This window comes from Fringilla coelebs (genome assembly GCF_963513975.1).
Source record: "Fringilla coelebs genome assembly, chromosome: 9".
Lineage (NCBI taxonomy): Eukaryota > Metazoa > Chordata > Aves > Passeriformes > Fringillidae > Fringilla > Fringilla coelebs.
This window is the reverse complement of record NC_140067.1, coordinates 14,850,329-14,994,507: the sequence shown is the minus strand read 5'-3', so window position 1 is coordinate 14,994,507 and position 144,179 is coordinate 14,850,329. Positions and strand designations below refer to the sequence as shown.

Here is a 144,179-nt window from a genome sequence, read left to right as displayed (position 1 = left end):
CAACATACCACAACTAGCAGAAGAATGTGGCTTCCCAGGAAAAAACCTTTTAATTGGTTCCTAATGGGCTTATGCATAAGTTGACTTTGTGTTACAGTTACATGTCACTCGTGCACCGAGGTCGGGGCAGGAACAGGTGAGAGGCAGGGTCGTAGTAAAGGCAAAGAAGACTTTATTCAAAAGAACTGCACGGTTTTATAGAGTGGTATGATAGAGTCTATTCTATTTGCTAACTAACAGAAACATCTTTCTCATGCACTGTCCTTGAGAGGAACAGAAAAATAAGGTAGAAAAACAGCACTTGCAAATTGTTTATAGTCAACAGGCTATCACATTTTTCTAGCTCTTTAAAATTTCTCACAAGCCGCTGTGAGAAACGTTTGCTGTTTCTCTCTCTCTGTCCCATGGCATCCACAGTTACAAGTCCATTGGTCCAGTCAGCCATGTTTGCATTCCAGGTGGCCTTGCTGTGAGAGCAGCAGAGCCATGGTGGACAGCCTGCTACATGTCCTACGTGGGCCTGCATGACCAGGGCCATGGGACACATCAAAAGGGTGATTTGCTTTTCCTGATGAGCTCAGGGGAGGCAGGCAGCACTGTGAAAGTCTCTCCCTTTGTGTGAAATTAGAACTACCCTGAGGCTACCACCTTCTCTCCCTCCTTGTGAAGTCAGTAAAAACCATCAACACCTAACATATTAATTTAACTAAGTAGAAAATACAAATTGAAGCATATCCTGTATCACGAGAAATGGTCTTTGTGTCTTCTGCAGTTGGCAAGACTAGCAGTTAGCACACAAGCTATTGTCTGTACCTGTGCAATAGCAACCTGACTACTGAGACCTACGACCCAAACCATGGACACCATACATGGCCTTCAGAGATAACTATTCTGAAAATGTAAGGGGGAAAAAAAGAGAAAAGATGAGAATTCGACTCTGAATAGTTCCAATAATGACAGCTTAAAGCCTGCCACTCTCATCTTTCTGCTGATAAACAGGTGGCAAGAGAATGTAAAAGATGCAAACGTAGGTTTGAGAGTCCCTCTGAAGTAGTCCAAGCACAGTGGCACCATGCCCAGGGGCACTGCAGGGCTGGTGGCAGAGTGGTGAAGGTCCCAGAGTCTGCCTTTTCTTTCCCTTCCCCTCCAGTTCTGCCTGCTTCTGTGGCACAGGGCACAGACAGCATGGATGCACCTGGTGCTTTGAATTTGCTACTCACAACAGTTCCTTACAATGATGCACCAACTCAGCTGTAGTATATCTAGTCTTTCAGGTTTAATCATATTATAAATGTTAGCCAGCTATCACAAAAGCAAAATCCCCTCCATTTTTTACAAGGGCTCTCTCCGTCACCCAAGTGAAAGCTAACAACCTGAGAGCAACTGTTACCACCACATGAAAGCTTGGTTGTTCCAGCTAGATGAAAGGCACCAAACCTGAGACAAATATTTTGTCAACCCTCATGGGAATCTTACAAAGCCATCTCCCATCCTGTAACTGCTCTGTGGTTAAATAGCAGCTTCAGTTCTCTGATGTTGCAATCCAGCACCTTTCACAGGCATTAAATTCCCTCTAAATTAATTCTAAGGGAAAAAAAATGCTTTCTGCTCAGAGTTATTTCTACTGCCCAGTTATTTTATATGAATCTGATAACTAGTTTCCTGCTACAGGGATTACATCTTGAATACTTAATGCCAATTTGGAAATTTTTTAGACAAAACAAAAATACATCTAAAACATAACACACACAGTTTAGCTAAGTGTAGAACATTAATGCAAGGCATGATTGTAAAAACAGCAAATAAATTGGAGGAGGGGAACAGATTCAATGGATATCTCTCAGGGTTAGTACATGCTGTAACTGGTCATTCAGACATATCTGGTTCTGAAAGTACATTCTTTTTAGCATAAAAATCGCAGAGTTCAACAATAAAAAAAAAAGTTAGAAAGAAGGAAAGAGTGCAGCCAAAGGATAGCCCTTAACAACCATTTCAAAATGAAATCTAAATATGCTTACATAATAGATAAATGTTGGCTTTCAGGGAAGCTTTACAACACTTTAATTCCATCCTGGACTGGGATATATGGAATTGTTTTGAATTTCCATAAGTGTCCAGAGCTCTCTGCTAAGCACACAAGCTGATATTTGATTCATATAATAGAAGCTATTTTTGCTCTGAAGTAACTCACTGGGCTCTCTTTGGCAACTTGCTGTTTTTCCTTTTGAGCTGCAGTACAATTTTATTAATAGGACTATACAATAATTACTCTTCTCATATTTTCATCAGCTAATGATAACTCAACTGCCCTATTTTTGATACATGGATTCTAGGATCTTCATTTTAAAAACCAATCAGAAGTTTCTTCCCCCCATTACTTAAAACTCAGCAAACATAGGGGTTTGCATATTGGTCACAAGGTTCACTTTCATGCTGCTCCTCCATAGCAAGTTCTTTGGAAGGTTTTCTTATCCTTCCAGCAGTGGCTGGAAGGTCTCTGGCCCATCACACACACATGCAGAATACCTGTAGAAGAGACAAATTAAGGCTCAGCTATCCCTAACCTAAGGTATTGCAAATAGACCTGGTGAATTCTCTGAATGGTGCAATGACTAAGGAAAGAGCAGGCGATTATATTGCCAGGAACAGATGAGGAAAATGCAACCCTGAATTTGAAATGATCAGACCTAGCTCAGGTTTGCAGACTCCTGAGAAGAGTAGGCAGATACCTGATCCTGAGACACATTAGGCATCCCTCCGTCTGTATTTTGTCCGTGTTCATATACAAGTAAAATGAATAAAAAAATTCTGTAAATGGCTAAATCAATCAATGGTTGTTAACAAGAAACAATGTATCAAGAAATGCCTCTTGACTCTGCACCTTCAGCTGGGTACAGGCAGCCCATTTCTCACTGCTGGTCCCACTGTTGGCTCCAGCCCTCATGCAGCAGCTGACAGTGCCCTGTCATCCAGCACTGGGCCTGGAGGTCTGGAAACAAAGTGGCACCGGTTCCTCCCTCCGAAGGGAGGCCTCTCACTCACTGCTTCCGTGGGCAGCACCAGCAGCTTAACACTCAAATACCTCTTGAGGAAAATACAAATGCAGAGTCCTCAGGCTGGTGGGTGCAGCCTGCAGTGACCACAGGCACTGGTGATGACAACTTTTTTACGCACACAGACTTACAGTATTAATTGGCAAGCAACAGACAGAAGCAGGGCTGTTGGCCAACAAGTAATATTTTGTGGAGCTGATGCCATATGTCATATATTAAAAGTCTTATATCGGCAAAACACATGGTTTAATGCTAAATCCAAGGGTGTCCCAATGCAGCCAGTTGCACCTCTCATGGTCTTCGAGAGAGCTATCCAAAGAGTTGCACAAATAGGGTTTAATTATTTTACTATAACTTTTCTTTATGTTAGCATCCTTTTTCAGGCTGCATGTTTAAAGTTGAAGGAAATTACATGAAAAAGCAAAAGAAAATTAAAGTAGGATTCATAGCAAAGCAAGTAGATACTTTGATTTTAAAGGCGCTTACAATTAGGGAGGAACTCGAAGGCCAAAGAAAATGTCCCATATCACTAAACAATTTTTGTAAGTGGTCAGTGAGTGTGATGCTTGTAAGCAAATCCATCACTGAATGGATCCCTCTCTGTCACTGAACACAAAACCCTGTACAATGTTTTTATCTAGTCCAGCTTTCCATGGCTAGTGTATTTCAAGACAGGAAGGAGATCTTATCAAAACAGGAGAGATTAGAAACAGCAAGCAAACATGCTCATCAAACAGATATGAATCTGGAGCGACACTTTCTCCTGACAAAAGCACATCCTACAGATATGGGTTAAAATCGGTTAAAATGGCTATTTTAAAAAGTTGAAAAACCATTTGGCTTCTGCAGACTGAAAGGTGATTCCACACTCTAACTGCTCATTGGGCGGAGATATATGCAAACCTTTTAGTACATCTGCCCAAGCAGTAGCCCAGGAAGAGTAGCTTTCACAATTTGGCAGTTGGATGTGGAGATAATCATGGGGATATGGGCCCTGACCTCTCTGCTAGAACAGATAATAGAACAAAAAAAAAAAAAAAAGAGGAAGATGGTAAGGATGGTAAGAAGATACTTGATTTCTTTGGGTCATAGTGACTTGCAGTTTGTTATCACACTTGAGTTGAACATCAACGAATTTTGGGGGTTATGTGAATTTTTAGGGAAAATTGATAACATCAGCAGCCACATATCTCCCATTGCCACTCTCTTGGTTCCTAACACAATAATTCAGACCTGATGGGCTCCTTTTGATCACTTTGGGCCAAGGTGTGGGGTAACAGAAAATGATTGCAAAAGATGGCAACTGAGAAGAGTCTTGCCTGGCCATAGCAGTAACCTTTTGTACAGCTGCAAACCCGTGCCACAGACAGTGTGTCACCCTCGGTATTCCCTCCGCTGCCGAGGATGGTACCTTTGGCCAGATGGCTTGTTCCCTGGATGCAGGAACCTGCTCACATCACCCCTTGCATTCTCTCCAGTGCCAGGAAGAGGTTCTTCCACCTTTGAAAGACTGATGTGGATACCTCATTAGGCCTTGATTATCCTCAAGCAATTGCTTAGATTTCTGCCCTGTTACTGATCTGCCTTTTTTAGCAGGGGTCGTGGAATGGGCAGTGGCTGTCTTGTCTTCGTTATAATGCATGATTTGAAACTTTTCAATTAAGCTTCAGATCAGGCCACAGTACTGAGACCACTTTAACGAGGGTGAGTAATGACCTTGTACTGCACGTGATTTCTGGCACACCATCAGTTTTAATTCTTCTTGATCTTACTGTAACCCTTTGATACTTTGGATCAAGGGTTCTCTTGAAATGCTTTAAGCACATCGTAGGACTTTCAGGGACTGTTCTGACATGGTTTCTATCCCACTTGTCTCAACATAGCCAGACTGTCACCTGTAAGTTTTCCATATAAATTCAAATTGTCAAAGATTAAAAGGGAGCTGAAAATCTGGCTTGTGTGCAGAACCGGGGAAATCTGGTGTGGGTCCCTAGAGTGAGCGAATCTGAGGAGGATTCTGCTACGAGAGCAAGGTAACCCCTTTGATGTGCCATGCCCAAGTACAGCAGTGCTATGATTAGAACAGAAAGCTACATTATACTGGAGTAGTGAATTTAATAAGAACTACTGAGAGAGAGACTTCCAGAAATTTAGACTTCCCAGTTAATACCTATCTTTATGTTACCTATAGGTCAAACGAAAAAACCTGTGGTTTTAAACACAGCATAGATCCTCATCCAGTTATGCCAGTGATAGAAATCACATTGACATCAGTAGGATAAATGTCTCACCTTTGAATTAAGGATTATTTGGGCCCAGAACCAAATCCAAGCCTTATAGCTGGAATCAATTTCCAAGCAGTGTGTGCGTGGACAAACCAGATCAACCTTGGTATTTTCTAGGTCCTTTCCCAAGTCCTGAAGTCTCATGAACCTGGATTTCCTTCTCTTGTGAGAAGGAGCAGCATCTAAATATAAAATTAAACCTGGAAAGACTTTCTAGAGGACCCTTAACTTCTCCTAGGTTTGTGGGCTCCCCACAGCTGACACAAGACTTCCATGAGCATGAGGCAATGAAATAGATACAGGTTGGGTCATAAAAAAACCCATAAAATACTTCTCCTTCAAACTAATATAAAACTCATATATTGCTTTTAGATATGAATGTTTCACAACATCTGTATGCACAAATCATCAAAACAAAGTCCTTTTCCACAGGAGCAATTGGTTCCTCTTAATACAATTCCTATTAGCACAAGACCAAACACCAGATGCCCTGAGGGGCCAGATAGCATGTGTGAGGGACAGAAGCAGCTGCAAGCCTCAACCCCAAACCATGGGCAGTACCTATTGAGGAGACAGTGAGAATGGGACTGGAGCCTAGGCATGTGGGAACCTGCACTGCTTGGCCCACAGCCCTGCTCTCTCCTGTCAAGGTACCCAGCACAGGGACGATGCTTGCTGCACTTGCCAAATGAGTGAATTTTTAGGTAGCTCTTGTCACCTAAAGTCTTCTCTTCAGACATCCCAAAAGCTCCTTTCCTAGCTGACAGCACATCAGGGCTGCCACCCCTGAGCAGGATGATTTAAGCATGGCTGCTGACAGTCTCACAGGCTGTCTACCAACAGAGCAAGGCAATGAGACATTCCTCTCCTACTACAGTCTAGACAATTTCACCTTTAAAAGCAATGGACTGAGCTACTTAAAACCAAAAATTCCCTGTAGTTTTTTTAAAAACCCCTTTAAGCCCTTCTTACATGCAGTAGGGGTGGGGGGGTGGTATCTACAAGGGTAGCAGAGACATCCATGTGTTTTATTCAGTTGGATGGTACTAACAGGGAAGTGGAAAAGCTTTCAAACTTGCTATCAGTTACTTGATATATGCAGGAGTTGATTTTTATTGATATGCCTCTAGTCACCAACGGAAATGGTTCATCTTTCATTACACCCTTTATAGGAGGCCTTTTTCACTGCACTTGCCTGCTGGCTTCTGCAAAGCTGCTAGCATTAAGCAAAACTCATTTCCCAAATCAAGCCTATTGGATAGAAATACATTTTATTTCCTAGGATGCAGCAAGCAGAAAACACTCTCATCTGACACTTTCTTGGTTGCAAGGAGAGCTGATCAGCAGTACCATACGTGTCCTACAAGAGCAGGCATTGAAGAAAGGTGAGGGAATCCAATGGATTTCACTCCAGACAAAATTATCATTGCTATGTCAGGATTGACTTCTTTGTTAGCCTAAGAGGGTCACACCTATTAGCATGAAAAAAGGCATTGGTCATTTAACACAACCGTCTTTACTGTGCACTAGAAACACACATTCCAGCTCCGGTGACTCTTAACAAAGCTGCAAAGAGCAAATCACAGCAGTATGCTGTATCCCCATCTCAGGTCCTCCAGGCAGCAATTATAGAAAACGTTTCTGTTATCGCCACATTTCAAAGTCACAGTATGGCCATGCTGATGTGTGGCTCTAAACCCAGTGGAGCTTGATCTATTAAATGCATAAAGAGGTCTGTGTGTCAAAGGAGTCTGGTCTAATCAGGGGACAGAAACCACAAACTTACAAATTTGAAACCGAGATTTCTTCAGCTATTTGTCCAACAATTCAGAGCACATCCATACATTTTAAATTTCACACTCTAATGGGAATACATAGCAATACTCCTTTCAGAGGTGTTGCATTGATTAATAAGCTTTTCACCCAGGATGGAAATTGCTCCATAAGTGTTAAGCACTGTTAACTAATGAAAGACAATTCCATACATTCTGGTGGAATCTAGAGAACTTCAGCAAAAATTATTAGTTTCATTTACATTTGTACTCTGTCTGACTACAGTGATCAAGCTGGTGAAAGTTATTTCAAATGTTTATGCTCCATGACTGCGGAAAAAATTAGAGAGAAAATTCTGGCTCATAAGGCAGAATCGTGCCTGCTGAAAAATCTTTAATGTCTGAAATATATAAAGAGCACAAACAACTATTTCTCTCATAAAATATGCACATACCTCAGTGATACTCAATAACTGTGCAAAGAAGGAGCAGTATCGATGAATTTAAAGTACAGAACAACATTCAGCAGGGAAACTGCTAATGTCTTCCATTTCAGTCACATGTCCTCATTAAGGGCTCAGGCTTCCTGGCACACTAGAGAACATCTGTTTTAGCAACTTCTAGCTCTGTTCTTCTGTGATTCACCTTCAATGCCACATCACCAATGTGAAATACGATGTACCACCTGAGATGGTACTAGCACATGACTATGGATACTGCTTTTGGATTCTCAGAAATCAAACTGTGGTTTTCCTCAAATAAACCAATTGGATGAATCTCTATATCTCTAAATTATATCATCCTTTCTGTGAACATTTCCTGTGACAGAGTTCAGGATTAGAAACTTCATCTGCAAACTTCCATTTCTATGTCTTTGTCATAAACCCATGTTTCTCTTGATCAGATTTGTAAACAAACAAACAAAAGCGGCTGAGCAAGACTGGCAGCTTCTTCCAGAGAAGAAGCCTGCTGAGTTTGTGAGCTAGCAGATAGTAGGCTGCAAGAATCTCAAGAGCACAGGATACCTCTCCGACACTGCCCTATTCTGTGGTGAAGCAAATCATTTTACCTTCAGATCTTTCCCCTTTTTGTTTTTCTGGGTCAATGCTGTCTCTTAACTGATGTTGGTACTGCATCTCTCAGGACAATGGGGTTCAAATGGCCCTGTGTGCTGTTAGAGCATGGCTTTCTCTCTGTTTCCTTCATTCTAGCCAACATCTAGATATGGAGAGAGATTCATCTCTCCTTTCATTTTAGTTCTATGGAAAGAAAAAGTGGAAAAAAGCCACTCAACAGCCATAACTTCCTGACTTATTTCTACATGCCCATTTTGTCAAGGGATGTGCTGTGCATCTACTGTGAATTGCTGAAAATGTAAGGTAGCTATGAAACATGATGTTCTTGTGCTTACCAGCCCTTTGCCTTTAAAAGATCTGTAGCCTAAACAGGCAGCTTTAAGAACTCTCCCAGCTCAGTTGTAATCAAGATACCATCTACTTAAATAAGCATTTGTACTCGCAGTGATTTTAGGAGATGAAATACTGATCTTATTACCATAGTAAATACCCTTGAGGCAATGTACAGGCCAACAGAATATTGCTTTCTGCTGGTACCCTACCCATTTTCAGGAGAACTCTAGGAGTATTTCTAGTCATGTGGTAATAATAGAAGATTTGCTTAGACTATATTTGCCAGAAAGTCCTATTTGCAGAAGTGGCTTTTAAATCTTTGACACTGTTCATGGGAAACAGCTTGTCAGCTATGAAAATATTCCTACCAGCTCCTGTATATCAGCCTTACCACTGGGAAAAAGAGATTTTTCAGGTGGCATATCTCAATAGCAAGCAGAGAAACTTTTCAGCTGATAGGGTGAGTGGCAGAGTAGCATTACCTGGATAGGCAAAGGTGGTTTTTGCCTGCCAGCAGCAGTGCAGCCTGTGGTGCCCTTTGAGGACAGTCCCCTTTCCTTGCACAGCTCTGTGTCTGGGCAGGCAGCAGGAGCCAGAGGACAGGGAGTGATGGGTGTGGGAGGCCTCCAGTTCAAGCACACTCTGTTTATTTATCACTGAACTGTCATCTGGTCAATAGAGAAAGTTGATAAAACTGTTACCTTCGGGGCTCTGTTTTCCTTGGGAATAATGAAAAGGTGAAGCTGGTTAAGGTCAGTGCACAGGAGGCCCTATTGAAGGTGGGAGCAGGTTGGCCATGAATTTCTGAGCATCATCTGGCATCACAGATAAGCAGAATGGGTAAGAGACTAGGCAGGCTCTACAATAAGGGATGGATTTAATTAACAATTGCACAGAGGGAGCAGACCGTAGCATTCTGGCACGAGGACATCCTACATCTGACAGTTGCTTAAAGAGACAGGGAGCACCCTATTATAAAAAATATATTACTCCTCAATGTATTTTAAAAATTACATGAGAAACAATAACATATTGTATTACCCCTTCTCTCCAGAGCTGCCTGATTACACCAGCACTGAGCACTGCAGGCTCTCTGCAGATATTCTGCACTGGGGCCTATTTAAAAACATCAGTCCAAACTTGGTTGCAAAAGTACAACACTGCTGAAGTCAGGGGGTTGTGCAGATGTAACTAAAGGCAGATGTTGATCCATATTAACTAAACTATTAAATTCATCAATCTTACCCAACCATCTGACACCTTGTCCTACTTCCCAATATTTTTTCTCCCAAAAGTTTATTTAAATTCAGCCAGCTGACAATTTGCAAGCTTCTGGGCAACCCTTTTTTTATAATTTCTTGCTTTCCACCCCACCTTCCCCTCCCCTTTCGCTCTCTCTCTCCTCCCCCAAGCCCCTTCTCCTTTAAAATTATTACTTTAATGTTAAGTCAATCTTCTAATTATTTTGAAAGTTCAACATGATCATCATTGCACAGATCTAGCTGTTCCTCTCTTCAGTCAGTAAAAAACAACAACAACAAAACACCTCAAGAAAGAAGCTGAAACAAACCAGAGTTCAATTCTTATTTCTTTTCACATAAGTGTTAGCAAAACAATTAATTAATGCATAAGCTCCCTAACTCATGGGTCCACGTTCAAAAAAACACAGACAACAGACTTTGATGGTCCCAGCTTCAGTCCCAGTGGGTTTTTACCCACATCCCATAGATCTGTGGAGCTTCAGTGGGTGGACTCTCCCCCCAGGGAGCCAAGCATGGGATACACCATTGCCAAAATGGACATTTATGGAAAAAAATACATTCCTGAACATATCTGCATGAGTAAATCACCTTTTTTCTTCATTCACCTGAATAAAGCACCACCCAGTCACTGGAAACAATAAATTCGGGGGAGACGGTGGGGGAAGGGGGAGAATTGTTTACTAACTAATCTGTAGAAAAAAAGGTCCAGAGATTTCAGAGCTTCCCTGCTAGTAATGCATGTGGTTTCCTATGTTACACCAGCTTCAAGACCATACAATATGACTTTGGACTTTTTTACCAGTGACAAGCAAGACCCACCACTGTATCCTTGGCCTTTTGTAAACGTGTCTGTTTACTAGAGCCCATCCTGTAGAAGGAGATCGATTTTTTTGAATCATACTTAAAAATCAGTGCTATAAATGATACTCTTAAAAAAAAAAAAGCCATAGAAAAGGTGTGACTTGAATGCATAAGAATTTTTTGAATGAATAGAGCCCTTAATATTTAGTTTTGCCTAATGAAGTAAGGCATGAATGTAAAAGGATTAGTATTCCCGTAACATTCAATTCACACACACAAAGTGTAATTCATGGAACCTGGCTTTAATTTTTTTACATATAAATAATTAATGCTGCATTTAAAGTATGTTAAAATGTTTTATTTCTTAATCAGCTAATTTGACCAAGAAACAAAGATGCCTTTATTTTCATTTTCCTTGACTAGAGTTACTGTAGTAAAAGGTCCCCTCTAGCTTTTGGCTTTTGACTCTCAAGTTTGCTGCTGCCAATTAGTTTTCTAAAGTCACTATTTTGCAAAATGTTTCTCACTTTTTAAAAAATGTAATTGAATGTCTGTACATCACAGAGTTTCTTGTGTGCAGACACAGGGTGTTAAACATTCTTTGGGTTGACTTGGGTCAGCTTTAAAAAAATCTCAGACACTGAAACTTGAGAAGCAGTTGTGTGCTAGTGTTTTCTCCACATCCTGTTAAGTATTAAGTGGTTATTTAAAATAGAGTTGTTATACTCAGCAACTGACTTAAAGTGCTTGATATAGTTTACAAGACGATTAATTAAATGAGAGCATAGCATGTGATGCACATGTATTTCCATAATCATTCACATTGGCCTATACTTGCCCTTTAATTTTCATACTAATTAAAGTAACACATTGAACTGCAAATTGTAAATGGCTGCATTTCTCAGTAGATGTTAACACTGATGTAAGCTGAATGGCAAATAAAAAACCTCAAGATTTAAGCAGAGTGTTTTTTGACTCTGATCTATTCAAGTTTCCCTACTCATTCTATTATTGGACCATGTCCACATTTTAACAAGACTGCATTTTTCCTGTGTTTTCAGCCTCATATTTTTCTGAGGTACAATGTGTGTATTTTTTTGTATTGTGGTGTCTGGTTAGTTGGTTTCCATCTGATACAATAGAACAGTTATGCAGGGTGTGCTGTTACAGATTAATTTTTTTAAGTGATGGCGGGGCTAAGGTTTGTAATCTGATGGGAAGAAAGAAAGAAAGAAAGAAAGAAAGAAAGAAAGAAAGAAAGAAAGAAAGAAAGAAAACTTACTTCACCAGTAGTTTCACTTCTTACTTACGTCTGAGCCATTATCCTCCTTGGTTGTTGCTCAAATCTTGATACGGCTGACTTGGAACTTGAAATGCAAACTGGAGGGCTGCACTTTCAGGTTGCATCAAGGAAGGGGGAAGTTACTCCCTAGAACATTTACTGGGACTTGGAAAAGAGAAGAAACAGATAGGAACAATTATCCTGTGGCTCACACAGCTGCTGACACATGCTCTGGTGGGGACCACGGCATCCACCTCAAGCAGTCTCTAGCATGTAATGGACATATAGTAATTGCTATTGAATGAGAAGTAACCTTGGACTATAGGCATCCTTTAAAAGAAATCCTTGATAAAAAAATCCCTCTGTCAGGGCCAACAGCTCAAAAATTAACAACTAATCACTGCTTTCAATGTGTCCTCCATCTAATTGCTTCCATGATGAGGAAGGTTTTTTTTTTTTTCTTTCAGAAATGAGCATTATAAAAGATTTCTTTTTAATTTAAAATGAAAAATTCCTCCACTCCCAGGTGACCTATCCAAGAGAAATAATAATAAGCACTCGATTGCTCAGAGAGCATCAGCTCTCACACATATTACAAGGCTGAGCGTTCATGCTCCCTTCCACCCCACCCTACTCCCTTCCCACAGCGTGTCCTATCTCCAGATCCCAACTTGGCTTGGCCCAAGATGTTATTTGTTAAAATTAACTTTCAGATCAGGCTGGAGTCAGTGTACTTGGCAAGGAGGAGAGGAAGCAAGACTGCAAGGGAGGGAACCGCTTCAGGAGGCAAAGAGGGAAGCTGTAGCCCAAGCAGGATTTTGGGGAGCAGAACAGGCCGCAGCAGCACTGCAGCAGGACACAGAACTGAAGCCAATTTTGGCCCCAGTTTTGTCACTGCCACCTTGAGTATTATGCTATCCCCAAGTCCCTTGTTGAGGGCCACACAAAGGTTTCTCCTACACCTGCCCCCAGACCCCTGGGCTGCAGCCAGGCAGGGCTGAGCTCCTGCTCCTGCCTTGGTGGGGGCACCCAATGTGACTGTTCCCATGACATGCTTTGTTTCAGCAAAATTCTTCTGAAGTTCAGCTGTGGGCAATGCTAAACAGCCACACATTGCAAAATAAATGGAGTCACGCTGAGGGAAGACTGATAGACTATGGTAATAATGCAAGACCTTTTTTTCCCCTCATAAACCAAATTTCCCATACATTTCTGGAAGATTAATTTAGATTTAGGGAGGCTTCAACTGAGATACTGGAAAAAAGACTCTAAATGCAAGGTTGGTTTCTACCTGACCTTAACTACTACATCAGCTACCACCGCTCCAGTACATTTATATATAAAATGGTCTGGCATTTCAGCTTAATTACTTAAGGACTCTACAAAAGAAAGCCTTTAAAATGTTTTAATTGCAAATTTAGTCTTTCTGAGTACACAGCAGTGGTATCATCCATTGAATAATTAACCACGTATTTAAAGAAAAAAATAAAATAACTCTCAGCTACATGGACACAGTCCTGCTTGTCTTAAGTAGATGACACATGTAAATTTGTGCACATACAGAATTAAGTAGTAATTAGAGTTTGCTGGATTTTGTTTTTCCTTTGAGACTGGAGTAAACATAGCATTAGATTTATTTTCAAGTTTATCCTCAAACTCTATTGTGACAAGGAAGGGATTGTAGAGTGGGAGGGGGAAAATCCTAAAAGAAAAAGCTTGTGAAGCTTTTTTACTCCTGTGGCACAAAAGCACTGCTATGTTTCCAAGTGGGAGGGTCAGCTGACTCTTCCATTTGGACACAAATCTCCTCTCCGTCTCTCTCATTCCTCTAACCTTCATTTGCACTCACCTACTAAATACAGCATGGACTTTCTCCTCCTCTGTTGCAGCCTGCAGATTTTCTCTGATGGGACCCTGCTGGTGGGGTGCAAGTGGGTGGTGTCAGCTGCTGGCAGGGCAGTTTGCTGTACTGGCACTGCAGCCCCAGTGGGACCACAGAGCAACACACAATAAAAGCAGAGCTGAGCAGAGCTGTTTCAGCTCAGCAGCATGCTGGTCATCCAGCAAGGGTGCTTACATAAAAGCCAAGGGCTTGGGAAGCCTTTCCTCTTTCCAGAATCAAACCCTTTTTTAAACACACTCATGACAGCTGGTTATGATGAACAAATTAAAACTAATTTAAAAGTTACTCTCGGGCACAATTGTCAGGCTTTCATTCAGGAAATTCTCTAAACAAGCACTTAAGTTTAAGCAGGTGCCTAAATCCCACTGAACGGTAGGATTTATACACCTGTTTTAGTGCTTTCCTGGGCAGGGAAGGCCCTCAGCAAGCAGTATGTTCATCCCACGAGTCCCAAACTCCAGGTGTCTTATTCTCATCCAGGTTTAATTGCCAGTGCCCAGGCAGCACTGGGATAACACCACTCCTAACCGGATTTTTATGTTAGTGCACATCCTGCTGTACTACAAACCTGCTGCAGCCCCAGAGGCAGCTCTCCTGCTAATGAGCTGCAGCACAGAAATCTGAGCATGAGAGCCATCTAAGAAGGTTCATAGACACAAACTGCCACTATGGATGGCAATGCTGTTCTTTCAAGCCACGAATAGTGCATTGAGCCATTCCTTGAAGTTGCAGCTGGGGCTTTTCTTCCCTTTTTATTCTTCTGAAGACCATCATTGCAATTGGCAGGGATAGCACTGGGAGCGCCAGAAGTCCTCTCCTACCAGAGAAGCAGAGTGTGGGGAGGGTGCACATTCATGGTAATCTTTTTACAATATACAGATGAGCCTGCTCAGTGGCAAAATTAGCATGCTGGGAACAGCTCTTCTCACCCTAAAGTAGCAAACTGCAGAGCTGGTGGGAGGAGAAGGGAAAGGAAAACAGGAGTCTGGCAATATGACAAGTACTGTGAAGTATTTTTTTAGCATTAACACCGACCTAGGCAAGACATAAAGTTGAAAAGAATTTTCAATGAAAACCCCAACACATTTCCTAAACTTTGAGTCATTCTTGTTACTTAATTGAAAAACAAACCCTGAGTTTTCATTTCTCTTTCTCTCTCCATGCTGGCAAGAGGAGGATGGGAAAGGAAACAGAGAAAGATCGGGTCACCACTAAGCTTTCTAAGGTCTTTCCTTTTGATACTGTGACTTGTTTTGGTTATTTTTTCATTACTTATTTTCACTGAAGTAGAAGGTCTCCAGGAAAGCATTTGCTTCGGTTAAAATCAAAATGAAATCTGACCTATCATTGAGGGGAAAAACCAACTGAATCTAAAGAAGACAAACTCTGCATCAGTGTGCTCACATATTAAAGGGGGCATGTGCGAGTCAAATTGCACTGACAGACCAACATAGGTCAGATCTGTGGGAAAAAAAAAGAAAGAAAGAAAAAGGATTTTTAACAATCTTTCAGCCCTCTCTTTATTAGACCTTAATTAAATCAATGGGTCAAAGCAACAGAGAGAAAAAATGGTTCAGCTAGGGGACACTAATCAGCCCCTTTCAGTGGACTGAAAAATATCTTAAGCAAGAATTAAGCTTTAAATCAACATCTGCCTCATGTAACACATAAATATAGACATTACTACTTAAGAAAAAAAGTATTTGTAGGACCTTTACTTGAAAATAAAAAACATGTATAAAAGAAAATGTTGCTCATAACCACGAGGGAGATCAGTGAGCATGCTTGAATGAGGACAACCAGGTGAATCCTTAGGGGTTTGGTTGAACAGCATCCTTACACATGTTGTGAATTTTAGGGAACCCAGAGCTGAACTGAGCAGCAGCTCCTGAGTCATTGGTTGGTGCTCTTGCAATCAGTCAATGACATGGCTGTGTTGACCATCAGACCTCTGAGTAGCAACTGAACCATTTAAATTGATTAATGCCAAGTCTGGACTTGCCCTTTTTTAATCCCCACAAAATTTGGCTAGAAACCTGAACACTAAGAAGACTCCACTCATAAGCATGACAGAAGGGACAAATTCAGTTACATCAATGCAACCTCAGTAGGAAAACAAAAGGGCTTCATCTCTATTACTGAGAGTGGCACTTGAGCCACCATGGCCGCCATGACTGACAGAGTGAATGCTGGCAATGCTCAGGAACAGAGTCTGGTCCCCAAACTAGCCTGTAACCCCCTGCAAGAGCTAAACTGCAAACAGACAATGCAGAGAAAAGAAAATGGCTAATATGAGCATTCTGCCTTGACAACATAAATGATTACTTTTGAGGATATTCAGCACAAAAACACATTTCCTGATCTTCACAGAATATGTACAGTGTGCTTGCACTGCAGGAGCCAAGCCAAGTGGTGAGACTGAGCCAGCATGCAGCATGGCTGTATCCCTCCGTCCCAGCACAAGCCCAGGGAAAGGAAATCTGACTCAGAGCTGGAGGTTTTTCCCCTACTCACTCCTGGCTGGGGAAACTGAATTCCCATGTGCCTGGGTTGTGGCTGGGAATGAGGAACACCTCCCTGGTTCTCATCCCTCTGCTTGGTTTTGTGCAGATTGGGTCACCTTGAATACATTTCTTGTCTGGATTCAGGAAGCTTCTCTTATGGCCCCACAAAAGGCAAGATAGATTCTGCCATCTTGATCTATGCTGCGTTAAAAGATAATCTGATATCCTAAAGATGAAGTATAGTTTTAACTAAAGTATAGCAAACACTAATGAACAAAAGCCTGATCCAATACTTACCTATTAAATAACATGTAATACTTCAAATTAGCTTAAAATTGCAAATCTGCTGGTTTTGATTTTATTGGTCATAGCTGAGTATGAGGCAACATTACTAAGGGAATCACTTTTTACCTGAAGAATGTTTGGAGCCACACTCCCTGTACCATTTAGCCAAGGAGAGTGGTGATCTCTCCAAACACGACTGGCTCTGTGCAGTTGTCATGACAGGCTGCATCCAAGAACTACCACCAAGTTGCTATATAATATCTTGATTATTATAATAATTATTCGTCTCTACTGCTTAAACCACTGTTGCATGAGAAAGTTAATATTTCCAAGGCTCTGGGTGGAATACCTTTCCCAGAAAACATGCTCTCAACAGGAAACCCAAACACAGTGCTAGAGAGTTATCTTAAGCAGATTTAAATAATTAAATCCGAAATTCTCAAACCACTTGCTGTTTCAAATTTATTTCTTTAATAACGTGCTTGTTTCAGCAACACACTGGATTAGGGTTTCATTTATTTAAAATTTAAGGTCTGTCCCACTCTGAGTGTTATTTTAAGTATTTAGGGGAATTTCGTGCTTGTGAAAATGAAGAGATTGTTGCATTATAAATTCATTTCCTCTGTTATTGCACAGGCCATGCACAGTGCAGCTGTGAAAGCGCTGTAAGAGCCCCAGCAATGTCCTCAAGCTCAAAGTCGATGGCCCAGCCTTTGTTTTTGCACAAAGAGGAGCTGGTCCTTTCTTATGTCATCAGCTACAGGTACTTCCTAAACAGCACTGCTGACTCTGGCAGCCGTGCCGAATGAAGAGAAGGTGCTCAATGGCAGCAATGACTATCCACGCTGCCCGTGGGCCAGCTGCCAAGAGCCATTTTTGCGTGGGACTTGCAAGAGAGGTTGAGCCCAGTGCCCACAGCCCCGCACCAATCAGTGCAAGCAGCTCCTGTAGCAGGTGTTACCTCCTAAGGAAGGGCTCGGCGGCGGTTGCTGTCCACACCAGCAATTTTACAAACAAGCAAGTTTCTTATGTGTTCTCCATCACCTCCAGGCATTCATATTCTTTTTAAGTACAGGAACATTAATTAGATTTTGACCACAGACCCCAGATTTGACTTACGCTGACAGGGTTTCCATTAGTGTAATCTGTAGGGGAATTCACTGTTTCAACATCTGTGTGCCTAAGGCCTATCTCACATTTACTGCCGCTGCCTGAAAAGCCTCCCTTGTACGGCTGTGTGTTTCTTCATGCTCCCAATTTCACAGAAGTCATTTCAGCACCAAACGGTAATTAGCAAAGGGATGGGCCTCGGCTGACATGAATGCAATTTATTGTTTTCCACAAGGCCCTGAACAGAGCAAACAAAGAACGCAGTCTTGCTGTCTGGCATTTTATTAACTTGTATTGTGTGATGTACCTTACTGAAGGGAGATCTCCCACTAAATGCAGCAGCGAGGAACCAGTAACATGCGTGCTTTTGAAGAATATTAATTTTGGTTCAATTAGGCAAGTTTTGCGGGACCTCAGCCTCTAAAATAGGACAGCCACTTTTATAATTATCTTCTGTATTAACTTTATCACCACCCGACTTTTTACATAAATGCAACCTTTCATCTTTAAAATGCCAACACTTCTTCAATTTTGGCAACCGTACAGCATTGCTAATTATTTGCTCATTATGTGTGGTTAACTGATGAATCATTAATAAATGAATGAATGGCTAATATATTTTTATGGTAATTGGAGATATAACTGATTGCAGACTTCCTTTGCTTCTCAGAACTGCCCTGAATGAGCAGTAGCTGCCTAATTGTTTACAGATTATATTTATGCCACTGACAAGCTCTTCCTATAGCCCTGGTGTCTGAGAGGTGAGCCCTCCCTGTGCCCCACGGTGGGCATGGCGGGGTGATGCTCTCCCTCCCCCACAGGCACAGCGGATGGGCAGGCGCACACATTTCAGACTGGTTTCCCAGCGGCTCCCCACAATGGCTGGGAGCAGGACTACTGACACTATCCCAGTTACTGCCACCATTCCCCAGTAACACCAGACCCTGCCATGGGAATGACGCCTTTCTGCAAGCGTTCTCCCGCTGTCTGGGTGTCTGCAGTGAGTACCACAGATAGGAAAGGGAAATCAGGCTCCAGTGACATTTTGTTTAACTCCATACTGTGCATTACAGTAAATGGCTTACACAACCTCTTGCTGCCAGTGCACAGTTAATGAATTCAGAGATAATTGCAGGGTTGATTTCTTTCTTTCTGCTTTTTTTTTTTTTAATAACCTATCTTTCCATAAATCATTCTATAGGGTGCACAGTTCCAAAACACATAATTTAAATCCGCTTGACAATTCAAATCAAAAACAAAAGAAGTAAGATGTCCAAACAAGGCTCCTTTAGCTATGCACACGCATCCTGAAGATCAAGTTAAAAATGCAAAGGAGATTACCAATTCTTAATTATAATTATTTAACCAGGTGGGTAGTTTCTCTAATGAACATTTCTATGAAAACAGAATAACTAATGATGGTCTTAAAGAAGTCTTTGTCTTCCCATGTACTAATGATCACATTTATAAATATGCAGGAAGGCCCCCATGTACATTGCTAATGATAAGTAATTAAGCACCAGGCGTCAAAAGCTATAGAAAAGGGTCAGGGTAATGCAAGAGAAAATTAAAAATGCAATAAAATAAGTTGTGGAGCAAAATTAAATTTCTGGCTTTGGCAGACCTGGCTATAAAGAAATCTTTTCCCTTTCAGTAAACCATGGCTGCTGTGGGGTATCCAAACAAAATCTTCTAAGCACTTTCATTAGATTTTACTTGCCTCTGTGCTTGTACTCATATTAAAACCAAGTGAACCACCAGCCATTTAAAACAGACGCTATATTCAGTAAAGCTGCAGTGTCTCTCAATGTTTATGAGAAATCACTGTGGCTGAGATTATGACTATCACCAGCCTCCTCAGAAGCATTTCAGAACATCTGATGAAAGAAAACAGGGACATGTTAAACTTGAAACCTGGTTTTGTGATTATATTTTTAATATGGAGGTCAACTCATAGAGGGCCTGCCATTCAATCCCTGTCAGGATCTCCACCAAGGCGACTCAGACCCAGGAGGCACAGAGGGCTGGCTCAAGCCCACACCTTCAGTTCAGCTGTGGAACCCACATTATAGACCATCGCAAAGACCATCCCAAAGCATTAAAGGCAGTTTCCAAATTAAATGAAATGGGTTGTCTTTGGTAGGAAAGGCATGTTTTTCTCTCTAAATGAAAAGTTAAATTAGTTAACACTGACGCTCTTTCCTGGAGGCTCAGCACAGGGCTGCGGGAGCCTGGAGGTCCCTATGCTCCTGCTGGCTGCTGCAGTGCCCCTTGCTGGCCTCCCACCAGCATCCCACACCACGGATCCATGCCATGGCTAATGCCCCTGCACCAAAATCCCATTTTCTGCTGCTGCAGTTCAGAGTTCAGTAAGACAACAGCCTGCGTCTGAAGGGAATAATATACCATTATTATTACTTCTCATTGAAAGCCTGATTAAACTTGTTTGTAAGATCATGGTGGGGAAAAAGTAGAAAGTAGAGGGAGGGAGTGATGAAGTAGGAGGACACAAGCAAGTGCTGTCCCTCTACCAAGCACCTCACAAAATGGTGTTTCAGTGGCTGATGGAGCCCTGCCATGCTGCAGGGCCATGGCCTGCCTCAGGGCAGCAAATACACAAGATTTCTTGGCCTGATCTCAAGTTTTACCAACAGGTTAGACTAAAGCACACACAATCTTTGTATTTAGAGATTGTGGACATTGTGGCACTAATAGCAAATAATGCTGTGGCATTTTTTTCAGGTGAAATCAATGACTCTCCCATATTTCTAGCCTTTCAGGACTTTTTGAAAACAATCTTAACATTTACGTCCAAACTGACCTTTCATTGCCTCACACTGGGTATTTCCACCACCACCTTTAGCTCAGCCATGGCCCTGGCTCCCACACGAAGCACGAGGAGCGTAAGCCCCGCCGGGCCAGGCGATGCCTGCTGACAAGGCAGCGCGGTTTCCACTTTTATGGGCCGTGCAGCCAGCCTGCCTGCTGGAGCTGTTTCATTTTGTCTGCAGCCGAAACTCAAATAACCTGGAGTAAAGCTGTGACGGTGAGACACCACGGTGCTAGTGAGCGCACTTGGCCCTGACAGTGGAGCGTGTGCTGCTGAGTGGCGGCGGGCAGCCAAGCCCCCCTGGGGCCCAAATCCACCCTCCAGGGGTAACTTTTCCTGCAAAATCTTAAGGGGACACGTCTGAAAGAAACAGTCTTAGGGAGTTCATGTCTGCCACCTTGTCCCTTGGGTTGGTGAGCCCATGTCTAGGGCTGCACGCATTCTCTGGATGCTGTGTGGCCCCAGATGGCTCCACATGCCTGGGACAGCCCACGAGGGACAGCCTGCACCACCGCAAAGCTGCTGCCATGGCCAGGGTCTGGAGGACAGGGGATGAGTGTGTGTGTTGCTGCTTGCAACCACTAAAATCCAAGAGGGGTAGGAAAAGCAGGTATTGGGTTACAGTTATCTTCAATTAAAAAACTGTTTATCTTTGAAAATACGTATCTGTTACTGACAAGCTCTGAAAACCACCATTGCAAGTCTGTCAGTAAAACCAAATGTTAAATGGAAAATATTTGCCAGGATTTAAAATTAGACCTACACATTACTTACAGATGTTTCAATGAAAAACACTTGAAACTCAACCACATAGAGTAATAAACCCCACAATGGTCTATTTTTTTTATGCTCCAAGTTAATTTTTATTATATAAGTAGCCATACGAAGAAGCCATTGCATACTGCTTAAATTAAATGTGGAGGAATGAAATCAGCAGTATCCCTTTACAGCATATGGTCCAGCAAATCAAATTATAAAGCTTTCCACATCTCATTAACTGCAATGAGTAGAGTGAGATTTCTAATAAGTCACTTCTTTTTCATGTGAGAGGTGAGCAGTGACTTATTGTAACTATTCTCACAGGATGACCCTTGTGCTGAAATTAAGAACTAATCTAAAATGGGAAAGGTCATTTGGTCAAGTCTGATCATAACATTTCCTCGTTATTGTTTTAGTTGGCATTGAAGTACATGCTTTCCCAGTGCATCAGCTGAAAAATGCCTTTGATAATTTCACTGACAGCGAGTAACCCACACACTACCATTTAATGAGTTTGGGCTGGATTAGCTGACAATAAAGAATACAGTATAAATGCTTTTATAGAATGAGTTTTTCAGCAGGAAAATTTCATGCATGCGTACTTAACAAATTTATTTGCATTTACCACTGAGATGTCAGTCCAAGTACCACTCTGGTGAAAACTTCTTGTCCCCACTTAGAGAGCAGCCTCACCCACTTCTGCCTCTCCTTGGAAGGAACCTGCTCCATGCCCCTGCTCACAGGCCACCTGTAGCTGCAGCTTCAGTTGCAGCTGGCATGCCAAGGAGAGAACTGCATTCAAAGGCTCACTTCCTCCTCTGCACAGAAAATCAAATCAACATACAATTGTTCATCATGTGGCTTTGCTTTATGTGGATTCCTGATTTAGTGGCAGATCTGATTCAGGAACTGAGGCATTCCTGGCTCCCTGTCCCGGGCTCAAATCTCTAACCTGAATCCAATCTCCCTTCCGCCATCAGCCTGAAATTGTTTGCTAGAGGATATATTGACCATAAAAATACAGTACAGTGCACAATGAGAGAAACATCTCAAGACAGTGGAAAAGAGAAAGCTCAGCCAGGCCAGCTGAAACGCTTGGGAGGAAAATCAACAGGCTGTTTTTAGCAATTACAAAGTTGTTGGCTGATCTGATCTAGCTGGGCAGGAAATTCCATAGTTTTTGGAAACCATTGACAAAAATGTTCTGGCAGTACTAGTCTCCATTTTGTACTTCAAGAAGAGTTAATGCACTGTGCCCAAGATGTTCAGTATGCAAAGCAAAATGGGAGAAAGCTTTTCAACTGAATATGGAGACACATTGTCTTCCACAGTAGCAGAAAAATCGTGTGATTTACTTGAAATCTCCTGATGTACCATTGTAATGACTGGCCAGTAGTAAGAATGCGATCATTCCTGCCAGGACATTTCACTTGGTTATTAACCTCATGGAAAAATCTGGAGGACTGTAAACCAATCCTCAAAGGATGTATTTCTTATTTGCTCTAAAAACACTGCTGTACTTTTGTGCAGCCACTACTGAGAAGTCTGAAACCTAGCTACTGTTTAGATTAATTTAATTTCCCCTTAATGTTCATTAAATACTAAGTTGTTAGTTTAGGGCACCTCAAGATGAATTGTTAGAGCTAATTTTTGGAAAAAGTAGTGTTTGAGTGCAAAACGCAGCATGCAGGGGGTGTTCATGTCATTTGCTTTGGGCCATTTTAAGCCTTTTAGCAATGAATGAGTCCAGAAGACCTGATGTTCTCTGGCCTATGAGTGGGGACCAGCAGGCACCTGAAGCCATCCCAAGCCCCAGGAAGAGGGGGACAAGGTCTCTGAGCACCCCCATCAGATGGTAGCCAACCATGGGCTTGCCTGAATGGGTGCTAGGCCTGGGATCAGCAGCAGCAAGGAGGAGACCAGGAGAGGCAGGATGAGCACCATGAGGCTGTCTGGTCCCACTGCCCCACAGCCACACTGTGAGGCACCAGCTCCACTGTCAGCCTGTGCTTTCCATGTCCCCTCTGCAACAGCCAGCCTGCTCTCACTCTGCTTCCTAAAACATTCTCTGGGTTGGATAGGATTTTTTTTCAATTGCATATGAAAATTCAGAGGGTGGAGAAACCTTAAAAACACAAGTTGGAACAGTGACACTCAGACTGCAGAAAGCTTGAAATAACAATTTTTTTTGGCAAACATGGAGAACTCTCACATCTCACTAGAATTAACTTTTGACGTCCAGACCTCAGAGAGTCAGAGTTTCAAAAAATGCAGCTTTGCACAATGTGCACTGAATTACTACAGTTCTCATGTGCATACAATCGGGTAATTATGTATGCAAAAGTTTAGATTAAAGCCAGAACAGACAATGTACTTTAAAATACTTTGAGTTTAAAAGAGTGCGTTGCTTTGTTGCAGTGAGTTAACCTGAATGCAATAAAGGGTTTACCAAATAAAAGCTCTGCCTCTTCCTTTGTGCAATGATTACACTGTCCAAAGTACAGTCCTTGACACCTCCAGTAATACACCACTGCCTTTAGCATCTGATGAAGATCCACTGCAGAAGGAGGACAGTGCATTTTGGGACAGTTGCAGGGCCTTCAGTGAAAAAAGGATCTCATTTTAGAGGGCATTTGTAACTCTCCACTGGATTCATTAGATGCTCTTGATAGTGCCTAGTTACTACACTTATCTAACCACACATTGACATTCTGGGCATATGGGAAAAACCTGGGAAAAGCCAAAGTGATGATACACTTAAGCACAGCACCCTGCAGCTGTTCTGGAGGGATTAATTTTCAAAATATGGGGTGAGCTCTTAGAAACTTGTAATTCCTACTTTGAGAACTTGGACAGGCTGGTCTGCATGAAGGTTCAGGGTGTATGGCACAGACATGAGGTCACCCTCCCAGGCTCATTAGACCCACAACTAAGCAAAGCTATCACTTTTCAAACACCAAATGTGGGCAATTGCTATCAGCATTTCCATGCATGTTTTACTTTAAATAGTTGCTACTTGCTCATCCTTCTCTTAGCTGAAAATTACCTATATACCTAATGCACACTTGTTATGTGCCTGTATATATTTATTTTTAAATAGCTTATGCATATATAACACAGAGACACAAAAGTTCTCTGATGCTTGCTCCTGGAGGGGTAATAACACAGAAATATTTAAGATGATTCAACAGTGGACGGCTCAGCAGATGTCTCCAGCATGGTGCAAGACATTAACGTCTGCTGACTCATCATAGCAGTTAATTCGTGCCTGGCTCATGTTCCCGTCATCTCAGCAGCAATTTAGTACTTGGTGAATTTTCTCTCATCAGGAGTAAATGTTATCACAGACTTGTGATTATGTGCTATTTGAAACTGGTAGAGCTAAAGCCATGTGTGATAATAAAAGGTAATTGTTTACCTTTGAAGTTGATATCTGTGGCCTTCACGGCACTCTGCAGGAAATTGGGCCAGTCCATGACTGCTCGGGCAGTCAGGCTGTGTCTGACACCCCTCTCTAGGGTGTGAAAATGAGGTGGGTGCACATGCAGAAGTTAAAACAACCTAGTGGCACTTTTATAGACTTGTTTTCCCCAGCTGAGTGAAGCTAAACATACTGAAGAATTCAGTAAGGGAAAGGTTCCCCTTCTATTTATTGTGATGACATTGCTGGCTAGAATGGAGTAATTGAATTTTCTTCCAGTGGAAGGATGAGCAATGCAACACCAGCTATGCACCCATAAGCACACCTGAGCATAGGCCCAGGTGTCACAGAGACAATGGAGGGCAGGGGAGTGTGTCAGCCTGGGGGTGCCCAGTGGCTCAAAGCCAGCCCTCAGCCAGCAGCATAGTCACCTGCACGGGGCTGCCCACACTCTCTGCAAGCAGTGCCTGAACACCCGAGGCCACCACGTCCTGGGACATGGCACAGCCAGCATCACCTCCATGTCTGGGACTTGATGCATGTCAGCTGATGGATAACTGGCAGAAGACAGTATTTTGGGAGCTTCAGAGGCAATTTTTCCTTCAGCAGCCAGAAGCTGGATGCAATTTCATGCCATCCATAGGAAGTAGATCCATAAGTGCCCAAGCCTGGTTCTGCAGTTACTGGCTTGGCAGACACAAACTTCATTTACCATTAATTCCCTGATCTAAGAAACAGAGAAAGGTGTAAATCAGGAGTACCAGTTGAAGGGATTTAGTGTTTGTAACATATGCTATTTACATACTATTAGCTTTCACAACTCATTTTTGGTGGATTACAACTACTCCTAACAGAAATGGCCAGGGAGATGAAGAGGACTCAACATTTTTGCCTGCTTTTCCTTTTTCCATCTTATCCTTCCAAACAATCCACATTGGAATTCATAAATAAAGACATATGCACATTTGGAGCATGTTCAGATCAATTATCCCACATAATTTTTTTTGGAGCTGGGAAGAAGGTATATTGCCTAAATGGTAATGCCTATGGATCTTTAATATTAATGTGATGTTCAAGAGATAATTACTTCTCATGAACCGGAATGAGTCTGGCCAAAAAGGTTGAACACATCCAAATTCAGCTGATTTGAGTGCAGCTAATTCTGGCTGAGGTTTTTTTTCCCCCCTTCTGGACACGCTGCCAGATGTAATAGAAATAAACCCCATTGAAACTGGCTGAGGATACGTATCATATTCTGATTGGTAACAGATTTGCAGATTATGGGACAGGGGAGAAGAATTTACTAAAATACAAAAGTCAGTTAAAATACCATCATGGTTCAAGTATAGCCCCTCCAAAAAGTAAGAGTCTTTCCCAAGAGGAATCCTCACATGGAAACATAGCTTCTGCCCTGGCAAAGGGTCCCAGAAGGAAGAGAAAGGAAACCATTTACTGCAACCGTCCCCATGGACAAATGCAAGAAAACTCTGGTGCCGATATGATGGAAATGGACTTCTGGAAGAAGAAGAAAAGATTAGGTTTGGACTGAAATACAACCTAGGCGTGTCAGACCTGCAGCAGGATGCTTAGCAGGTAACCTATAGAGAATGGCAAGATTCAAAGTGTGAGTAAATAAAAGCTGCCTCCATCACTACAGAGGGAAATGCATCTCTGTCTCTTGTATGGGAAGGGTATGAGAGCCCTTGCGTACCTGCCCTGCAAAGCAACACTGAGCCCAGTTGATACAAGCACAAGTTAATTCCTGCAGCCTGGAGAACTGCTCCTCTGCATAGGACTGCTGTCCAGAAAGCTGCCCAAAACAGGGCCGGTGAGTAAGGAAAGCAGCTCCTGGGCAGCCCAGCTCTGCCCTGGCTCCTCCGTCCTGCTGCGGATGAGTCATGTACAGAGCCGGAAAGGAAATAAATGCAAACACATGGCAGTCAAAATGGCTTTCACAGAAAAGAAAACATTGGGCTGGAGCTGCTGTGGATGTGCAGCAAGGAGCTGGCCCTTGTGGGACGGGCACCTCTCGGTGTGCAGCTTTGTGCAGCCATCTGCCATGGCACAGGCAGCTACCAACATTTCCTGACTTGCTAAAGCTCTTCGCCAAGGTCAGGTTAAATATATAATTTCTTCATAACTGAGTTTTAAATGTTTAATTTACATGGTTCTGTTTGACATAAAATATCCTGGAAGAGGGAAAATGGGGCAGCAGAGCAAAGGAAAAAGCCAGCAACCCTGGATACAGCAGGAGTGGAGGGATGTAAGGGGAAAAATCTATCTGGAAAGAATACATCTGTCTACTTCTAGTATTGAATGCAAACATAGACTTAAACATATAGGTTACACATTCAAATCTGGAAATACCATGTATTTATCCCCTGCCACTTTTATTTCACCTCCTCATACAAGGACTGTTTAACAGTTTTTAATTGCACTATCATGTCCTCACATCTCCATAGCACCTCCTTGCAAATGCAGGTGACAGATGAACTGTGGTGTAGCAGATCCCTCTTGCAGGAACACCCTTTCCTTTGCTTTGGAAGAAGAATTTTAGCTGCGCTTTTTAATGGCTGGTACTTCTCCTTGAGAAGTACCCCTGCAGCTTTCTGCTCTAACAGAAGTGTAAAAGAATCTATAGAACACCCCCATCATCTTTATTTTTGTGATCTAACAGCATTTTCTGAATAAATTAAAGGCAAAATACAGCTACATTTTTAAGAAAAGGTCCCAAAATTTGATGATGGGAAGAAAAAAGTACTCTCTTGGCAAACTTTGTCTAGTCTTCTAGTCTTGCACCTAGAAAATTGTGACTATTTACAAACCATGTGTCAGTACTGCAGCTTCCTAAAAAGTTTATCTCTAAGCACAGTCAACATAATGATTTTTACTGGTCTCCTCTACCAACACAGTCTGGACCTTGCTATGTGTTCTTGGACCTTATTCCTTTTACCATCTGGGAAGACCTTTCCATAAACAAAGAAGATGCCCTGTTTTAACAACACAATGTATCTCCAAAGTCAGAGAAAACAGTTATGATTAAAAATGCTCACAGATAAGGACCATGACTTTTTAAATGCCTGAGTGACAAAATAATTCAACCCGTTAATATTACTACTACAAAATTGAGAGGATTTCAGTAGTTCTCACCAGAAATACATTTCATGTATATCATGGATCTCAGGTTCCTATTTTCCAATGAATACCCACAGACATGCCAGGTGTAAAGGCGTAAGAGAACAGCCAGCCATGGCATGTTTTGTTAGCACGAGGCGAGACGTTCCACTCAGCTTTTGCATAACTATCCAGCCATGATTTTAAGTACTCAATTCTACTTGTATGACTTCTTAAAATTCCCTGCAATATAATTATACTGATGGGAATGCAGAAAGATAATTGCTTTTAGAGAAAAGTTTCTCTTTTGTTTCATATTCATCTGGCTTCCATAAATAGAACAGGAGACCTTGAAAAGCAGCAATATGCATTCATGTGTCTCTAGCTATTTATTTACAAAGCTAGACCTTGACAAATCTAATTTGTTCAATAAAATTATAAAGTATGCACAATAATTCATTTAGACAAAAAGGCTTGAAAAGGAATGTCACTGGGAGCGTGTCTCATCACTGGAAGTGATCAGCTGATTCCCGAAGAATTGGCAGGTGCTCTCCTTTTGGAAAGCAGCAGTGAGGTAGTACTTAGGAGAGGAAAAAGTGACCTAGGAATCAGAGTAGTTCTTTATTCAGACAATAATTATACAAATTAGATCCATGAAAGCCAGAGAATGACTGTGCCTTGAACCTTGTCTGTGTGCATAGAACAATGGAGAAATTAATAATTAAATCTATTACATATGCTCAAAACTCAGCACAAAAGATACTTCACTGGCTCAAACAATTCTGCATTTTCATTTGAATAAAGCTTTCACACATTTTTTTCTCATTATATATATGTATTATATTTTAAATTTAACAGCTTATTTTGTTGCCTTTATGCCTTAAATTAATAAGGCTACACTTTTAATGCACTAATGTTGAACAGCATTAACATACTTTACAGTCATTACTTGGGGGGGGGGGAGGCAAAAAAAATCCCAAGTTTCCCAGTGGTGAAATCAATTTGCCCATAACTTCCTGTCTCTCATAACCTCTGCTAGCATAGCTTGAAACTTTGTGCTGCTTTTCGTACCAGAAGACTTGTTTATATGTTCTGGCTGCGGCTGGGGCAGGATCTGAAGGTAACACTATTCCGTTAAGTTTGCACAAACAGTTCAGGAACAGACTGAAATCTTTTCAGCCAGTTAAAGCAATTAGCAGCCAGATACACCGACCTAATGCTATTTCCTTTGTAAGAAATAATTTAGCCTCAGAAACACAGATGGCTCAGTGAGTTTTGACCCAGAATTATTTTCCTTTGGCCAGGCGGGGGGACGCAGACACACGGGGGGGGGCTGATGGTGGCGCAGAGCAGGGCGGCGGCCGGAGGACCAGCCGACTTCACCCCTTCCCAGCTGGAAAGAAGGACTGGCTGCAGCATCTGAATGCAGAGGGTGGAGGGAAGAGGATATGGGGGAGAGAAACCACTGAGAGACTTCAGATGTAAAAATTACTGAGAGTTCCTCCAAAGTCCTCTTCCTAGATGGAGGCCGACTCCGGGCCCTCACAGCCTACAGCCCACGCAGGCCCTCCGACGGCTGCCAAGTCAAATAACACTAATTGCATTACAGATTGCAAGCAGAATTCGCTGTTCTTTTCAACTAAACCCAAGACTTTCCATTTCCACTTTGTTTGGGGAATTTAAGTGGTGCGCATATTCCTACTGCCAGCCAGGATATGGGGTTAGGAAAGGGGTGGCAATCGCTCACTCAGAGACCAAAAGCAGATCTGTAAACTTGAGAAACCAGAGAGAGTAACTGAAGGAGCAGGCTAGAGACTGACAGCTGTGGGAACAGGAGCCTTGGTGGAGGCTGGCTGCCCCTCACACACCCTGGGCAGCGCAGCCCGATGGGAGTGGCTGGACCCTGGTCCAGTGTGGGGAGTGCAGACGCTGCTGTGCCTCGCCACAGGGGCCCACAAACCTCCTGCTCTCCAACAAGGGGCACCCACACCCACGTTCCCTGTGCCACTACTATGGGAGGCATCCTGCAGGGGACACTGAGCCACAGCTTAGCCCTCTGCCATCCCCCAGAAACAGGAATGTGGGACAAGCAGCGCTGAGCCTGCTCTGTGAGCACCAGTGGGGAAACAACCCATCTCAGGGGGCACAACCTCAGCTAGTGGTGCTTCCTGTAGCAGTACACAGGGAAGCAACTTTCAGCATCACAGCATAAAATCCTCCCACTTCTCCATAACTTTTGGGGTAAATTTAAAAAGGTTTAAAAACTTCTGTAGGAAAACCAGATGCCCATATTTAACTTAAAAACCTTACATCATCCTATTATATCCTCAGAAATCTGTAATACAGAAATGCATGCATGTGTCCTGTTTCTTTTTGCTTAGTTGCACATCGCATTCAAAATCCCTAACACTACTCATTATTAAAGTCCTTTGCAATTATTAGGGTGGTTCCCATTGTCTGTCAGCCTCCAACGAGGAATGAACTCCAATTTTTTGAGTGAACAGAAATTCTGACAAACCCTCCCATCAGTCACTGAACACGGGAAGACTCCAGTCCTCTCGAAAACCTCCTCAGGATTGCTCACCCCGCTCCATCAGCTGTAATGCAATACACATTTCACACTGCAGCATCCTTTTCAGTGGCATTTCAGCTGAACAGAGATGTTAGACTGTCACGCTTATTTAAGCAGAAGGGTTATCACTGTTCCTTCACACAATACTATATAGCTCAAAGGTGCCATAAGAAGTCCCAGATATATGCCAAAAAGGTTTGTGAAAATAAACAACGTAAATTTGCTCCTTTAAGTATCATCATGACAAATTTACCGGGAGGCTGGAGAGATAAAATGCAGCACTTTAAATACCTAAACTAATCAATAGAGAGAGCCAAGCATGCAATCCATTTTCTGAGAAGGGCAACGTTTTAAGGTTAATTCTTCATTCATATAAATACAATGCCAGGATCATTATTTAACTTGAAGCAGCCCTTCATTAAACTATAATATTGGGCTCAATTTAGCACTAAAATGAGCCACCCCAAGCAGCCGCCTTCCTGCAAACGCGGGCCGAGCGCGGGAAGGCCGCCTGAGGGCCGCGCTGAGGCGGCGGAGCTGCGGCGGGGGCGGCGCGGCGTGCCCGCTCCTCGGGCGCCACCTCGCGGCGTTAGGGGTTAGCGTTAGGATTAGGGGCTAGCGTTAGGATTAGAGGTTATGTTAGGGGTTAGAATTAGGGTTAGGCCCTTAGGGTTAGGGGTTAGAATTAGGGTTAGGGGTTAGGGTTAGGTTAGGCCCTTAGGGTCTAAACGTTTGTGAACGTTTCCAGGGATAGTGGTTCTACCACTTCAGAGTCTCACCAAGATTAAATTCAGCAGCTACTAGTTTATCTGTCCTCAGATTCACCTTAGAACATCGTCTGGTTAAATACTAGGCTTTTTCATGATAAAAGCGATAAAAAGCACTAATTATCTTTGTGATTTCCAACCATGTCACCGCAACTTTGCAACCGCCACCTCCTATCGCGGGCAGGGGGACGGTGAGCGGCCTGCACACACACACGCACACCCACACCCACCCACAGAAACAGACAGACACAGACAGACACACAGACACACACACACATACACATCCCCCCCACAGACCAGACACACACACACACACAGAGCCGGTTTGCATACCACCTCTGCCCACGGCCGCCAGCTCCCACTGCAGCTCGGCACAGACGCTGCTCCTGCGGCTGCCCCGGCCTCGGGCGGCCGGCTCCAAGGCCCTGTTGGCAGAGGGGGGTCTGAGCAGGGAGGCCAGGGCCACATCCCACTCTGACACCACCCTCCAGGGCTCCCTGGCAGCACAGGACTTCGGTCATTTGTTGGCCAGATAATTCCATATATTAGTACTAATAAAAATATTTCCTGTCACACCTTGAGGAAGCCACTGGATCTTGCCATGCCTCATTTTCCACCGTTATAAACCAGAGCTAAATATTTCTTTTAACTGTAATACTGTAAAAATCCAGTGCTGTTTCCATCTCTCAATATCCCTCCTTTTGTAACACATTATCTAATTTCTATCCCCTAATTAACTCAACAGCTACTCCATCACTCCTCAAATATTGCTTGAAGAAGGAAACAAAGCCTCTGTGACTAAACAAGCTTTTTCCCTCAGCTTTCTCTCAAACATTGCCCAGTGTGATCTAAGTGACACTGGGGAGCACTGGTACCATCACCATCTGCTGAGGTGCAGCACCCGAACAGGGACAGATACGCCCATCCCCACAGTCCTGGGACAGACGCTGCTTTGGCAGCCGCTGGCCTCCACACAGTCAGTGCTCATGCACAGTCAACTTCACAAGAAGGAAAAGGATTAGCGGCCCTTCTGGTCAAAGCAAAGGAGATAGCACGAGTTCAAAATGACTTTCCCGTGACCACACAGGAAATCTGCAGTGAGATGGAGGGTATGACCGGAGACTTGTGACCACGGCTCATGCTGGGCACGGCAAGGGACCACCCCTTCAGCAGTGGTGGAAAGGCACACGCACATGCTTCTGAGATATGGATACAGAGTGAGCTTAATGCCTTTCCTTGGCATAACCCATCTGCAATGTGCTGCAACTGGCCTAAGTGGTGAATTAAAAGTGAACTTTCTCTCAGCACTTGCATTGGATTTCTTTGCTTTGGACTTCATTTCTCATAAGCAGAGCATTATTTAAATCTAGTCAACTGAATTTTAAAAAGAAAATAAATTCTTATGCCTACTAGGAAAAAAAACAACCCAAACATGAAACAGGTCTGCCTTTTGTGAGGGTCATCTGCAACACACAGACACGGAGGGTCTGTCCACTGTGTGTACTGAGCACTGGTGGCAGCCAGCAACAGTTCCAGGCAGGAACTGATTTCACGGGTTTCCCAAAGGTAAGTGCATTAGCACAGATCCCTGCCTAAGACAACAGAGGGCAAACAAAGGAGACACACATCTTCAACAAGAAGGCCAAAGGTGGCAGCAGAGCCATGGGACTCTGCTGGGTTGGCAGGGTGGGGATTGCTCAGAAGTGTGAGTAATGGCAGCATATTCCTGGTGAGCACCTCAGATGTCACATGCCCTGGACACAAAGATCCTTCCATCCCCATAAAAATGGAAAAACTTATTTTGAAGGGCAGGAGGAGGGGAGCAGAGAGATGTAGAAACAAATGGGTTCAAACAAAGTTTTATGAGGCGAGCTGGAGTGCACTCAGCCTGTAAAACAGCCCATGGTAGTGTCAGGCCACCACTGGGCAAAGATACTTCATGATGGTGTATAATCAGGTTTTATGAGAGGGATACCACTGTCAACAGGTGATTGAATGGCTTTTTGCATGATGGACCTTGCCAGGGATCAGCAGGGGGAAGGACAGAGACGGCCATTTACCTTGACATGCTTCTTCCACACAAGCCGAACTAATTGCACGCGTCAAAAGGAAAAGGCAATGCATGGCTTTCATCCGCTCCTGATAACGATCAGATAGGGCTCTTCCTGTCTTCTCCAGCAGCCCTTCCTCCAGCATAGCATGCAGAGGAGGAACAAAATACAGCTTTGAAGGTCAGGTAATGGCCTAATTAAAGCAGAATTCCAACTCCAACGCTGTGGCCCTGCCCTTTTAAAGCACAGCACTGGGTCAGGCTGTCAGTGTGGTTTAGTGCACTGGAGCTGTTAGCACACCCCTAGTAATATGCTCTTTGGCTTAACATGGGTCATTTGACAAGGAGGTTTCTAAATAATTGCAGCAAGTGCAAAAAGACACATGTTAATTTTAAAGCAGTTATTGCCCTGTGAAGGGTGCCTACCCCCAGCCCTGCTGGAGATGGGGAGAGTTTTCAGAGGCTGTGAGAGCAGGTCTCCCCTTCAAAAACCAAAGCACAGAGTGGGTAGTCAGGGATGGGGAGGTCGCTACGGAGGCCTTTGCAGCAATAGTCAGGCAGAGCTTAAATCTGTTACTTGCCTGGAGTTCCAAAAAAGTGTGCAGTGGACCTGCAAGTATGGATAAGCCCTGGGAGCTCTGCTCTCTAGAACATGTATGATGTACTACCCCTCAATTTGCACAGGCATATATTTATGGCCCACTGGTATTTCTTTGGAGTGTAGGGGGAAGTAATATTCCTTTTGACAGTATTACTGCATGGCAAGGGCACAGGTGTTCTTGGGCTTGTTTTCAGTTAGACACAGGCCTGAATGTATAGTGAAAAGTGAAAAGGTTTTTTTGGCATGATCTCAATCCAACATCCTCATGCTTTCATTTTGTATGACTAGTCCTTGCTAGGGCAGGGAAAGATGCTTGCTTTCTTTTTCAAAATGAAGTAAAATAACCCCTTTTTACCCTGTTGATTATTAATGGAGTTTGGGCAAGAGAGATGTCGGTCTGGGAACAAAGTGTTCTATATAATATGCTGCTTTCTGTGTCTCCCCAATTCCTTCCACCAGCTGCATACTTCACCAAAAGGCTAGCCCAAGACAGGGCTCTGACACACCACTGTTCCCAACAGCTACAGCTGTCCAAAAGGATCAGATCGCCTTCTCTGATCTTTTACTCCTTTTTTAAAGTGGTTAATACAGCAGGCAAACAAATAAGGTAACTGTGACATTTCTTTTCAAATCTTCAGAAGCAAGAATCAGACCTGGGGTGAGAAAAGCAGGTGCAATTGCTGCTCTGTAATCCACTAACGCCGCCAGCACAGACAGCTTTTCCTGTTCTGACTCTTTTCCAAATCAGTCAAACAAGTTAGTTGCAACTTTCAGAACAGAGTTGTATGTTGCTTTATTTCCCACTTTAGGGCCTAGGATTAATTCTGGAGTCCCAAGTAACAACATCTTGTTTCCTGATACAGCCAACAACAGCAAGTTTGAGGGATGCATAACTCATGAGCAGTGCTGCAAATACAGCACTCCCCTGACACCTACACCTGTTTTTTGACCCTTCATGGTGCCTGAAACATGACAGGCGAGTACAAAAATTAAATTCCGTATTAAGACATAAATTATTACTTTATTATATTAAAATGCTAGAGGTTAGTACACATTAATTGGGAACATTAGTCATGCCAAGGTAGAAAGTTATACGGGAAGAAGATTAACGAAAAGACATAGGAGCAGCCTGCACAGGGCTCAGGAGGTCTGAATTCCTGGCTCCTCCACGATGTTCTTGCCTAGCTGTAGGCAATTCCCATATATCAACACCAGTGCTATATTCGCAGACACCACACTCTTGGCTTAGGAGTGCAGTGAAACACCCAATCTTGCTGTTATCTCAGCACACATCAGTATCAAAACAGCTCAGCAGGCAGACCCACCAGGTCTAGGCCTCATTTCTCCAAACTGTTCCAGGCTGCTGTACCTGACAGCTGGCAGCAGAGGGGAATCCCACGAGCCATTCCCTCCCAGGCACAGGGCAGCCTTGCCAAGGCCCCAGCCCACCATGCTGGAGCTGGGTGAGGCTGCACACAGGCAGCAGCAGCCAGCAGAAGAGGCAGCTTCTCAAGACAGGTAAACCCCACCAGAGTTTCAGTGCCTTACTTCTGACCCAGGACAACAGTACCAGATTTTCTAACCAAAACACTGTAAAGGATAAGGGGACTTTATTCAATACTACCCAGTAATAAACAGATATTCTGGCAGCCACACAGCAATACCTCTGACCAACACAGGCTTCCTTTGGATCTGCAGCACTACTGCTTTCTGTGTCAGTAAAAACATTTTTGTGCAGTAATACTAACACAGCTCTTTATCTAATTGATCTACAAAGAACAAGCATCTATACTGCCCCAAAATAGGTAAAGAAAGTGCTTACCTGATGGAGGGACTTTTCTCTGCTGGACAGATGATGATGACAAGTGCCCAGAGATGAGTGGGAAGATGAGATGTGCCAGATGCAGCAATTCACCTCTGGAACCTGTGTTTGTCTACTTGCTTTGCACGTGCAGAATGAAATATCTGTCTCTGATGAGTAACTGTGGGGAAGTTACTTAAACTTCTCAGTTACGCTCTGTGTCAAAGACTGGAAAATCATAATTCCTAAAACCTGACACCTATAGCCACAACTAACCTTACTTCTGCCTTTTAAGAGACAAGTCTTCAGCCAGCAGTCAGTTTTTACCATCTCTTGGATAGTCTTCACAGGAGTTAGAGACATCAACAAATGCTAATAAATCTCATTATTTGATGCATTTATTGACAGTTGATGCATCAGCAGATGAAGCCTAGAAACTTATCTGCTGAACCCTAAGAAACTAAAACTAAAAAACTCTCCTCATCTGAAAGGACATTCAGAGAGTGGAATCCTATCAATTTTGAAGTGATGTGGGTACGGATTTGTATCAGCTTTAGGCAGGGTGAAAATTTGGCTTTGTTTTAAATTTACATTGCTTAAACTTTGTTTCTCAAAAATCCTTTAAGATTCTATTGGTGGCCTGTTTTTTGTGGTGGCAACATCACATGAAAACTAGCTATTTATTCCTTGAGGGTTCCCCCTGCCCCCACATGATTTGGGAGGAACAGCAGTATGGGGTTTTTTGATTTATATGGAAAGAGGAAACCACCCTGGGCAAAAAAGTCTACAGTCAGCAGAAGCAGCACTTTGTCTTCAAAGACTTAGACACAAGGCTCCCAAATGATTAATGTTTCTAACTCACATTTTTCTTGCAGATGTGATTACAGAAGAGAATATGAAGAGGAAATGATTTTTAAAAAAATTGTTAGAAATGTGTATATGTATTTTCAAAACAAGGCATGACACAACAGAAACCAATTTTCTGGCTGGTTTTAAAAGAATAAAGTCAACAATTACAAACTCAGATGCCAGAGTGTTGTGATGTTAATACCTTGTCACAAAACTACGTATTCTGCTTTCCTAGAAAGTTACAATACTTGCTCAACCTGAAAGAAAACAACCTATGAACAATTTATTACGTAACTACATATTAACATAAATAGCTAAAGTCAGGCTCCACACTTGAAAATTGACAAATACTGTCACGTATCACAACATTTAGTTTGCAATGCTTTTAGTTATGGAGTATCACAGACTTCAAGAAATTTTAGAACATCCAGTATGGCTGTGGTACCCAGGTCCCAGTTTCCTAGTCTTCTGCAGTACCTTTGGAACAAGAAAGGAAGACTTCCAGTCTTCAATCATTATTTGAATTTGGATAAACAAAATGAGACTGGCATGGGAGACAGTCTATTTTGGATTTTAAACACATCTTTTTCATGCATAAGATAAAGGACAAGAGTTTAAATTACCACACACAAACCAGACATGAAATGATGCAATTAATTTGAACAATCATCTGTGAACATCTATGATAAACCTCGATGACATCAGGGTTTCTCCCTCCTCTCTCAGTCACAAGGTACACAATTGCCTTGGAAAGCACTGCTGTCAAAGGAGCAACCAGCTTTAACATTAGGATCTTTAATTGCAGAAAGCTCTTTTAAACTTCTTTCCTAGGTACCTGAACTGAGTACAGCCCCAACTGTACTCAGATGCTGAGAGACACAAAGAAGCTGGGTTTCAAAATACATTCATGCATCTGCCTGTGCCTCTGATTTTCAACCTTGTCTTCAAAAGCTGCCTTTGGCATTGCAATTCATTCTTCATTTTTCTTGGACATTCCTGGTTGGGTGAATTGGGGAGGAGGCAGTATAGAACCAAAGATAGACATAAGCTTACTGCAAAGCTTTGCTCAATAAAATCTGTTGATTGCAGCCTGATTCTCATCTTGTCAGGCACTTTTCCTGCACAAAGTTTAAAAAAAGAAAAAATTTCCTCCCCAGGTTAAGTATCCTTGCCAGATACAAGGTGTAGATGTATCCACACTGTCCTAGGTGCTGTGAGCAGCACACCCACGTGAGTGCTGCCCCCACACACAGGACAGGGACCTCCACTGCCACCAGGCTCTCAAAGGTGACCCTGAGTAAACACCAAGTTTGATAAACTCCATACTGGAGTGTGATCTCATATTCCACAACAATACCAGCAAGATAAGACTTGTCCTTTTGAAGGCTTGTGAAGGAACAAAAACTAGCACACTATCTCATAGAGCCAGCTGAGAAAAGGGAGAGACTGAACACAGATGTCATGCACTCATATATATTTTTCCACACAGTTGGGGGATAAAAAAATCAAAGGACACTGACAAAGAATGTTTGCTGGTGTGGGGAGGGCACTGACATATTCCTGTTTTGCTCTGTTTTAAGGGGAAAAATCCCTGTTTACCTTACAAAAAAGCCCTCAAAAACTTTGTTGAAAAGTTTTGTGGAAAACATTTACAGCCATTTCTGCTGACAGTAAAACTCATGTTTCCAACCATCTCTCTGAAGTAGCCTTTAGTATTAACAGATGTCTTGCTGGAATCTGCCTGAGCCAGTGAACTCATTCTGAAGGGACACAAAAAGAAGTGCAGCATTTTTGCTCCACATAATCTGAACATTAAGTTGCTTTCTCCCAGATTTTATGGATTCGACTTCTATCATGCAATTATTATTTTATCTTCAAGAAGCAAAGACCTCAGATGCAGAGCACATGAGCCTACCAGTCAATGTAATTTACTTTTCCAGATCTATAGCTTAGCTGTCAGTAGTACTGGAGCAAAGTGTGGGTAGTAGGTATATGGTCTGGGCTATAAATAGGAGACATTTCATTTGGTGGTACAGGCCTTGCTTAGAATAGCAGCAGCCTCGATGGCTGCAGCTTTAAGTTCATTAATTCAGTCAGGAGAAGGCACTGAAGATCCAAAGCAGATAATTAGGCCAGAGACAGCCATCATAGCTGTTAAGTTAAGCAATTACTGCAATATATAGTGGTTTATATTTCTGCCTGTACTTTCCTCTGTTCTTTACAGACTGTCTTCACAGATATAAATACACCCCTCCTTCCGTATCAACTGCTTTTCATGATGTTTGTCCATATTTACACCCATTGTTACACACTGACACACTGCTGTGAGGCAATCTTGACAAAGCCAGCCTGTAACTGCACAAGTCTCTAGCATTCCTTCTCCTCTTGCCAATTCTCCAAGTCATACAACATTTTTAAAGTTATTAAACTCTAAATAAAGGAGATTAAGGATTCCAAATTCTATTCTGTGCTAAGAACAGCAATCAATAATTGTCAAGACTGTAATAGTGCCTTTAGGCCCTCTAGGCCATTATTCTCTACACTAGCTTTTTTCTCTTTTTTTGGTAAAGAGACAGTTTATAATATTTTCCAGTAACTGCTACATCAAACTCAGAGTTCTGGTACAGTCAGAGCATTCAAATTATCATACCAAATTAGGTATGTTTCTCTTACAGAACAAGGTTTTTCATTATTAATAATGAAACTATGTTTGAAATAACATATAGATGCATACAGCACAGTAGTGAATCATTTCTTAAACATCAGAGGAATGTAATACCTGTATACTTGAACTATTACCACAATTCCCATGAATCACCATTTTAACCTATTTTGTTCCCAGATTTTAATTTTTTTTCAATAGGAAGATTATTCTCTGTGCAATTATTTTGACAGTCATATTTATTACGAAAGGTTAATGTCTGTATGTAGCAAATGTGAAAATGGATTCAGGATCAGCCTTGTAAGTGTGCAGGAAAGGGGCATAGAATGTTTATCACAGTATTTTCCATTTTTATGAGGATGCAGTTGGTTATTATGACAAGGTTAAAGGTCTCAAAGCCTTCATTTTTAGGCCACAGGTGTTCTTTGTAGAGGTTTTTTTTAATAAAGAAAATTATTAGTCCTTTAAATTAGCTCTTATTGAAAGTTACCACATCTGTGTTATGTGGTAATGAAGCTGGGGGAGGAGGTCATGGCAGGGGACTTGTGCTTGAAGAAAACATCTGGGTATTGCTTTGACATTCACTAGCAACTTTTTTTATTTTATTAAAAAGTAAGGAAATTGTACTGAAATCAATTGCAAGATGCAAACAATAAATAAAATGAAAATACAGGATCTGAAAAAAAATAAAATTGGTTGGAACAAAAACCACCTTTCCCTTCTATTGCTCCCCTCCCATGAATTCCAACTGCTGAGATAAATTACATGGGCAAATGCAGCATCAGTTAAAAAATGGTTCAACCAATACCTCCCACATACACTAGTCATTCTGTCTTTCAGATGAGGAGCTGCTGTCATTTTAAATAAAGCTTTTTGTTGTATTGCAACTTATTTTGGCTGCCATTCTATTTACTACATCATTTCAGAAACAGGTACAGTGGCCTCAGGAAGTCCTCTATATAGGCATTTTTTCCCCACTTCCCCAGCTGATAAAAGCAGAGAAACTTTGTTTCCTGTGGACAATTACACCTATCACTTCCATTCACAGGAGCAAGGAAAAGTCTATTTTCAACAAAAGGGGGATTTAAAAGCCATCAAAATCCCCAAGTGGAAGCTGCTGAGTAATTCCATGATGGTTCTTAATTGTCAAGGCTGATAACTACATATTTAGGAACTCCTGCATTAAGAAACTTGGCAGGGTCAGATGATGTTCAGCTCCATAGCACACACAGCCAGGGGTGTTTATAGGGCAGTGGTTACAGTATGCCTCAGAAATCCTAAACAGCAGCATACCCATGCTCACTGTATTTTCTTGCTCTAAGTCCTTGCTTACAAATGCAAATTCCATTTCTAACCTACTCAAGTTCTTACACCACTCTCAGCACTGCAGTAACTGAGGCTGTTCCCATACCACAGCAATTAGTTGGTCATCTGTTTCCTCAGGCAGGGAAGCACAAAGGTATAAATCCTCTGTTTTAATGCCAGTTTTCTGTTCTTACTAATCTTGGCTTTAATATCAAGAAATTTTTATTGACACCTTCAAGCACAGTGTATAACCCCCCTACAAACTTAAAACCTATCTGGTCACAAAGCCCATGCAAGTTCTAAGGGCCTCTAAATATATTTGGTTATAGCTGTGTGAAATTATTACAGACGAACTACACCCCAGCTTGTCTCTCCCCTCCAAAATCACAATAGCTGCCAACAAAGTTCACAATACTGTTAACAACATGCTCCAGAAAAAAACCATTCAATGTGAATGTGACATGCAAATATCAAGACAGGACACCAGACTTCTTTTCTTTCCCCTTCCCAATGGGTGTTTTATTTTATAGCATTTGCATTAGGTAATCAACTGAAACACTTAAACAACAGAAAGCTGGCAGCACAGTGAGGAAAAATGGAGATCATTTCTCAAACAGCTGTGACAAAATTGTTTCAAGTTGGAATAATATTGCACAAATGAATCAATTTACGGAGGGTGAGTGGGAGCAAGCATCTTCAACATGGATTGTGAGGAAAAAAGGCACTACTTAGCTGTGTGTATGTTTAAAAATAAAAAGGTCATGAAGCACAATCCATGTTTTTCAAAATTACATTCAGTACTGCTTTAGAAATGCTCACTAACCTGTCTCTTTTGCAGAAGCTACGGAAAGCTGCTGATGTAAGTATCAGACAGTACAAGTGTACGAACATTTATAATTATGCTCCAGAAAAGTCTCAGGAAGAGAGGCTCTCTATAAATACTGCTGCAAAGGTTACACAGTTGCATAGGCATCCATCCAACTAAGCAGCCTTAAACTTTCTTTAAGTTTAATCTCTAGTAGTCATAAAATATGCTCTAATTTTGAAGAGCTAGATTGGCAGTGCACTTCAATCAGGCTTTTCCATTGACTGCTAAAGCAGCACAGTTCAGACAGTATCATCCACACACCTTCTTGTCACATACACCTTTAAGTATACATATACACATTAAGCCAGGTAAGCTTAATGGAAAATTTTAACAGAAGTGTAAAAGAAAATAACTGAATTTTTCCCAATATAAGATAGAATTACTCTGAGATCATCAATAAGCAAAAGTTTATTCTGGTCATGTAAAAATAGCTAGGTATCTTCAGAAAAACTAAATACCCAGAAAAGGCATTTCAAATGATCAGGATGGGCAGGTTCTCCATATCCTACATTGTATAGCTATAAATGTTAATGTGTGTTTGAAAATGAAGCCATGATCCGCATACCAATAAACAAGACTGCTAGAAAATCCACCCAGAATAAGCAGGAATGTGCACAGAGGACATTCTGCATCCTAGCCTTGGGTCTGCTTAGATGCACTAACAAAATAAAAGTGAAATTCTTGTGTGGCTGCAGAATTATTAAGGGAAGGAGCTAAAAACACTGTTGCTCTCCTGCCAGCACTGCCCAGAGTATCACAAGTGCCCTAGGCATGCTGTGGGCACAGCTGTGTAGTCACCTGCACAGCAGGACCTCGTGCCTCAGGCTGACATCAGGAGTTAAAACAGAGCTAGAGTTTTGCACAAAATCGGGGTGGTACTTTTGTACAGGAAGTACAGAACAGTGTCACAAAACCTACTCTCAAGTATATGTAGACATATGAGAATTTCAGCACCTTTCCAATGAACTTAGCCCTGCAAAAAGCCAATCTCACTCCTCTACAGAGTACAGTGACTCCAGTTAAAAGATCTGTGTTCAGGAGGCTGCATAATAGTTTATTGATCATACAACCTGCAAAAACAAAACTTCACATATTGCTGCTTTCCTCTATGAGTCATTAAGGGAAAATACATGAGATAAATCATATTTAAATACCATAAAATATTTTTAATGGCAGCAACCTGGATTGTTTCTATTTCCAAATAGAAAACAAATAGATCAGATTATTAAAAATCTGTAAAGCTCCTTTTCCTAAACTGTCTTTTAGGAAATCCAACTTGATAGTTCTAAATTCAAATTATTCTAAGTTCACAGTTGTCCTTAATGGTTGCACTAGATATAAAAGTAGACAGTCTTGGTTCCTTCTGTGTTCTACAGACGATCACATTTTCTGAGTATATCTGAAATGAGTACCGCTCCAATTGTTGGTAGCATTTCTAAAAAATATTCTTAAAATTCTTGTTTGTCTCGACCTTCACAGTTCACAGCAAAGAACAGGAAATCATATCTGATTAAATAAAATGTGTTATCTTACATGAACTATGAAAAATATATTGCTTTTGTAAAAGTAAAAAAAAATTGCATTGTTCTATTGTTTTTTTTATTGGAAACTCGTAATTAAGAAATTCTAGATCCTGGAAGAAAAAAAAAAAACAAAACCATAACTTTCAAAACTGCTTACAGAATATAAGAAGTTTCTGTAGACCCTACTGAATCAGTAGAAGTTTCATCTATTGTTTTCTTGTCAATAGAGAAGCATTTGTACATACCTACTTAGATGAATATTTTGCATTTTCACTTAGCAAGCTCTTCAGCTCTCTTAGAGGTGCTCTGCTGAAAATTCTGAAGGAGATTCAAGAAGATAAACTAATCTGAATTAGAAGAACATAGTAAAAAAATCTAACATAAAACTATCACTGAGCGGAAATCTTTCCTGGGACTATAAATATTTATTTTACTTTTAAAAAAAGTGTCTGCTTTTCAACAAAAACTTTTAGATCTCCATTAACTACTTTTTGTGTATGACTCCTCAGTTCCTTTCATTAGCTAGGAAACATGTCTTCATGTGTGACCTAACACATCCTATATCCAAACATGTTGGCATTATTATTTTGTCAACAGACAAGAACAAGAACAGGAAGTCTTATGCATGGTTCATGCTATATAAATGGTAACTTATGAGAAGGAACTTCCCTGATTATTTGGAAAGAACAAAGAGAGATCTATTTTTAAAACCAGAAGGGAAAAATCTAAGAAAACAAAGACACTGCAAGATGTACTTGATAGTCTCTCGTTATCCTCTCTGTAATTGGGCTGTTGCTTTTGGCTGCAGACATCCAGTTCACAGACCATTTTCCATTTCCTTTGTTTTCATTACAAGAACAAGCTGGTTAAAGAAAATCCACTCAGTAATTTTAAACTAAACCTTCAGCATCATACCTTAAGAATTTAAACCTTTCCCACCATTCCTTTCTTTGTCTCCTCAATGCCTTCCCAATCAAATCCTGTGAAAAGCACTTTTAAGAAAAGGCAGGTGGAAGCTGTGTAAATACTTGTATCTTTAAGAAAATTCAATAGGAAAAATTCTTGCAGTGCTCCACGGCCATTTGCTATAATGCAGTGGCCCCAAACATCTGTTCTCAAATTTCAATTTACTTCATTTGCCAGGTGTTTCACATTGTTAATAATTGCAACTCACAAATTTACAACAGTCACATAAGGCAGTTACATAAATACAATTATGTCAATCAAGTTCACTGCACCTTTCCCAACCAGACCGCATATGACAATTTTCTCCCTGTTCTCTTACCCTAATAAAAAGATGAAGACTACTTTTCTGAAAAGAGAATCCCTGGAAAACATTCTGGTATTGAAGTCAGAGAGGTCACTGAAGTGCGTTTCAGCAAAGTCCAACAGTTAACTCAACCAGGAAGTAGATGTGATGTTTTTCACTTCACACATAACAGAACTGGTGCAAAAAACCCCACTTTAAACTAATTACTTTAAACCTTTTGGTCCAAATACATAAAATAAGCAGTATTTACAGCATTTTACTCCTTTTGTAAATGCAATGCTTTAAAACACATTATAAAGCACCTCAGTAAAAATATTCTACAGATAAAAGTATTGAAGTAGTAGGAAAACCCTAGCCATACCACAGCTCACTAGTAGAGTCATAATATGGATTCACCAATACCTCAGTTTACAATTATTACAAAGAATCCATGGAGAAACTTACTGAATTTACAGTTTTTATATCACTGTGTAAGGATCAACTAGAACTGCAGACAATACCAAATTTCTTTGTAATTTTCCCAACCTCAAGCAGTGGTGGTGGTGATCAAAAAAAAAAAAAAACAAAAATAAAAATCCCACTGCTCTGATTTTTTAACTTTTTATGATATTAATGTGAAAATGACATTTTAACACCAATGAGTAGTTGTAATTTTTTAATAAAACCACATATATAAATATGGGCAATTCCAGCAGCAGCAGCATTTCTCAGCAGAACATGATTAACCATCCCAATTAATATCATGTGACATGATTCACTAAAACAAAGCACAGATGTCAACCAGCTATTAGGACTACTCATACCGTATACAACCAAAATTTCCATGTTGAAAGCTGGGGAAAAATGATTTCCTCTTCACAGAAGTATAAATGAAAATAAATTGCTCTGAAAATTAAAAAGAGCATCAACAGAAGTGGTTTTTTTGATTGTTTACATTTTCAAATAGAACTGCCATGTATTAATTGCTCCGAATTACATTGCAGATTTCTTCAGGTTAAGGATATTGACTCCCACTGAAAATATTAGTTAGATAAAAGAAATGAAGCCTTTGCTTCTGGATTACCAACACAGCTATATCCAAAGCCCTGGAGGTGATCCACAACCCACTTTTCTCGTATAAAGAAATGTCTTGGAGGTCTACAAGCAATCTAGTTTCCATGGCTGAGGACTAAGATGTTGATGTGGCCAAAGATTCAGGTCCACACATCTAACAGTATAGCATTCTTAGTTTGATTTAGGGTAAATCTTTTCATAGAAAAAGTTTTGAGCCAGAATATACAATTCTCCATCTTTTTCCCGAACTGCATGTGCTCTGACAAACTGAAATTGCTCCAGTGCAAATTCATAGAACTCATTCTCCATTTTCCAGATTTCAGACTGCTGTAGCTTGGCAATAGTTTCTTTTGTGGGAAGTTTTTTCTCAGTTGTTTTCCTAAGATGCGACTTCTTTCCTAAATGCAAAATGAAAGCAATAACTTCATTTTCAAGTTCACGTGCTCAAAAAATGTTTACAGTCCTTTGTTATTTACAGAGTTTTTATACTCTCAGTGTGTTGATAAACTGCATTAGAAGGAGCAGGCTATAATCCAAAATTTATTAACACAACATGCAGAGTTGGAAAACTGCAGCCTCTCTCACTAAATGTTTATGAATTTTGCATCCATTCTTTCAATTCTTCCTGTTTGCTCTAATAAACCCAGGGAACGAACATTCATTTAAGGAATAAGATTACTCCATATAATCTACCTGGAGCAAAACTGGTCTTTCCAAATTAATTGCTTAGATGGTAATCTGGTATCAAATATTAAGAATTTTAGAAATTGCAGAGACTTCTTTCATAGAACCATAGAAACATTTGGGTTGGAAAAGACATTTAAGGTCATTGAGTCCAACCATAAAGCTAACACTGCCAAGTCCTAGTCAGCCACGTCCCCGAGTGCCACACCTACACATCTTTTAAATACCTCCACCACTTCTACATATCTTTTAAATACCTCCAGGGAAGACTACCAAAAACCTCCCTTTTCTGGTGTAGCGCTCTGTAGCTCTCCATAAAAGAGAAAAAAATCTTGTTTTCACATGATTTCAAATGTCTATTTCTAATCAAAATACAATCTCTACTAATAGCATTTAAACCATTATTTTACCATCTAAATAGGATACAATAGTCTTATCATAAATGATACATAAGCCACATCCCTGTTGCAGAGTTTCTGGGACAAAGATGACCAAAATGATGACCAGATTTTCCCCAAGGAGGGCTGTTGCTTTGTAATTAACTTGTTAATACTACATATCTAGGCTCTGTACATCAGATCCTTTTCTCCCTCTATTTGCCCTGCTAAGATCTTTTCTTCATTATAAATTGCACGGCCAGCTCCTAGAAACTGAGCTACTTCTCGTAGCTAGGAGCCCAGGAAGATAAACATCTACTTGGGTCTCTGCATCCCCTGCATCCCTCAGGCTTTACTGCTCAGCCAACCAGGCTGCATTGAGCATAGTTAATTCCAGCAGGGTCTCTGAGGAAATGGAAATCTGCCACATTGGCCACTTTAAAAAACTGAAGCCACTGTAAAACCTTAAAGAAAAACTCTGTTAGAAACACGTCACAATGTAACATGCAGTATACCTACACACCTACATTTACCCCAGCCTTAAATATTTATAATTTGTGTAAGGCAGAAGCATACTTGGGAGTAGCATCACCCCTGAGTGAAAGAGAGAGAGAGAGAGAGAGAGAGAGAGGGAAAGAGAGAGAGAGGGAAAGAGAGAGAGAAGGAGAGAGAAGGAGAGAGAAGGAGAGAGAAGGAGAGAGAAGGAGAGAGAAGGAGAGAGAAGGAGAGAGAAGGAGAGAGAAGGAGAGAGAAGGAGAGAGAAGGAGAGAGAAGGAGAGAGAAGGAGAGAGAAGGAGAGAGGAAGAGGGAGGAAGAGGGAGGAAGAGGGAGGAAGAGGGAGGAAGAGGGAGGAAGAGGGAGGAAGAGGGAGGAAGAGGGAGGAAGAGAGAACTGAGAATCTTCAAAAAGGAGTTTGTTTCTTCTACAGGAGCATCATCCAGCTGAGAGACAAACCTGGCAGAGACTCAAAACTATTCATTTAGATCTAAAAAATTCACACTAAAAAAGGCAGAAAGTGGATGAAAACTCCATGAAATCCACTATTTTAATACCTGTCCGGTACAGTTCTGTAGCACCCCTGAAGAACCGGGGCAAAGCTGCCTCCAATAACATGATAAAGTCTTCAAGCTCTTCAGTAACTCCCACTAGGAAGTATTCATTAATCAGATTGTATTTGGCTTGTTCCAAAGCCCATCTGCTTCCCACATTCCTAAAATGACAGAGAACAATTATATCAAGTTCTGATGTCAGCCAACAATCCTTAGTCCCTAGATGGAGATTACTTCACAACAGGACGTTTGTAGAGGAAAGGCAAGACTTATTCCAAGTTATAACCATTCCTAACTTCATTTCCCTTTCCAGTTCCTCTCATTTATGTTCTTACCTAAAAATGTGACTCCTCTACTTATAAAATAGTCTAAACAAAAAGCACCAAGTGTGTGTATATGATTAATGCCCCTATTCAAGCAATTTTTCCATGATTTACACTGTCTCAATATTAATACTCTGTCTCTGCGTTCACATTAGATACCAGAAATCTGGCAAGAACATACCTTCCCCCTTTTGCACCTTCTTTCTTTCTCTGCTTCTCCACATGGCCAGAGAGTAGACAGGTCTGAACAACAGGCACTGAAAGAGGATCTCCCAAGTGGCCATTTACTTTGCTTATGTTTAAATGAACAAAACCTTTGACAAATAATTGCCCTTGCTATCACTCAGAATCTTTCAATAACTCTATGGGGTTTTTTGCTAAAGTCTTTGCCATTATTATAAAATATTTTGCATTGACAGATGGACACTATTTGCTTTTGTTTCAGTTTCTGCTAAGTAGCATTGACTACTGGATATCTGTTAAATGTTTAAAAAGATAAATTTATCCTGATCTCAATTATTCTGTACTCCCTAGGAACTTTAGGAGCTTGAACTAAAATATCTCCATTCCAAAAGAAGGATACTGTAGTCTGACATAAGAGAAAAATGTCAAGACTCTAAATCTGCAAAAAGGATTTTTAAAATTGAAAACATGTTTTCCCTCACAGCATTGCTTACACAGTATTGTAACATACTGCTAGTTTAAAGAACTGCAAAACTGTTCCAGTTAATCCATCTTCAACAAAAAGCACTCAAGTATCCACTGCTTCACTCTGTTCAGTCCCTCACACTTTCATCAACTGGACTACACTTTGAAATTTGTTAAGTTTAGGTTTCAGCACTGATGTACTTGATGAACAAGCTACATTTATCTCCCTACCAGCATTCTGAGCTGTGGCCACAGAAGAATGGAATTTGAAGCCAAAGTTTCTCTGGAGCACAGTCGGAACCTCCAGCTGCCACACATTCATCAAAGGTCTGGAACGAAGACAAAATTGAGCTGAGCTTTAAAATCTCATATTTGTATGAAACATCTCAAACTGGTTAGTTGCTAAATGTAGTGGGGACAGAAAAACACATATATGATGTTCTAGGAAAAAAAAGGTCAAGCCTTGCTTTCACAGTGTTATTAGGATGATCTGCTGTCTCAGCTAAATAGAACTTGGACAGTCCTCCATGGTTACAACTAATGAACAATTGATCTTACCTGATACATTGATATACCTTTGATATAACTTTAGCAAAGGCTATTTGTGCAAAGAAAGATTTCTTTGCTTATACCTGCAGGTTATTTTACAGTTAATAAGCAAGAGGAAGCAAGCCATTTTCTAAGTAAGTTGAAACAGGACAGACTTCCTTCCACACTTCCTCACACGCACCTACCTTGGCTGCTCCATCCAGAGATTTTATTCTAAGGAATCCTTGCCTCTACAGACTGCATTTGGAGCCAAGCTAACTATGACTGGAAGCACAGGGATACAGAAAACAACCTAGTTTAGAGGTCTTCTATATAAATGCCATGGTATGGACTAGGAGGGGACAAAGTATAAAATACACTGGGATTCCTTTCCACTAATAAAGGAACAATTGAGCTTCACTAGAGGTAGTTTCTGATCTTCCCTACTTTTCAACAGAAGAGCTTTTCATTAATATATTTTAACACATACTAGAATGAAGACACTGCAATTGGCTCAATCCATTTTTGAGCTTACTAATTTTTAAATTAATGTATGCAAAATTTACATCATCTATGGACAGTTCCCCAGGGACACTTTGAAAAACAGTACTACCTGATTTACATGAGAGAAGCCAGAAGCTTAATACAGTAAATCAATTTCACGTCAAATGAACTTGAAATTCTTACAGAACATGTTAAATCTGTACAACAACTACTATGTCTCTCAGACCCAAAGAAAGTGGTATCGTAGTGACAAAACAAAAGCAAAAAGTAAAAAGCACCATCAATCAAATCAATAATGCAATGCATTGCAAGCATTATAAACAGAAATGCATATGACCTTTTTCCCAGCAAGTCAAAGCTTACAGTGCAGTCTACCAAGCAGCAACACTAAGGATTTTTGGCATGTGGTCCAGTGACTACCTAACCAAGTTGTTTGGATTATAATTCAAAATTAAAGTAAACACTGCTAAATTTCACTCTTTTCAGTAAGTTTTATGTCCTAGAAACAGCTCAGACTTAGCAGCATGCTCAGCTTTCCAAGTGACTGATCTCCAGCAGCAAAGAGGAAGACAGGCTACAGAAGATGAGATCCTATCTCTCTTTTTTAAAATGCCTTTATGATATCATATCACATCATCTGTTCATCTGTTTAACTAGTTTTATAAAGACAATTTTTAGGCTTAATTTCAATTTATTCTTGAAGCTTTCCTCTTCCTATGCCGCTGCGCTTCAGGATACCTGGACAAACTGAAACACAGTAACTGAAGATGGCGCTAAAGCCTAAATAACAGAGGATCAGTTAGTTACCAAATGGAAAGAAAAGAATGGTTCGTTCTGAAAATTTAAGAAGCACTATTTGGATGGGAGCAACACACAAAATGATTACTCATGATTATTAGTTGTTATGGTGTTTATAGACTAAGCTATATATTTTGTGTGACTTTTGCTTGTTTTTTCAATGTCTCCTGGTACCCACACAGCACTACACTAAATTGTCAACATTACAGAAGAAACAGCATCAGCTTAAGCAAATATCATCACTGAAACTGTATAAAGTGTTTGGCTCTGTAAAGTACAAAAATTCATTACATTTTATAGGATTCCACACTGTTCAAGCCACAGTTTTGTAAACCACACTCATGTTTTAATACCCTGCTTTTCTTCTCAATATAAGAAAAATCCAAACCAACATGCCCAGAAAGGTCATACTGAAAACCATGACAGTGGATGTATAGATTCTTTCTGGAACAAATCCATTATGCAGCCTGAATGACATTGCCATCCTGAAACTGTATTGTAGTCAATGTTTGAATGTGCTAACCTGAACCTCTCTACAGCCACCTACGACACGAGGAGGAAGTACAGAAATTTATGTGTCATAATCCACGGCTGTCAAAAAGACATTGCAATGTTTACATTTTTTTAAAAAATAGAATAAATTGTGTTGCTAATTATATGAAAATAATCAGCAAAGCCAAATAATCAACAAAGCCAAAGCATCAGCAGTTCTACAGTTTTTGCTGAAAAAATATGTCTCAGTCTTCAAGAAGAAAAGATGTAGCCTTCTTACATAGGACAGTATATCTAGTCTGATAATTATAATTCTGGATACCTAATAACAATTTTTAAAAAATTATTGAATTTTTTAACAAACTGCAACATACAGTGAATTTATAAGGGTACAGAGAAGCTACTAATGTCATGCCCTGCTCCAGTATGGACAGGAAACGGAGAATATAACTTACAAAGCCATCACTATCACCAAGGCCAATAAAATAACGATTTGGCTTTTATCAGGGCATTTTAAAAATTGTTTTCACATTGATTTTAGCAAGTTCAGCATATATTATTAGGTGTACTTTACCTTTTTATCCCCCTGCTTTCGCCTCCGTAGCCCTGGTCTGTAATCGTCTCCAAAGCGCAGAAAGTAATAATAAGAAACTAGGCGTTCTATAGGGTCTCTTATGACATTTATGTAAATTGGTTTCTTTTTAACACCAAATCTAAAGTAAAAGAGGAAAAAACATCTTTCAAAGGACAAATCAAAGCTTCTCATCTAATTTGTAAAAGCCTGTCTTTATTGCTACAACTGAAATCCACGCATGGAATACGTGATATTGAGAGGAAGCTTAATGATCACTTCCTTTCATCCTCATATGCAGTGCATTACATGGATGTAAAAGTAAGTTCAATTTCAGTCTGCCTAATATTATGATTTTACGGGCTTGTTATTAAAGAAACAAACAAAACAGACATATTGCCTCACAAATAGATACTAAAAATGTTCACACAACCATCCTGACTCAAGAAACGCCTTAACTAGTTTAGCAGCCACATACATGTTTATAATAAGTACAAGGAAGTTTGATATTGAGTTCCTGCCCTTGTGAACTGGGCTTTGCAATGCTGTGAGTGATTTTCCTGGCAGGTCTCCAGCTGTCAGAGACATTAACTCTAATAGCAGGAAGACAGAGCTCAGAGCCCATTCATTGCCTGGGTTGAATGCATACAGCTATGCTTATTAAATATAAGTCTAAGATAGTATCTGTAACCCTATTAACTTTTCTATCTAAAGATATTAAATTTTTCCATAGACATTTACCCTAAACAAATTTTGATGCACTCCACTACAAACAGAAGCCTGATGAAATGAGGTGGTAAACTCATACGACACAGGAGAAAAATTTAAACCAACTAACTGTTTTGTGCAAACGCTACCTTTCAGTGATCTATGTTCAAGTCAGCTCTTACAATACATTTCTGAGTTTTATTTTCTTTTCCATTTGAGGCATGCTGTGGCAAATGATTATGGTATCCAAATATTAAGGAGTTTATATCACAATGGAAATTGCAACTGTGTCAAGTGCCCTGAAGTAAAGCTAGAAGCTGGAAAAAAAAGTTCTGTTCCTATGCAAACTGGGAAAGCATTCTCTATCAAAAGAGGGCCATTCATGCCTTCTAGCTTGGCTAAAACAGAGCACTCGTAGTTTTAAGATGCAGTGCCATGATTTTTAAAGGGGTAAATTTTACTACCAGATCCTGTGCATATGAGGAATGTTAAGTTGAAAAGCTGAAGAACAGAAATGTACCAAAAGCGGCAGAAAGGAGGAAGTTAGAAAAAAAACAATTAACAGGCATTGCTTTTGCCAAAAACAAGCACTACAGACAGGGAAAACTTGTAAACGCTACAGAAAGAGCAATTAATTCTCCCATGCTGCCAGCAGAGTACCAATGATTCAGACTGGAGCACTCTAAGGCAGAATTGCCAGCTCTGACTTCCCAGAGTCTGAAGAGTAGAGAGGGTGGGAATATTTCAACCATTCTGATGCAAAGTCCAGGCTTTGAACTTCACCCTCTTTAAGCTCCACTGAAGGGCATGAGACATGCACGTGTCCCCTTCCACAGACTACTGCAAATGCTGAGGAAGCTGTAACAAACATTTCCATACAGCAGCAGACTCAGCCAATGAACAGCACATTTCTGTGGTTAAATGCAGATGCCCAGGTCCTTAGAAATGCTTGTGCTGGATTATACAATCGCCTGCATTTGCACATGAGCTTGAAGAACTAGTTTCAGTTACAGTAACATAAACCTACCAGTAATATAAGTTATTACTGTAACTTTATTAAGAATGAGAATGAACTGGCAATTGCATTGTCAAAGAACTTTTTTTCCCAACTATTTACGGAGAAAATAAGTGGATAAGAAATTTTAAAGACCAAAAGAAAAAGGAAAAAATTTAAACTTTTATTAGCATAATTTCTACACCGATGGATTACAATAACCTATCCTTAATACTGTAAGTTATTGATAAAATCCAGTACTTTTTTTTCAGCATATTTTAAGAGGTACTTCTGATATTTGACAGCAGACCTAAGTCTGATGTCCACGTATAAGGGAGCACTGACTCTTCTGAAATATTTTACACGTCTTAACTACAAGAATGTTCATTACAAGAACATACCTCACAGCCTTAAAGGTGTGGGCCTTGCCAAGCACAACCAGCGTATTCAAGATATTATTTTAATAATGAAAACCCAAAGTATGAGAAAGCAAGCTGTTGTGGGGAAAAAAAAAATCACTCAGGTGAAAGGATAACAAACAACAAAGACAAGGATAACACAGTCCCAGAGGGAAGATGCAGATGAAAGAAATCTGTGAAATTGCTTAGATGCTTTCTAGATGTAAAATATTTTAGTTTTAAGAGTTCTAGTATCTGAAAATGTTATCAGCTTTATGAACTAATGTATAAAATAACATTCAGCTTTGCTGCACCAAACAGAAAGCTGTTACTCAGTTAAAGCATTTATTAATGTTGAAGCATTTTAATTTTAAAAAGGCAGAAAGGAAACTAATGAATTTTGGTGTATTTTATTTGATTGACTGATTTGTCAGTAACTTTTTTTGCCTGTTACTTTTTGTAAACTTGGTGCCACTGGTTATTTTCAGCTACTACTGTAGCTTTTAGCATTTTCTGATAATGTACTATATTGGGAATCTGGACAGGTCTCACTTCCCCATCTAATTCTTTATTATAAAAAGTCCAAATTAAAAATCAGTGTACATGACAGAATGAGTAATTAAAAGGAATGGCTAAACAAAAGGAATTATTACATACAAAAAAGAATTTAAATAAATACTTTAATGCACAGAAACATAGAAACACTGAGTGACTGTCAGCAAGAGGTAAAAGTAGTGGTTACTATCATTTGTGGAGTCAAATGTAATGAGATCTGAAAATGCCACTTTCAATTTTAAATCATTTTCCACATGCTCCAAGTGCAAGATGAAGCACTGCCTAGTAAGCATCTCAAGCAAAACTGACTTGTCAGTTCAAGGGGAGGTTTCATAAGACTGAGCTACTGAGGATCGCAGCTTTAGATCCAGGAGCAAAAATAAGACAAGAAAAGAAACACATGAAAGTGGGAATAAAGATATGATCCTCACCCTTTGAAGTCAGTGGGATGATTTTTAAGATATTTTATTTTCTTTAATTTTAGAAGTAGCAGCATTTAGCTCCACAAGAATTATTTGGATGCTTTTTCTAGCAAACCATTATAGACCAGAAAACTACTTCAAAAGCTAACTTTTCATATTTTGATAAAGTGTAAAGGGATACTAAGGTAGAGTAGAATTACATAACTTAAGAGGCAGGTGGTGTTACTCTTCATATGAAGCACTTTTGAGAACAGGTATGTTAAACTTCCCCGAATGGGAAGCCAATCCTAAAACAGAACTGCCAGTGTTTCTGAGAAAAGCTATGGTTTTCAGCAAAACAAGCTTGGAATTTAGACAAGGAATACTAATCCCAGTATATAAACGTTTTCTTTTTTTAAATGAGACTCGGCTATATTCTATCATGCAAGAAGACAAGAGAAATCGGTGAAGATCACCCCCGAATTCCGGCACTCGGGAAAGGCCAGGGCGCGGGTGTCGCCCAGACTGCAGTTCCCAGGCTGGAGCGCTGGAGGGCGCTGGCAGCCCGGCCGGAGCCCTGGGGAACGTACTTGGCGAAGTCCAGGTAGGAGACGTGGCCGTGGTAAAATCCCGGCTTCATCTCCTTCCACGAAGTCACATTCTTCACAAACCGCACCTGTGAAAGCGGGCAACAAAAAGGGTTTCTGTATGGCTCATTACATTTACCCATACACCGCGTTTCCTGGCTTTTAATCTTATAATGCATTAGAATAAAAAGTCTATTTTGAGTATTATAAAGAAAAATTGTGCCCCCTAAAATAGATTTTCTTGCAGCATACAGATGACTGATTATAGGTCATCAAATTTAATGATCAGAAAGTAACAAAAGCAGAATACAGCAATCAGAAGGACAGTCCAAGGAAACCTATCACAAAAAGATCAGCAAAACAAACATCTATATTTTTGTCAGTCCATTTTATTTGTTATTTGAAAGGAATGCAGAATTCTTTCAGAAGAAATGCAAGTACATATTTTATAGAATTGTCTGATCTGTATTCAGTCCCTCAAATAAAAGTGTCCCAGATTTACAGCATGTTCTTAGACATTTTATTGGGACATAAGAAACAAATCTGATGGTTCATTTGCTCCTCCATCCCAAAATGCAATGCACAAGTAATCCAGAAATGCTATAAATGCATGCAATGTAAATCATATCTATAGTTTGCTATTTTGAATAGTCATCTGAAGCCTAACATTTCAGTGAAACTTTCATGCTAAAGCATGAAGTAGCCCTTGAATGAGGGCTGATAGAGCACTTATTGGCAAATTTCACAAAAATAGGAATAGCTTTACATTTCAAAGAACAAAATAAGACACATGCCCCAAACCAGAGAGTGTGAAAAAATTAAGTGGGACATGCAAATCCTGATAGAGCTTGGTTTTACTAGATGAACAGAATATTTTAACATCAAAGCATGTAACTGAAAGTTATTCCAAAACTAGTGAATTGGATAATAAAGAGAGGATGATAAATTTGCACTGCCTGAGCTGTCTGACAAAGATATGCCATTTCTGAGGCTGTGAATGAAAAGATAGTGTTCTCTGCACATCTGCAATATCTTTTCTGTTATACAGAGAAACAGATAACCACAAAGATTCTAAGGTGAGACAAGAGAGACAAAAAAAGAAAGTTTGAGAGCTCAAGACAACACACTAACTTTCTGTAATGTCAAGCGGATTTACACTTGCATAATATTTACTACTTATTATAACCTACCAGTTGAAGATTTTAAGAGGTGACACTGGCCTGCTGCTGTTTCTTCAACTGTGCAAAACTCACAGTCTATGATTTAAGAGGTTGGTAACCTTATTTCTTTAAACATTTGCTCTTGGACTCTCAGAGGACAGAAATTTATACTAATTTTTAGTAACAGGCGACATTCATTTTTTTAGAATAGAAGTTTCACAGTCTGTGGCATTACAAAATTTAAAGCATATTTTGCACATTGAAATAGTGGCAAATCTAGCTGAAAAGCACTGCACAACGTTACACAATGGTGTTTTATAAACTGCATTGGCTTTATGTCTGGTTTTGTCCATAGCACAAACTGCTAACATGGGACTTTGAATCCAGCTGAACTCCCTTTACCTTTACAGCTACTGAAATAAAGCACAATTCCATTGACACTATCTTTCCAAAATTAATGACAAATATTTTCAGTGGAAAGCCCCAGCTACAAATACATCTTTAACTGGCAAAGATATTTCCTAAATACAAAATATCAATCACCTTTCCTTCCTTCACCTACAAACCCCAAAATGTCATGTTTGGTAGACACAACTCTGCAAGTAAACCAGTTATGCTATTTAGGCTGTGCAGTGCAGCCCACATATTAAAGTGTTCCTTTATGTTTCCATGAATGAGCTTTTTGAAATCTTTTATCATCTAGATTTCAGTTTCTATCTAGATTTCATTTTCAATGGACTTGGACTAGATATAAGGTAATGTTAAGTACAAAATCCCAAGTTTTTTGTTCTCGATCCCCATGCCAGCCATCTGGCATCAAAATGTAGATGTTTCAGTAACAGTTACAAAAATCCTTTATTGCCTTTGTCTTACAGTGCTATTGTCTACTGTGAAAATAATTTTTATGAACATAGGATGGATAGCCTCTAACACCAGCCAAGCTAAGAGAAGGCTAGGAAGGTTTTATAACAGACCTGTGACATTTACATCTGTCTTAAGATGGACCTGCAACATGCTGAGCCCCTGAGAACTATAGTTTTTAACACCTATAACTAGCCTGCAGGCATGAGATTATTCTTTTCCTCCCACAATTTGCAGCATTCCAAAAGCCAGAATTGTTCCAGGTCACAGACAGCCTAATGAGTCTGGATTCACACATTTTGGGTCAGAGATGAATATTGCTCACTGCTTCATACTGTTAAATATGGTCAATTTTACTCTTTTCAGGGCTTAGCAGATATGGTAGCTTTCAAGAGACGGAGCAAGCTTCTCCATCTGAGCTCAATTGAATAAAATTTGAGGTGACTTTAAAAGTTCAGATAGACGTGAATGGAATTCCTGTGAAGTTGTTTCAGGGTGCTTTTATATAATCAGCCACAAAGTTGCTTCACAGCCTTCTGTAAGTGGGAAATCAGCTGAGGTTCACGGAATTAAAAAGCCTGATCAAAGATACTCCAGAGGCATAAGATGTCCTGAAAGGTAAGTTAAACACATTCAGTTTCTAGGACAGTAGGAATTTAAAACAAGTCTCAGTGAGCCAAAAGAAGGAAAAACTCAACCAGCATACCAGGTCTGAGAAAAAGCCATGTGTGCAAATGAAAGTGATGCTTTAAGTTCTGATCTCTGTCCATTAACCGCAGCCATTAACCGCCTCTTCTCTAGAGTCTGACTGTGCACTCACATGAACTCAAGCACACTGAGACACACACACACACACAGAGACACACTCATAGCCACACACACTCAGACACATTCACAGCCACACTCAGACACACTCACAGCCACACACACACACACTCAGACACACTCACAGCCACACACACGCACACCCGCGCAGCCGCACGCACACACACCAGTGTGTGTGCACATGTGTGTGTGACTGTGTGTCTGAGTGTATCTGATGGTGTGTGCACATGACTGTGCTTGTGTCTGAGTGTGCAGGAGTGTGTGTATGTGCTAGTGTGCAAGAATGTGTCTGAGTGTGCGTGAGCGTCTCTCAGCTAGCTCTGAACCAGAGGTCCAGAACGCTGGAAACAGGCAAGCAGCACACCTTTGGCTGCATGCCATGAACAACAACAAGCAAGCTCGAGGCAAGGACAGCTAAGAATCAATTTTGTGAGATGGTGAAAAGATTGAGTTCACCAGTTCAGCCACAGTACAGCCAGGATACCTGCCTTGCAGTAATAGCCCTTTCTCAGAAGGAAAAGTACAATTGGCACACATGCAGCACTTGCACTCAGTAGACCATCTAACTCCAAAAGAAAAATTCTTAAATGTTCACAAGCACATGACAGTACTTCCACTTCTAGCAGAGTTGCTGCAGGCTTGTCACTTGTTCCACTTCTGACAGCCACTGAAACCTGCACTAGCAGAGGAAATAAGTACCAGTAAAGCCACTATGACTGTGCTGTTCTCTGAGAGACCAACTGTTTTAGAATGTACTTGGAAGCAAGATAATATATTTTCATGGTGCTCTTTTGAGAAAAATTGAGAGAAACTGAAGGAGAAAAAAAACCAAGAAGCAGAAACCAGCAGGCTGAGGGACTGAAACACTGGATAATTGCAGCATTCATAATAGTATAGAGAATGTTCTCACACCCACTTTTTAAATAATATATCAAGAATACATGCTGTAATGCTGAACAGTAATTTAATTTTAAGTGTTTTCAATGACAACTTCACCATGTAACAAAAGCAATAAAGTTTGTGTGACTGGTATGCCATCCTGATAGCTGTAACACATGCATTCTTGAATGGACAAAGTGTCACTGCTGAAACATGCATGCAGCAAGTAAAACTCAACCAACTACTCTGACATAATTAAGAAAAGCACACAGTTCAGAAATGCAACATGAGCAACACAGCACTCAGCTTGCTGCAAAGGAAAGGCCCAGCCTGGGGAAAGTGGGGCAGCTCCCAGGATCCTGCTCCCAGAGAGGCTGCAAAAGAAAGGAGGGCTGCTGGGACAAGTTACACCTGAAACTAAAATGGTGTTAGGAACTCTTATCAGATTATCTCAAATCAGAAACAGACTATATTTGGAGTGGATTTTAAATATCATTTTCTTCATACTGCATTCAAGAAGTAAAGGTTTCACATATGGGCGGAGAGCTTAGAATCTGTTACAGAATCACAGTAGTTTGGAAAAAGTACAGCAGAAAAACTGCACAAAAGAACACTCACTAATTTACAAATTTCTGCCGGGCCCGAAGCAATCTTCACCTTACCTAGGGAGATTTGCTTTAACAAACAGTATCACTAACATAACAATTTTGTCTCTATGATATGTTTATGTACCTTACTCCTGGCACATATACACCTTATGCACCCAAATGAGCTATACTGGTGAAGGTGGCATATGAATATGTCATGCTAATCCAAGCGCACGCAGAGTAAACATCATCAGCTACCACTCAGCACCCCTGCCAGCTCTTGAATTATACACTGTGACTTGCAATAGCAAGGTGTTATCTCCATGTATTGAAGATGAATAATTATTTCTGCATCTTTGAACAACTATGCAATATATGAAGCTCTTCATTGTCAGCATCTCCCAGTTAATGGCCACCAAAGAACAGTATCAAGTGTCTAATTAAACTACATCATTTACCACCTTGGACAAGAGCATAGTATCAAATGAAGGAAGGACTGACAGTATTGTGTACATGCTCAACACAGCCAGATGTTAATTTTTCAAGAGATTATTATTACAGGAAAGATGAAGAGTTTCTATTTTATGAAACTAAGCCAGCAAAGAACACATTTTATTTGAATTAAGTTCAAACAGAAGTAGAAATTTAAGGTAGCCTGTGTTTAATTTATACCTATTCAATGACTAGCTCTCCTATCCTCTAGAACAGACCTCCATTTCAAGACACACCTCGACAGAAACAGAATTTGGTGGGAAGTGCAGTACTAGGTATACCTGACTGGAGTATGATTTTTAATTAATAATTAATAGGCTTATTAAATCTTTTGAAAAATCCCTCTGCTCTTACTGCACAGGTCTTTAGAACTTGTTCTATGCAGTGGACAGGACCAAGTGATGACTACCAGACTTTATAATCAGAGTAATCATGTATGACAGTACCACCTGCATATGTAGGAAACAATTTTACAGGAGGAAATACTCCACAGTAACACAACTCCACTATCCCAAAACAGATTCCTTTATTTCCTCTGCACGGAGATCCCTACTTCAACCTTTCTCCCACATACAGAACTGGAAGTGGAGGGCCCTTAGCATCTGCTTCCCCTGCCCCAGTCCAGCTGTGCTGAGCTGCTTCAGCCTGCAGACATGCACTTAGAGGAGCTGGAAGGCTCAGTGCTGACATGCTGCAATGCAGAGCAGCTCCTGCCTCTGCTGCATATCAACTTCAGTGATCAGCATACAACCAGCAGTAGAGAGTTCAGAAACATTTGTTCTGCAGGCAGGGATGATGACAGTGATGTTTCAGGTCTCTAACCTGGATCCTCTGCAAGTGCACTCATGACAGCTGAGGAAATATTAATGAAAATAAACCAATAAACCTACTTCCTCACCCCATCCTAATAAAAAACACAGCACTGAACCCTCATCATCTTTTTAAAATACAGTAGCCATGATCATTTCTAGTCTGGTACTACAGTGATTTTAGTGAGAATTTTAATGGACGTGAAGTGACCCGTCCTTTGCAAAGCAAGCTATTTACAAGCACTTTTCTGTATGCTTTATATCACCTGTGAGACCTGACCAGCCCTAGTACCAAAGACACAAGTCTAGCCCTGACAGCATGGCACAGTGCCTGCACTACTCAGAGAGCAAATTGCCTACGACTGCATTCACTGCAGATGGAAATGACAGGCAAGTTGTATTACACAGCCAAAACAGTTATAACAACAAAGGTCATTTCTACCCCAGTCATGCCCCTTTTTAGCTTTGTTTTTGTCGAATAAACAGACACTTACCACCTTCAGTAGCCAAGCAAAAACCTCAACCTATTAAAAAATAATATTAATTCTCTAAAAAAAAATATGAAAAATATTAGATTTCATTTATATTGGAATATCTGACAAAGAAATTAAATACATCAGATCACCCAATTTTACAATAGCAAACATTTTTTCCTGTGCTCTTCCCTGGTTTCATAAAGACACCCCAAATTCAGCAGCCTACCTGATCTTGCAGAGACATAACAGGGTTATTTTTGGTTGTATTGATATGCAGAACATGGTATTTGTTCTTCGCACAGAGATCATAGGCAATATTTGTGAAGGATGTGCTGGCAGTCTTGGGTACTCTGTTGTAAATAATCACCACATCATCCTCCTCATCCAGAGTCATGTCTTGTCGGGGACCATCGACTGTATGACGTTGCTCTATTTCTCTGACTTCATGCCTTGCAATAGCCCTTTCTGTTATGGAAGAAAAAAATGAAATTTCAATCTAAGTCTGACCAGTTCTGAAGTTCAAACCTTAGAACACAATCTGGTGAAAAGCAGGAACCCCTGAGCAATAAAGGAAACACTAGCTGTACTATGTATTTCTGACATAGCTGAACAAAACTTCATCAATAAAAATGAAAGGAAAGACAGTCCAACAGAGAACACAAAGCCTAGAAAACAATATGCTTGGGGAACACAGACCATACTCTGTGACTCACACTGATGTCATTGTCTTTAGAATCATCATCTCTAAAGGAAAGTCTATAATGCACTGTGAAAATGGTGACATCCCTGAAATATCCCACATGATTTCTACAATACCCCTAGTTAAAAATTATAATGGAAGAAGATTTTATTAATTTGAAGTTCGACAAGAATCGAAGCAAGAGGTACTTACAAAACAGGTAACAGACTCAGGTTTTTTTCTCTTCCAGACAAGTATGTACTTTAGTACAATTTGTAATACAGATGTCAAAGCACTTTTTCTCACTCATGTATTGTCATACTGCCTTTAATAATGTATTCAAAGAAATCTGCATTTATCAACAGTGTAAGCTGAAGTTGATATCACAAGAATAACCTGTCATTCTCTGTATTATGTTCTTTTACAGGGTATAGCTCTTTAGAGATGACACACTTTTAACAGCAGCAGCAGCACTTGACCTTTACTTCCCTTGATTCCTTAGGCCAGCTTCTTCTATTCTTTCACCAAACTCTTTAATTATAACATAAAATCACTTCTAAAGCAGTATCATCAAGCTGTGAATAGCCTACCCTGTAATTCCACGTAAATTGTCTTAAACCACAAACTTCCATCTGTCTGAAATGCTTCAAAGCTTAAACTCACTCGCTCTCTCATATGCTCATATCTCACACCCCATAACTAAGTTATATCAGTAGGAAAATGTTTGTAGGAAATGCTTATTGAGTGTATCTCAATTTTCCACATGACATCTGTTACTCCCCACTACATCAGTCACAGTTTTTGCTCCTTCCTTTCTCATTTGCTACCTCTCCCATCAATACTGGCAAACATCCTATTTTGGAAAGAGATGAGGCAACAGACTCAGGTTTCATCTCTCTGAAGATGGCTACAGAAGAATGGGGCTGGCAACTCGCCCCTTCCTGCCAGTAATAGATTAGAGGAAGCATTTCGTAGGGAACACAGTTAACCATGCAGCTGCCCAAGGCTACATGGATGGTGAATATCATCTAGAGAGGCTGAAATGAAACAAATTTGGTTGGTATTTTCTACACCAGAGTAGTAGATCTAAGCCAGATTTAATCATAGCTGCACAGAACCCCAGGGCTGATGATGCTTACCTGGAAGAGAGGAACATTGGTGAGAAAGAGATCTGATTTGCAAGAGGACTGATGAGAAGCATTCTCTAATGTGGTATTTTAAACCTTGATGATTCAAGAATTAGTGTGATAAGGGCACTTTAAAGACCATGCATAAGATATAAAAGCTGCATGATTGGATGCAATTAGCAGAAAGGCTACTGCATCCAACCACCTTCAGCTTCCCACTGCAAGGGGGAAAGCAAGAACTCGGGTAAGGAGCAGAAACTTCACAAGCCTGATGTATAGAGACAGTCCTATTAAGAAAAAAAGGAGGCTTTAAATTTCAAACTAAAACAAAAACTGATCTATAAGATGAAGAACTGAAATCACCTTTTTGAAATAATTGCAATAGTTAAAAAACAAAATCTGAAATGAAGTGAAAGACAAACTGCTGAAGTGCAAGAGGAAGCACCTGGAAGTGTCTAGCCTGGTCAGCCATTCTGAGGGCCTATTTCATTCTAGTCTACAAGTAATACAGTAATGAAAATTGCAAATTTTCTAAATGTGCACATTTTTTCCCAATCACAAACTGTTGACAGTTTTTCCTGTGAAGTCAGGAAGCTCTTCTGCTACTTACTGAAAAGTCAGTTTAACTCTTAAAATTATGCATATGGATTTTTTTTCTATTTATAAGATTAGTTAATTTATTATATGGAGAAGGGAAGAGGTCCAGTAATGGTAAGATGCCACTGAGAAGAGTCTTTGGGATACCCATGTAATCAGAAGTTAGAGAATTTGAGGAGTTAATGGGCATTTGATTAACTACTTCATTTGTTCTCTGATAAAATTTAAATAATCTTGGAAGTAGAAGCCCTGTAATGGCCGAAAAATGAACAATACTTGTATGTGTTAAGAAATATGGTGGAAAATGCATTGCTTTAAAGATATTTGACATGTGGAAGATAGGGAAGTGTATTTACTAAATATATCGTGTTTACCAAAACATCTCCTTAGACGACAGCCCTGCAAATATAACTTTGATTACAAGAACCTGTCTACATAAGGTTGGACTGGTTTCACTGAAAACAATTGTTAAAAATTCTAAAAAACAGGATGGGTGATTTCTTTCCTCTCAGAAATTCAGTGGACAAAATGTCCTACAGTCTCATTGCTTTCATTGCATTCTATTTAAACTTTGTGTTGTAGGTAAAACACTTATGCAAAATTATTAAGAGCCAAATGCTTAAACAGGGTTAAGATCATACACTCTAAATTACTATAATACAGGCTAATTTTAAGGCATAAAATATTCTGTCTCACACTGTTTTATTATTACTTGTTGATTTTCCCCGTAATGCACAATATAATTGCTATACCCTTGGGATAAACTCTGTTCTGTCATCTGCAGCTGTCCTGCACACAAACTTTCATCAACTGCAAGGACAGTTTGCACATAGGCAGTACCAATATGACCAGTGTAATAACAGCTGCTGAACTGATTATTTACCAGCAGATGAATTACTTGCAGAAAGCCCTTAGTTGGCTGAAGTAGCTGCTTTGTAAACAGCAGAACAAGTTTGTTTTCTCACCTATTTGTCTACATGTTCTTCTAAATCTGCCCTCATCCTGTTTCTGTAACACAGCCTCTTGGCATGACTTACATTTCTTGAGCTATCCTCTTGTAGCAATAAACCACAAAATATCATGGCTAGCAACAAACTGGTTTGCCAGTCACATGCTACCAGAAAATAACACATAACGGGCAAGTTATGTCTTCTCCTTCAGCAGAAGTACTAAGAGCAACATTTCACCTGTATGCCATCACTTCAAGGTTACTGGCCTTTCAAGTCAAAGCAGTTTCTCCACAAGGTCAAAAGTTACTAACAAGAAACACTTGGAGAGAAATGGACAGGCCAAGGATCCCAAGAAATAAAATCCCCTGTGAAAATGCAGTGGACCCATATATACTTCTAAAAACATTTGAAAACCCAGCTGAACCATATTTACATAATTACAGAAACAAATCACCCAAATGAACAATATTTAAATAATTATAGAAACAAATGACTGGGATCATAAGCAGTTATTAGTCTACATTCCTTGCACATTCAAACAGAGAAATGTCTTAGGTAAAACAAGCTTATTAGCATTTACTTCAAATCCAAGAATTAACTGCATAACTGCATACAGAATCTTCCCAAAGAAAATAGTGTGTCATGGATTCTAACAACTTAAAGATTAACAAAACCAAACATTTCAAATTCCTCACATTTTTCACAGAAGCATAAGAACCTCCTGGGATTTCTGAACAAAGAAATCTATCAAAATCAGAAATTCTTCTTTACCCTCTAACTTAGCACTTACCACTCTTGATGAAAGACACATTTAGAGCCTTGCTGGCTGTCAAAATCAAGCTCAAGTAACTGAAAGAATAATTCAGAGCATACGACTCTACTTTGCCAAACTATGTTCTTTGTCCCCTACATCTATTTTCCTTCTGTATGTATCTACAGATATTATTTAGGCTCTCTCTTCAATCCGTCTTATGTGCCTTCATTGTGAAAGCGTCCACCCAGATGAGGAAAGACGCAGTCTTAAAATAAATTTTAGCTCAGCAGCCTTTGAGTGTTGCCCAACAGAAGAAAAAGATGTGGATTCAAACGTCAGTCACAGTGGCTTGAAGTGAAGGAAGCGGACAGCTAGCCTTGATAGCACCACCCCTGAGCAAACTGTTGCTGTATATTTACACTGCTGGGCACCACATTAAACCAATGAGCAGGCTTCCTCGAGCTGGGAGCAACAGGGAAGCCAGCTGACTTGGTGTCTCAGCTTTCTTTCCAGGGCTCCCAGGCCAATTAGACAAGCAGCTGGTAGCCTGAGGCACGGAGCAGCTCTCAAGCTGTCTTCCTGCCCAAAAGTTTTGTTAAATGCTTGATTGGCCTCAATACTGAACCCGAGCAGGACTGCAAACCTACTCACTATGGACTCCATTCTCCTCTGACCAGGAATGAAAACTGAACAACAGCTTCAAACTGAATCATCAATCTGTAGCAAAGCTGATGTTCGGAATCATTTTCAACACGCACCATATACACACAGCCTTCACCCCTCAATGAAATGTGGTCTCCTCTGGGGGCTGCTCAGCAGTACACAACTTACAAACCAGAGTGCAGCTGTATGTAGATATCAATACTTCAAGGATGGAGAGAAGAAGAGAAAGAATCAATGGTACTATGACAATTTATGGCCATGGAGGACTTGTGTCACTATACCCAATTACATCTGAAGGAAAAGTATTGATTGAATTAACAAAAAGTACCTAAAGGTTAAATTGGTGCAAGGCATCAGTATTACCATATCAACTTTTTCAAAGACCTTTATAAATAACAACTCTATTCTGCTCTAGCTTTAAGTCCTACTAAGAGCAGATCCACCATGGGTTCTCTAGAAACTTCACGAATTAAAGACTAAGATGTATTTGGGGGCAAAAATAATAAAAGAGATTTCTAAGAAAGAAAACTGCAATTTTATTTTTTTTCAGTCACACAGCAAGAACACTGATAACCCAAGCAGCAACCCACCACCCTTAGAGGGAAGGTGGTCCTATTGCATTACCAGCCCCTCACACCCTCTACCACCAATCACTCCACAGCTTCAGGAATGTTAAATACAATACCACTCAGGGAATGACACTCGTGGGAAGCACTGCTACTGCCTTATGCAGCAGCCATAACTTATTCTGGTTAAGAGAGTAACTTGGACCTTTAGCTTTCTTATTTTCTTAGATATTTGTGTAGTTCAGAACAACTTTGCTAATTAAAAACATTTAACCCTTAAGGTATTTTATTTATTTGCATTTTAGACAAAAAATACTGTTGGTTTCATTTGCAAGTCTAGCTGTCTTAATCAGCCTACGAAATACCTGCTAAAACCTTTAATTTAACATTTACCTTTAAAAAGTCTTCAAATTCAGGACAGCCTCAGCACATATGTGCTCTGAACCCAGTTCTGACATATAGGAAGTAAAGATCACAGACAAAGCACAAACCAGGATGGAAACAGAGTACAAGGCTTAAAATGATACCAGAAAAGTAATTTAAAGTTTTTTCAGTCAGGTCAGAACCCCATGTTTTCTTCCCCTTCTAAGAATTCAGTTGCCTTAGTGGCAAGAAATTCTATTGACTAATTTCAGAAATTTCATCCCAGCTTGTTTCTTTTCCAGTAATGCATGAAAATAAATAGGTATAAAAGGTATTTTGTAATAAACCCCAATAGGTTAGTGACCAAGGCAGAAGTCACTAATATTGCCAAAACATTTTCTTTTGTAGTGGTTAATGGACTTTTGGAACAGAAGGAAAAGACTGCACTTCAGAACTGTCCAGACAGAACAGAATTGGTTTCAAACTCCAAACTTTAAACTCCAACAAATGCTCAGTGGAACTAGTTAAAAGAAAAAACAGCCCTTCTCATAAATCCCAACACAGGCACTGAGAGCATTAACTGAAATCTAAATCAGCAGCTGCCTGAAAACTAGAAGTAGCAATTCTGGAAAGTCTGCTACAGTTCCACTGGCATTTGTTCTGTCCCTTTATTTCACGACATCATTTTTGCCAGGGCTTTATTTTGAACATGTAAGTAGAAGCATACTGATTAGTGAGTAATAGTGTTAAGGCTTTGATTTTAAACTAAAAGACAAAAGGTTTACCCTTTACCATTCAATCACTAGCCTACATGTACATCCAACCTGGTTTGAACATCAGAGCCCGCATTTCTCATTTTTCTGCAAATGTTTTAAGGAAGAGAGCTTAGGGTCTGACCAAATACTTGTCTTCTTCATATTTTTTTTCTTAAGACTATAGTTAACATACAGGCTTATCTCTTTTTCTTCCAGCATTTCACTGCACAAAATATCTTAATTAAAGACTCTGTTGTGGCTCTTACTGGATTTAAGACCAGGCATACAATGCATGTGCTATTAAGTCAACCTGTCTCTTAGTAATATGTAGGACAGGTAAGGGCCTACATCTTAAATTGTTCCAGGAAGGGCAAAACTAGACAAAAATCCCATGGGAAGTTAGATATCAGATGAAATGCATATATCAATCAAAGTTTAGGGACCTCAACCAGCATGGTTATTTGCAGAAATAATATAATTATAGCAAATACTTTGGTACGGCAGCATCCAATAAAACAGATAAAAGGAGACTTAATTCCATCAAATATGAAATTTTCAAAAGTTTGTAAATGCTTTAAAACAGAAGGTGCACACTTAAAACACATCTTCAGCTCTAACTACAGCACCACCACCATGATTCCTGAATACTGCACATAATGCTAACTATAAAGTTAGGTAAAGATCTACAGAAGCAAAATGTTTAGGCATCATGATGTAGTATATTTAAAAATAAGCATATGTCAAGCAGCTCCATAAGCTTTCCAACTTCAGATGTAACTGTTTTGCTTGACCCAAGTGTTGACTTCAAGTTGATGAATTAGCATGAGAACAAACACAAGAGTCACCATTCATCTTTGTTTTCTCCCAGTCACTTACAATTTCTTGTTTCCTTGGGACAAGCAAACAGACAGCTGTAAAGAGAAGGATGTAATCACACAAGGAAAAGATTTGTGACTTTTCAGAATGCCAAAACTGTCAGTAAACTGTTATGAAGCACTGTGACTACGATCAGAGCAAAGAAAAATAAGTTGCAAATCAGGGATTTGTTCTCTAAATTATAAGCATCAGCTGAGTATATAACAGTAGGGTTTGCTGTTATTTATAGTGCCTTAATATCTTAAATGCAGGTCTCCACTGTTAGCAAGAGAAGTTAATGGAACTGTTTTCTACACACATAGAGTTGTCACAAGCATTCCACTAAACAAATATACATGTCACTCCTTCAAGAAAAATCCAATTGAAATAGTGAAAAAAAGCAAGATCAATATAGAGTGTCTGACTGTATTTAGTAAGGCAGCCTGGAGACTGGTGCTTATTTATATATATTTGTTATTTATATTATTACACGAGCTTTCTGCAGCCATACAATCACTTACTTTTTTTAAAGGGTATTGACTAGCAAAAAAGCAAAAAGAATCACTAAACTATCTGTTAAAATCATTGAAAGGCCTATATGTAAGGACAATGCTGTATTCTAGTACGTCGCATCAGGTTTAATAAAACTAATTGCTAAGACATACTGTTATTTGCAACATATTGCACTTATACCCCTGCTTGTCTTCACACATCTTGGCTAAACTAACCTAATCTGGAAAACAAGCTATTGCCATCTGGTCTAACAGCCAAAAAAAGGAAGACAGCAAACAGCACTGCCTTCTGATCAGAATGGCAGCTGACGTGGTTAAGGTAGAAGAGCAAAACATTTTACTAGGAATCTTAGGAAGTTCGAGCACCAAGAATAACCCTACAAGAACTCTGAGTAGCACCAACAGATAGAGCGTGATATTTGCTGAATTGACACTGGCTATGTATAGATTACGCATTTACAGTGATAAACATGATTTCTAACCTTAATGTTGTTATAGGAGTTTGTGTAAAACAGAAGTTTTGAAAGAAGTTTTAAAAAACCAGAAATGAGCCTGTGTACTGCATAAGCCCCATGGCTGTTAAGTCATTACAGAATTAATTTTAATTATATTTTAAAAATACTGATTAGATAAGCTCTTGATGATATTTTTTGTTTTCTTTATGGAAACCATTTATCTTGGTCTTAGCTTAATTTAAGAACTTCAATTTAATTCTATACCCTGGTTGCTTTGTACTTAAATCAGAAGTAAGCTTTATTCATCCCTTAAAAATGTGAATTGTTAATCAAGGTATTTTCTACTTCATGTAGCTAAAATATCAACATAGATAAAAAATACTGCTTTATCTTTTTTTTCAGTCAAAGGTTTGCAACCTAAAGACCTCATCTGCAAAATGAAAAGATATGCATGAATAAAGATAGGCTCTAACAACATGCAGACCACTTAATTACATTTCAGGAACATCAAAGCCATTTTAAGTAAATGAAAGTACAAAAGCCCCCCTTATTTTTAATTAAATGCTAGAATGACAACAAACACGAAATGCAAATGTTTTCGTTATCTCTGGAAAACTCTTTTTGCTGTATCCTTCCCCTCTTCACACTTAAGTCCAAGCTATTCTCAGGCAGAACTAGGAATAAAAATACAGGCACTATCAACCTGGTTCCTTTATGACTAAAATAATCACCTGCTTTAAGGGGAGCCCTTCCCCTTCGACTTTCAGAGGACTCAAAGGAGCAGAGGCCCTGTGCACTCAAGGAGTCATAGAGGGACCATTACAAACTCCTCTCAACACGTACCCCACCCTGGCTGTACCCTGAGGTTCAGCAGGACTTTCACGAGAGAAGCCCACATGAGATCCTCAATACAAGTTTGAAACCATGCATTATGGAGCAGATATGACACAACTAGCAGCTAATGCAAACCTTCCAGAACCATCTTCTCCATGCTAAGAAACAGTGGCAATCATATTTCACATACTTGCATATCAGCATCACAACTATAAATTTTTTTTGCAGCACACATTGATTGGCAAAATCAAAATTATACAGGCAAGAGCTTGACCTCATTTCATGTCAGTGTGATATGGAGTTCCTTGTGCTTGGTAAAAACAGAAACAGTCCAGGCTAGTGATGTGTACAGTAAGGTGGTTTTGTACAAAAAACTTCCCTCTGGCAGGAGAGCCAGCTGGCTCATTGAAAGCCTCTTGGTGTTAATCCTGATTTAGATTGGATTAAGCTTTTTAATTAAAAGGAATTCTTTTCCTATGTGCATGAGAAATATTCTGATCTTCTCCCAGATCTTTTTTTGAACAGGAAGGACTATATGATGAAAATTTGTCCAGAACAAAAGGGCAAACAATTCCTTCACCTGCATCTCAGGTAGCTGTTAAAAAAAGCTAAAAACAATTCCAGGCCCATGCTCAGTACTTTGGTCCCACAGTAGTGAGGCATACAATGGATTTGTATTCATCAATCTCTACCAATGCTTCCTAACCACAATACAGCACAATTATTCATTATCAGAAGACATACCATCACTGAACTTACTAAAAGTCAGAACTGTCAAATGTTATGCGGGGTAAGGCAATGCCACTGAAATAAAAGACAAAAAGAATTCCCCCAGTAAGTCCAGAGAAAAAGAAGAATCAAGATCCTCTTTTGGTATTTCAAATTCATTAAAATACTCATTTTATGACAAGAAAGTGTATTTACCTTTACATACTGCTTTGTTAGCAGTCAGAATTGCACAGTATGCAAAGAGTTGACTGGTCTTGAGAAAAAACCAAACCACTCCAAACCAAACACTAGAAACACCCACATATTTGGTCAGATTATCTTTTGCAGACATTAAGACCTTCAGTGGTCAGATTTTATTTTATACAAGCAAAGTAATCTGCTTCCAACAATAGTCAATAGGCTAAAATCTAGCATTAACCCATTTCTAATAAGGCTGAAACCTGCAGAGCTCTCTAAGGCAATAATCCTTTTGCTGCCATTGAGAGCAGAAGTGTTCTGAACTGTCAATACTGAGGCACTGATGATATTTTAATTTGACTTTAAAGAAATATTACACAGTCAGCACAGCTATGAATAGCAATGCTAAAACTCTATTTTAAAGAAAAGGTTTGTGGAAACTTCACAGTCTGAGCTCCCAAAGACACTGTGACACTGAAAAGTCCGTGTCCTCACCAGAGGTGCAGGTATTGGTCTGAACTCAGCTTTCCCCAGAGAAGCTGTACAGTCATAACACTTCCTTTCTATGCCAGTATGAAATTACAAATTAATCTAAAACAGTTCCTCTCTGTTCTTCACGTCTCCATTCATGAACCTGAATTCTCCTGAGGTGCTTTTGGTTAGGTCTCCAGTGATCATCAATGATTTCTGTATATACTATTTAAATTGCCCTTGCTGTTGCATTAAGTCTCCATCCTCAAATTCCTTAAGCCTCAATTACTACTTTTGCATATATGAATGGTAAGGTTCAAAAGCTCATTTTTATGTTAACAAGCTGAAACCATGTAAGGATGTATATTAATATTTGTTGGTAATTCTAATAAAGCATGTATGAAAAAACAAACGTCTTCCCCTTCTGCTATATGAAATGGAAATTACTACTTTAGAATTTTGAATCAGAAAGATATTTAAATCCAAGCCATTACTAGGGGGAGGGGCTACAAAAGCACTACTATAAACTTCTGTGGGAGGATATACTGATTGATACCGTTTTTTATAAGAAATGCATTCTTTATCTGGGATACTTCAAAGCAAAAAATACCACTGGCGAATTCTGATGACACATCACCTTCCAGACACATGTTAAATAATGAACTCATTCTTCAGACTGAGTAAGCAGAAGGAAACTTGAAAAGGACTTCTTTGTCACGATACAGACTCTCTGGCAACATTGTCAGATAAGAAATAAATTTTAAAAATAAACAAATGGAAACAAAATAAATTGAACTTTCACTCATGATACTCAGCAAATTTAATTGCAGTGGTTAAAGAGGGAACTACCCATGTGACAACAGTGCTCAGAAGATGTCATAGTATGGTAGGAACAATTCATACACAAGTTTGGGCAGAAAGACAGAGGGAAAGTCAAGAGGCAATAGTCCTCTATAGTATGATGTGGTGCAAAGGAAGCTCCATGATGAGTGAACACTGAAAACATGCATACTCTCATCCTTCACTCCTCAGTTACTGTTCTATATCTACTTCATCATTTTTGTCTTCTGTTCCAATTCACAATTTATCTTTAAAAAGGCAGAAACACTATGGCTATATGTAAGTTGTAAACACTAACCTCCCTTGTGCATATTAAAATAATTTCTGAAGTCTTATTACTTCTACATTCCTAGATTAAAGTAACTTCCCTTAGCTTCCAAACAGCCACCTCAAAATATTTTCACACCTCTTCTGACACCTAGTTCATACCAAGTTATCTTCTTCTCAGGAAGGCAAGGATATCTTGGGCTGACATCAATATGCAGGGTTAAAATTGACTCAGAGTAAAAATTCTCACTACGTTTCATACATCACACTATCAATGAGAAAATGGGTCACTTTTCATCAGAGAAATTCTGTATCTAAATTCTTGTCGATCAGGACTTCACATCTCTGTACACTACTAGCCTATGACCAACTGAGAAGAGAACTCTTAAGCTAGATACAAGGCTGTACTGCAGTACATGTGTATAGTGATTTTTTTCAGCAAAACTATGTCAAATTTAAAAGGGTTTATTCTGTCCACGTGGCCTCCCCTCTGTGCTCCCAAATGTGAACATATTATCCCAATGGTAATTTGGTTAAAGTAGCAGCCATTTATTCCAGAGGCTGTGGAAAAGGCCTCTCTCTGTAGTTAACGACACAAGACTGCAACTACAACAGGTGGTAGAAATTTCATTTGACTTTACATGTGGTACTTAAAAAGTATCTGGAGCTTCAGTAATTTTGTATGCCCCATGAACTATTTTAACCTGTTCTTCTCTGAGGTACAATTTCTGTAATGTACTGACTTCTAAAAACTGTATTTACAATTGTACAGAGTAAATTTTATTTCAAAACACAACATTTCCTGTTGAACGAAAAAGCACAGAGCTGCCACAGGTCCGTTCTGCTTTTGTGCCTTCCAGAGGGGAAGAAAGAGTTGGTTCAGGTATTGTGAGGTTTAGTTTTTAAATCACGCCTCTCAGCACCTTGGAAGCACGGGAGTTTCCCGCCGCTCCTCCCCGAGGAGGGAAGCTGACCGTGCACGGGAGCCGGCACAATCTCCTGCCAGCAGCGGGGGCCGCCGCGCCGGGTGCCTGACACGGGCTGGGCGGCGCGGGCCGGCCGGGAGGCAGACTGGCTGTCTGCGCGCATCTGCTGAGGATAGCAGCGTTTGAGAGCAACCCCTGCTTCCAGCCCAGATACAAACTCATCCAGTATATTCAGCAAAAAGCAGTAGAAGCCAATAGCTTTCATTTTCCAAAATGACAGAGACCCACTCCCTCGTGACTACAAACGTGACTGGTTCCAGCTTCTGAACTTGAGAGGGAATCCCCCCAGCTCTCTGTGAAGGGTCACCCTGTGCAAAGCACACAGGCACAGGAGGCAAACCATAGGAAATCAGCTCACCCATTGAGAACAGCTCTGAATTGATAACAACTGAGCTGCAAAAACCCATAGAAATTCACATTCACGCCACTAAAACAACTACAGCAAACCGTCTTGGTGAAAGGAAATTCACTATGGACATGAAACACATTTTCAGGAAGTGAGGGCTCTTAATAAAAATTATTTAGGGTATAAAAACTAAACCTCACTAGGCTGAGCACCATACTGCCTCTCAGAAGAGCTTTCAGCCCAATTTTGAAGTCACAGACAGCATCCTGGCTCATTTAACGCACAATACATCTGTCCTTAAATTAGTCCTAAACTGAAAAATATTAAAATTATTCTCATGTTAATTTTGTTATTCAGATTATCATTACATGTGAAAGCAGGAAACTCTCAGGCAGTACAGGTATTTTAAGGTAACTTGATTGCAAAGTTTATAAAGAAAAGCAACGATAATTTACCATTTATCACAGAATAATCTGGGTTGGAAGGGGCCTTGAAAGGTCATCTAGTCCAACTCCCCTGCAATGATTTACAGTCAGTTGTGCAAAAATCAAGACTGATGTGATGAAGAGCATGAATAAGAGAGGTAAGGCTTTTTTATTCGCTGTCTTGTTTTCTCACCCTACAGGAACACGTGGGTCCCATTACCAAGTCCTTCCTCCCAGCCAAGAAGGTGGAAACCTTCACTGTAAAACATCTGCTGACACGCATCTTCCAAAAGCTAGCATTTTAACAGTTTTATGAATTAGTCTAAACCACCTGAGTTCTCAAAATCAAAATTGTATCTCTTACAATAAATGCTCCCTAATCTAGTCATCACTAGCCGAGAAACACACTGCAGAGATCAAAGAGGTTTGCAACTAAAAAACATTTCAGCAATTTTCCTGTTTCTGTTGCCTACCTGAATCTAAGGATGTATTTTATTTTCTTATTTTACCATAGTAGTACAACTGTGCAAACCTTTCTTTTAAAAAATACACTCACTAGAAAGATGAGGCACTATCTTTGCTAATTAGTGGAAATCTCTGCATCAAGAAAGCTATCTTTAAAATGAGTTCTGTGTCTTCAAAATTATAGGAAGTACTAATTTACAAAAATAATTAGTATGTACAACAATCACTTGAAAGCCTATCTCCTGCTATAGGACATTTCCATTGGGCAGCAATCTGGACTGCATTATAAGACACTATTATACATGAACAGATGGAAATCATAAACTGATATTTAGCTACAGATTTCCTGACAGAAACTTATATAGAAAGAAAAGAAGGAAATATGCTTAACATTTTCCACTAGCCAACATCAAATCACTGGAAAAACCAGAGGCAGCCATGTAATGCCTATGAAACAGCAACCTATTTTAATCCTTACCTTTTCATGTTCCTTACATATCGATAATCTTATTTATGCCTATGTTTTTATGCTTAGGCGCACAATATAGGATCAAAACCAATAAACCACCCACGACAGAACACACACACATTTCAGTTACAGTTAAAAATTAAGACTTCTCAGGTTTGAATTCTTACTTTTGGCTGAAAATCAGTAGAAACCATTGAAGCGCTACAGAGCTTCACAGGTTTGTCAGAACTGATTATTGTACCACAGGCCAAAAATGTATTAAACTTTCCCATTATGAGCTGTAATGAACTGTCTTAGCGAGAATAGCAAACACATTGTTTATATCATTTAGATATGAAAGAAACTCAAGTTGCAAAGACTAACATATATAACACCAAACTACTATGAAAATAAACTGCTCCCTTCGTTTAAGGGCAAAGTAATATCAGCTGTTGCAATCAATATGACTATCTTGAAATACAGAATTGTCTTGGATTACACTTAATCAGACCATTCTGCTTCACTGCCAAGATGTAAAAAGAAAAGTAAATCTTAATGCTATTAAAACACAATACAGAGATCATCAGTTGCTGAACATGCCATCCAAAAGGAATGGGGAGTATGGGAGATAGGGTACAGCTGTCATCTGGGTCATGGGAGCTGTATTTCACAACTGATAACATTGATAACTTCAGCCACCTGTAAACTAAAAAATCTCCAAAACATTATTTCATAAAACATCAGAACACATTAGGTACACCATGAAGGTTTCCTTCAGCATGTAAGTCAATAGTAGTGTAAATTTTTAGACTGCACATAGAATGAATTTGCTATTTTCTTCATGGATTTACCAATGAAAGCTTGTAATATTATTATTCTACACATTCAGCTTCTTTAATTTCATTTTCTTTCTGCACAAACACAATACAAGCAAAGGAACATACAGACTTCCTTCTGTTTCAATAGTCTTAGAGACAAACTAACCTTCAAGATCACCGATGACCTACAAAAGGATTTGAATGGAGGGCCTTACTATTAATTGCTCCAGGCTAACAAAGTTAGGGCTTCAGGCACAACCAAGACAACATACTTAATTCCCCATTTCATGTGGTGAATTCATGAGTCAAACAGCATTAAATGTGGGGAGGAAGGAAGCTAATTGGAAAGAAAAAATATTGTAGAAGTTGGCTATCGATTAGAGCGTGTTGTGTTATTCCACACTCCACTGAAGAGCCAACACTGAATCCAGAATTTCTTATTTGTATAAAAATTCACACACAGTTGCATAAAAGTTCAAAAAGTCTGTGTTACTATTTACTGAGAGCCGGGAATAGTCTACACAAAGTAAACCTGGCAGCTCACAGCTATCTCAAACTTACCCTTGGGAAGGGCATCAGAATTCTGCAATATTTGTCTGGACACAGCTAATAAGCGTAGTCATTCATAATTAACAATGTTCTCCCTTTATTTTACATTATGCAGCTGAGTAAGAACTTGTCTGTTAACCCACACTGGAGAGAAGGAGTCTGAGTTTACTGAATACCACCATTAAGACATAACCACAGTTCTAGCAAGTGAAGTTAAAATAAAAATAGCCACAAAAAAACCCCATTAAAAAAGGTGACAAACCATCTTAAGAAGTAGAAAAATATAGCCCTGTAGATTACAATGAAAGAACACCAGGCACTCTTGATGGGTAACCAGATGCACTAGAAATAAAGAAGTAGTTCTTCTTCCAAACAAACTAACAAAAAAAAAATCCAGCTGTTTCAAAAGCTTTTAAAAGTTTTTTTTAGGTAGCTTTTAATAGACTTGAATAGGAACACTTGGAGGCCAGAAAGTAGTGAGCAGCCTGAGGATCCCATCTTCCAACCATTAGGCTTATGCAATCTACTGCCTCAGCCTTTTTTCTATGGCTGCTTTATCAAAGAATAAACACAAATATTTGTTTAGAAAGCCTCAGGAATTTGAGGGGAATGGACATGTGGCTTTCTCTATCAGAAGAATGATAGCCTTCATCTATCTTTTTATATGTAAGGCAGTTGAGATAATGTTAGGTCTTGTCCTAATGGATTTTGTTTTAGCATCTTCCAGCTCAGAGGTAATATAACATGACACACAAAAAGCTTGTGAACAGGCTGAGAACACTGGGGACATCACTTCAGCTCCCCTTAAACTCCCTCCAAGCACAAACTTCTGCTCTACAGGACATACCTATTATTTTAAAATTACTCAGGGTATTTCTTTTTCTATTTATTAGAGACTGAATAGGAACCAAGAATACAGAGCCACTGGTCTACTCAGAGAAGGTTTACTAGGATGCAGCAATACAGCCACGTGAGGAGCCAGAGGATCTTCCAATACACTTGGTATTTGTGCTGGCAGCCACAAATAACAGCAAACAAGATTTTTGATTGCAGACCTGTGAACAAAAGGGGAAGAATATATAATCCAATTCCTTTCTTCTCAAAGCTCTGCCACTGGGAAAACAGAGCACTTCTTGTAGGGGAAAAAGGACCTAGTACTCAATTGTAGTACACCCTAAAACAAATCCCAAATAAAAAAAAACCCACCCAAAATAACTCCCTGCCACCAACCCCAAAAACTGCTGATCAGTACATGATTATGCCAAGTACTTCGTAATGAAGTTCACAGTAGTGAGTTTCCAGCTATGACAGCCCTACTTGTGATAGCCCCACAGCTACCAGTGTCTTCTCAAACACACCTTGTCGCCTCTCACCGGCGTCATTTTAAGTACCAAGCCTGCAGCTGTTCAGTTTCCAGTGTCAAATCTCCCCAGTACTTCCCAAACCCTCTGAAGCTCCTACTCCTCTGTCTTAAACACAGCCGAATGTTAAGATGCCCACGTACAAGCTGCTGTTGCCCAGTTTCCACTAACAACTACAAATAAAGTAACAGGAATAAAGCAAAACACTTAGGAATAGAAACACTATTACTCTGATCTAAGGAAACACACTTTTATCAAGTAAGGCAGAAACAGTCTCCTGATCAAGCCAATGGCAGTTGAAAGACAGTTCCCCCAGGTCAATCACACCCACAGAAAATAAACAAAAATTATTTTTTTTATTTCAGTTAAATTTTGTTCTAGTTTGCATTTCACAAATTCTATCCCTTTGCCAAAATTTGCTACCTCAACTTTGTTAAAGTTTATTCTGATTTAAAACCCAGCAGGAAAATGAAACCCCTTCAAGATGTCCCCTATCCCCTGCCTCCTTCTGATAGTGGAGGAAACACTGAGAGAGATTATAAGATGCAATCACAATTTATTGAAAAATCACAATAACCACAACAATACTAATAAAAGTGTACAAAAGAATGTTTTACCCCCAAAAGGGGATTCACCAGAGAACAACAAAAAATGCTTCCTGCAGACAGCACCCGGTGTGGTTTCCCAAAGGCAAGATGGTGACTGGCCCTGTGGTACATGGGAAAACAAAGGCCAACCTCCCCCAGGCCCAAACCAGCGGGAAAGCAGGGACAAGGCAGGACCTGGTGGGACCTGACAGGGCTCTGAACAAGTCAGCTGAGGCCTCTCCCAGGCCTGCCTTGGTGGAGCGGGACTGGAACTTTCGGGGCTCCGGCCGCGGCTCCAGCAGCTGCAGCTCCGGCCTCACCCGGCTCCGCTGGGCTCCGTGCCGGCCTCTCCCTTTTCCCTTGCTGGGAGCCACATCCTGGGCTCGCCAGCGCTGCCCTTCAGCACTAAACCACAAACCTGCAGCTCAGAGGAGCAGGACAAGGAGGCACCAGCTGTGGAAGGGGCTTGGTCCACCAGGCTGACCCAAGGCTGGCACAGCCCTCCCTCGAGCCCGACCTTTCCACTTCCAGCTGCCTCCTGCAGACACCATACCCGCGGTGGTATGGAATAAACAGTGCTAGAAACTCCAGCCCTTTTCTCTATAACCACAACGATGTTTCAGAAGGTATTTCCCTCTGGTAATCCATATATACTTCCTGAAAAAAACCTCACTTTCACCCTTAAGAAGCTGTGAACACTAGACAAAGAGAAATCACCTGGAGTATCTCTTCTTAAGCTCTCTTATATATGTCCAAGTCTAGAGCTGTGGCAAATGAAACTATTTAGATTTGTTTCAGTTGCGTTTGTTTTCTGCTCCATGCTGTATTTTTAGAGATTCATCTCTCAATCCAAGTTAGTCATATGCATTCTTATATGAATATTTTGCTACAGAATAAAAAAGGAAAAGAATGAAAAACTCTTTTACAGAATAAAACATTGATATAGCAACATGCAGACGACTAATATACAGACTAGATGCTTGAAACAGTTTCTACTTCAATCATCATTTCCCTATTCAACTATTCTGTAAAATGAAACCAACCCTTGACTGACAAAAAATACGAAAATGTCAAATTAAAAGATTTTTTTCAAGTTCCAGACATGTAATAATCTGCTGCTCATATTGGTGGTCTATAATTATGCAACACAGATATAGCATACTTATGCAAATGAAACTTACACTAAGGGATCAATTTCTCCATCCTTGAAGTGCAGAGACCCAGTAGAGTATCTTATAGCACCAAAAGCAGAACTTCGAGTGGAAAAAATTTTGTCAGAAAAAAAAAAAAATGCTCATGTATATTTGAAAGAACATGTTCAAGACACTAGAATTTTAATTTCAAAGTGAATATAATTACTCTTCCGTCTCTCACAAGGAGAGCCCATTGTCAATATCTATTTTGGAAGCAGCCATTATATATCAGCTTGCAATGCTCGTCCCAGCACTGAATGAATGCAAAGGTTCACAATAGTGAATTCATGTCCTTTCAGAAAGAATTTGAACAATTAAAACATTACTGTTCCTTCTCAAAGCAAACACACCATCATATTCTCATTATAAAGCTTCAGCTACTATGTATACTTTGTACACCAGTCAAACTCTGTAAAATCAAACCCAGTAACAATCTTTATGAAGTTGGTCATTAAACTTGTGCTTTACCACCAGAGTGAAGTCTGCTTCCCTAAAAGTATTTATAGTAGAGGTGATAACAGATGTCTCCTGCTTTTGTTTAGCTTTCTGAAAATTCCAGATGCCAGCCCAATATGTGTCAACTCCTTTGGCCTCTCAATTACTGTATGGAAGAGCTCAGGCAGACACACAGCAGAGCCTGAGAAGTACCATCTTAACAGGAGTGAGGAAAGGGCCATGTGTCTGCTCCTCCTCAGCCCGACCTCCCATCGTAGCCTCCCGTCACAAACCTAGCTCCATCAGTGCCTTAAGCCAGTACAGTAAACCATGAAAAGGTGACAGAGCTTTCAACAGAGACACAGCAAAGAACTGAAGGAAACCCAGGGCTGATGCACATTTTCAATGGCCATATCGAAATATAGCAAAACTCACCTCCTAGGGACAAAGACTGATTCTCAGTTTGATCCTCTTACGATTTCTACTTCATCTGGAAAGCAATGCTAGAGATTCTGGGAGACAGGCATTTGCTCTAAATTCTCAGATGCTATGGAAATGTCATAGTCATCGAGAAGAAAAGGTTAGGATGGTAAAAGTCAGACCACTATTTGTTTTGCATAAAGGCAGTTGAAAGAAAAATTGGTATTTTCTCAGTAAATTCATGTACTTTAATCAAACAATTCACAGGAATAAAGTCACTATATATAGATGAATATTACAAAGAGAAAGCAAGTTATCATTGTTTTGCTATTCCTGGTGCCAATTCCTTTTTTCCCCTGCATTGTTTTGCTATTCCTGGTACCAATTCCTTTTTTCCCCTGCATTGTTTTGCTATTCCTGGTACCAATTCCTTTTTTCCCCTGCTGTTGTCCTACAGGCTGTACACACAAACATACTACTTACCCAAACGAAAATGCATTGTGCAAGGTTACTACAGAATAAAGGGTGCAATCCAATGGTCTGTGTTTTAACACTAATAACAGATGGCTTATCTCAGAAAACTGGTTTCTACCTGCGTGAACCAAGTTCAGGGACAGAACTGCTTCATACAGTCTGCATATGAATTTTATGACAATTGAACACTGGGAGACAGTTAACTGAGTACTGCATTAACTGAGCCCACAGGAATGGCACTGAATTTCAAAGCGGGCCCAGCAGTACCGTTATGGGCATGGTCAGTGCAAAGGGATAAAAGACGCTGTCACAGAAGTAGGAAAGTGATCCTTCAGGGGCTTTTTTTAGTCTTACTTCATTTTCCTATAGTCTCATCTTTCTCACTTTTCCATTCTACTTCCCTGTGCTCTGCCACATCATCTTTAGGCCAAAACATTCCATAGGAGCCAATACACATTCCACTTACCACAAGATCTCCTCCTGATTCCAGAAAGGTGAATGCTAACTTTCGGGGAGTCAATTTATAAAACCAAGAAATACACAACGCTCTTGGAATGTGAAGAGAAAAAACCCAACCAAAACACAAAGAACCAAACCCACCATAAAAAAAACCCATGAAAATTACATAGCCAATACAGGTTTCCCATGACTGACATTTTCTTTTTAATTCAGAGTGCCACAAATTATTTTCTTATGCCTCCTTCCATAATTTTTTATACAAAATACCATTACAGGGAACAGCGGCAGCAAACAAATGAGGTCTGGCCTCACCTTGTCTAAAAATAACTATTTCTACCTCTATATATGTATCTCTGTTTCTCTTCAGCTTTAAGCTGACTAGGTTTCTAGTCAATGTTTTAACAACTGAGAGAGAAAACAAAACAAAACAAACAAAAAAAACCTGGTTCCTTTAGGATGCAAGTCAAAAATCTCCCATGATCTTTATAAGCACCTGTACTTTTTGGTTCTAAAGAAAAAGTGGTATCAAACCAGAGGAGTAGAATTATTACTCCATGAACAGCTAAAAATGGAAAGTGATCCTCTAAATTAAAAAGGTTGAGAAAGATTAGGGAAAGTTCAGATAAGATTTATGTCTAGAGAGCTAGCAATAGGAATGAGCTATAAAATATCAATCTATAAAACATTGTAAAAGAACATTTAATATGGAACTTGTAGTAGGGATAGTTAACATCAGTTTTCACCATGACAGCAGCTTGTAGTTTAAACTAGTTGTTAAATTTGTGTTAGATGTGCACACAGTAAAAATTAAATTTAAGACCTGCCCTTTTCCAAATGTTAAGAACAAGTACTTGATTAATATTATGTAAATGTATTCCTATTTTGATCATGACCAAGCAGAAAATGTTCATTAGGATGCAAACACAATATGCTGAGAAACTGTCAGTCCACCTCTTTTGCAAATTATTCATTAGGAGTCAGGCACTACATTAACACAAATTTCTATGACAATAAATACACACAGATCTGAAGCCTAATGCAGGATAAAAGGATGGAAACACTCACATTTTCAGTGTTTTGAAACATGTAACTTTAATACACTGCTACATAAAGTTTCATGACTAGCAATGGCCTGATTTATATTTAGTGAAACAGCATATTTCATAAGATAGAACTTTTTGGCTGTTCCCCACTCACACTATTAACCTAGTCAAAAGTTTGCAAAACATTCCAATAACAATTCCTGCATATTTATATTTTTACACAATAGACAGTAAAACTACTACTGCTAGAGTTTAGCCTCATGTTTACTCTGCACTGGAAAGAAAAAACAAAATTAGTGAATATGCTTATAAAGATTAAATAGACAATGTGCTTTTTGATAGCTTTAAAAGACCATTAAAAGAAGAGAATGCCAGTTGCAGAACAGGTACTTCAAAGCAACAGAAAAATAAGTACAGGTTCTTGTTTGAAGTTAGGTCTTGTAAAAATCTTCATAGATGTGACCAGAGATGCCATTACCACACCAAAGGAATCCACACGAATACTTTTTAAAGCAGCTCCATGAGGATAGCACTAAGTTTTCGTGTTTGGCCAACATAAAGCAGTGATTCCTTCCCTGCTCCTTCCTCCAGCTACCCTCCCAGATTTCACAGCTGGGGCAATAATCAGAGGGAATGTACTTGGTTAGAACGTTACTCTCTGCAAAAAAAATCTGAGTTTCTGATAGCTCAAAGGGCTTGATTAGCCTTCTTCTGGCCTCTTTCTAACAACATCTTTCTTATATTGTGGCACCCAACTGTATTACTAAAAACATCTTTCCAAGTCTACAGTGATTCTTTTTTTCCCTTTTGGAGTACCACAAAGAGCTGGAATGTTGCAACAGAGCTGTTTTAAATGCCCTGGAATCTGGTCTTGTTTCTTCTCTTTCACTTCTGTGAATTACGCCACACTTTAATTACCAAACTGAGAAATTAGTGCAACTATTTACTAAATGAATATTGTTCTCAAAGACTGAATTCCTAGCAAGGAGAGTGTTTGTACTGTTGAACAGAGACTTTTTCATAGAACTAGTGAGAAAGAGTAACATTGCTGATACCAAGAAAGTGTCATTGCATTTACCTATAGCTTTTGAAGTCTAAGCTGGAGCACTCCTAAAAGGAGTATGAAAGATTTTTAGAAGTAAAGAAAAAGAAATATTTCTGAAAAGTCTCTAACTAGTGTACACAGGTCCTGCAGGTAATAATTGTAATGTGACCACCTAGATTGTTTTAGTCCACGATGGTGCTTTCTTGTATCTTTGAAGTTTCTGGAATGACCACAATGACCACATCTACCATGAGACCTTCCTGCCTCCAGAATTTATACATTTAAACTCCAAAACTCCCTCGAGACTGGAAAATGAATTTTTCCATTTTATAAAGAAGGAAGCATAGAACAAAGAAGCCATTTGCCCATGCATGCACACACACAGCCCCCAGACAGAATTTAAAGCCAGACCGCATAAATCCTTGGCTCAGACCTCAATCATAGTATCAGTATCACAGTTCTCTGTAGCCCTGACAAAAGAGCAGCTGGTATTTTAGGAAGCGTGTCCTGAAATCTTAGTCCAGTTTGTTTCTCGGAAGAAAGACCTCAGCTGCACACCAGAACATACACATTTTACTTTCTACTTCTTCACCAGAATGTTTTCTCAAATAGCTAGATAGGATTTATTTTCCTGCAGCATCACCTTATGCCCTGCTCTGATACTAATGCAGTTGTCTAATATGCCTTAGATTACCTGTTTGGGCACTTGACACTGAGGTAGCTGTATTAAAAGCTGAGTTAGGTTTGAACCTTGCATATGGGAGAGGGTCAGGATAGCAATGAATTAATTATCTACTCAGTGTACATAATTCAATGACATTATTGAGTGTGCGAGAATGTGCGCGAGCAAGTGTGAAAGAGCGTGCGAGAGCAAGTGTGCAAGTGTCCAAGAGTGTCCGCGGGTGAGTGTGCAAGGGTGACCACGAGCGAGTGTGGGAGAGCACCCAAAAGACTCTTTAGTCTTACAGTGCAAGAAAACCTGGCTAGGAGTCTCAGACTGATAAAGTCAAAGGGTATGAAGAGAAGCAATGTGTGTCCTTGTTTAAGAAAGACTGCATCTTTTCAGTATTCATCCATCCCTTCTGAGCATGTAATCTTATGTATTTAGTCACTGCCTTTCTCAGGGCAGAGCTTGCATTCCCCACTTTCTTAATCAGAGCAGTAAAGCTACAACTGTCTTGCGATTTATTCCATATTCAGCAGACTTTGTATTCTGCTTTTAATGGTAGTGACACCTACTGACATATAAAAGCCCTAGAATCTTACCCTGTGTGAAAAGTGAAAATTTAAAATAACGGTACAGTTCAAAGTAAAGAGCATCTGGTTAATTTATAAGGCACTTATGATACCTACATATCTATTACTTCCTCTTCTCCACCTCCACATGATTACACCTCATTGAAATATCAAAACCACTTTCATGAGAGGGTCCTAGCTCTTTTGGCTAGTTGCCCACCTAAGAACATCTATCCCTGTTACAGTAGCTGCCCATGGCAGTAAGGTTGGAATTGGGTGATCTTTAAGGTCCCTTCCAAGGCAAATCATTCTATGATTCTATAATTCTATGACATCTAGGACAATACAGAATCTAGACACTTGAACCATCAGAAACAGATCTAATCACCATGAAAATACCTGCACAATCTGAAAAGGTCATTAGGGAAATGTGTCTTAAACTAAATTAAATATAAAAAATATTTCTTCCAACTTCTGAAACCAAAAAGCCACTCAAAACTAACTGAATTCATCACAGTAAGCAAGAAACTCTATTTCATATTCACCCAAACTCCCATTTACTAAATTGCATCAAGGGAGAAAATATAATCACAGTGAATTGATTATACAATTATTATATGATTATGCTTCATTTTCCCTCTTGGTACAATTTGGTAAATGTATGTTTATGCAAATGTTAAGCAATACTCTACAGGTAATGCAAGTTACACTTAAATTTTAGTGGGATTATCACCAAAAAGCAAGAGTCATGAGTGCACATTAATGCCTTAGTATAGCAGATTATTTCAAATATACATGACTGTGAGAGTGGAGACACTGTCTAGATTATTACTACACATAAGCACAAACTTACTGGGTATGGTACATATTTTATTAGCCAGAAATTTAATAACAAAGGAAGACCACAGAAGTGGACATGATAGGATGAGCTGGGTTGGCTTTTTAGTGGTAACAAATACACAAAATTTTTTTTGTTAGTAAGTTGGTCTGGTGTACTTGCAGACCTAAATGCTTGTTTTCCTCATCTCTTTGCTTCTAAAACCATAGATTTGTAAAGTCCTAAACCAGAAACTAAGAAGATATATGACATCAAGTCAGACACCATACAATAGCATGAAATCTGAAAAGTACACTTCATATTTTCAATTTCTGCTCTGAAAAGAAAGTGAAATAATCTGGCAGAGAATTTTCAGGGTAACTATTTTGCAATATCCTCCTTTTCAAATACTATTAAACCACATACTAGACTAATCAAGGAAGGCTTAAACACTCCTCAGATGAACTGTGTTCATCTTCACCCCTTTCTCCTGTTTCTTCTTGGACAGTCCTTATTTAAACTGATTTAAACACAACACCAGAGCTATGAATCCTCACGTTTTTTATGAAGGGGATCCTACGTCACAGCACAATGTGGTCCTAAGTGATCCCAACATTACACATAGAGCAGTTAGTTTCAATGGTTTAACTAATACCATAGGACCACAGAGAGGTTTGGGTTGGAAGGCACCTTAACAATTAATTAGGTACTACCCCTGGCCATGGACAGGGACAGCTTCCACTAGACCACGCCACTCAAAGCTCCATCCAGTGTAGATTCAGAGCATCAGTAGTTTTGCGTTTTTGCTCACAAAGTTGAAAGCTTCATTCAGTGTTCTCCACCAGGACATAAACTCATAAATGGCATAAGGTTATGGTCAGGTTAGTCATTTAGATGATGACCACCACTAGAAAACAATTCACAAAGCATAAAGTTCATCTTGATTGATCCAGACCATTGTTAGGAACATCACAATTTATCACTGCATTAAATATTTCATTACTCGAACTTAGCTACAGGAAGCTCCAGGCTTATCTTGCCAAGATCAAATTGCTTTTTAAAATCAGCATCAGATAATATTCTAAGTATTCTAAGATATTTCAAAGTATCTGTCCCATTCAGACTTCCAAATTCCAAAACAGAACTGGCAAGCTTGTACTGATTATAGCAGCCAATAATGAAACAGTTAACCTACATCTGTGTAAAGGATTCTTTGTGGGAAAAAGCTGAAGATTACAACGCTTATTTTTTCAGCCAGCTTACATCAATGTGCAGCATTCACTTTATAAGTCTGTGTATTAGTAATTTATTTTTCAATGGTTCACCCAACCTTGACTTGCTTTAAAATTAATGAATCAGATTTTCATGAGATTTCTGCCCAGGACTGAAGCTTGATAGACTTTACTGGAAGAATTCTTATAAAGTTCCACACCATAAAAAAATTTCTGTTCCTAGTAGTAATATACCAAGCACTGTGCCCCCACTGTACAATGTGGTGGTTGGCAGAACTACATCAGTACCAGCAACTTGATGTGTGGATGTCAGTTCTAAATAAGACACGGAATTGCAACCACTTAGATAATTAATAAATATGTTGGCATTATAAAACTGCAGGAAAGAAAGCTTTCGTATTCTATTTATTTTTCAGTTTATAATGTAGAATACAGGACTGGAATTCAGACAGCCTGCATTTTTAAACCTCTAATGAACAAAAATACAGCTTGAATTTAAATTGTTTTGTCCAGACTTCACTAATGCTGATTAGGAAGATATAGATTCTAAATTGTAAAATAATTCCTTGTGTTAAATAAACCTTCCACATCCTTATTCATGGTGTTAAGAGCTGTTCTCATTCACATTCTCCTCCAAGAAAAATAACTTTTTGGAATGTCTGAAAGCATTGGTAATTGAACACTGGAGTTGGTAAACAGCTGTATTTCCATAATTATAAATACCCAACCACTCCCAACCATCCCTTAGTCACCCAAAAAAAGGCCCCACAAAAAAAATAGAAGGGTATGGAAGCCTTAGAGGTAGAAAGAGCACTGGGATACATGTAATAACACATGTATCATAACGTATCATACAGTCTGATATGCTGGAGTAGCAGTTTGCAGAGAAACAACAGAACCCCAGGGACAGAAGGTTCAACCCGACACAGTAACTCAGGCCTATCTATGCTTTCAGTACTTAAATCCAATGGTAACAGTTTCATCAATGCCAATAACTTCTTTCTTAGCAGCCCCTCTCACTTGAGAGTTAGGCTGGGTAAGAGGATTTGTCTCTTACTAATCAATGTCTTACCATTTAACAGAGATCTTTAAAGATTGTTTAAAGGTTACTTTCAATGGATGTTTATCAATTATGCATTGTCTGCTAAAACAAAAGATAAGTTACTCTCAAAAGACTTTTGATCTGCAAAATAGAGTAGAGCCTGGGAAAACAGTCAGGAAAAGTCCATTTTGAAATGTAGCAAAACTGAAAACAAAGAACAGAAAAAATTGTGCTTTTTTATACAAGAATCTGCAGAATCGTGATGAATGCTGGAGCCTGCACAATCTAAAACCCTGCATAGGTCACAAAACCTACAACTTTGCTGTGATGTGGTCTTACATACTTTACAGGAATTGAGGAATTTCACCTGGACTTGGAGATAAAGAAAAATTGAAGTGAAAGATTTTCCATATTTTCCAGTGTACTGCTTCTGAAAATGGTATTTAAGAATTTATCTTTGGTGACATTTATGTTCAGCCTGTGATACATTTGTAGCACTTAAGGAACCAGAAGAAAAATGTTTCATTTGGGTGGCACTTTTTCCAAGAGTGCCATCTACAAATTCGATTTCCAAACCTGATGCAAGAGCCAAGACTTCAATGACAGAAGTTAACATATATTTGGTTGTTTCAAGTAATAATAAAAAAAAAATTAACCATAAATTCATGTCTCAGAAAATACTTCTCCATTTTTATATATGTCCCCAAAAGCAGCATCACTTATAAAGCCAACTTAGAACTTCTATAGCAATCTTCACCTACTATATATTACACGAAGAGGGCGCCTTCATTGCTAACATAAAGCACTAGATTCAAGAACAGGGTTAAGTGGCACTGTCCGCAAACATTTTTCAAGTTGTGGAAAGCAGAAGATAATCTTTGCTGGTATTTTAATAATTTTCCTGTTTTTTTCTTTAATAGAGCTTTATTTATGAATTCATATTGTATTTGGAAATTCCTGACTGGTGAAATCTAGTCAGACACTTGACATGCCCATGCCCTGACTGTGAAGTCCTCCCTTACTTCATCCTGAATGCCCTCACACAAGCAGTCAGTGATGGAACTGCCCGGATGTGCCTGGGTGCCCAGTCCAAAGGCTGATGATTGCGATGATCCCTGCTGTTCCTTCAGCTGGGACTCTGCTTCTGCTCCAGCCTGAAGCTCACATCCAGCCTTGAGGAGCATCAGTGCAAATGGCTCCATGAGCTGGTGCAAAGTCCCTTTACCATCTGTGCCCCGCAGCTGCACCTTGGGCAGATGGGAAGGTCAGGCCCAAGAGGCAGAGTATCAGTTAAACCACAACAGCAAAATCTGGGAATATGAATTAGAGCTCTTATATGAAGGAGAGGCGCTGGATTTCTAAACACTTAGCTTCCATCCACTGTGCTAACACTGACTGCCAACCACCACCAGCTCAGCTCTCATGTGGATTTATAACAGCACATTTGGAAAGGCTAAGTCGTATCACCAGGGGATTAAATTTTCTTGAATTAGTATTCCAGAAATATGATGATCAAACTCCATTACTGGCACTGAGATATATTAATATAGAGAAGCCAGAGCAGAAAAAAGGAACAGTTCTATTATTACACAGGCTGTCCCTGTAGAAAAGGCTTGAACTATTCAAATCAAAGTAATGGCAACAAGTTACAGTAATGGGTTTATAGAAAGTTCAATTACATTTTTAAGAGTTTTCATGAATTAAAAGTGTTATTTTTTAATTGGGAGGGTGGGGGCCTATAGCATCGTTATTATCATTCCTTTTTAAGTAATAGGGCTTTTATATAGTTTTAAATTATAAAACAGGTAATCTAAACATATTTTGATTAAATTGGAAACTAGCCAAAAAATGACTGGAAATATTTGCTTCAGTAGGGTAAAATAAAGCTTCTGTGCTGGGTAGCCTGGAGGAAAGAAAATGACTTGCACACAGATTTGCTTAATCCACATTTTATTTATTTCTATGTCTGGATACTCAAAATAGAGTGAATAGTAACTAATCTCTTAAAATTTCTCTTCCATTACCAGTCCAAAATCCAAACAAAACAGGAGTTAAGCACAATAAATACACCAGTGCAACCTACTGTTTATACAGAACTCACCATAGTTAGGATATTGGTTCACTCACCTTCAGTATCTTTACTATCTGAGACCAAGATTCACTTTTCCTATTTTGTGACATGAACAATTAGCATCAGAGAGAATAAAAATTAAATTTCCACCTGACATGACCAAAATATAGTGACACTAGAGCTGAAAAGTTGAATAGCCAAATTTTTCCAGTAATCAGTATAACAGAGTCTTTGCACAGAAAGAATCTGGTTATGAGTATTCATACAAACAATTCTGATCAGCAAAAGCCACAGGTCAAAGCCCTCATCATCCCTCACCCACAACATTAAAGACAGAAATCCTCCCATTTTCCATTTAAAATTCCTCTTTGCCAAGGTTGCATTACTTCTTAGTTTGCTATTCCCATCTGCAACATGTCAGACATCTCAATTAGATATCACAAAAACACTCTACTCCCATCAGTGTGTTTTGTAGGCAGAAGCTGGGAACAAGTGACACTCTTAACTTCCAAGTGGATACAAACATAAATAGCACCTCCCTGTAGATCTATATGTGGATCCCAAAGCATCCCAGGAGTCAGGTTCCCAGACTCTGAACTTTCACTGTGCATGACTGCTGTCTTTATGAAAAGAACTCTTTGGCTCAGCTACAGTTGTCATGGAGACAGCAACTTTGATTTTTAGATCTTTTGTATATGTGATATTTCTGCCATATGTTGCATACATTTAAGTTCTCTACCTATTCCTACTCTTTAAAACTGTGAGAAGTAAGAGAAACTGAATGATTTCAACATTAAAGTAAAATGCAAGCTATGTACTTCTCATTGTGGAGAAACATACTTGCAATCCAGAATAACCACAAATTTAACCACATACTTGGTTGATGTCTTTCCCTCCAGCCCAAACAGTTCCATTTATGACAAGATTTCACCTGAAAAATTAAGGCTCTGTTCTTCTGATAAAGCCGTAAGATTGGCTTCATTTTTTTCATTAACACAGCAAACTGCTTGTTGTGCATTAGTCCTGCTTTAACAATATCTGAGAGAGGTTCCAATTCCAATCACACCAGGGGTACTGCTGGGCAGACATCAGACTCTCCAATATCCCAACTGGTTTGCCTGTGTCTCTCCAAACTCAGACTAGCAAGGTCCTTTACCACACCTTAGGAGGCACAGGAAATGCAGTCTCAGCCTCACAGAGTGGTGGTTGCTACAGCAAACATCAGACACACGTGCTCTTGTAAAAAACCCTCAATACCCAGTGACAAAGGGTTGGGCTATGGTCTGGACTCCAGAAAAACAAAAAACCCAAAGATCAGAAAATCCTGCTTAACTTTAACAAAACAGTTATATAAATAAAGCAGTGCAACTGCTCTCACATTTGGCATTACAACTGTGATTGTCTGTGTTTCCATTTTTCAATTTCACAAAAAATGAACAGAAGTGTAAGCAGCTCTACTTCATCATTCAACAAATCTACATGGGGAACCAGAGGGACAAAGCATATCCACTTTTATCTCTCAGGGTCCTCAACACAGAGTCACAACTTCAGTCCAAGCAAAAAGCACTCCAACAATATTTCTTCATAAAAAGAGAGCACTTTATAACAAGCTGGTAATTATTTTCTAAGCTGCATTCAAGCTCTTGACTTTAAAGCTAGGAACATAGATACCTCACCAATAATTCTAGAAGTTTACATCTGAAGCAACAACAGACAGCAACTTGCTTTGCCATGGGAACAATTCTTAAAATTTAAAAGAGCTCACTTCTCAAATAAAAATACTAGTGTAAAGCAGCTGCTACAATACATAACTTGTTTTCAATGTAGAGATACTACCACGAGGGTTTCCGATCTCTAATGTGAGACAATACCAGCTATGGAACAGAAATACAAGCTACAAATGACTCCATCTCCAGCTTAAGCACATCACAAAAAGAAATCAAAACACTGAGGCAGGAAAGTAACTTTCTCTCCTCTCAAGAAGAAATTACCTTTCAAATATTTAATGTAGTCAAACATCAGAAGTATGACTGGTCAATTATAAAATCTAAAAACCCTCAGTACTTTCCCAAGGAAAAATAAGGGGAACAGTTTTCCTTACGGCAATATGAAGAAAAAAATCAGAACGTGAGATATAAAAGTGTGAGCTGTTTTCTCTTCCCCTGTACAACTGCAAGAAATAAAGAAACATGTTCTCTTAATATGTTATTTATTCCACCAGGACACTAAGAATGTAATCCATCACTCATTCTGTGTTCTATCACGTTTTATACCATTGTAACACTGGGAATTATGCAGTGTTTCAAATAAATACAGTCACACGCATTTAAACACACTCTTAATGCTACTTAGACCTTTAAAATTAAGATCTGGGGTTTTTCCTGATTTGCCTTCAAGAAAGAAACCATTCTGAATCCTTGAGTATCATGTGGACAAACCTGAAAACAGCTCAAAAATAAAAGCAGCAAAGCTGAACAAGTATGGCTCCGTGCCAGTTAAACTATAGCTTGGACTGGAACAATAAACTCCATGCTAAATATATTCACCATATTTGATAGATGGTAGATTCTAGATTTTCTTCCCAGTAAAATAAATCATCAAAAACTTCAAGTATCAACTCTTCAAAGAGTTTGGGGTTCTAGCTGTACTATTATCTCCATCCTATAACAACTCTGTATCTTGATTACAAATTAAGTTGCTACTATCTAGCAAATAAATTGAAGGTAAATATTTGTTGGCATTTTTAGTTTGGAGATAACATGATAAATTCCCTGCTTTCAATTTCATATAATGCTGCTGTTATCAGAGTTCTATCTGTGATTTGATTTCAATAAAAACTGGGAAATGTCAGAACATGGCATCTTGCTAACACAACCAGCCACTTCAGCCGTATCTGCAGCTGCAGAAGCAATCACAAACAGCATCCACTGATGGGTCAGGAGGGCAAAACAGAGGAAAAACCATGAAGTGCATGGCAGGGAGGAGCCTGCTGCTGAAACATTCCATACCATAGTTGTCCATATTTTAAAACGGTTGGTGGAAAACTATGAGGGTGCAGAAGCGCCATAAAAATGATTCAAGAATCAGAAAGGTACCTTCAATGACAGGCTTAGGGGATTCAATGTGTTTAGCTTTTCAGAGAGGTTAAGAGGAGAGATGATTAGAGGATGTAAGTACCTTCATAGGGGAAAAATACTGCAGGGTGGTGAGGAGGGAAAATAGAAAACACTGTAAGATCCAGTAGCTTTAACGTGAGACTAACCATATCGAGATTTTACGAAACTTTGACTTTATTTCAAAATACTGAAAGGTTCCAAATGAACAAGGAAAATGCTCCCTTTCTTGATTTTCAAAGCAAGACTACGTGCCTCCCTGGAAGAAATGGACAGACAAAACTTTTCCTAAATCTGTCTTGAAATTTAAGTGACTAATTGTAAACAAAAGTCCTTAGATTCCTTCAGAAGAGGAAAAAGCTATAAAACTACTAAATCTATAAATGGTGAAGAGTTGCCAGACATACCTTGAAAAGGATGAATGGGGACATTAAGGGACACATGGTATTTTAGGGGAAGTGTCCTGGTACATACATTACCTAAACGGCTTTACTGGTTCAGACAAAGGTTCCAATACCCTGTTTCTGACAAAGGCCAACTGATATGTGGAGAAGACAAAAACAGGTCAAGCACAAGGTTATATGCTCCTGATGTACTTAACATCACCCACCTACTTGCAACTTAGCAGATTAATTAATTTTCAGATGAATGATTTGTCTACCCCTAGTTTGTCTAAGCATTTCCATGATCACTTCATGCTGTGGCATCATGTTCTACTGTTCACCAGTTTCTTCAGCATTTTTGAGGCTATCAAGCAATAGTTAATTTTTTATTGTTTCCTATTACTCGTATAATAGGGATTCCTTGCTCACTTTATCCATAGTTACAGGCTCCTACCATTCCTTTCCTGAGATATTTTCCCAAGTCTGGTGACCCTTGATGAACTTTATCATTCCTCATAAAGGGAAATGGTTCATTTCTTTCATTATTCTCAGCAGTCAAAGATCATTTCCAAGTCTGCTATAACCTTTTCCATGATGAAGGGCAAGAAAGGCCAACACAGCAGAACTGCTGCATCCAATAGAAAACAAAATATTCTCATGTGGTTCATAATTTGTTTTTAACATGCATTTTTGACCATTGTTGAGAGTTGATCAACAGTTTCCATAGAGATAACTTCTGTAGCCCCAAAAACTCCTGCCTCAGTGAGGACAGCCAATTCAGAATTTAACATATATAAACCTGGGATTGTTTTTCTCTTAATACATTTAGATATGACAAGTTTCACCTGCCATTACCCAGTCACTTGGTTTGAGGAGATTCTTCCCCTGAAAAGCTCATTATCATCAAACAATGCACAATAATCTCTAAACAAACAGGAAAGCACATATCACAAGTTCAAACTATGAATTAATGTTCAGTAAAATATACGAGTAACAGTTCAAATCACAGTCTTTAAAAGATTCAGATTTTTTCCTAGCCAATTAACAACCTGGACACACTTTCAAAAAACATTACAAATCTCATTCAGCTGCCATTCAGTCCTCTCTCTAAAGCATTGGAAGGAGTAGAAATCAGATGTAAATGAGGAGATACCTGCAGAGGTCACACTATGTGGTTCTTTTTCAAAAGCCCACACAGCCCCAATGCTCAATGACTTAAACTCTGCTATTCAAAATACATTAAAACTGTTCCCAAACAACAGCACTTTTTGTTTGGTTGGTTTTTTAAACAGACTTCTTTAGCATTTAAGTTTAAATGTAGACTTGAATAAAATGCAAAAGCATTCCATGGGTACCATTGTATCCAGCGTGACTATATTAGAAACTTAAGGAATTTAATTGCAGAAGGATACTCCAGATAATCAGTTTCCCTATTAACAACTGTCTACTCCTCACAAGACACCAAATCCCCCAGATTTAAACCAACACTACCATGTGGCTTTATTGAAGACTGGTCAAGCAACGGGGTTTTTTTTTACAACTGAAACTATAGCTAGAAAAACTTTTACTATGTGGTGTTACAATTTTGAGACCATACAGTTTCAGTCAGCATGGCAGCAACACTGACTTCCTCAGTGAAAGTGCTGTGAAACTATACAATAACAATTTCTTTTGGGATGAACACAGCAACAGCACAAAAGCAATGGGAAAGGGGAGGAATATCAAAATCACAGTCCAGTTCCTATCTCATTTCAGTAAAGCTGTGCCTAACTTGCCTTTATAATTTGTATGCAACAATACATCTGTTTAGTGTTTTATGTTCTCCCGATAATACCACTTTCTGCAAGAATTCATGATACACAAGAGTGCATCATCCTGAACTCATTTTGTTCCCAACCATTTGTGAAATTATTAACCAACTGGTTTTTGTGTGCACTGGATAAGAACAACCATTTTGCACATTTCAAGTTTTCAAAACTTCAAGCAGAGTTTTTCATAATGAGTTTTCTGTTTGTTTGTTTGTTTGTTCAATTGGAGGCCCATTTTCCTAGCATAAATTTCACTACAGTAGAATTTAAAAACATGGTTTGTGCAGACAGGACTACAATTATATTATTTGTTGATTTAATGTTCAATTTATATTGTGTAGTTTCCAAAACAGAAAAATTTGTTCAGAGACTGTAAATTTAACAGGCTCTAAATTACTTGGACCTAGTGAGTTCCTATTCTTCCCTAAAGCCACGCTTGCACAGACTCTTGGCATCTTTCGCTTGTCTATCCTCACCCTGCAGGTTGTTATGTCTAAAAATACAGTAATTGTATTACTGCATATACAGTGCTGTGTTTGAGTGCCCAGGCCAAATTAGCTTAAGATGGTATTTGTGACTGGAACTCATTTCCTCTGAGGGATTCAAACACTCTGCCATGTTCTGAAGCAACAGGTTTATGACAGTAGACTTAAAAGGACAAGTGAGACTGGAAAGCATCAAAAATTCTATACTGTTATTCTGACCTTCTGTACTTCCTTTGTTTTTAGAACCAGACATTGCAAAAAATCACCCTAAGCCTTTTTGTATGTTTTCTTATGTAATTTTTCAACCCAGTTTTTTCAGAGAGAGGGAAAAGTTCTCTCATTAATTTTAAGTCCTGACTTTATTAAATTTACAACATTTTTAAAATAGCGGCAAGGCTTCGCAACAACTCCAAGACAGTTATCATGGGGAATAATTAATCCACAACAGCTTTTAATTTCATCATCTGGCAAAGGGAGCAGGAGAGAAGGAGAAATTGTTTCTTGTTCTGAGATAAGTTTCTTCTATTTACCATTATTGAGAAACCTAAAGTTGCACTAACAAGAAGTGTGTTCATTATTTGGCCTGTGATAAGTGGAGCACTAGACCAAAAAGAAACCACAAAAATTTGTATTCATTCATACAGGATTATTCAGTATCTCTCCTGTCCCATCATTTTATTCTGAAGCAAGCTGGCAGTATGCTTCCATGAATCATGTCTACAAAGGTCTGCTATCCATTCACACAGATGTCAGTGAAGTATTTCATTTGCAGTATCTCATAACAGGTTTTTAGTGAAGTCCCTCCCTGACTGATCCACAAATTCCAGTAACAGAAATACTGCAGCAAGATTTCCACTTAAACATAAGGCCATACATTGTCATTAGAAAAGGAGCACTGTTAAAATATGATCAATTTCAGCTCTGTAGTTTCAGATCAATACTGCAAGTCTTCAACGAAGAAATAAGACTCCTTGAAAGACTACATTTCATATTTGCATGGGGGGGATAAAAAATATGGGGAAAAAAAATCAATATATGAGAGGTTGTTTTCAAGAATGTTATGAAATGTTATCATCTTACAAGCAATTTTACGTGCCTTTTCCGTTACCAGACATATTTACTGTATACTGCTCTCCTAAGCTGATTTTATTTTACTTACTGCTGAGTAAGTGGCATTCAAGTTGCTCACAGAAAAAAACCATGGAACTGTCAAAAGGAGGTTAAATTCTTGAAATAGCCAGTGAGCTCCTGAGCTTATCTGAGGAGTAGAATAATAAGCATATTTGTCCATATACACATTAAACATTGGAAAGTCTTTAATATCATGACTTTATTATGAGGAACTGGGCAGAAATTATACATTGTCTCCAAAACAGTCATCAGTCTTCTCAACATATGCTCTGCTCTGAAATGTTAGTTTAATAAACTTACTTCCAATTAATATGAACGGTATCTAACTCTATAAAGGTTTCATTTCAATCTCAACTGTACATAATTTATTAAATAATTAACAATCCATATGGACTACTAACTAAAAATATGTCATTAAATCATTTAAGCCAAACTATAAAGGTTGTCTCAGCACAAGGATGGCTAGAGGACTTGAAGGGAAAAAATTTCTCCTTATTTAATGGGAAGTGGAACAAATGACACAGAAGACCTGTAAATCTCTATTTGTAGTTACTTCAGGACAACACACATCATGAACACACTCATGCTTAAAGCAACATCATAAATGCAGCATTTCAGAAACGTAAGTGAGCTGGGATCAAAAGCTGGTCAGAAACAGGCTTAGAGAAGCCAAGTTCATGCCCCCAGAGAGGCTGCAGTGACCTGAGTAAGCATCCTGGCTCATTCACACCTAATTCATGTAGCTTTAACAGGGTAAGGGAGACAAAGCAAGTGTCTGTCAGGTGGCACAAGGATACCAACGCAGTTTATTTTCCATAGCAACATTTATCAAATTTTGTGAAGAATTACCAAGTTTAAACTCAAATATAAATACAAACAGTGGCTTTTTGTCCATATACAAGTTTGTAACATCATGTACCTGCAATGCACTTGTGAAGGACACAGATTGAACACAGACTGTACTGTTTCTGTATAGGATGGTTCTTTTGGGCATTTTAAAAATACAAAGACTTTGTCATTTCCACACACACACATAAGCTGATCAGCTATGTCCTTGTGACTGCACAGAGAGGGGAGTAGAGGCCGAAGAGCTACTAAAGGCTTCCATGCTTGATGGCCTATAGTGACCCACAGCATTAGTTGTAACCTCCTGCCATCACATCATTGCTTGTCTTGTTATGAATCATCCCAAGGCCTGCAGCCCCAACCTTCCCCTGCTTCACATACAGACTATTTAAGACGTGGGAAAATTACTCTGCCCAGCAGACTCTGTTTTATTTGATTGTTACTCCATGTTAAAGGCTGCCCTTTACAGTCTGTAAAAGTTGTCCTGTTCAGTCAGTGGTTCACAAATCAACCTGTAAAATGGCAAAAAGCTCAATAAAATTGTTCTCCATTGTAGCATCGTAGCCAAGGCTCACAAAGCATAAAAAGGAAAATTTCCACAAAACACACAAACAAGGAAAGTCATGTGTACTTTGCTTATCCAGTGGTTGTCAGACCACTCAAGGCAAGAAAATGTCACTTCAGCAGTTGGCATTAGTAAATGTTCTTCTTGAAAATCCATGTTAAAAAACCCAGAAATAATGCACACCCCTCCTCGAAAACAACCCTCAAAACAAACGCCAAACCCAACAGTCAATTCTACACCAACACAAAGTTTAACTCTTTATCAACTAAACATAAAAGACAGTGTCACTGCATAGTTTTATTCCAACTATTAGAAAATAAAACCCCCTAGTCAAAAGATTGCCACCAGAATCTTCAATATGGGCATTTACCACACACGATTCTCAAGTACAAAACATTTACACTGACATTTTCACAACCATCCCTTTATTAGGAAAAAAAAAAAAACAAAAACCAAAAACCCAAAGTATTCTAAATTCACCTGAAACAAGCCTGCAGACCAAACAAGCAAACAAGCCTACCTCAAAATCAAATTCAGAATACTAAGAATCCTGTTAATGCTTTAACTACTACCCCATACAAAATGTGAGTGATTCTAGTTTGGAAACACAACTGCCTCACGTAACAAGCACTGCGTGATGAGCACTGGAGGTTACAGTGACAGAATGCTTAGCGAGTCCTGAAGTGCAGTTTAGGATGATTGTTTTAGATCAGGCTATTTTTATTTTTAAAAAAAATCAAAGCCTAACCAACTTTTACCTTTATAAGATCGCTACTGCTGTCAAGGAGCAGTGTACAATAAAATAATAGCACTAAGATATGCAATGATTGTAATAAGCTTAGTCATACTTTGGAAATGAGCAAACTTACTTGTTTTCTAAATAAGTTGTTAGAGAAAAACAGCTACACTTACCAAGAATGCTTTTGGCAACTAATTGACATGCTCTTTGACACTTGCTAACAATTCTTGGATGACAGACTTCCTAAAAACTTTGCATTTGGTAATAACTTAAGTGTAGCATTTTTCAAGGAATGTTGCAATACTTTTAGATAACTTTCACCATGCACTTAGCTCAAACAGGAAGCAGGGATAAGCTTAAGAAAATAATTATCCTCAAATCATTAAGTTCTTTCTACCGACAAATTTCCCCAAACCAAGATCCTTTGCTCTGAAAGCAAACTGAACACTCAAAACCTCTACAAGGGTCTCCCTGAGACAAAGAGACACAGACAACTCATTAGCCTACGCCACGTTCCCACATTCCATCTTGGACAGCATGCAGTTGTTTAAAATCAAATTGCCATCTATATTACATACCACGGGAAAATTATGAAGGATGCAACTGAAATTACACAATAGAATAAGATTAGACAAATTTGAAATCAATGCATTTTGATTCTTAAACATCACAGGCTTTTTAGCTTCTCAAATTCATTGTAACAAGGTTTTGACCAAAGGAAAAAGAACAATCTCTTTTTATGGTTTTACATCTCTACTTAGTTAACTGTTATCCACTGGTAAAACTTTAAACTACCTGGTAGTTCTGCCTGAGGTGTATTTGTAAGGACCAGGCCTTTTTCTATAGAAAAGCTCATTTAGGTTCCTATTTAATTGTGGAACCTGTTACAGCAAAGGTTCATGGGTTTTAACAGAATTTGCAGAGTTTGTAGACAAGCAATTCCATCAAGGCCAGAAAACTGATCCAACTCAATTCCTGGATATCTGAGAGGATGTTCATATAAGTTTCTTTTGCATAGTAATTATCTCTAGAGTGCCATATCTATGTTTATATTTATATGCAAATGTTTATATTTACATGCAAATACTTGATATATATTAAGTAAAAGAGATGTAGGATTACTCACTTTATTTCATATTCCTGTTGCTATATGAATACTTGACAGATTTTGTTGCTTAAGTGTCATGTTGTCAGACATTCAGAACGTTTTCTCATAGTTAAAAAGCACATTATTTATTATTTTTATTTCCACATTGTTTTAAGATATATGAGAAGCAAGTCTAAAAAAAGTTTACCATTTTTCTAGATTCATTCTTGAAAATTAAAATTTCAATCTCACTTAACATTTAAAACCTTCTCTCATAATTTCCATCAAAACAACTATCTTATATGAAGATTTTATAGCACCAGTTTAAGAAATTACATATCATTACTTATTACAAATCAGTATGTGTTTTCAACTGCAACATTGACACAAGCCTCCATCCCCAAAGCATGCATATATTTAAAACCTCCACAAAATCACTACTAATGCTCCTTAGTCACTCAGTTTCCAAGGGCCTTTTACTATGGATTAAAACAAGGAAAAAAACCTTGTATAACTTCAATATCTTCATTCTTCCTTCACACACTTTTTTTCCTTAAACTTGATATGTGAATAATTTATAATCTATTTCTCTTTCTTAATTCTCCTATTAAGAGACTGCCTTGCCACCTGCACTATGCAACCACACTTAAGTAGGCACATAAAAATCAGTAGAAACAATGCTCTGGGTTGCTCCAGAAACCACAAATGTTCAGAAAAATGCCCCCACAAGCATGTCAGCGAGACCATATTTTTCAGAGTATGGTTTGGAAAGCACAGACAGGAAAACCAGAAGAGGATACATTTAAATGTTTTGCTGTTTATCATTTCTTTGTGCTAAACCAACACCTCAGTTTTATGCTGGCTTTTCATATCAGAAAGGAGAGAAGGGTTTAATGGCATTGTAGAGGGTAAATGAGAAAGCAATAGGAATCAGAAGCAAGTACATTTTCAGAGTGCTAAGCTAGCGAAGCCAGCCTTGAAAATAAGCATATTCCCCAATTCTCACTGGCTTTTTGTTGGTGTCAAAGACTGTGGGCAGCTCACAAATGCAAAAGTTTCACTGATCCTCACATACAAATCTTTTCTTCTTCTCCTGCCCTCTCCAGAAGGTAATTTTTAATTTTCTCCTCTATGTCTGACCATGTGATTACAGGATGAATTTGCCCTTACTGCAAATTCACTTATTACACCTCAGGAATAGCCATGAAGCCTGACTAGTACCCTGTACCTTTTTTTTTTTTCAGGGCTGGACAAAGGGATGGCTGTCCCTTCCAGTCCAGAAGCAAACATATGCCATCTCTGCAGCCCAAGCAGAGATGCCCAAAGCATTAAACTCAACTGAAATCAAGAGTGCTGTAACTTCATGCTCCAAGCTCTGATTCCTGCTGGTGGAAGAGCTGGGTACAGCTCTGTTTGCTACTCTGTTACTGGGGTGATACTCTCTCACCAGAGTACCAGTCCCACTGCTGGGAGAGCACTTCACACACCCTCTACTAACTTTAATAGCTCTTCTGCGACAACTCCAGCCCTCTTATGCCCCCCTATGACTGGCAGAAATTTTACTTGATCAACCATTCCAAAATCTTTCCTCAAAATGCAAAATATTTTATTAAAAGCAGCTCCAACTGAATTCTGCGTAGAAGGTTTTACATAACCCTAACTGCTTTGGCCATTGAATAGTTTCAAAGATAAAATTCAAGACTGTACCAGACATGACAGGTCATAAACACTGCTGTGTTTAAGGGTAAGCTTAGACAGGTTTTAGTGGCCATTCAGCCTGTGCTTTTGATTCACAATCCATGTTTCAAGGACTAGAATGAATATTACTAGCCCAACTAGAAAGTAAGGCATTCTGGTACTTTTAGTCAAAACCACCTAGACTACTGCATACACATTCAACACAGATAATAAGCCCTTGTTTACAGGTATAAATCAAGCATTATGCCATAAATTATATAGGGCATTTTTTATAGCTTGATCAAACAAAAATATTAAAGACACTCCTGTTGAAATTCACTTTAAACCTAAAGAGGCTCTGATAAAACACCAGAGCAAGTTTTGCCCTCACTCAAACCGACAGCAGCAGTGCAATTAGCACATTGGATAACATCATGGACAGCAAAGGGAGAGATGCCCAGAAGTATTTTTAAAAAAAAATTTTTTTTTCATAAAAATAGAAAGACAGTAAATTTACAAAACATTCCAATTCCTACTAAATGCTTATACATCAAAGGCCATTTTTATGACAGGAAGTCTTCAAACACCAAATACACAGCTACTCTTGAAATGCTATCTTTCAAAGTTCAAAAACATACTCAGTCCAATCCCACTATAGACAGTTTGAAGTCATCAAATTGAACATCAAGATCTAATTACTTCATCATAAAATAGCAAACTATTTATTAGGTACTTATCTTCAAAAGCTTGCCTTGTTAGCAGAATCAACAAACTTAATACAAAATAGCCAGTCTAACTAAAAATCTATTAAAACAGTCTAAATTATTCTCAAATAAGGATGAAGGCTTTGTAAATGTCTTTTGTTTGGTTTAAATAAAAAAAAAAAAAAAAAAAAGAGGAGGGGAGGGGGGAAGAGGGGCAAACTCTAAGGCATTCAATATTCCCAAAGGCACTAAATTTGATTACAGGAAAGCATCTTAGTGCTATGGTCATCTCAGTTCATAGGATAATGTAACAAGAATATTGTTATATTGTAGGTATTCTGCCAGGAAAACATCTTTTCACAATTTTTAAGAGTGCACACTGCTGAAGGTTTACTGACAAATGAGATGCTGAAAAACCTTGGCTCTGAATTTCTCACTGGGAGTGCAGCTAAAATAAGATTTTACCAATGAAACACTTCACTCAACACCAGCATACAAAAAACCTGACATTATGGCTTTGTTTTAAAAAATGCAGATCCTCACACAAGCTATCTTTTGTGTCACATACAAAACCACATCTTCAGAAAGTGATCTTACACTTGTGCTTGAGAGATTTGGTCAGGAGACAGGGTATAGGGTTTTTGTCCTTCAGCTTGGGAATAAAACCCTGGGAGATACTAGTTTTACTGCAAACATGGAAGAACATGGCTGGACTCAGCTTTTGTAAATATTAACCGCCTTTTCTTGAAAGAATAAAAACTCTTAAATTACATCATCCAAAAAAAATCTTCTCCCCAATTTACCATCTGCCACTCAAATGCTGAAGGAGCCAAAATCTTAGTGCTTTGTTTCATAAGGAAGGCAATTTTTTGTCTATTTAATGTCTCAGAATAAGATTCTATCATTTTCACATCCTATCTTTTGACTTCTACTCTAAAATTTCTAAATCCTTCTTAGAATTAGTGAAATTCTTTGCTTAGAATGAATGATCAATATCAACTCTAATATAATCAATTGTTGATTATGATTTAGTATATTAAAATCTATTGCAAATTCCATGTATTGCAAAAAGAGACTTCTCATTCCTCCCAAGCCTTCCACAGAATTAATGCAAAGAAATGGAAATATTTCAATGAAAATACAGATATGCTATGCATGCAATGGTCCTGAATATGTTCAACAATAAAATATCCAGAAAAAAATATAATAGAAATATTGAAAGAGGAAAGATACACAGGGAAAGATTCAAGGAGAAAAAATAATCAAACTGGACTTCCCCCTTCATTTTGCAGAAAGTGAGATACATAAGCATAATCTCTGTCCAATTGCTTGTCTTTTGCACCTTTTTCAAAGTGAAATGAAATGCTACTGCCTTTCAATCTGCTGTGCAAGAAAGATCAGTCCTATATTACAACAATACAGACAAGGAGAGTGAGGAATAGATACATAGATCATATTTATATTTTATAGGACTATATGTATGATAAATTTATATACTTCATACTCTCTCTCACCTATGTATTTTTATATGTATTAGAAAAAAAGGAAAGATTGTCTGAGAGAAAAGCCACTACAGAAGTAAATGGAGAATATATGCATTTTAATTTAAGGAACCTAAGAACCCATCCCCACACTCTTTACAGCTTTACAGCAATTATGCACAAGGTTTGCATAAACACTTCAAAATCATCAAAAGCTGTTTTATCAAAACAGCACTTAAGTTTTACATATGTTTCAACACAAATCAGTATTCAGAATTAAACAGCAAACTGATGAAAAAAAAAGGATGTCAGCTGTCATTTTAAACTCTAACCAGATATAGTAAGTGGACATGAAGGTAGACAAAGACTGGGCCAAAGTGATAGAAAGGTTCTTTCCAAATGCTTATTGTAATTTAATTATCTTACTAATTCTTTCACTGCCCTGGACTTCTGGCTACTCAAGATGAATTTTATCAGTACCAGAAAACTTGAATAACAACTATTACAGCAGTAATGTTATTGAAACCATTATGACACAAGGATTTTGCAAAGTAAGGACAGCAATAATATGTTGAATACTAGAGACAATAAAAAGACATGTGGACACAGCTGGGTTCTCTGCAGATGTATCTGCAAACAATGCCTGTACGATAAAAGTATGCTTCTAATTTACAGCCATAAAAACTTAACTATAGCAATGAAAGAATCCCTTGGTAACAAACAGATACTCAATGTGAAGCCAGTCTCTGACACTCACAGGCACATCCTGCAGTAACACCGATGTGCTGATTGTCAGCATATTCCCGACACAGATCCATAGAAATCTGTGCCACAGGAATGCTTCCATGAGTATTGACACTTGGTATCCTTAGGGAAGTGCCTGGGCATACCAACCATAATCAGCATTAGAAGTTATTTTGATAAAAGCAGTTAGTGATAGGAATGCCAAGTTCTCCAGAACTCAAAATGTCAAGTGGCAGGAGCTGGGGGGTGAATAAAGAACCAGCTGGGCCAATTCCAGCAAGGAAAGAGGTTTGCTTTTCTCTCCTGTGTGGGTGAAGATTTCTCTGAATGCCACCGTTCTCAAGATGCTGGGCTTTGAACACAACAACTTCACAGAGCCACAGGTTTTCAGGGGAGTGGACATTCCAACACAATGGCTGGGCTTAAGCACCACATGAAGCTGAGGGTTTGAAAAAGATACTGCCTATCCCCCAGATTGCAGCTAAGAATCTGTACATATTTATGAAAGTCTGCAGCCAGCTGGCCAAATTTCAGATACCTCTCTCAACACTGGAGTCCTTTCACTCAGTCTTTTATCTTCGATTTCCAGTTGAAAAAATAATGTAAATACACGTACTAGTTCAGCTATTTTTCTACAGCATGGAATTCTCATTATGCTTGCCAGGCTAGTATTTCAGATACATAAACAGATTTCAAGCAAAGCTCTTACCACTATTTTAATACTGCTTTGACAAGGTTTAAATACACTTTAGATAAGTGACAAAAACTACAGATTGCACACAGTTACACAAAAAGACTGTCTTTTGATCCATTGAAGTGATAATACATGGAGGATTCCATATGCAAAAGCCATCTATTTCCTAAGGAGAAGCAAGAACTTGAGAAGGCACTCATTATTAGAAGAAAAGACCAGTCTGGCCAGATGAAGTCTAGCAGTGAGTGACTAGCATGGTTGCCAGTCAGTAGATATGGAAATTATTTCTTCATGAACTGCTCAAATGTCCATAACTTCAACACCCAGGGGCAATACAAAGCTATGCAAAGAAAAAATAAAAAATCCAGCTTCAAATACGTCAGTTTTCTGAAATACGGAAGAAAAAAAATTTCTACACTTTCTTTCACTTCACATGTATATAGAATTATAGAATGGCTTGGGTTGGAAGGGACTTCAAAGATCATTTAGTTCCAACAATATTGTAGTTTCTCACAAGCAGCCTTTCAGAAGGGGAAAGATATTTTAGAAACTTATGCCTCTTATTTCCACTGTTAGAACCAGCTGTTGGGGTACCAGCAGAAGAGGGTGAGATCAAGTCACAGACCCCATCAGCAAGTCTGAGCTGCCTTGATGTGTGCTTGGGACTGTGCACAGTTCTGTACTAGTCAAAGTTCACACATTACCAATTTCACGGAAAATAGAACACTAACAGCTGCAACATTTATTCCCCAAAAAGCTATAAAGAAATATAAAACCCACAAACAACAACATAAATAAAAAGCAGGACAAAATTTATACAATTGCTCAATAACACAGTTTTCAATGGGAAGTACAACTGTAGTATGGGGGTAGTTTAAAATTTATTCTTAAACTGTCTGGGACAACCATGGTGAAAGGGAACAGTAAGAGGAAACCAAGTGAAAAAGTGTGATAAAACCAGCAAGACAAAGTGTAAGAAAGTTCCACTGGATGGGGATAGACTAAGGAAGCAGCATTACAATTATTATTTCAGGAAACCCAGTATACAATAAAACAGCTTCTGAAGGAATGCCTTGGGCTACTCAGCAGCAAATAATAACTACTGTGTAACAGGGCAATACTTAGAAAAAAAAAATCTAGGAAATTATTTGCATAGCTGTGTGCGGCCAGACCTGCCAACATTCACAAACTCCTCTTTATAATGTTCTGTGTCCCTCTTTATAAATGCTCAATTACAAAAACAATATGCTAAGGAACCATGCATGCTATACTAAAAGAGACAACTTAAAATGTTTTCTGAGGGATTTCCCAACAACATGCAAAAGGCAGGCCTACCAACGGGAGTTTTTTTATTTCTAAACAAAGGAAACATGAAATGCCTATCATTCCATCATCCCAAAGTCTTTTGTGCTCATAAAGCATAAGACTTAATCATTGGGAAGTTAAAACCTTTAACTTCAAGTGAACAGTGGTTTATTAGGTACACAGTGCTTAGAAAGACACTACCCCAGCAAGGGTCACATATGCTAGGAAACTACCTTAATTTTATTTTTTAATTTGGCAATAAATCATCAATTAAGTTTTCTTTCCTAGGCTAACAAAAAGAGCCTTAGCCTTTCAAATTATATAAGTATTTTTAAACAAAAAAAAAAGGAAAAAGTAAAATATTAAGGATTTCTTTTAAATTACACACCTCAATACTCTGAATTCAAGGTGCTGAATTAACAGATATGAGCCATTATTTTGCTTATCACTTAACAGAAGAAACAGTCCTACATTACAGCTATGAAGTTTTTCAACATGATCTGAAGCAGGTTCAATCCTTGCTTTCCCTGTTATGGCATATTCTGTTTCTCAAAAAATCCTTTTTCCAATACAATATGGAAACATCACTAAGGTGCTAGAAAGCAGCACTATTGTTTCATTTCCCTCTCACCAAAGAGAAATCCTTCTCCACCTCCTATCCTCACCTTCTCTCACCAATCCTACAGACTTCAATCCTCAAATGAGACACTGTCTTCTCCCACTTCCCTCGCCAAACCTGAAGTGCTTCTAGTGCTTGGTGCTGTAAAACGCTATTATTTAAACAGAAGAACTGAACACATCAGAACTTCCCTCTTCTTACTGCCCTTCGACAGATTACAAAATCTTGGGGAGGGAAGAGAAGATAGGGATGGATTACATCCAGCTAGATCATTTTTTTGATCCAACTCACCACAAATACTAATGACAATGATGGCATAGTACACAGTAAACATGTTAAATGCTAAGTCAATTTACACCAAAGGCAGAGCTGCACTCAGAAGGCTTCCAAAACCCAGAAGGGGCAGCCAGACATTACCTCTGTTCTTCTGTTCCAGGAACAACAGTGAAACCTGAACATTTGCCTTTCATGAGCAATATTCTCTATTAGGGCTGTGCATTCCTAGACCTAACAGGCACATACTTACACCAGGCTTAAATAAAAACATTAAAGTTCTCACTGGCAATTAGAGACAGCTCAGTCTGGAGAGCATGCAAATTTATCATATAAACCTGAAAATAATATGAAAGATCAATAGTTGTAGGTAGAAATCTCACAAAAAACATATTTCAAATTGTTCACACTCTGCTTGTGATCTCATCACTACAAACTACTTGTACAGAGCTGCAAAGAAGTTAATATTTTGATTTACCTTTTTAAATTAGGAAGTTATTTTTCATATGAAAAAGCTCACAGGTTTATAAATACCCTTTTAAAGCATCATAGCAATTTTGTCACCAAAAGCAGCAGCAGCATTTGTCAGGGTCATTTGCTTATACGTCTTCTACTTCTCAAATAAGAAGTCTCCCAGGGTGACCAAATTTACCCATATAAAGTCTTACAGAAAAAAAAAGAAGTTCCTATTCTTTTTTCACCCAGAAATGCGCTCCAATTTCACTTTACAGGCAAGATATTCTAAGATATTAAACTGAAATTAAGGTCTCCAACTGTTCACTACAGAATTTGGAGAAGCTCATATGGATAAAGCCCTTTCTGTCTGAAAGTACAGTTGAACATTTCTAGAACCGCTGAAAAGACTGCACAATTATTTTGCTATCAAATCTGAAGAAATTTGGTTTTCCTAACCATTGCCTAACTCTTACAAGAGCTTTCCAAGATGACAGTTTATCATTTGCTTGATTGGATTCTGGTGTGAGTGTTTTGATTCACTGACCAGTTGAATCCATGTGTGTGTGTCAGGGCTGACAGTCACGAGATTCTGTGCAGTTGAGTTGAGTGCTTGGTGCATGTAATGTAGTGTAATATAGTATAGAATAATACAGTACACTAAAGTAATTAATTAGCCTTCTGATATCATTGGAGTCAGATGCATCATTTCTCCCTGCCATGGGGGTCGCCTTGTGTTTACTGTAAGTGGAACTCAACTGCACAGAATCTCGTGACTGTCAGCCCCAACACACACACATGGATTCAACTGGTCAGTGAATCAAAACACTCACACCAGAATCCAATCAAGCCAATTCCCTCAGGTAAATAATCTTCCTCAATGCATTCCACTTGTTCCAAAACACAGGAGCAGCAAATGAGATAAGAATTGTTTTTTCTTTCTCTGAGGTTCAGAGAATGGGAATCCCAGAAATATCCTTTGGAAGTTGTGCCTCGCTTTTCTCTGTGAAGAGAAATACGGCTACATAAAGCACCCACTGAAACACACCTGAAAGAACAAAAGAGCTACTTTGTCCTTACCCTCAAATCATAGCATCCCTCCACACACACCCACACCATTCTTTTAGGGGCAGGGAGGAAAATTGGCATTCAAGTGCATTAGGCCAATTAATTACTTTGATCTGGAGAAAACCATTTTCCATAATGCACCTCAGTAGAATTCTAACCAATCATAATGGTAAAAAACAGCTGTAATGAAATCTTAATATTTGCTAGTCATAAAATACATACCAAACATGTGATAAGGGAGACATTCAGACAGCTAGAAGCTTTTTAACAAAGCATACTCTCATACTAAAAACTGGAATCTGAGTTCAAAGCTGCTGCAGAAAATCCTTTTCCCCTTCCTTCCAGGGGTTTTGGAGAGCCACCAGTAAGTGGCACACAAAGCAAATGTTTCCATCTTACTTTTAAGAAACTTCACAATAGTTTTCCCTTCTCCTCAAGAAATAAAAATCAGCAGAAGATAGTAATTAGATTCTTGTCCCAAAGCAGTTTAAATATTTTAATCCACTAAACATGTAAGTTAAATATGTTCATTGCATATATACTAGGGAGGAAGAGGTTTTACCAGCAAAATTCTTTATTCTCACACATTATGTTATTCTTTAAATGCCAGGAGGTAGATTTTCCTAAAGTAACACACACTGTCAGCAACAGAAGCATTGAAGCCATGGCATGAACCATTTTAAAGCAGATGTATAGAAAGCACCACTGAACCTTCAGCATTATGGCAACACTTGCTTGCTTTATCTTCCAATTTAATTTATTTCCTTCTTCAAGTGTTTGTTTAGAGTTATTGAGACCCTGCAAACAAAGAGTCTGGATTATAATTGATAAGAACTTTCAGCTGAAAAGTATGCAGAGCAAGGGCCCCCCTCAACTCAAGCAGTCAGCCACTGCAATTTCCAGGGTCCTAATCACTAATATGCAGTTCAGAGAGAATGGAGTAGAAAAGAAATGCTGTGAAGTAAAATCCCATGGCATTCATACAGCTCAACATTAAGTTATGTGGACTCCATTAAAAATTCATTGTTAAACTTCCCATGTCACTCAAATCCACTTCTACTGTTGACACCAGAAGGAACATGATGTGCACTTTTCTTCCTACAAACTTAAATTTACACTATTAACTATTGTTAATAATGTAAATATTTTAGTATAGTCAAATAATAGAAGCAAATCCACAATGCTTGCGAACCAGTTTCTTATCTTGTATACACCAGAAGTCTCAGTGCCCTGTTTTCACAACTCCTAGGCACCACAAACTAGGTTGAGAATGGTGTTTTTTCACATCCAGGAGACCCTTAATTAAGCAATGTAAAATCTTGACAAGTTCTGCAGCCTTGTGAACAACAGACAAAGTAACAGGATGTTACCCGCTAGGCAGATATTACTCTAAAAATATCCTTTTAAGACAGGAAAAGTAAAAGAAATTTTACAGAAGAGATTTCTACTTCACTGCTATTCACTGTAGTACAGCTCAGTGACAGTCTAAGAGATCACTAACTACACTCAGTAAATACAGAAAATAACATCCTACATTCAATGAGAGGTAAACAAATTCCCCATTGGTCATTAAGAGCAGAATCTTTAGCTTTCTTTTCTTTACACCGTGCTTTCCATTACAGTGCCCAGCATTAGTATAACGTCGGAATCAGAAATCAGATGTGAAGAAGACGGTAATTCGCTGCAGCAGCAGCAGAACCAGCCTCAGTTTGGGCACCACGGCTGCCGCTCTCCTCCCTCGCCAGGTGCCACAGGGAGGCCGGCCGCTGCTGCCCACGGCCGCGAGCGCCGCGGCTGACAAACCCCTTCGGACACGTCTGTCCGCGCAGCGCCGACCTCTCACAGAGCAAACAAATGAACCCAGAGGCCAAGGCTGCCGCGGACAGCCCCTCCTGCAGAGCGGCCGGCCCGCACCGACCAGCTCCCGTGGCGCCGGGGCACGGCGGCGCACGGAGCCAGGGGAGCAGCGCCCGGCGGGGCTCCCCCGGCCCGGCCGCGCTCCCTCAGCCCCGCCGCCGCCCCGCGCCTCGCCCGGCCGCGCCCGCCGCCGCTCACCCAGCTTGCCGCGGGACTCCTCCAGCTTCTGGATCTGGTTCTCCAGGAACAGCACGGCCACCCCGAAGATCAGCACCGCCAGCAGCTGCAACTTGGGCGGCAGCATAATCCTGAGCAGCCCCATCAGCAGCAGCAGCAGCGCCGCCCGCCCGGGATCACGACATAACGCGGGGCCCGGCCCGCGAGGGCCGGCGGGAGCCGCGGGGACGGCGCGGGCGAGGAGGGACGGAGGGAGCGCGGCCGGGGGCGCGGACAGGGCCCGGCGCCGCCGCTCTCACATCGCCGCGCGCACGGCCCGCAGCGCGCACGGCCCGCCCGCGCAGCCCGGCCCCCGCCGCGCCCCGCCCGCCCTGCGCGCGCTGCTCGGCAACCGAACGCCCGGCCGCGCGCCCGCCCCCGCCCCTGCCGCCGCCGCCGCCGCCGCCGCCGCCGGGCCCCGTGAGGGCCCCGCCCCGCGGCCCCGCCATTGGGCGGTGCTGCCGCGGCCCCGCCCCTCACGCGGTCCGATTGGCCCGGCGCGGGAATCGCTCCGCCTCCCCCGCCGCGCTGAGCGGCCGGAGCGGGGCGATGTCCCGCCTACATGCGTCCCTTCCTGATTGGAAGGCGCTGCTTGAAATCCCGCCCATCCGCCCAACCTCGTTGGGCAGAGGCGCCACTGCCCGTGGAGAAAGCACAATACTATTGGTCGGGTTGGCTGTCAGTCACCGGCTGGGGGCCGATGTGCCGGTTGGCAGTTCCCGAGAAAGGGGAAAGGGCTTTATGCGAGGTTCTTTCCGTAATGCCGGACCAGCGTTGGGGAACGGCAGTTCCTCCAGCCCCGCTGCGAAGCACTGCTCCGAACAGACTAAAATGTCTTTGCTCTAGAATTCCACAAGATATTCTGGGTTAGCAGTTTCTGCTTGCAGTGCTGGGGGCTGGGAGCAAGTCTATGCTCTCGCGCATCAGGCGGTGTGTCGGTCACCCGCCATGGTTGAGGTCCTTCCGCGGCCCCCGGCGGCGCTGGCACGGGCGCTCCGGCACCAAGATGGCGGCGGCGGCCGAGCTGGGGGCGCTGGGGCGGCGCTGGCTCTGCTGGCTCCTGGGGCTGCAGGCGGTGAGAGCCGATCCGGAGCGTTCGCGCCCGGGGCTGAGCGCGGCTGCAGCTCCTCAGAGAGGGAGCGGGTGTGAGGGCGGGGAAGGCGGCGTAAGACGTGTCCTGGGGCGGGAGGCGCGGGCGTCTCCTCCCGCTTTTTCGGCCGCAGCCGCCTCTTTTGCTTTCCATGTCGGAGACTGGTCTCTATTTCTGCCCTCTTCCTAAAATAGTTTGTATTGGTGCTGCTTTTTTTTTTTACAGTTAATTATTTGGTGTGAAAACGAAGCAACAGTGTAGCGTAGATTTGGAGCCAAAGCTTTAAAGAAGAAAACGCTGATGAAAGGAGGAGCATCACTTGCTAAGTTTCTGAAATGATTGTTCTGATCGGAATTTGCTTTCTGGAGTGTGAGGGTTTTTTCCAGTCCCAGTCAGAGACATTTATTATGATTAGTGATTTATTGTTTCAGGAAAATATGATAGTTAAGATGAAAAATTGAGTAAAAATAGTTAAGATAAAAATTGAGTAAAAATGTTAGGGATAGAGACTTTCTTCTCTATTTTCCCCTTTACCTCTCTGTACTTTTATTCTCAAGGTATTTTGAGCTTGCTATATAACCTAAGCTGCTTGAATGAGGAATTATCACGTAATGGAGCCTTTACTTGTTTTCATACACTGTTAGTGTTTTGGTTGGTTCTTTCTCACACACACAACCCAAAAAAAATCCTCGGGAGAGCATTGGCATTACGTCCATGGATTGTTTAGGGATCTGCTGGGCAAACGTGTCAGGAGAGAGGCTGCTGGAATCACCATCGCTGGGAGTGTTCAAAAGGCACATGGATGTGGCACTGGGACAAGGTTTGGGGCTGAACATTAGTGCTAGGTTAATGATTGGACTCAGTGATGATCTTGGAGGTCTTTTCCAACCTTAGTGATTCTATGAGAATAAACCCAAATACCATTTAAGTGTTGTGATTGGTTGCGTTATTTTTGCTGCCCATTAAAAACAGAACTGGTGTTTTACATAGAAGCCATGTAATTGAATGGCCTGTTGTAAAGTATTGCTGATAAATCAGAATTGCAGGTTTTTATCTGCACTTCTACTTAATTGTATGTGTAATTCCCTGTAGCATCAATGCAAACATGAAATGAAAATCCTACCTGTGTCTTGTTAAGCACTTTGGTTAATTTCATCACTTCCTGATTGTATTTTTTCCTGAGCTTAGCTGTTGCATTACTTTCCAGGAGTGTTTTCAATGATCTGAAACTTTCTGAAATTATTTTTGAAGAGGAGGCTTTGGAAAGCTGTAACCTTGTGCATTTCAGCTGATTCATTACCTTTGGCTTTCCTTCTTAACTTGAAGTTAGCAGTACAAAGGCAGTAGAGCTACCAGAAGTGTATATAAATTAGTTTTGGCAGGTCTGATACCTTGAGATGGCCACATGATGAGTGTCTGGAATTCCCTGGTAGGTTAAGACCCTCCTTCTCAATAGGGTGGTGTTTTGAACCCCTGGGCTGGCCATTTAGGCATTACTGTGAAACAGTCACAAGAGACTAACTAGTTCCTTCTAATCATTACAGCATTGAAAGCCCACTGTTAAAAAAAATATTAATACTAAGTGTAACATTGTATTGACTTTCAGGTGAGTGTTTATGGAGCACAGTTGTCATCAGAAGCTTGCAGAGAGCTGGGCTTCTCCAGTAACTTGCTGTGCAGTTCTTGCAACCTTCTTGGGCAGTTCAATCTGAATCAGTTGGATCCGTTCTGCAGGGAGTGCTGCCAGGAAGAAGCTCAGCTGGAAACTAGAAAGGTGAGTTTTGGACCAAATCTCTTGTGGAATAAATTAACGTGTCATGTTTATGAAACTTTTCATTAAAAAAAATACATGAAGACCTGGGTTATCAAGAGGAAAATGCAGCAGTTATTCCTAGCCCAATATACATCTATAGGGTCTGGATTTGCAGACTTGCCATGCTGCTGTGAAATAATGTCCCTGTACCAACAGGGCAATCTTTGGTTCTTTGGCAGCCCCTCTCTCGTGTGACATGACCATATTTGGGAACTCTATCCAGCTTCTTTAAAAGGAAGATACATGGGATTGGAAGAGGGCAGAAGAAGAGTATAAGTAGAGTGGTGCTTGATGACAGCTCCTGCTTGGTCACTGACCCATAGCACCATGGCCAGGATGACTGAGTTCAGTCCCAGGCAACAAAAGGCTGCTGCAGCTTCCAGGGCAGTTCCTGGAGTGGCACCAACCTGACAGAAGCAGGACTGCTCAATTCCACCCTGCAGCAGGGAGAACTGCTGGGTATTTTGGGAGTGATCCCTTGAAGAGCTCATGCTGTGCTTCAATCTGTTTAAGGCAAAACCTTGCCTTTATCTATAGTAAATAAATATCTGTGTTATCAATGAAGAATTTTTAGAGTTCTTGAAAAGAGTACATGTTTTCTAATATGTGGTAATTGAAGAGTGTTCTAGAATGTAGTGAAGACAAATTAATAATCAAGAAAGTAGAGGTTTCAAGGATGAGAGGTACTGAAATTATTTTTAATGGCTAGGAGATAGTGAAATAACTGACATTAATGAGGAAATCTAACAGATTTTTCCTGTAAATTAAATTCAGCCTAATATTTAAAAAAGAAAGTCTGCCTTTAATTTTTAATGAAACCACTGATTACAATGTTAGGTACAATATATTAAGTACCAAGAAGCATATGTTTGAGATTGGCAGAGAATTCATAGTTTAATTAGGAGTTTCCTAATATTGACAGACTTTAAGTTGTAAATTTTATGCATTAACAAAGTAATATTTCAGTACAATCCTTATGGGACTTGACATGTAAAGCTTTTTCTTTGCTAGATATATGAACCTTATAAAAGAAAGTTTGTCTCTGGGGAAAGCTCCAGTTGTTTTACATGTGTATACACATAAATATGTACATATGGGCAAACACAAAACCCGAAGTTTCAGAATAAAGTCTAAGGAAATCAGGGAGTGGCAGAATAGAAAGGGTCTCCAGCATGCTCAGTAACAGTTGTGCTGGCAGCAGCAGCAGCAAGGCTCTGTCTCCTCGTGTAAAGAGAGGATGCTCTCATTTGCTCAGAGAGTATTCTTAGAGTTCTGCCTCTGTGTATAACATGGAGCACAAGAACTTATGGAGCAGGACAATTTCTGTTGACATTTGATGGGAAAATAAGCTAGAGGAACTATGTTGCATTTCTGTCAATGTAACTTCTGAGGAAAATGTCTTAACAATTTATCAATAACATACTGAAGGATTTAAGTTAGTTTATACTGTGAACATTGTATTAATAAAATTTGGATCAAATAACAAAAATTAAATTAATAGAGAATCTTCTTAATTTCCTGAATCAGACCTAGATTCATTGTGTGGATAATTACTTTCTGTGTAAGGATAAGCAAATGCCATTTTGTGGTCAGGACTTCACATTGTAAACATTATTAGTCTGGAAACTTTTTTTATTTTAGGCATGATCAAGGAAGTAAAGTAAATAGCACAGAGCTGGACAGGGTTTCAAGGGTGTTTGACAAATTCTTTCATAGTGGACCAGAGTTCCTTGTATATTCTCAGGAAGCAAGAAATTGTATCTTATAAGTTGTTGCTTTTTAAAATCTACTTGTGTTTTACCCAATTTCATTTTCTTGGAGTTGAGCTTTGAAGTAAATGTGAACAATGTAGATTTTGATTATTACTTTATCTTTCCTTATTTCTGTGATATTTCTGAAGAAATGCATTATAAATGATATTTGAGTTTTGGAGATAATATGGTAAGCATCAGCTTGAAGTATGGAATTTGTTATGATAGTACTTTCATACATTTTCATATCTGAGTTTGAATGCATGCTTTCCATATTGTGTGCATGAATGGAAATATTGGATTGTGCTAACATTATGATTTCTTATAGCATCATTTCTAATTTTATTATGAATGCTGTTTCAGAAAGTGGAAATTTTTTATAGTGGTACTACTGCTTAGAAATGTATATTTCAGTTTTGGCAATTGTTTGGAGGCTTTCCTTTTTTTTTAAACTCATACTCAGGAATTTCTCTTGAAGACTAGCCAGTGGAAAATTAGTGTTTGGAGACTGTTAATATTATCTTAACAGATTGTATTCAAAATCATCTCATTTTGAATTGACTTGTTTTAACATAGTGCTGGTTGTAACAGATGTCTGTAATTGAGCTTGAGATTTTACTATTACATAAAAGTTAACAATATAATTTTTAGTAGCTTCTTGCTAAACAAGAATTTTCATGCTAGGTATGCAGACTATGAAAACTGAATGCTGCCTTTTGCTATAGTTTTTCCTTTTCCCTGTTTTTTTTTTTTTCCTGTTACCACAGAAATCTTCTTTCTAATGAAAATTTGGTAGTAAAGAGTGAATGAATATTGAAAGTTCTTAAAGGCTTTTTTTCCCTACCCTCTTGCTTGTAGAATTTTTCATCTTACTCTGAAACCCTGCATCTCAGTGTAAGATGTTTGACTTTCTGATTAGCAGCTTGGCATGTTGCTAGCTCCAGAGCAGGGGTGCTCTGGGTTTTGCTGGAGCTGTGACTCTGTGCTTGAGCATCCTCCAGGCACAGGAATCGCCCTCCTGTGCGCCACCATCCCAGGGTGAGACACACCTCGCTCCTCACCCGAGCAGCCGCTGCTTCCCCGCAGGTGGCACAGCACCTCGGCTGTCTGTGCCACAAACAGCCTGGGCAGCTACTGCAGTTCCAGGACATGCTTCTGGATTTTAATTTTATTGTCTTTGCAGCCATGTGGCCAATATCAGAAATAGGGAAAGCAAGAGTTAGTTTATTGCATGACTTGTGCCTGAGTTCTAAATGAGAATTTAAAATTAAAGGTAATAGCACATCTATCTGAGAATTTTTACATAATTGCTGCTTTTCACAAATGGTCTGTGAAATATCCTCAGGCCTAAAAATATTTCATGCTGCATAGTATCAGTGCAACCTCAAATGAGATGTTTACAGATCTGAACTGTTTCATAGCCTTGAAAGAAATGTATTTATTAATCCTGCTCTTGTTATTGGTCCAGTAGTTTGTGAATTGACATTGTGGAAAATAGCTGTGAGATATTCTTGTTACACAAAATTTGTCTTGCTCTGAACTTCTGCTGACACCTGTCCAGTGAAATATTTTAATTACTTCATAATTGGACTGTGGGTAAAATGAAAATTGTTTTGGTTATTTTCTCCTCCTCTAGAGATTTTGTATGCAGTCTGACACTAATTCAGAAGCCAGCTTAAACAGTATTGCTTTAGACAGCTGCAAGTTTTAAGCCTCAGTCTGTCAGATGCAGAGTACTGCTGGTGTGTAAAACAGAGAAGGATGAAATGGAGGTGAAGCTAACTGTGCGTGAAATTGTAGTAGCAGGAGAGATTGTCCATATTTTGCAGTAGCTGAAAATAGCTGCACTCCATCTGCAGCTTCACATAGGCTGTGTGATCATTTCAGACATAGCTATAAGCATATTCCATTAATTGTATATTATAATCTTAGATTTATCTCAACAATATATGTGTGTCAAAATCCAAATTGATTTTAAAAATCAACTCTGCGATAAAATTTGCAATACATTAAATTTTATAGTTGCACTGTGCAGGATTGCTACAACCCATAAAAGTTATCAATTTATATCTAAATGGAGCTTTGAAAAATATATTTTGCTACTAATATATGTGGACTTCAGCATTTTCAATTTCTACTGTGAAGTATTTGTCGTATTGTAATGTTAAACTGTTTGGTGACTTAGAAAACATGACACCAGGGGTAATGACTAGGTGCTTCTTCTATTAAAAAAAACCAACAAAACAAATTGAAAGCTTTCTTGAAACTCTACCCATTTACATGTGTAGAATTCTTAAATGTGCTCTCATGAATTATAAGGAGGAATAAGGTGGTATTCTTGTTCAGACTTACTTTTTAAAACTCAAAAATAGTTTACAAAACTCACAATAATTGCTGGAAGTAGAATAACCTGAAGTGCTTTTAATGCTTCTGGTTACTCCTGTGTGACCCAATTTACATTCATTTTTCAGGTTTGTTTTTTTTCTTTTCATTACATTAATTAGAGTGCTACACTCGAATTGCTGTTGACTGCTTTCTTGTTCTGCCAGAGGCTTTTAACATGAATAGGTCTGCTCTCATTGGAACTTCTGGTTTTCAACTCAATGGTTAAAACCAGAACTACTTAGAATTCATTGACATCTCAGAGATGTAAAGTAAGTCATATCAATACTTAAAGAAATTAATTAGAATTTAGTTTACTTCTAGCTGTTTCTCAAAACCCACATCTTTTTCTGTCTTTTAATGTGTCCTGTAAAATCTCTTCAATACTTTGTAAAAAATCAAATTGTGTTTTTACCTAACTATAAACTGTAACTTCCTTATTTCTGACATGTTACATAAAAATGGATCAAATTCATTGGTTTTCTAGCAAGTGTGTCTTCAACAACGATCCAATGTGTGATCCAATGACAGCATATTTTATTTAACATTCAAATACATAATCAGAACTTTGTAATTAAGACTAATATGTTGTATGATCTCCTTTCAAAGTTTGCTTTTAACCAAGTGTCCCATACAGTTCATACAGGAATGATTTTATGGGGTATATTGATAGGGAGGTTAGGGGATCTGAGATGACGCTGTTATCTCTAAATGAGAAAGTCTCTTACCAGTACTGTTGCTTCAAAATATTATTCACAACCATTCCTTTTATTAAAAGTGTGCTGCAATGGATGTCCTTCTCAAGAACTTTACCATGTACACTCTTTCCTTTCCCTCTGTACATGATGTTATTGGCAATGAAAATTAATGTTGACAGGAAGTAGTCCTAGATAAGGAAAGTGCAGCTAACTAGTCAATGCCTAAGACAGAAATTTACTGCCTTTTGTTTGGTTCAGATTCACCAAGTGTTCATTTCTGTCAGATAAACTAAGATAAAATACTTTATCTGTCTGTAATAGGGTAAGCCTTACCCATGGAACAGCTCTATCTGATCTTATCAGCAAAAAAAAAAAAAAAGCTTAGGGAAACTATAAATAAATTTGCTAAATGTGAGCTTCAGTTGTTGATGTGCATCTGTGCTGGTCAATGGAATAGCTTTAGCTAATTAAGGCTGGCCTTCATCTAGATAAAGCACTGGCATTTGACTCTACATTTGTTGAAGAATCTTCAACAAAGTAAAAGTCTCAAAATTAATGAAATGCTCAAATAAATATCTCATGAGATCTGTTCTCAGTGTTTTCTTTGCAACTCTAAGATGCTTAATTTTTTAGCAAAAGCACGGACTGGAGAATAAAAGAGATGTTCAGGGATTCTATTTCTAGAGGTAAGTAGGTGCTTAGATAGAATCAAATGGTGTAGTCCAGAATTGAAACCTGACCTGTTAACTTCCTGTCTGTACTCTTTCACTAGGTCCAAGTGAGAGCCTGTACATAGGAGCCCTTTTTCTGCCACCCTTCTCTATTCCACTCAAACTTGGTATTCACACCACCTAATCCAAGTGACAGCTCCAGAGATCTATAGTTGGTGGTTACTCAGCTTCTCCATTTTCTCTCTCACCCTTATGCCAGATCTCTTGCTCACATGAACTTAGTCCAAACATGCAGACACCAAAGTTAATAAAAACAGGCTGCCAGGAGCAGAAGCTGGTTTGGAACTTTTCGGTGGTTACTGGATTTAAACAGCACAAATGTTTATAGAATCCTGCAAGGAGGGTATCATTTAACCAAAAGTAGTGATGGATGCCACATTTCCTAAATGCTGAAGAATGGAATAGTAATGCACAACTATATTTTGTATGTACAGACTAAAAAGTCTCCTTTGAGTCTTCTACTCAAAGCAGAACTCAAAGTTCTGAGGATCTCCAAGAATGCAGATTATACAGTCTTCCTTAGTAAATTCCTCAGTGCTTAAACACCATCATTGTGACTTTTTTTCACCCTTACACTCAGTTGGAATTTCCTTCCCCACAAATAAATGAGAGCTTAGATTCTGCTCAGCTTTGTTCAGAGCAATTTGCCTGTAATACATATCCCTAATCACAGAAGTAGCACTGATTCACATAACTGGTTTGTGACTGTTAGACTCTGTTTCCACACTCTTATTTAGAGTTAGGCATCTCCCTTCACAGGATAATGAGCTGTCAGTGGTAGAAGTTGCTTTGATGCTAAATTTACTGATGACATCAGTTCAGAATGATGTGTGTGTGTAGCAATGACTTTCTTGGCTTGCTGTATTATAGAGCAGTAATTCATACTGTTCCTGGCAGTGAGGCTTTCTGATTGCTCCCTGTTAACCCACAGATTCTTACTCATGTTCTGCCTCCAGGAAAAGGAAAGACAAGAGGGATTTTGAAAATCTTGAGCTGTCCATATAAGTGCATTCTCTCCCATAGAAAATATTTTATAATTTGTATCTCAGTGTATATTCTTTTGAAGGTTTCTAGTTTAGAAGACTAGTTTTCTAGTAAAAATCACAAATAACTGCTAGTTAGAAGAGTTTAGTAAAAAAGCAAAAGAAACATTCAATAAAATCGATTTTTGTTGTAAATTTCTAGGACAAACAAATATTAATTAACCTGGTTTGCTTTCTGTGTGTGTGAATGGAACACAGTAAAATATAAGTTGCATGCTTTCATTAGCGATAATTTACCCTGTTTTTCAACAGTACCATTTTGCATATACTAAGGAACTTAGGCATTAAGAATAATAACATCCATATTTTTCCTGAAATTTTTAGTAGTCAACAGGAGATGAGCTGTCTTCTGCAGACCTGCTTAATAATATGAAAATAGAATTGCTGTGAATTTCATACAAACAGTGTTTACATTGGAAAGGATGTTGTTACTAAAGATTTAATGGCAATAAATCTTTTACCTGAGGCAAGTGAAAATTCTAGAGGTTTAGCTGTAGTCGTAAGTTTGCTTTTCTGCTCATTCTCAAAACTTTAATATATTTTTGAAACTGTTTGATATTAGGAGAGGACAGTATGCACATATTGGAGAGAATCCAGGTACCATAAAGTAGCTATTGCCCCTTTTGTGGCTGCACCTTAACAGCCTGTTTCATGTCATGTTCTAAGATGTGCTGGTACTGTCAGCTGATTACAAACAGCTGTACAAATCCAGCCTGAATAACACTTTGTAACCTGTGTCAGGCAGGTTACAAAGTGTATTAATTAATTAATACATGGATTAATATTTAGAAGAAAGCAGTGTGCAAAATATAAATGTCATAGAAGTAAAATTAGGTATAAATTGCTGTATTTTATTTAACTTTTTTGTCACCTTTGATCTAACAGAATTTTATTACAATCAAGGGGTAATCTCTGTTCAATAACACTTTTTGCAGTTCAGTTTGGTCTGAATTCCTGTTTGGGTGTAAACATTAATAATTATGTAGCAGGAATATAATTTTTCTTCTGGAGTCTTCACCATGAGTAACTGTGATAACAATACCATATCAGTGTATAAATGAAGCACTGCTGGAATTGTGTCTTGCAGAATTCTTTTCCTAACAGCAGGTGAAAAGTTTTCTTTCATATAAGTTAAAGTTCCTTATTTTTACAGTGCATATTTTTAACTAGCACAATCCTTATGCAAAAAGGTGGTATTTTCATATAATTAGCACTCTCCTTCATAATTAAAGCAGACATGACCAATAATGTGGTTTGTCTCTTTTCATTTGTGAAGAGCCGTCCTGATTGCATCAGTATGGACTGTTACAAGAGTTTCAGATGCTTTCCAAAAACTTTTGAAATAAACTGAACTCAAGTTGATGCTTTGGAAAAGATGAGGGGAAAATTTAGATATTGTCACAGTAACTTTAGAAAACATGTTATTAGAATGTTATAAAAAGCTAAGTTCTTTTTATAGATGCAGACATGAATCAGCACTTGTTTTGGATTTTAACATGGACACCAGTAATAGTTGAGAATGTCTTTATTTCATTGCTTCTAGTACTAGACTCACTTTCATGAGCACTAAAACAAGTGAAGCATTACTTTAAAATGAACTAACTCATGAGTTAAGCATTGTGTAATGAACTGACTCGAGATGTTTGTGTGCCTCCATGTGATATATGTCATTCTTATTAATAGTTGAACACAGTGACTGCCTTCACAAGGAAATTTGGAGAACATCTGCTCTGGACACAATGAGATTGTAGATATTAACAACTAGGCTTTTGTGGTGGGCCAAGTGATGCAAATAAACCTGGGTTTTTTGCAAAAGACACCTTTGTTTAGAGTTATAAATGAAGCCAGTTGATTTTTCTTTTTTTCTGGTCTAGCCATCGAGAAAGCAGCTGTTATTCCCAGCATGAATCTAAACCTTTTTGTCTGAGAACATTTGGGTTTCAATTATGGCAGAATTACAAGCTCAAAATTTAGGCATCAATGATTGAGCTGTTTTCTTTGTTAAATTTCTATAAGATATTGGCCAGGAGTTACAAACTGGGAGTAGTGAGGTGTTACAAAATGTGTGGCATATTTTAGATTTTTACAGTGATTTTGTTCCATAAAAATTCATGTTTGGAAGGAAAAAGACTAAGAACAATTTGCAGTAATAAGAATTCAAAAATGTTCATTTTACTGTTGTACTAAATTTGAGTGTACTTAGCTTGTGATAGACTTATTTAAAATAGTTAATTAACTAGATAGGAGGCTATTTAATAATTTGTCTACTTCTTTATACTGACTTCTTGATAGAAAAATGCAGATAGCTGTCAGTATCAGAGAAATCAGAATAAATGTTCAGTGGATTAGTGAGTATGCAAAGGAATATCTATATCTAGGATAGCTGATAGAACTATTGAATTCTTTTTCTAAAAAAGAGACAAGGTAAGTGAAGTTTATGAACCTTGTGTTGTGTTTCCTCCATCTTTGTAATTACTTCATGTTTACTTCATGTTTTAATTCCAGAGAAATTTTAATTATGCAAGCTAGTATCTGAGCTGTTTATCACTGCCTTTTTAAATTAAAACCTTGAGTTGGGTGGTGAAAACGTTTTTTAAAAGTCTAGTGTTTATGATCTCTTGAGTATTGTTTCATAGTATTTCTGGGTTTTAACAGTCAAATCTTAGGTTTTTATCTTAAATACAATGTTTAGTTGAAAATGTATCTGTAGCTAGGCAAATTTCTGAGATGCTGTTCTGAACAGATAATGTAACATTGTAACAGTGTAACATTCTCTTTTCAAGTTCCCATGGAAGTAATGATTATTGATCAGTTCATGCCAAGAGAGAAGTTGTAATTTCCCTGCAAATGATTAGAGTATTTGTTATGTTCTAATTCATAGTATTTAAGCTAATACTGAGTTGGCCCTGAATCAGAATTTGAATATTGAGAAATGAACATGTATTTTTAGCTGCCTATAATGCTTCTATGCAATAGGTGACAGAATGTTAATAAAATTGTGTTGGAGATTTCTGTTGTATCATGTGTGGTTCGCTTTTTCACATGGGTTCATGAAAGTTAGTTTTAATTACTTGTGCTCACAGTTCGTTTTTTAAGTGAAACATGAATTTAGGTAATTTCAGTAAGGTTATATTTTCTATACTCAGACTTGCACATTTGTTATGAAAACACTGTCTAAAATAACACGAAAGCAGAGGTTTTAATTGTCTACGAAAGGTAATTAATTAAATTAAAAATGTTTAAATTAATTCTGTCTGCTAATTTGTAATAGTGGAGTTTAAGGCTTAGAAGGATGTGATTTGGTATACAGTACTATAGATCTATAGTATATATACTGTGTGTAATATTAAAATTCCTTTGGAGTATGAAGTTCTATTTTAGTAGCTGGAAAATATATTGTCAATTTATTTAAGATTCATCAAATTATAAAATCATTTGCCTGCTGCAAAAAGAATCATAAAATAGTCTAAAAATATGACAGTATGCAAGATAATTAGGTGAACAGTTTTTATAGATATTATATAAAATTTAACTTATATTTTAAGGAGACTGAATCTGAGTATCTTGCATGGCAGACAGAAGTGATTGACATCTAAGTGCAAGTATCAAAGTTAGCCCAGCCTGTAAATATTGCTTCACCTAAGGCCTCTTAATATGATCTGTCCTCTTTCTGCAAACACAATGAAATAAAATCAACCAGCCCAAATGGGAAATTTAAAATTACTGTATTTCACTCTCCAAGTTAGGTTTAAAGTGGAAACTAAAATTTCATTTAATGAAATTTTGTTAGTATCTTTGGGAAGGAAGGAATACTTTTCCTATTACTGACCCATAATTCCTGTTGTAACATGTCCGGTTGCATTTTTTTAAAGGAAATTTTGCTTACACCAACAGTATATCTCAAATGATTTTTTTTTTTTTTGCTGTTACATTTTTAGTATAATGAATGAAAATTATCATGTATCCTGAGTGAACGGTCAGTTGTTGCATAATCAGAGACAGGTCTGGAACTGTGATTCTGTCTAGGATCATACTTATAATTAGCATCAACAGAGTAGCATATTGTCACCTCAGAGAAAAACAGTTCAACAGATAACACACTATAAATAAACTAGTAATTTAAATTACTTTTGTCATTAACAGCTTCTGTTTATTATTACAGCTTTATGCAGGAGCTGTCCTAGAAGTATGTGGATGAAAATTGGGAAGGTTCCCTCAAGTCCAGGGTAAGTAAAGCCACTAATATTCCTTCAAATATGAAATACTGTCACAGCTGAATGACAAAAGGTACTTTTAAGTACATTACAAGTAGTCATAAATTCAGTATATTAAATCAGTAAAGTTGCATTGACCTGAAACTCACAGAAACGGTCTCCGGTAATTGATAGATGAAATTATATAGTGCACTTATGGAACGATTTTATTTTCACAGATCCTGCCATATAATTGTTTTATCAGTGGATAATGACAGTCAACTAACAGGAATGGAATACAGTAGAGCAAAAGGAAAGTCAGTACCATCAGTGTCTGGTGGGAGGAAGCTGCAGGAAAAGAATCTGTGAGAAATTTCAAACTGGACTTTTCTTATGAATTAGGGAAGAGCTTAGGTGATAGCAGCACTATGGTTTATTTTGATTTTTTTTCCTGTAATGAGGACCCTAATACCATACTCCCTAATGCTGTACTTTGGACATAGTTGGACATAAGTACTAATCTAGCTTTAGAATTTAAAATTGCACAAACAGCATGTCTCCATCTACTGTGGGAAGTATTAATACCGCCCTGTTTGAAAGCTGGCTGACAAAGTGAGGAAAAAAAGGTTTTAAAACAGGTTAAAATTTACATAAGTTGTACTGCAATTATATCCTTTCCTGCCACCTCTGCCCACACAGCTGAGTTGAATGACAAAGCCAGAGCAAAGCTCTTTTCTCTTTTTTACTGTATAAAATGTCTAAATGAAAATTCTTTAAATGACTTTTTCATACTTGAGGGGCGTGAGGAGATAACTTCGTTAGACAGGCGTCCATATTATCTCCATGACCATTCAAATTTAGCAAACATAAAAGCATTCTCTCCTGCTGTTGCCCATTCACTCAGCTGCTTTACGGTTCTGGATTTGTAACGTGAAAGTGCTTGTTTGAGCCAGAGGTTTGAAGGAGAAGGTTAAGCTGTTAGCCTGACTCCAGCCTGCATTGTGTCCTCAGTTATCTTCACGTGTAGGTCCTTGAAGGGAATGGCCCTCAATTCCTGCTGTGTGAACACTCTGAAACATGTTCCAAAGACTTGGAATGGTGCAAAAGGAAAAACTTGGAAACTGTGACTAGTTGTTTTTCCCTTTCAATTCTTGGTTATCTAAACCTTCTCAAATATTTACATTCCATTTATCACATAGGTTGCTTTTTAAAGTGTCTGGATACATCTCCTTGTTTTTTTGAAAAGGATCTCTGTTTTGACCACCAGTTTTGATTTGGTACAGTAAGAATTAAAAAAGGACTGAGCAGTGCATTTAAATTTCTTTTTTGTGTTTTCATCACCAATTTCTACAGCTACTCAATCTAAACTTAACCAAATTTACAGCTAGGGTATTAGAAGAGGTTGGAAGATGGGATATGTATTAGAAGCATACTTAGAAATTTTTAAAAGCAGTAGAATATATTCTTTCAGCTGGTATTTGTCTTCACACTAGTACCTCAGAAAACCAAGATTTTCTCCTTTATTTTAACTTCTAACAGAAACAGTATTTAATGTCTCCATCTTAGGACATTTACATTCAAGAAATGTTTGTTTCAGCTTTTGACTTGGACATTTGCTATGGAAGTTAGGTTGCCTTAAGGTCATGCTGCTGCTTTTGAAGCATTGTCTTTGTAGGCTTCATTCAGCTGTGTAGCCTGTCACTGGCAGTGTCTCAGCACAAATAACTGAATCCTTTTCCATAGCTTCTGTGAGGGTTTTGTTAGAGTTTGTTTAGATGCATTTGGTTTTTCTCCCCAGAATATACACAAAATGACATTGTTAATTGTAGGACTTTGTATATATTAGAATTACATGGATTAGTGTATGTTACAACTGTATTCTGAGGTTAGGAACTGAGAAGTCTTGACCTCTAAGTACCTGTGTAAATTGTTTTGTCACTTGGCTTAGTCCCACAGACTTGATGTGTCTCAGGCTACATGTGGATTATGTTTTATTTGGCAAAGGGATGAGCAGTGTTGCTCTGTTTTTTTTTGTGGTTGGATTTTTATTATGAGATTCACATATTAAAATAGTTAAGGATTGAAATCAGTTAAATTAATAAAGGTTTGTAAAAGTTACACAGTTGGAAGAAGCTGTGGGTTGTTCAGTCCTTCTCTGTCAAAGTTTATTTCAAAATTACTGGTTATATAATCTTTAGCTATAAACAGTTCTCAGTCCACCTGTGTGCCTGAAATGTGAGAATCATTGCATATGGAATATATTTGTATATAATAGGAAAGCAAAGGAGTGAGAAGTCATGATAAAAATCTTGTCCTCAGCAAAAGGATGGAAAAGTCTGTTCTTCAGCAAGTTATCTCAGTCTTGAACTGGATGTTTCTGTTTGAAGTGTCACATCAAACTACTAAATTTGGCATTTGTGAATGTGGCCAAGGATGTCTGTAAGGTTTTTCAGATAGTTTCTTGTGATAAGTCTGATAACAGACCACATTTCTGTATGCCTCCTTTAAATTCAGTACTGAAATATTCTTACTGATAAGTTTCCCTTAAAATAAAGTGCTTTATTATAAATGCTGTACTCTAAAATTAATTCCTATATTACATATATTTTGAAGTTCTTCTCTATAAAACTGTTCTTAAATATTTGTCATTTAAAAGCTCTCCATTAAAGTAGAATATTAAAAATCTAAGTGACAAGATTCATAGATGAAGCAATATCTTAATATACCAGGTAACACAATGACAGGTTTTGGCAAACATCCGTAAAACTGAGGCTCTGGAATAGAATAATTAATTAGCTGGGTCAGTGATTAATCTTGCATATTTGTTTTAAGGTGACTTTTCGAGTGGCTGCTGTGTTCTGTTCATTATGAGATAGGAGATCAGTGTTTAGACTCCTACATTCTCTCCAGTTTGTTTAAAAAACTGAATCAGACTGGGTTTTTGCATTGAACATTCCTTTCATATTTCTCTCCATTCTTTTTCTTTTTTCAATAAAATAATTTTCACCTCTCCCTGAGTTAAGAAATGGACGTGCTCCCAGCAAATCTGTTCTAGAAACAAGGTCCTTAATCCTTGCACTCATGCTGTGTGCAGCTACATTAAATCCTCTGACTTCAGAGTCAATCAGCACTATTATATCACCCAACTTCTCCAAGTGTTAAGGGAATTCTTTTAGCTACTAAAATGTAACTTCTTATGGGATTGTATTGTATGAGGTAAGATCACTCATTTCCTAGTTATTTTAATCTGCAATTCTTAAGTATTGACAAAAGAAATTTAGAAAATTATACTAACCATAAATCTTGCACAGATAAAAGCATTACTAAAACTCTTGCTAAGAAATATGGATATTGTAGTGGGAGACATGCATTGCTTTATCATAATCTTTTGCAAATAGATGACACACAAATTAAAACAGTACTTCCCTTCAGATTTAGAAATGTCTCTTGCCCAACTGCTTATACAAAGTACCCTGTCTTTGGGATTTTTTGAAGTTTCTTCTTCAGGCTTGATTGGATCTCTGTCTTGGATTCATTTCTGAAAGCATGTGGTGCTTTTTATAAAATCATGGACAGCTACATTGTAACTTGATTAAGAGACTACAACTAGTGGTTATTGATATGCCATATGAATTCTTAAATTTAAATTTTTATCTCAAACTGAGGTGCCCAAAAGGTACAGAGCTCTATCATCATTAAAGAGTAAGTAAGTGCTTGTTGTGTGCTGCAGTTCAGTCTTTTTGCTCGGCTTTATGGTGACTTTCAAAGCAGACTCATACCATCTTCAAAACTGCAGAGCATGTATTGTCCCCAAAACAAATGTCTGAGGGAAGACATTAATGCTTTTGTCTTGCCCAGTGATTTACATATTCACATTTCTAGCAAATATTGCCAGTTGTCTTAGCAATGATTTACTATTGTTAGCATTATTAAATGTTGGAATTTCCTGTCTTCATAAAATGTCCCTCTCTTACTCTAGCTTTTGTTTTGGTTTCTTTTCTTTTTCATGGATTTAACACTTGATAATTGGGAATGCCTCAATAAAATGTTTTTTAATTCAAGTTCATTTCAGGTACAAAATTGTCAAGTCTGTATGGTCAAGTCCTTTGTGCATTTTTTATGTAAAATTTTGCAACTTTATGCACTAACTTGTGTCTCCAGTGAAATTCCTTATTTTCAAATGGCTTGTGTCTAATAATTCACAGCCAAGCAAGCAGACTACCCTTTGGCTTATCTGAAGTAATATTACACTTGCTTTCTGTTTATTCAGGTTAACTCAGAACAACTGTTGTTCTGCTTGGGGAGATGTTTCATGTCCATTTTGGGTCAGGAAGTTCTCTTATGCTTTGTCCTGCTTCACCTGAGAGACTAGTGCAGGTCTGTGCATAGACACAGACTTGCCCTTTGGCCACAGTGATTCTTAGATTCCTAGAGTCTCCACTTAGGGCTCTGGGATTTAACTCCAACAAACTAGTTTTCACAGACTTTCTTATTACACCTCTATGTTTTGTATCAAAACAAATGGACATTATAACAATAGCAGTGAGTTCTCCAATCTCTTGTGTTCGTAGATAAAGGCTGCTTTTAGGTCTTTAAAAGCAGTGTTTAGTGGGGGCCAGTCCTGTCTGCTCTTCAGGAGCACCTCAGGAGTGCCTTCTGACAGAAGTGCTTTGGTACTGCTCATCATTTACTGCAACATAAGGTGAAGTGGTTTTGCAAAGCTCTGTTTGTCTGGAGAGCAGCTCTGACTTCTGGTCCGGGATTGAATCCACGAGAACATGGTGTCATGGCACTGAGCTCAGGGTTCATCTTACAGAAGTCACAGTGGAAAATGCCTCTCCTGCTCATCCACAGATAGCTTAGAGAAAGGTTTGTTTCTCTGGGGTGGGTAAATCCTAAAGCTGCTACAGAGAGAAGCAAAGGGGGAGATAGCTTGAATAGGATTTAGTATTAAACACCAAACTACTAAATAATAGTGTGTAGATGATGTGCAGAACCATAAGAAGCAATGTTGATGTCAGGGTATAGAGGGGAAGCTGTTGGAGCAATGTGAAGGTGGAGCATATGCACCACATCCCATGATAAGCAAGCAGTCATATGTCCCTAAATGTGCACTGTAGCTGCATCTGACTTCCTAACCTCATCATTTCAAAGGCTGCTAACTCAACTCAAGGACTGATTTTGTGGAAAGGGAAAAAAAACAGCATTTGATGGGGTAATCTGTGTTTTTAATGCATGTCAGTATTTGAGTTTCTCATTTTAGCTTCCGAGATTCAGAATATACAAATTAAGTTATTTGTACATTGAGTGTTTCTCTTTGTTGCATTGCAAATTCAAGTGAGTGATGCAGAAAGTCGCTATGATCAGCGTTAGAAATAAATATGCCATAACAGAAACTAATTTTGTTCCAGCTGTCTAAAATTTCAGGAAAAGCATTCTGTAGTGCTTCAGCTTTCAGAAGATCTAGACATTTGACATTGATACAAGTGTGTAATAGCTACTTTTAATGTGGCAGAATGTAATGCTGCCTGTGGAATACTTTCTTTTTCCACCTAATGCTTTTTCTACATTATGTGAGCTTGTTCAGTCCAACACTGCAGCCAGAGAACAGCCTCTCATGTCCAAATAAGCTTTCATCACTCAAGTAACAAATCCTCACACCTGTTCCAGGCTTGAAGTGCTGTAACCTGAGGTTCCTCCCAAAGGCAATTTTTTATTACAATCAAGTTCCAGAGTTCAGATTTGCTTCAGAAACTTTATCCATTTTACTACTCTCTTACCATTTTGCAATTAGTCACCCACTGTACTGGCTGCTTCTTACGACCTTCTTTTCCTATAAAGCTCTAGAGACTGATTTGAGCTTTAGATTTAAGTTGAAGAAAAATGTGGAAAAATTCCTCCAGAAACACTTCAACAGTCTGTGGACTTAACAAACAATAAGAAATGTCTTTGCTGCTTTTTTGCACATTACTTTTGATGACAACCAAGAAAACATGTCATAAGGGCATGGGAAACACTGAAGTTGAAAATACATTTTTGAGTTTAAATCAGAATCAAACTGCAGTATGTGAGCAAGTACTGGTTATTTTGTGCTGTTTGAAGTTTATACACAGCTTACAATGACATCAGTGCATAGTCTGTAGAAGGAATAAAGACAATTTGAATGAGACAACTCATTTTCTTCAGGAGCCTGGTACATCTGGCAGCTCCATGGGCCGTTGGTATTTTTTTAACTTGTTTATATTGTGTAGTAGTTGGTGCAGCAAGCAGTGTATATGATTTTTATCTGTACTGGGAGCTCAGTGAAAGAGGGAAGAAAGTAAGTTCCACTCTGTATAACCATGCTGAGAAAGTGTTAAGGTAACTGTCTGCAGTAATGTGAAGATAGGTATAAAGATGCCAGGGGATATCTGTGCAATTACTGAGGAAAGCACTACACTTTGTCAAGCAGTATGAAACATTAGTCCTGAGGTTGCACTCATCTCCATGCACCAGCTGTATGCACTGCAATTTGTGAGAGATTCATTGTTGTCTAACCTTGAAAAAGCAGCTTTAACATGCAGCTGGCACCCTTGTAGGAGTCAGTCTGTACTGACAGGGTTCATCCTTGGGGAGATGCTACTGACATGCTACAGGAGCATCCTGAATCCACTTAATCTCAATATAGATACTAAATTCAGCTTTTAGCATATGAAAAGGAAGAATGAGAACTGTTATTTTCTAAATAAATTTCAAATATTCCTAGAACTCAGACATTCACTAGGGTGAAGTGCTAGGAAGTAGGGGATTATGCTCACACTTTGTCCTTCATATTACTTCAATTACTACAATATTACTTCATATTGTCTTTACAGAGTAAAGGTTAATGCAAGGCCTGGGCTGTGCTGTAGGGCTGCAGGGCCTGTGCTGCTGTTAATACCTGCTGACAGGTGCTGCAGGTGAGGAGTGGTGCAGCAGCAGCCCACCTCAGACCTGCCTTCCCTCCATGCAGCTGCCTGACAGCCCATAGAGCCTTGACACGCACTGCCTTCAGGAGTGGCAAGAGAAGAGGAAATAGGAGCTTCTCTTCCTGTTTTCTAGCTTTGTTTTCTTGCTGGTTTTCAACACATAATCTCAGAGATCTCTGCAAGACAAGATTGACTGTCTTGTTCACCAGAATAACACATCTCCCCACAGCTTCCTGCGTGCTCTGGCCCCCGCAGAGCTGCAGTGTGGGGTGTGTGCTGATGAGATGGTGTCACATTCAGCCTCCCTCCCAAGGCTGATCCTCAGCCAGATTCTGATCGCTCCAGTGCTTTTCCTCACGTTTGCGTAGCAGCAGCATATGGGCCAGTCTGCTGAAGGCTGTCAGTTGTGCCTGCAGATAAACTGCCTTACACAGTTGCACTAGTGTTCAAGGAAAATCCAAGCAGACAGAATTCCCGTTTGGATTACTAGCAAAAATAGGTGTTCCTTTGGAATAATAAGTTTAGTATTATTAATTTTGTGAAGGTACTAGGATTTTAACATTAAAATATCTTTTAAAGCATAATTAAAAAAATAAACTTGGGGAATACTAATTTGACATAAATCTACTTTATGCAAGTAGAGAAGAATTTGATTTTCTTTCTTTTCTCAAACCTGTAGCTTTCGTCAGGAGTGATAAGCCAAAACTCTTCAGGGGGCTGCAGATCAAGGTAAGTAGTAGCCTAACTTTTTGATTTGCGATGTTAAGAACAACAATGTTTGGTGGAGACAGTCCTGTGGATTGCTCCCTATTTGCTGATCAAGTAATCCTTTAGTACAGGACATATATTTGCATTGCCAGTGTGAATCTTTACAAATTCCTGTAGTAATGTTAATAGTAATGTTGATTTGTTTACTGCTCAGTAACTGTTTGGTACTAATTCTTTGTTGGTGGTGAGGTTCTGGTTTATTTTACTGTTGTTTGGTTAGTTTTAATCCAAGAAAAAATTATTATTATAGTAGATTGGAAAAGAAACTGAGGAATGTTTATATTCTGTTCTTACTTAATAGATATCTTGGATTTACTCAAGCTGTCATAGTTTCTCTTGTTTTGTTCTCCCCTAGTTTTCTTAAGGAGCTGCCATTTCCATACATTCAGTGATTCTTGGATTTTAATTCTCGCCTTAGAATTCCCTTGCTGTGTTCTACAGTGCTGATTTTTCTCTATATACTTCAGACCTCCAGCTTTATAAAATGCAGCTTTATAAAATTGCATATACTGAACGGTGTTTCGTATGACTTACATATATACAAAATTGCATAAGCTGCACTGCCTTAAGCTCCAACAATTCTTTGGTTTCAAGATCTAATCTAAGACTTCACCTTCCTCTTAAAATCCTGTGTGAACTTCAAGTGTATTTCAAAGATACACATCTTGATTCTCGCATCTTGTGCCTGCCATCTCCATTGCCCAAATGGCACCATCTGGAATCACTTCATAGCTATGCATGGCTGCAATAAGTGATTTGTCCTCTCAGCAGCAGATTCTATGTAAAACAGATTTCCTCTGTCTCACGCATTCATGTCTCCGTGTCCTCCAGTTTCTTTCAAAAGCTTTCTCTCCTTCTGTATGTCTGTTTCTTTTTTTTTTTAACTTTGTAGATTTACTGAACATCAAAGCAGTCTAGACTACAACTGGTATCAAGTATTACCAGAAAAAAATGTGCAAATGAATCTGTTTATTTAAGAGGACTTTTGGAAAACTCTATAGAGGTGCCACTAGCTTCATTAAGTAAAACCAACTAGGTTAGCTCAGCTGAGCAAAGTGGGGAAATCTTTCCATAAATTTAAATGGTCAGATCTTTCTGATACTGTTAAAAGCATTTATTTGTATTACCTTATTTGGAATTTAGTGAGTTTGAGAAGCGCTGAAGAATTATGTTACCAGCAAAGCAGAACAGGGACAGATACAACACAGCAAGAAAGAATGTGATTACATTAGAAATTGATAGTAGAACTTTGACCTATTAAAGTGACTCAGAATTTCTAAAATGCAAAAAAGGCTGTTGATCATATAAGAAAAATCATTCATCATCAAAAATCCAGCTTTGGTAACTTAAAACAGTTGGAGTAAATACCCTCCTTCAAAGCCAGGCCAATGGTCGTGCCCCTCTGCACAGGCATTGACTGCTGTGGTACACCAAGGAGAACAAGGAGAAGTTTCTGACACCCACCTCCATCCCCCTTCATCTGACTTGTTCCTCCACTTTCTGACATTAAATGCAAGTCAGAAGCCTGAACTGATTTAAATCACGTGAGAGCAGGGGCAGTGTTAGTATGGAGAATGCATTTGCCAACCAAGGTAACAGATCTTCTTCTTTGCCCCCAGTATGTGCGTGGTTCTGACCCTGTACTAAAGCTGCTGGACGACAGTGGGAACATTGCAGAAGAACTGAGCATCCTCAAGTGGAATACAGACAGTGTGGAAGAATTTCTAAGTGAAAAATTAGAACGTCTATAAATCATTGCTTTCTGTCCTCTTTCCTCTTCATATTTTGTCATGGTAATCTTCTCAGATGAAGTGCACTACAATTGAAGAAACATTCCAGCATCTGTATTAGTTTTAAAATATCTGTTGTGCTGTACTATATCTTGTAATTAGAAGGGAAGCTTCAGCACACATATCTGACAAGTTGACAAACAATAGCTTGTCTTAACATTATTATTTTGATTCTTAATGCATTTATCACTAAGAATGCTTTGTTTCAAAGTTAATTATGCAAATCTCAGTTTGTTATAATCAGGTCTGTTTTTACAAATGCTCTTAAAACTGAAGAGCTTCAAATAATAGAAATGATTACCATGCTTTTTGTCTGCTGCTCTTAAGGAAGTTAGAACCAAATGCAATCTATCTCCCAAAGAAACTTGGCTACTAATGCCCCTTCTTTTTTTGTATTTGAACTGTCCTTTTATAGAAGCCTTGTTTACAGTGAGTACCTAATTCACAGGTTTGAAAGCTGATGGAGGAACTCATGCTCTGATACTGTGAAACATTTATTAAGTACACTTTAGTGAAGACTACATAGAAAACCTCTGAGGTGTATGCAGTCAGATGTCAGGTGTGCTTTACATCAAGTGTTTTGCTTCAGAAAACATGAGCTATAACTCTTGAAAAAGCTTTCCTTCCAACTTTCAGAAGTTTATTGGAAGTTTGTTTATGAAATTAATTTAGAAACTGTTCCTTTAAAATGTGTATTTTTCTTTCTCAGTTGAAATTTATGAGAACAGGGAATATAGACTGTATGTATGGTAATCCATTAAGACCATTAAGACTTGTTGGGTTTTTTCCACTTACAGTCAATAAATATGGTAACCAAGAATAATGTGGATTTTTTTTTTAAAGTCTAATTAGCAAATAAGTGTTTGCTGTAATTACTTCATGCTCATCAGATTTGGGTTGGATGGGTGTTATGCTATGACCTGAAGTGGTACACAGTTTTTGTCTTCACATATAATTTTATATCTCAAAAAATTTCTCAATAATTTACAGACTTTATTCCCAGCTTTTGAGAAGAAATCATCAGATTCATAGCAGAACAATAAACCTGGGACTGAGACCATACTGAATTATCAGAAGTAATGCCCTAAGGTTATTCTTCAGGCATAGCATTTGGAGTTTTTATTCCCAAAATATTCTTATAAAGTCATAGAGATTGTGTGCAGCTGACTCCTATTCTTGTGAATATGCTCCTGATCTTCCAGGTGAGTCAGTGTGAGACAGCTACTATAGTGGTCACCACTGTCTTGGAGAAACATGATCTGTACATAAGAAGCACAAATCTTTGCAGCTTGTGATGACTTACCAGAGTCAAACATGGATTTGTTCTTGGGACACATGATGTGTTAGTCAGCAGATGAGCTACAACAAAACATGTGGCATGACAACCCTGTAACCTGGTAGTAAAAATATACTGCCATCCACTGGCCTTTTACTTGCCATTCCTGTGTTTGCCAACAGTTTCTGTATTGATGACTTACCACATTGTTTTAGCAGAATATTTTTAACCTTGTTCTTCTCTCCAGCTTTAGGTACTCTTTACCATTCCTCAATGAGATTGTTTGCTTCATTTGATATCTATCAAATACTTCTCTTTGCTTTCCTCATTTCTTTCCGCTTCCTCCTTAACATGACAGCCAGTGGTTTTCTGACCTTCAGCCTCCCTTTTATTTCCATGTCTTCCTACTGCCAACCCAGTACTTCACTACACAGATTTTGTCTTCCTACACCAGATCCTTCATGGCTGCTCTTACTTGTCTTTCAGAGAAGTGAGGAACTCATTCTTGTACCAGGAGATGACCTTCCTAGACTGGAGAATGATGACAGGCCAAATAATCTTTCCTCCAGCGTAACCATGTTTTACAACTTGGAGTCCCAGTGCTGTTTCTGCAATTTCTGACTTTTTCCAGTACTGGTTCTCAGGTATTTCTATTAAAGACACTGGAAATAAGCCTTTCTCCCAGTTTCCTCCTAGGTTCCTGATTTGCTGATTCCTGTTCCACATATTAATCTGGCCTTGGATCCATATTCCCATAGTTTAAAAGCATGCACAAGGTACATTCCTGTAATTCCCTATACACAGGGGCATGTTCAGAGTTCTCCCTAATTCTTTTACTGGGCTGCTGAGCCCTGATCCTACTCAGTCTGCAGCTTTTAGCAAAAGCCAATTACCTAAACTTCCTGACCTGTTGGTTGTGCTCTGTGCTGCTCTAAAGTGTGGAATTCATACTGTCCTGCCTTTATTCTTTCTCATTCTGTCCTTTAGATGATACTCAGGTTCTTGGCTCTATGGACCTGTTAGGAACATTTAACATTCTGGCATAAATGAGCTGGGCTTTGTGCTAAAAGAGGCAATTAGAGTGGGGAATAATTTCTTTTGGAAATTCTTAAGTTTCTATTTATTGGTGAGAGGTTTTTTCCTCCAGTCTGCAGCTGTGAAAATTCATAGAGCTCAAAAGGTTATTTTGGTTTGTGGCAATTAACCACACAGAATACAAGGTTGAAAGCTCCAGTTTAAAAAGGAAGTGATTCATTTTTACTTATAGCCATGATAAGTACCCAGTACTTCATGAAAGGCATTCACTCAGACTTATGTAAGAATTATTTAATCTTATATAATGCTCTTGTTGTGCCAAATCTTCAGAGTTAATGAAAGGACAAATAATAGCAGCAAGCATGCATGACTGATTTGGAACATGAACTGTCCATCTACTACTCCTATCTTTTAAGAAAGAAAAAAAAGCGATCTTTTTGCAGGAGAGAATATCTCTGCTTTTAAGAAAAAAAGTGTGTTGTACACTCCATTTTACACATATATATGATATATAGAGGAACTTGAAGCATAGTGTACAAACCGCTTGGAAGGGTTTCCTGGGTACTTGCTTAGTCATAGATTCCGGTAATGTGAACCTGAATAACGTGATTGTAGCAAGCAAAAACCTGTTTCAGAGCTAAGGGAAACCTTCCAGCAGACATTAAAGTCATGGAAAGAAAGCAAGTATTCCAATCTGTACTTGTTTTATTATTTCAGCCGACAGATAGAACAAGAACAGCCAACTTAATGAAAAGCACACAAAAAATCTGTTCAGAAACCTGAGCCCCTATTAAGAACATCTCTGGTTTTGAACTTGAGCTTTCAGAAGCAGAATATATTTTCTGGTGTTCAGCCAGGGAGATTAGACACCACACCTCATGTTAAAAAAAAAAGAAAAAACAAAAAAATGTTTTAGGTGTCATTCTACTTCACATTAACATGGATGCTGGATTGTAAGAGCTGCAGTAGAATTTTTCCACATTCTATGCATAAAGGCAAGCAGGCTCAAATCTAACAAGATGGTTTTCAAGAGTGCCTTGCAAGGAACAGCGGCATTTGCCAGTTCTTGGATAGTGTAAGGAAGGTCAGGCAAAGCATTAAGTTTTCTTTGCTAGGGATGCTTTGGTCGCTTAAAGTAAATGGACTTGGAAATTTGTCAACTGTGCCTGAGAAGGGTCCATGAAATGCTAAAACACCAGAGTATTTCTGTACAAAACAGCTAAAGATAACTTCCTGAACTTGTGTGATTTTCCTTAAGTTGTTTACTGTTAATGCTCAACACAATTACTTTGAAAAAAATTGCTGTGATGTCTTAAGAGGAAGAACCCAAGGGAGAAGATAGCCAAGGAGACAGAACAGCCAGCCTGCTGATATGTTACTGAACACTGTGGTTCAGAACACCAGCTTCATTCCTAAATGCACTGTTATAAAAAGTCTAAGCAGAAGGTAGTGGAGAATATAATCAGTAATTTATTCCTATCATTGGTCATGAAGGATGGATAGAAGGCAGTGCATTATGAAATTACTCACTAGTGAGCTCAGACAGGAGACAGACTACAGACATGATCAGAGTATTCTAGTATTTATTGATTTAAACTGGAACCATAGGACCAAGTGAACATAGACTGTCTCAAAGAGTACCCGATTATCTGTTATGTTCTGAAATAGGCTGCTTTCATCTTCAGGAATGCCCATCAGCTTTGTTGCTGTCAAAGAAATAAGGTATCTAACAACATGTTTCAGTTGCCCCTTGCAGAGTGAAAGCCTGACTTGTGTCCACCAGTATGCAAGTTAAAGTGTCTAAATCCTGGCACATGGAAGAATTCTCTCAACACTTCCCACTACTAAGGCAACTGTGATCAAGAGTTACCATTATTTACTCTTGCATCAAGCCAGCACTGCTTTTGAGTCACAGTCCATTTTGTCTGCTCCGTGGCTGTGTTGTCAAGCTGTCACGGTCTAAGCCCAGTTGGCAGCTGAAGTACCACATGGCCTCCCGCTCCCTTTCCACAGTGGGATGGGAGGAGAATCAGGAAAGATACTCTGGGTTGTCCTCTTGACAATGATCTTTTGAGGTTGAATTTAACTACGTTAGTTAGGCATCTTTCTGTCTCTTCCCTTAAAAATTGAAGTGAGACTTGTAGGACAGACTAAAGCATTCTTCATCTTAAATATGAGCATTAAAAAAGCAGTAAAATTTCTGCTTTTTTCTGCTGCAGAATGTATGTCATTTCAAGACAGGATATCTGTCAAACCTATCTCTTGGCTACTGTTCCTGACTAGGAAATTCCATGGGCAAACAGAGATGTTTGGTGCAGGAGGATAAGCAGAGAGCAGGATCAGTAGATAATATTTTTGCTCTGCTTTTTCCCCCTGCATTCAATGACCTGGTTTCTCAGTGTTACTCTAGGTTTTAGGCCACCTGACCCAGTTCTTTGTAAAGCACCAATCTTTGATAAGGAAAGGTATTGATGACAGACACATCTTCAAGAAACAGGCTGGATCATGGTGAAACGCCTCAGAGCCTCTGTTCTCAGTGCAGGTAAGCTCCAACCTGTGGAGTTTCCAGTCATATTGTGATTTCTAATAATGCCGGGTTGTTTTTTTTTCCCCTCCCCTGGGTCTGACAGCAGAGCTGTAATAGGATGACGATCACAGCTTCCCTCCACTCTCAGCAGTAAGGAAACACCCACAACCAAGCTCAGACAAGAGTGCCCCAGCTGAAGCAGCTGTCTCTCCAGAGTGGAGTCTTGCTAATGCTTTATTCAATTATCTGTATCAGTCACACTGTATCAAGTTTTATGACCTGTCATTTCTGAACTCCAGGGCCCCCGGTGCCACACGCCTCCCTGGGAGCCTGGCCAGGCTTTCCCCACACAGGACACTTGGCCTCCCTGTGAAGGGGCATCACATGCAGCAAGACCCAAGGGCACTGGCCAAGTGCCACCTTCAACCTTTCCAAAAGGTTGCTGAAGGAACTGTGACAAAAAAGATCCACAACCTGATTTTCCTGGTTGCATAGAGTCAGAGGTGTGTCACTGGCCATGGGACAGTCTCCCCATGACCCCTCAGCTCAGCCTGGACCTCTGACCCCAGAGCAGCGTCTCCCTCTGGAGCTGGTACTGGTTCCCTGTACCTGTCCCACCAGAGGCAACAGCCCACCAGAACAGCAAATGCAGAGAAACTAAACCAAAACAGAGCTTTTACGTCCTAATCCTGGTGGCAAAGATTCAGGTTTCCTGAAGAAAAGCATGGCAGCTGTCACCAGGCCTCAAAACAGATTGGCCAGGCCAAGAAATAAGCCTTACAATCATTTCTGCATCACTGGAACAAAAGGCAGATCCTGCCATCAGGCAATGCACTTACTGCTGTCAAACAAACTGGAGGACATGACACCCACCCGAGAAGCTGTGTGTAGGTGTGAAGGGAGAGCACAGCTGTTCTCCCTGCCCTGCTGCCCAGAGCCCTGGCTGCCCCTGCTCCTGCCTCAGCACTGACCACTGCAGAGGGACCAGTCTCCACTGCAGCACAGGGTGGGCACCAGTGTCGGGATTGCTCTGAAGTGTTTTCCTAAGGGGACCTGAGAGACACAATCATGTCAGGAAGGGTAAAAGGCTTTTCTTACTTTATGTCTTTTGAATAAAATGAGTTGAGATTCCTTGTCCTATGTTCATACCTGTGCACAGGTCCAGTGCTATCCAGGTGTAGCCTCCCTGGCTCACCCTTTTCCTAGTTTGCTGACAGATTCTTCAGCATAAACTATTTGATTGCTATTTATCACTGTAATAGCTAGGGATTGCCATAAATTATTTTTGTGTAAGTGAAACAGCCCTGGGCCTAGCATGAGCAATGCTGCTGTTCACCATTCATGCAGGTACAAGCACTGGAAGGTCACAGAATTTGGTAATACTAAGAGCATTTGTTACCCCATTACTCACCTTTTCTGGGACTGTGCCCCAGCCATGTCCTGGCTCAGGATGGGAACATGGTGACAGGGACCAACTCTGCTCTCAGCAGAACATGGGCTGCCAGCTGCTGCTTGTCTCACACAGGCAGTGCCAGGGCTCTGCTCTCACAGGTTCTCTGAGCCTGAGTGGGTTTGGTTTTAAGTTAAGATACACATAGTCATATCTCCATGTAGGTACAGTTTGTGATAATTGGGAGTGGGTCTGTGGCCAAGCCTCATCCCCAGTGGGTACAGCTGTGAGGAGCAGGTGAGCAGCATTGACAGCAATGAGCCCTCTACCACCAAAGGGAGTAGAGGGCACACAGGTGCAATGCATCAACATGAGGGCTATAAAAGGTTGGGATAAAGAACAAGAAGGGCAGATGCTTGCAGCCTTTTGAAGTGGTACGGTATTACTCTGTCTATCATGGCTGTCTCAACTGTGACATCTCCCTTTTTAACATAATTATTCATTTAAAATGTAAGGAATTCAACAAGGACTACCATTTACACACCGTAAATCTGTATGCAGTGAGAAATTTTACCCCAGTTTTATATTGCATCTTTGGTTACAAAATCAGAGGGACAGCATCACTTCATCAATTCACCCCATGTTGAGCACTAAGTTGAAACGTGGACTAGAGAAGAGTCATGTGAACCATGAAGATCACACGTGTGTGACAGATACCATGTCTGCCCCACAGCAGCACCATTATGGACATCTTCCATGGGTTATTGTGATGGCAGTGTTGGTCTATCAACTGCATTGAAACAGACCCTGAAAAACTCGGGATGAACTTCTGTGGCAGAGTAAAGTGTTTTCATGTGACCTGAAATTCATCACCCAGGTAAGAATTGCTGTCATTAGCAGAGAGATTCTTCATGTAGAAAGGCCCTGCAGTGAAGTGTCAGTGACAAGTGAATGACAAGTTCCCTATTACCAACCTCCTCTTGCTCAGGCACACGTGGAAGTGCCACCCCAATGGATAAGCCTCCATGTAGCATGGGAGCACAGTGTGAAGACGCTGGCATTTTAAGTGGGTTTCTAGTGCATTACTTGTGATAATATTCTTTGAGGAGAAGGGATGCTCTTTGCCTATGTGCAGAAAGCCAAGGCTTGTGAGACAAGTGGAAGTGATTTTTCTTAAAGCAGCATCATTAGAAGAATGACTTAATAACTCAGGTAAAAACCTTCAGGTAAGCTCAGAATGCTGTGAGAATTTCTGAAGAGTTTTCATTGCTTTGGTGTCTCTGACCTCCAGCCTACACAAGTATGGCACAGAGGGAGAGATGTACAGAGCAAAAGAGCTGGTGCTGAAAATCCAACATTAGAGGATAGCACATTCCAGGTGTTTTCCTAGAAAACATCTCCCACTAAAGGAATCTGGACCGCCTACTAAGAACATAATGACACAAACCAATGCACACTAAGCAAGGACAACTGTGAGGTTCACATCAAAAGCACACAAAACACTAATGCAGGCAAACTCCCAACTCCACAGTCGAAGACTCCCTTCCCTGAGCCCAGACATTTGACAAAGAATCTTCCCTGATCCCTTCAGATGTACATTTAAGGAAGGATAGGGTAGGACAGGACAGGATAGGATTGTTCAGGACCCTACTGTGAGGATTTAAAAGTATAATTAGCATATTTGTTACTGATATTTGCTGCAGGATTGGTTGGATGACAAATAACTACAGTAATCACCATTGAGACAGACTCAGCACTTGGCAGAAGGGTGAGAGTGGCTAAAATAACACTGTTCTCCACTCATTTTTTCTCCAGATGGTTACTGCTGCAAGGCAGCTAGCATTTAATTCCATCTTACAAACACACAATCTGGAGGTACAACTATCCCACTCACAAAGACACATTTAAAAAGGTCTGCTAGACTCAAGACTGGTAATGCTGTCCCTTGCAACTGCAAAGAAGAGATATCAGTGTTCTTTTAAACTAGCGCAAATAAAGGTTAGCTTCAAAATGTACAGGATTTTGCATAAGCTGAGAGCAGTTCAGTGGAGTACAGACATTAATGCCACTGCTCCAGAGAAGCAACAGGGCTAGAAAAGGGGCTGTTGGGCCAGAAAGTGTCTGGCAGTCTAGGGAGTGTGTGCGGTCTAGGGAGAGCTGCTGTCTAGGCAAGTCTCATACACAGCAATCAAAGTCACTGTGAGAGTTAAATGAAGCTTTCTGCACACCTGCTCAAAAGTCATTTGGCACCAAATCTTAAATAGCTCTCCAGCCAACTGTACAATGCTTTAAGGACAGTAAGTTTCCAATCCAGCCTATCAGAGTTATCTAAGAACTCGCACACAAAGCCTTCCCTCATCTCTAAACAGTCTCCTTGTTTATGCCAAATTTAGCTGAACACTATTTATCCTTAGGCATGTCTTTAAATCATATAATTAAGAAAATGAGAGAAAAAAATACGTGTGATCTACACTTTTTTTGCAGGATTTACATAATCATTGAAAAGCTTTAGGTCCTTCCCTTGTTACCAGTGATTTCTCCAAACGTCTCAGCATATTAGTGGACACATGCTACCTAATGGCCCCAGTTGGGATTGCAACTGGAACCACAGGGCTTCTGCTGCACTCTGACAGCAGGGGATCTGGGTTTTCTAATCAGTAATTTCCCACCACCCATAGCCCTACAACCTCTTACCTTCTTGCTCATGAATATTTGAGCCTGTCTAGGAAGCTGGAGGAAAGAAGAATCTGCTCCTCTAAGAGAAGGTCTCCTGTGGCACACGTGGGGCAGGGAAACTTCAAGCTGTGGTCGTGAGCAGTGCAGCAGCTCTGGAGGCAGGACTGGTCTGAGGTCAGCCAAGGGTGACTTGCAAAAGCCTTAGGGTAGCCATGGTAGCTTCACCTGATGCACTACAGTCACTGTATGCTGCTTTGGAGTGAAATACTCTTGCCACCCTAAGTATCTTAATATTAAAATCTAAAGATCTAAAAAAATCTTAATATTAAAATCTAAATAGCTAAAAAAAGCTAGAAAGCTTTGAATTAACAAAGAAAAGAAAATCCTTATTAAGTTAACACCAGCAGTGATTCTATTAGGACAGGGCAAAAATATGTCTGACCTGATGCAGGTTGGACTCTGTCTATTTCTGTATTCCCTTGAGTGGCTGCCAGACCTTCGCACAACTGGTGCTAAACAAAACAATAGAGCAAAATGAAAGTTTGGGAAAATTATAAAGTAATATTAGGGTCTCTTTTCATTCCAACAAGTGAGAAAGAATTCTATCTAAAGTAATTTTTTCTTCTTGCTATTAATATAAAATGTGAGCAGAGCCTTTGAGAAGTGATGTCTGAGCCAGCCTTTACAGGAGGATATGATTAAGGCACATGCCATCAGGAAAACCGCCTCAATCACCAGATCACTAAGATGATGTGGATGAATCATCCCCCATTTCTGTGCTGCACATTCTCCCAGGTAAACAGAGACACTCACCTTTGTGAGGGAACTTTATGATCAGCAATATGGAGGCATTAAACTGAAAATAATGAACAATTTCCCTGGACAAGGAAAAGGATTACAGACCTAGAAATTCTCCTAATTGCTCAATACTCTCAATGGAGAAAAAACCAATGCTTTT

General features: G+C 39.3%; 2 protein-coding genes across 2 annotated transcripts; one reads left to right on the top strand and one right to left on the bottom strand.

Annotated features, from left to right (window-relative positions):
* Positions 1-40,975: 40,975 nt before the first annotated feature.
* Positions 40,976-111,415, bottom strand: HS2ST1 (heparan sulfate 2-O-sulfotransferase 1). The gene is made up of 7 exons (XM_084211107.1): positions 111,094-111,415; positions 61,044-61,282; positions 54,732-54,817; positions 51,089-51,227; positions 48,424-48,521; positions 47,225-47,382; positions 40,976-45,509 (listed from the first exon to the last, which is right to left on the bottom strand). Exons 1-7 carry the CDS (start codon positions 111,215-111,217, stop codon positions 45,283-45,285), a joined length of 1,071 nt encoding a protein of 356 aa, XP_084067233.1. The 5' UTR covers positions 111,218-111,415; the 3' UTR covers positions 40,976-45,282.
* A 643-nt stretch (positions 111,416-112,058) lies between these two features.
* Positions 112,059-135,136, top strand: SELENOF (selenoprotein F). Its single transcript, XM_084211654.1, has 5 exons — positions 112,059-112,186; positions 113,808-113,975; positions 124,782-124,845; positions 132,439-132,488; positions 134,147-135,136. Exons 1-5 carry the CDS (start codon positions 112,118-112,120, stop codon positions 134,276-134,278), a joined length of 483 nt encoding a protein of 160 aa, XP_084067780.1. The 5' UTR covers positions 112,059-112,117; the 3' UTR covers positions 134,279-135,136.
* Positions 135,137-144,179: the final 9,043 nt, after the last annotated feature.

Bases quoted from the DNA above. Each gene is read 5' to 3' on its own strand.
- HS2ST1 (XM_084211107.1), bottom strand. From the start codon at position 111,217: ATGGGGCTGCTCAGGATTATGCTGCCGCCCAAGTTGCAGCTGCTGGCG. The intron at 51,228-54,731 runs GTACGTTCCCCA...CTTTTACTTTAG, and splicing joins TCCTACCTGGACTTCGCCAA to ATTTGGTGTTAAAAAGAAAC. The intron at 45,510-47,224 runs GTATTAAAATAG...TTTTGCATTTAG, and splicing joins TACAGAACTGTACCGGACAG to GAAAGAAGTCGCATCTTAGG.